The sequence below is a fragment of the Triturus cristatus genome, chromosome 9 (assembly GCF_964204655.1).
Source record: "Triturus cristatus chromosome 9, aTriCri1.1, whole genome shotgun sequence".
NCBI classification, from domain to species: domain Eukaryota; kingdom Metazoa; phylum Chordata; class Amphibia; order Caudata; family Salamandridae; genus Triturus; species Triturus cristatus.
In genome coordinates this window covers 752,739,805-752,883,983 of record NC_140592.1, presented here as the reverse complement: position 1 = coordinate 752,883,983, position 144,179 = coordinate 752,739,805, and the positions used below count along the sequence as shown (strand labels likewise).

The 144,179-nt window shown below is 46.2% G+C and overlaps 1 protein-coding gene across 1 annotated transcript; it reads left to right on the top strand.

Moving 5' to 3' along the window:
• The first annotated feature begins 81,639 nt into the window (after positions 1-81,639).
• EEF1G (eukaryotic translation elongation factor 1 gamma) lies at positions 81,640-141,345 on the top strand. The gene is made up of 10 exons (XM_085626052.1): positions 81,640-81,672; positions 83,049-83,207; positions 107,202-107,265; positions 107,357-107,499; positions 107,654-107,797; positions 109,388-109,517; positions 110,521-110,710; positions 126,965-127,137; positions 132,533-132,657; positions 140,841-141,345. Exons 1-10 carry the CDS (start codon positions 81,661-81,663, stop codon positions 140,997-140,999), a joined length of 1,299 nt encoding a protein of 432 aa, XP_085482178.1. The 5' UTR covers positions 81,640-81,660; the 3' UTR covers positions 141,000-141,345.
• The last annotated feature ends 2,834 nt before the right edge of the window (positions 141,346-144,179 follow it).

Below are 144,179 nucleotides of genomic sequence, written 5' to 3'. Positions count from 1 at the left end.
GGGGTCGCTCTACATGGAGCCAAAGCTCCGGGAGTAATTTCCCAATACATCACGGTTTCTCTGATTTCATTAGGCATAGCCTCAGCATTCGGGGGAAACAAACGCATGAGTGGAGATTCAGCATTTAAAAAAGGACGATTGTTCAAAATCAATAGTGCTTGGGGCAAAAAGTCTCGCCAATTTATATACTTGTCATCCGTTAACTTACGCAGCTGGTCCTTTAGCAGGCCATTCAATCTCTCCACCAGGCCAGAGGCCTGTGGGTAGTAGGGGATATGGAATATCCATTCAATATTGTTTTCCGCACAGAACTCCTGTACCAATCTTCCACGAAAATGGGATGCATTATCAGATTGAATTTGGAATGGCACACCATAGTGCATCATAATTAATTCTAATGTTTTAATGGTATTCAATTGGGTAGCTTGCTTACAGGGAAGGGCTACCAGCAGGCCACTGTATGTATCAACAATAGTGCAAACATATTGACAATTCCTACTCATGGGAAGTGGACCAATGTAATCGATCTGCCAAATTTGAGCGGGCAATTTGCCGCGATGTAAATGACCTTTAACAATTTGGGGCACCTTACGCCGTCTGATATGCTGACAAACGGGGCAGTGTAAAATAACATTTTTGATTAAATCTAAGGGAATATAAATTCCTCGATCAGCAGCCCACCTGCTAGTGGCCTTCTCTCCAAAATGTCCTGCCTTCTGGTGTGCCCATTTCGCCAATCCCGCAATATCAGAATCTTGCCTGTCCACCACTGCCTCAGCAATTTTAGACTTCTCATCTGCAATGTTATGAAAAAATTTGTCAAGAGAATCTATCGGGGTGTGAGCGTCCACATGGAAGATTGTAACAGTACTCTGTGGGAGCATCTCCCAAATTTCTTGCCATAACTCTTTTCCCCATAATTCTTTGGAATGTAACTTCCAATTATGGGAATGCCAAGTTGGCAACCAAACAGCCAGTCCATTGGCAGTAGACCAAGAATCAGTGAAAATATGACATGTACCAGGTAACTCTTGTTTCAAAACTTGGTAAACAGCGTAAAGCTCGGCAAATTGGCTGCTTTTACCTTCACCAGTTGTGCTCAACAATTTCTGTGTGATCGGATTATAGGACACCGCCTTCCAGTGCCGTGTCATCCCTATAAACCTCGCTGAACCATCAGTGAACCAAACATGGTTTCTTTCCGCTGCGGACAAATCATCAAAAGGCTTACCCCACTTGACAGGAGACTCCTGTGCTAAAGGTACGGAACATTCACTCTCAGTCTCAGTCGATGGCACTCGCGCCACCTGCTCATGTAAAGAAGCAACTCCTTTCGGGCCCACACGTGCCCTGTCTTGTATGTACCATTTCCATTTAATCACACTCGCCTCTTGAGCGTGTCCAATTCGGTGAGTTTTCGGCGAACTCAGAACCCACTGCATGATAGGAATTTCCGGACGCAGAACTATATCATGTTCCAAAGTCAATTGCTCGGTATCCACCAGAGCCCAATAACAAGCAAGTAACTGTTTCTCAAAGGATGTGTAACGCTCACCAGCATCAGGTAACTTTTTGGTCCAAAAACCTAACGGTACTTTACTCCTGCCTTGTTTCTGCCACAAACTCCAATTTGCATAAAGGCCCTGTACAGACACATTCAAATCCACGTCACCATCAGGTACAGGCCATAAATCCAGAGCATGTTGAATTGCCTCTTTTGCCAAACTAAACGCATCTTGCTGTGGTTTATCCCATTCAAATGCATTCTTTTTACGCGTGACCCGGTACAAGGGGGCCAATATTTGACTCAAATGAGGAATATGCTGGCGCCAAAAGCCAAACAGACCAATGAAGCTCTGGGCTTCTTTCCTATTTCTAGGAACTGCAAAATCAAGAATCTTCTGTTTAACCTGAGGGATCACTTCACGGTGCCCTTCATGCCAATTAATACCCAAAAATTTTACAGCCTGGGACGGACCTTGCAATTTATCTGGGTTGATTTCCCAACCTTTCTCACGCAGGCACTCAATGACTCTGTCTAATTGGGTTTGAACTTCCTCTTGTGTTTCGCCTTGGATCAAAACATCATCAATATAATGACATATCTGAATTTGGGGATGAACCGGTACCTCAGCCAAATGCTCTGCCACCAGCCGGTGACATATCGTAGGACTATGCACATAGCCCTGGGGAAGACTTCTAAACGTCATCTGACGCCCGTTCCACGTAAAACTGAATTGTTCCTGACACTCTGGGGCAATCGGAATTGAAAAGAAAGCATTAGCAATATCAATGGACGCGTACCATGTACCTGGATGCTTTTGGATTCTCTCAATAAGTGTAATAACATCCGGTACTGCAACAGTCAAAGAGGGTGTGTGCTTGTTTAATTCTCGATAATCAACGGTCATGCGCCAAGAGTTATCACTCTTACGCACCGGCCAAACAGGATTATTCCAAGCAGAAGTAACTGGGGTTATGACTCCTGCATCCACTAACTCCTGAATAGTGGTACTAATCTCCTCATGACCACCTGGAATACGATACTGCTTCTGACAAACCACTTTTGTCGCATGGGGAACTTGTATGGGAGGCATTCTTAAACGACCAACCCGTATAGGTCTGGACGATATATAATGCGTTGTTCCAAATTGGTAACATCCGTCATCTAGATGCAAAGTCATTCCTCTCAAAATATCAATCCCAATTATGAATTCTAGAAGTGGCACTACTAGTACAGAATACTCTTTTCTAGGAATTCTACCTATTCTCATTTCAAGCAAAGTTTGAACTGCAGGGGTTTCTTTTCCACCTAATCCGGTAATAGTAAAAGGCTGACCTGTAAACTTCTTTGATTTTCCATGAATAAGAGTGGCCTCCACTCCTGTATCTACCAATGCTCGGGCCCTTTGGATATTACGATGTCTCCAATAAATATCAATATCTACATAGGGTCTATTATCTCTGTGAGCCCATCTGTGTACCGGAGCTTGACCTATTTCCTAGTCATTCTTACTGCATTCTGTGTACCAGGATAGATCAGGATAAAGACTCTCACGTTTCTTAGGTATCGGTACCTCCTGTTCATATCCATTCCCAGTACGGAACGGATTCGTATCTTCTGCATTGTACTGCGGGTTACGATCGACCAAACTGTGACGATACTATCTCCTCCTCAACTCAGGGGATTGATCCCTATCATCTCTACGTCTGCTGTAAACATAGTCAGTTCTCCCCCTTTCTCTTTCCCCCTCTCTCTCCCTGTCTCTCTCTCGACGGGGGGACACATCACGTGCAGAACGTCGATCATCACGACGAACAGAGCGCCCACGGCGGTCGTCATCACCGCTACCGTCAGAACCACCACGATCACACTCAGTGGTCCGAACACGCCGGGCACCCTCCTTTCGATCCAAGCCACGTTTGCGAAACAACTCCCACAAACGAGCGGTAGTCTCACCATCAATATCCTCCCTCCGCACACCATCAGCTAGAAGACCAGAAAAAATATCACGTCTAGTAAGTTTATTTTCACCAGGAGTACGAGTGTCAGGCCGGGACTGCCGTTCAGGTTTAAACCACTCACCCAACTCACCGAGTTGGCGCACCGATTCCAAAACCGTAGATAATACGTTACCAGTCTGATTAATCAATAAAGTCATCATGACCTGCTTATAGGCAACAGGGGAAGATCGAATGATACGGTTCCGCACAGAAGATGTCAATGAACCATCAAGCAACCTGTCAGCAGTACCCAGAAAAATTGCCGTTTTCATCACCTCCTCTTTGAGACGTTGAGCAGCATCACGCAAAGTATACCACGGCTTGTCATTCACAGGCCAGTCAGATTCAGTAGGATATTTTAGATTACAACCCTCAGTCGCCAATTGGAGTAAAGAAATCTGACCAACACCATTATAGTTACGAAAATGATCCTGCACAGTAGAATCCAAACTCAAGGAACAGAACTTTAAACAATCGCCAGTATCCAACATAATACCAGCAGCGCCCAGTTCATAAAGGCGCACCATCCATGTGAGCAAGGACTCACCAGCTCGCTGCCGAAATCGCTGCAAAATATCACTAATTTCCTGCTGAGTAAAGTCTTCTAAACAGTCCAAAGAAATACCCTGCGGAGCATTGGGAGACTGCTGCAACTTCCGACGGAAAACTGGATGCGCAGAAACCGCGGGACGAGCATCACAAGGAGCCCGATCAGTACTCGTAGAGGGACAATCAGTGTAAGAAGCATTGATCCCACTCGAAGAACGAGCGTAATCACGGGGTGCACCATCAAAGGTGCGAGAAGCAGACTTACAATCATGGCGGGAGCGAGAAGACTCGCGCTTGGCAGACTCCTCACCCGAGGAACAAGAATCAGTCGAGTTCCAGATATTACCATCCCATTCATCAGGATTCCAATCCAGCCCGGCTGTCGCCACGACCAGACGCACCTTTCGCGTCGAAACCCGACCGCGCCTGTTCTTGTATTTATAACGAGCAATTCGCACAGCCGCCCGTTCGGCAATAGTTTGGTAAGTCTCAAGTTTATCAGCAAGCAACTTATTTTGACACCGCAACAAAGTATGAGAATTCTGAATCTCAACAAAGTGCGCTTCCACATCTTTAAGAGATATATGTAACTTCAACAATCTCTCATGCAGAATCCTGTATGCAGACAAAAGAATCCAACCTCTGCGCCCCAAAATGGGAATCTCCTCACCCTTCGATACGGGTGCCTTCTGCAAACAAGCAATCACATCAGCCGGCTCTGCCAGCTCCAAAGAAGAATTCCAATTCTCACTCAAACCAGTGGAATCAGCCCACTCACGGGCCAAGGCTTCATAAGGCGTTGAATCCCATCCGGGAATATCAACGGGCAACTTAAAAGTAGATTTAGACCTTCTAGAAAACATCGTGAAAAAGGAAAAAGAAGAAAAGAAGAGAAAGAAAAGAAGGAAGAAAAATAAAAACTATACACACAAATATACAAAAATAAAATGCAAACAAAACCACGCACGCGCCGAAAGTAAACACAAGACAACCACAACGCACACAGGTTTCGTAAACGGTTCGTGACGCCAAATGTTCTGCTTGGGTTTTCGGATCAGATAGAACCCGCTCAGCAGAGCCTCTCTAACCCAAACCAGAACGTTACCCCCTCCCTAGGGCCTATTTACACCTAAATAACCACATATATGTACCACCTAAGGACAGGGAATTCCTACTATATATACCAAGACCTACAAGTCACAGCCTCGCGGTCCCAAATGGACCCAGGACTTCCTGCCCAGACGGCAGCCACAGACTTCCTGCCCAGACGGCAGTCACAGCCTCGCGGTCCCAAATGGACCCAGGACTTCCTGCCCAGACGGCAGCCACAGCCTCGCGGTCCCAAATGGACCCAGGACTTCCTGCCCAGACGGCAGCCACAGCCTCGCGGTCCCAAATGGACCCAGGACTTCCTGCCCAGACGGCAGCCACAGCCTCGCGGTCCCAAACGGACCCAGGACTTCCTGCCCAGATGGCAGCCACAGCCTCGCGGTCCCAAACGGACCCAGGACTTCCTGCCCAGACGGCAGCCTTAGACAAGTCACAGCCTCGCGGTCCCAAACGGACCCAGGACTTCCTGCCCAGACGGCAGCCACAGACTTCCTGCCCAGACGGCAGTCACAGCCTCGCGGTCCCAAATGGACCCAGGACTTCCTGCCCAGACGGCAGCCTTAGCACGAGTTCATCCTATAATTACCACGACATCAGTGTTACTATATATCAGATCACACAAAGACAGCTAGTTGAGCACAACTTGTTCCCCAGTTCGAAGGGCTCCTTTCTCCCTTATTCAGTTACCACCTACCTGATCAGGATTAACATCTGTTCATGTTAAGTCACAGCTGACTAGAAGAATAGGTTACCCTCTTACACAAGAACACGTAGCACATATTGCTTTACTACAAACTGAATACTTTATTTAGTTATTACATGCACACTCACGGAACATCACATAACCTGCAAAGAAAAGTGAAAGATTAAGTTGTACACTCTAATAGTAAGGGGTTGACATCACCTTGGTCGTATGTAGCCTGCACTCAATGGTCATCTAGGTTCCCTTCTCGTCTGCGCCTCGGCTTCGCCTGGAAGTCACACCTCCGCAATCACGGGTTTACTCCCGTCTCCCTCTCCGAGTCACTGGGACCTCTTCCTCATCGGCTACTCTCTTCTCTTTGGAATATCTATCTCTCGGTTTTTTCTCCACCTCCAAGTTTGTCATCTGTCTTCCCTGGAATAAGTAGCAGCTTTACTACTAACGGCCAGGTGCCGCCCATGGACAAGAAGCAAGTGCCAGTATCTGCCTCAAACTTTTACTAATATAGACGTGCATTTCCTCATGGAAAATTCCAGCCCGTAACCTGCCGCCCACCAAATTCTTGTACCTCCCCGTGCCAAGGACACGTTCCCAGCCGGCCGGCCTGATGTAGTGTCTTCGGCATGAAGAAAAATACAATCCTTCGATAAGGGCCGGCCTGAACCGGTTCTCTCCAAGCGAATAACACCTCCTAACTAAAACACTGCCTATGACCTAGAAACATCCCGAGCTGCCAGAGCAGGAGGAAAGATGGAGTCTCTCCCGTTTAAGGCCTACCAGGCCTGAATTCAGCACGGCTCCATGAAATACCCTCACTACAGAACAGATTACCCCTAATGCTAACGAGTCTATCCCCTAGGATGTATATGCAAACCCTGATCTATGGGGAAGAACACAGGATCATGTCGAAGTGCCTAATAAATAGGCTCTATACACTACTCTAACCCTTAGACTTGAATGGGAAGAGACTGAAGTCACCTAAATCACCCTTCAACACAATAAGACCGGAAAAATCGAGCAGTACACACCCCGAGTGGGACGGGTATGCTCAGACGTGAGTCCCGTGCTCTCCATGCCACTGGAATCAAGCTATCCTGGCTGAAGAGGGGTGAAACCCCAAAACCGGTCCTAGGATGCTTGGTTCCAGTCCAGGGAGGACCTGGCTTGGCAGTTCGGGCTGGACTGTTCCCATGAGGCACAGGGTCAAGACTGATTTGCATATGGCTGGGTTCAAACTGGAATGGCATGGTGAGCAAAAAAACGATGGATTTAGGCCCAGATCTCTGTACTGGGGTGAATGTATGACATTGTTCTGCATTCTGTCCATCAATTGTTGTTTTTGCATTTGTCACCCCGAGTGGGATGGGTATGCTCAGACGTGAGTCCCGTGCTCTCCATGCCACTGGAATCAAGCTATCCTGGCTGAAGAGGGGTGAAACCCCGAAACCGGTCCTAGGATGCTTGGTTCCAGTCCAGGGAGGACCTGGCTTGGCAGTTCGGGCTGGACTGTTCCCATGAGGCACAGGGTCAAGACTGATTTGCATATGGCTGGGTTCAAACTGGAATGGCATGGTGAGCAAAAAAACGATGGATTTAGGCCCAGATCTCTGTACTGGGGTGAATGTATGACATTGTTCTGCATTCTGTCCATCAATTGTTGTTTTTGCATTTGTCACCCCGAGTGGGACGGGTATGCTCAGACGTGAGTACCGTGCTCTCCATGCCACTGGAATCAAGCTATCCTGGCAGAAGAGGGGTGAAACCCCGAAACCGGTCCTAGGATGCTTGGTTCCAGTCCAGGGAGGACCTGGCTTGGCAGTTCGGGCTGGACTGCTCCCATGAGGCACAGGGTCAAGACTGATTTGCATATGGCTGGGTTCAAACTGTAATGGCATGGTGAGCAAAAAAACGATGGATTTAGGCCCAGATCTCTGTACTGGGGTGAATGTATGACATTGTTCTGCATTCTGTCCATCAATTGTTGTTTTTGCATTTGTCACCCCGAGTGGGACGGGTATGCTCAGACGTGAGTCCCGTGCTCTCCATGCCACTGGAATCAAGCTATCCTGGCTGAAGAGGGGTGAAACCCCGAAACCGGTCCTAGGATGCTTGGTTTCAGTCCAGGGAGGACCTGGCTTGGCAGTGCGGGCTGGACTGTTCCCATGAGGCACAGGGTCAAGACTGATTTGCATATGGCTGGGTTCAAACTGGAATGGCATGGTGAGCAAAAAAACTATGGATTTAGGCCCAGATCTCTGTACTGGGGTGAATGTATGACATTGTTCTGCATTCTGTCCATCAATTGTTGTTTTTGCATTTGTCACCCCGAGTGGGATGGGTATGCTCAGACGTGAGTCCCGTGCTCTCCATGCCACTGGAATCAAGCTATCCTGACTGAAGAGGGGTGAAACCCCGAAACCGGTCCTAGGATGCTTGGTTCCAGTCCAGGGAGGACCTGGCTTGGCAGTTCGGGCTGGACTGTTCCCATGAGGCACAGGGTTAAGACTGATTTGCATATGGCTGGGTTCAAACTGGAATGGCATGGTGAGCAACAAAATGATGGATTTAGGCCCAGATCTCTGTACTGGGGTGAATGTATGACATTGTTCTGCATTCTGTCCATCAATTGTTGTTTTTGCATTTGTCACCCCGAGTGGGACGGGTATGCTCAGACGTGAGTCCCGTGCTCTCCATGCCACTGGAATCAAGCTATCCTGGCAGAAGAGGGGTGAAACCCCGAAACCGGTCCTAGGATGCTTGGTTCCAGTTCAGGGAGGACCTGGCTTGGCAGTTCGGGCTGGACTGCTCACATGAGGCACAGGGTCAAGACTGATTTGCATATGGCTGGGTTCAAACTGTAATGGCATGGTGAGCAAAAAAACGATGGATTTAGGCCCAGATCTCTGTACTGGGGTGAATGTATGACATTGTTCTGCATTCTGTCCATCAATTGTTGTTTTTGCATTTGTCACCCCGAGTGGGACGGGTATGCTCAGACGTGAGTCCCGTGCTCTCCATGCCACTGGAATCAAGCTATCCTGGCTGAAGAGGGGTGAAACCCCGAAACCGGTCCTAGGATGCTTGGTTTTAGTCCAGGGAGGACCTGGCTTGGCAGTGCGGGCTGGACTGTTCCCATGAGGCACAGGGTCAAGACTGATTTACATATGGCTGGGTTCAAACTGGAATGGCATGGTGAGCAAAAAAACGATGGATTTAGGCCCAGATCTCTGTACTGGGGTGAATGTATGACATTGTTCTGCATTCTGTCCATCAATTGTTGTTTTTGCACATTCCAAATAGGGCGCGTTTTATAGGCTCATATGAGGACAGAATCATGCCCTCCACGTATTGTGAATTGGTAAGATGAGCTGTACCAATACGTTCTATCACACAAGCCAATCAACATTTCAGAAATTGTGCTATATAAAGCAGGCTATCCTAAGGGTGTCCCTAAATGTTAATATTCAGTCATAGCCTTTAATCTACATGCAAGGGGAAATTACAATGCATATATGAACAGTACACCATTAACATGTGAATAGACCATACAAGTTGAATGCGAGCAGCAACAACCTTAAATTTCTTTTTTTTTTAAACACCTTTGACTCTCTCCAATGCACTACTCTGTCTCACTCTATACCTGTCAGGGACTGTCAGGAACAATGTCAGGAACACAGTCAGGGACTTGAGCAAGGACTGGGGACTGGGTAGTAAATGTACCATGCACAGAAAGAGTAGTACAGCATTTCCCAGGATCACACAGGGAGTCAGAGGAGAAAAAGGGATCCAGAGGGGAAGCCTGTACAGTGAACAAGATGGCTAAGACTCAGAGAGGAAGGGCACTCACAAGGCAATTTAGCATTCAGACTAACTATACCCAGGACGGACGTGCAAGACATATATATATAATACAACATTAACAATAAAGGGAATGTGGGGTAAAGCACTCAGGAGCTCCACACGGTAAGACTGAAGCTCAGTAAGTTCCTCACCCACAATTGCTGTTACAGATACTAACTGAAAATATCCACATATAGGCTATGTATGCAAAGGCAGGGTCTGTGGAGCTTATACCTATGGTGATGTTATAACTGTAACTCAAAGACAATACTCACAGTGAACAAGAAACACCACCTAGGTAGTCAGCTGTGCCCACGGATCCTGGGGCTCAAACAGGAACACGCAAGGCAGTAACAGAAAAGGGGTAGCACTAAACACAAGCACAATAGAAAAGGAGCTAGCAAGGAGGAATACTTGACAGGAAAGGAAGGAAATCACAGGGTATACTTGGCAGAAAGCACATAACAAACATACAAGGTAACCTAATCAAGACAGCAGGATAGAAAGACAGCAAACTAGAACTGGAACCAAGGAAAGGGGAACAAAGGCAGGGACTGGAAAAGGATATACAGAAGGGGAGGTTACAAGGGTATACTAGAATAGTGCAGGTTCAGGAATCAAGAAAACAAAGTAGCATAGAAGGCAGTGCTGGGGCAGGAACAAGAAGTGAGCTAAGGCTCATGAGTCAAGGTAGCACTGCAGACAGTGCTGGTTCAGGAACCGGGAATTACTAAAGCTTCAGGAGTCAAGGTAGCACTGCAGGCAGTGCTGGTTCAGGAACAGGGAATTACTAAAGCTTTAGGAGTCAAGGTAGCACTGCAGGCAGTGCTAATTCAAGGAAACAGGAAATAGCTACAGCTCAGGGAACAAGGAGTCAGGAGAGCACTGCAAGCAGTGCAAATCAGGAACAAGAAATAGCTGAAGCCCAGGAACAAAGAATAACTATAGCTCAGGAACTCAGGAAACAAGGTAGCACTGCAGGCAGTGCTAATCCAGGTACAAGGAATAGCCATAGCTCAGGAATCAAGGAATATCAAAAGCTCAGGAAACAAGGATCGGTCTCACCGGACAACAGCTACAATGACCAACCCTGGACTGAAGGGAGATGGGGCTCAAAAGAGCTCACAGTAATTACATGGATCAGGTGTAAGCAGGCTAGCAGCAGCCAGCCACAGGTGAGCTGAATTCCTCCACCCATCCTTGGCCTGCAGGGGTGGAGACAAAGCAGTGAGCAGGGAATTCTGGGTAATGGAGTGTTAAACATAAGCAGACTGGCTACAAGCATGAACAGGCTGGCTTCCACAAAACCTGGCATGGATTGGGAATGGATGTCAATTCCCAAATAGTGCCCAAATGGCTGGAAGTTAGAATATGCATGAAAGGGAGGGTCCAGTAGCTTATTATGACACTGGAGGGTTACACAGTTCATCCCCCTGGTGGTGGACACGGGAACACAGGGAGCAAGTTGTGACAATACCTCTCTCAATATATCCTCTACCTCCACTCTCTGACTCATCCCAAACCATATTCTACTACAATGATCTCCAGAATAACCCTTTCTAGAGACTTCCCCATCCCTCCTTGACTAACCCAAAATCTTATTTTTATTACTATGATCTCCCAAGCAACCCTTTAGAAATTCTTCCCTCATGTATCCCAAACCTCATTTTACTACTAGGATTCCCCTAATCCGTTTCTAGAGACTCTTACCTCCTCCATCTCTCCTTTTACTCACCGGAAGCCTCATCTTAAATAAATCCAGTACTTGTATAGCGCACGAATCACCCCCGAAGGGGTATCTCGGCGTTGGGGGCCGTTGGGAAGATTAAGCAAGCTATTGCCCAGAGTCACATGGTGCTGGGCAGAACCCTGTCGCTGGAGCCAGGGATCGAACCGTGATCCCCAGCGTCCAGCGTCAGTCGCCCTGGCCGCGGCGCCACACCTCTTCCCTAACTACTATGATCTCCCAAATAAAACTTTCTAGACTCTTCCTTCTTCTATCCCTCCATTATCCTTTTCAATCCAACTAACAGACCCACATGTCCACCGCTCAAATTAACACATATTTCCCTATACTAACCCACCATTAATCCTCTTTGAGTTCCTGAGCAGCGTGCTACTCGCCGAAAAGCACTTCAACGCCTCGTCAGGGGTCTTGCTACTATGATCCTCCAAATAACACCTTCTAGACTCTTCCCTATTCTATCCCTCCATTATTCTGTTCAAATCAACTAACAGACTCACATGTCCACCGTGCAAGTGAACATATATTTCCTTATACTAACCCACCACTAATCCTTTTTGGGTTCCCGGAGAAGCGTACTACTCATTGAAAAGCGCTTCCACGCCTCGTCAGAGGTAGTAAGCTCTATATAAATACAATTACAATTTATAATTAAACAAAAAAAAGTGTGCAATGGCAGTACACAGTGGTGCATCCGTGCTCCAGGGGCGAGACAAACACAAGAAGAGAAAGGAATATCCATGGAAGATGATGAATTAGAAGTAAAGGTGAGCTACAATGAAGTCAAGCTATGGTAAGTAATGGTATGTCACTAAGTAAACTCGCAGGTAACAAAATGTGCTGTCCATGGGGAGATCTAAAAGAGGCTTTGGAAACCTCCTATAACAAAGGTAGAATATTGAGATCAGAGCCCATAAGAATCCCATGTCAGAGATACTAGTTCTGGAGGCCAATGAGTACTGGAGTGGTGCAAAGGCCAGTTCCAACTAGTGAGGGTCTTTATTTTTGATGACTTGAGTTTTCAGGTGGTTGCGCGAGAACCACTGGCACACAGAAAAAAAACAAGTGATGGGTGGAATGCTTGAATTAATTTCAGCTTCTGGTAATTACTTGGTCGGCATACATTCTATCATTGTTTTCGCCCTCTATGCCATTCTAGGCAGGGACAAGCCCTATCAAATCAAAATTGTTCTGCTCCAATAGGAATATTGTAGTCCAAAATGCCAGGCCAGTTCCCCTCCAGTCTGAACAGCAAGTAACCCAGACTGGTTTCTTATCCATCTGTACACTGCTAGCAAGCTTAGAACAAGCATTTTCAATGCAATAGGTCTCGCATTATTAAAGTTTGAGCTGTTGGCATTGCTAATAATAATGCAACACCAATAGCAGCCCAAAGATTCAGTAATGTGAGACCTATTGCATTGCAATTGTTTTTTTTTGGTTTTTTTATATAGCACAAACTTGAGTGAAAGGTGTGTATTTATGGTGCATTGAGTATAGTGTACAGTGTTATTATGTGGTACATAGTGGTATTGTGTGGAGTGTATTTATCCTGCATTAAGTAGAGAGTAATTATGTGACGTGCAATTATGTAGTACTGAGTGGTATGTGGAGTGTATTTATGTTGTATTGAATACAGTGTAATTATGTGATGTGTAATCACACAACCACACCCAACCACACAACCACACACACACAACCACAACCACACACACAACCACACACACACAACCACACACACAACCACACACACACACACAACCACACACACACAACCACAAACACAACACACACACACAACTAACACACACAACTACAACCACACACACAACCACAACCACACACACAACCACACACACACAACCACACACACAACCACCACAACCACACACACAACCACACACAACCACACACACAACCACACATACAACCACACACACACTCAACCACACAAACAACCACACACAACCACACACACACAACCACACACACACTGCCACACACAATCACACACACACACACAACCCCAAACACAACACACACACAACCACACACACACAACCACGCACACACAACCACACACAAAACCACACACAACCACACACACACCACACACACACAACCACAACCACACACACAACCACAACCACACACACAACCACACAACCACACACAACCACACACACACAACCATACAAACACACACAACCACACACACAACCACACACACACAACCACACACACACACAACCACACAAACACACAGCCACACACATAAACACACACACACAACCACACAGCCACACACACAACCACACACACACACAGCCACACACACAACCACAAACACAACACACACAACCACACATACAACCACACCCAACCACACTCACACACAACCACACACACACACACACAACCACACACACAACCACAACCACACACACAGACACACACACACCGCCACCCACACAACCACACACACACACACACACACAACCACACACAGCTTAAGGGAATCGGGTAACGGAAAGAGAAAGAACTCTATCCAAAATCACACGTTTTCAGTCCAGTCAGAAAGTATGACATAGCCCCAACGAGTCCTTGTTTTGTAACTAAGCAGATACAGTCAATTATTTCAGTAAGCCTGACGCGACATTAGAAAAAGAGAAGTATAGTGCAATTATTAGGCACGCATTCATTTATTTTACCTTGTAACGAAGTAAATATTTGCAGCGCATTTTCATTTACTTTGTCTTGTAACCGCTATTTTACCTTGTAACTGCGTAAAGATTAGCCACGCATTCCTCTCAATTAAGCAACAAACTGTATTGCAGCCGCAAAGCCACAAGTAAAGTGATCGCAAAACTGAAAGCAAAGCCACAAGATGTATTTGTTTTACTGTCTGTTTCTTCTCTCATAGTGTATTCATCTTTCTCTTAGTTTGTGCGTTTCTATCTCTCTCTCAGTCTATCTGTGTGTCTCTGTCTTTGTATATGCTCCTCTGTGCCCGTCATGCTCCGCTATATGTGTCTACCTATGTGTACACTGTACAATAATTGAGGACAAGGTAGTGATGGGATTAGGTCGCACATCTATTCCCTAGTCGCTAGAACAGTTTTTAAAGGTGCCCATCCGGATAGAAAAGCATCCCACTACCTAAGATGCGAAAGTCCACTAGGCCCAAGATAGAGTGCTAGTGGCTGGAACATGCTTTTCAACAGGGTACTATCCCGGCACTCCAAGTAACAAAATCATGTATCACACAGTAAAGTGAAGAATAAGCCGTCTAACGTAGCCTAATTAGCAGTTACAACTTCCCCCACAATCGTTCCGAAATAAACAGTACCGTACCAATAAAATTCAATCATAGTATCTACACAGTTTAATTAACATGTAATAGCACATACATGGTTTAATTAACATGTAATTGCATATTCCAATTGTTATAATAGAAATGGTTCATATGCATGCGTGGTACAAAAACTGTCAAATATCAGAGTACACAGACAAGTGAAAGATATGTGAATCAATTCAATATTGTGCCATAATTCTTCAAGTAACAAATATATATACAAACGTATGCAAAATACATCAATGTAGTGATTTCAGAACAGCCGACACGTGTTTCGTTACTGATGTAATATCACTGTACCAATGCATGTTTGGACATCTCACTACTTTTGGTGAAATGGGCTTTAATGATGAGACTAATTCTGATACTTTTAACTGGAAATATTTTAAGCAGGGATTGTGTTTAAATGGTCTTTTAATTTTACCTTAACAGCCTTGAAGAAGTTACATCAGTAACGAAACACGTGTCGGCTGTTCTGAAATCACTACATTGATGTATTTTGCATACGTTTGTATATATATTTGTTACTTGAAGAATTATGGCACAATATTGAATTGATTCACATATCTTTCACTTGTCTGTGTACTCTGATATTTGACAGTTTTTGTAAAACTGAAAGCAAAGCCACAAGTAAAGCGATCGCAAAACCAAAAGCAATCACTTTTGGAAGCAGAGACAGCCGCCAATGGTGCGAGCATGCGCGCCACAGACAGCCATATGCTTTCAATTATCGCGCCCGTGTCTGGGCACGATAATTGAAACCAGATAGGCTTTAGTGTGCGTAACAGACACCAATAAGCCGTGGGCGGAGCGATGCGCCCGCCTTTGGCCTATTGCGTGCTCTGTCTTAAAAATACAGCCACTAAAAGCCCAATAATAGAAGACAAAACAAAACACACATGCACAAGCGTGTACGATTCCAGGGTCCATTTTGGAACCCCGGACAAAAGAACTCTCGCAGCGCGAGCACTGCTGTTGTGCAGTGCAACGCTAGGCGCGAGACCTAAAAATGAGAGGAAGAATTTTGAGCCTGAATTTTTTTAACTTATCCAGTGTTTTGGTTTAAATAATGTGATTTTCCTGCTTAAATATGCAGGGCTGATATGTAAGCAGCAATCTCCTGTAAATGCAGCTGCTGTAGAAGCCTTACTCTCATCTGTGCCTTGTGTTTTTGTATGCAGCAGGTCAAGTGCCCTTTAGACGGAATAGGTCCCTGTCAACTTATCCTCATTACTGGGGGTCATGCACAGTCTGAGCACTCTTACATGCTATTTAGTTGGTGCGAAATACTACTTTAAATACCTTAGAGTACTGTTCCATCATGTATGTAAACCTTCAGACTAATTCTATGAACATTATTTGATTTTTTTGTGCATGTATTTGATTGTTGTAATTATTTAAATGATATAGCTTTTGGCTGTGTCATTGATTTGAGAGGTTGTTGGCAATATGCTAAATAGCTCTCACTCCTAAAAATGTGAAAAACGAGGAGCTATCTGGTGGCAGGGTGGAAACTTGCTTTTTCAATAGTAGCTTGCACCTTTTGAGAGAATTCCAGATATAGAAACATACCTTTAAGACCCTCCCGCAAGGGGAAGCTCAGTTTTGCCATTTGTTTGACTGGTTGATTGATTGGTCTGTATTATTCAACTGCCTATCTGGAAAATGTGGTTATAACTCGTTTATGTTTTCAATGGGTTTGGGTTTCAGAGTCAGTAAAGTAGATGCAGCACAGGCGAGCGATTTAAAACAATTCCGAGGAAATGCTGGATCAGGGGCACCCGAATTTTGGTTAAATCAAAGCAGCAGAACTCTCAAATTTACTAGGTCCGTGCTTGAGTAGCTCATCCAGTGCAGATTTTTGCTTTGCATTTGAGGCTAGTAATTAAGATTGCCACTAAAGTAACCAGTATGTTTTGTTTCTTCTCTTGTCAATAAAAAAATGGAAAAAGCAGTAAAATGTTGCATTTTTTACCGTTTGAAATCTGAATCTAAAACAGCAAACTAATGAAAAAAAAACACATAAAAGTGTTTGACAGCTGTTCAAATTATTTAAAGGGATTATTAAAACAAACAGTGAGATACTTGCCTTGTTGCAAAAGCAAACTGACAATGCCATAGCTGCAAGACATTGGTGTGCTTATGCAAGAGGTTTTCATCTTTTTAGTGTGTACATGTGTGCCATTTCAATGACTTAAGTGTGGGACTTTAAATTACACATTATCATGAGTAGAACAAAGCAGCAATGTCTAATGAGATCTATTTCAGAAATGCATTGGAAATGTCGAGCTGCAGTATGTAGCACGCCCCCCTCCCCTTGTACCTATGCATGGAGTTCCCCGGGACTCCAGTCACTGCATGCCCACGATCTACATTTAAGCACCATGCACCCACTATGCAAGCCTAGTGCAGTCTATGTGCAGCAATCCCCTGGCGCCCTAATACTTGCAGTCAGAGACAAGATGCCACCTCTATTTAAAGTATTGATCTGTGTAGGGGTAGTAGCTTGCACATTTTCCCATAAAATACAGTGGGAATATGTGTGCCTAGGCAGGTGACGCTTTGATAACGTAAAAAGCTGGCCTGCAGCTGACGCAGCCCAATAAACAGAGCTCCACTGATTCTAAACTGACAGACAGCTCTGTAAAGGAAAGTCTGACAGCTTTGTAAACTTATGCTGGAGAGCTGAGCTACTCTATTATTACACCTGCACACATGGATGGTACTCCTGCTACCAGTCGGATATAGCAGTGATGTCCTTCCACGAAAGTGTGTGAAATATGCATACTCTTCTTATACATATTTCTAGTAAAATTCCAGAAATATTATTCAAAATTATATGAAAAGCAAAATCAACATTTGGTGCTATATTTTAGTGTGAAATGTGTCCTAGCAACCATTTTGCCCACAAGTGCAAAAAAAATACAAGTGCCGCAAACAGCAGCTGCTCGCGTTCTGGTCATTCACATTGCTCCCATGCTATATTTTTGCCACAAATGCTGCATACCTACAAAAGGAGGTGCGATACTGTACTTTCAGGAATTTACATGTGTAATGAAAAATTATGCAATATCATGCCAGCGTAACAGACATTTTTCCCACCCAACTTGGAACCTGCAAGTAGGAGTAAGACACTCAATCATCCAATAAACCCAACAGCAAGGAACTCCTGACACCCCCTAGGGATCTGTTAACTGACCCATAGAAGGCTGACAGCAGGCAGCCCATCAAAGAGGTAAAAGGGGACACCTAGCCAGCCAAAGCTATTTGAGTAACCTCACATGTTATTAGATGAGGGTGAGAAGTAACTAGTATCATAGAACTACTTGTCCATTATGTGGCTGCAAAGATGCAAAGCGGACCTGGGTCATGTATGATATGCACAGCCACTGCTGTATTGTTTGCTCAATCACTCGTTGCATTCTGGAGGTTATTAACCGATTCTCTATCCCAGAGGTCTTCAAACTTTTTTTAGGTTGAGCCCCCCCCCCCCAGCTGAATTTATTTAGATGTCGGGCCCCCCCACCACCTGGCAAAAATTTCTGGAACCTGGTATTCTACATAATCGATCGTCATCCACATTCCCCAGTCCATATCCTGCTAATAATGTTAAACACAGTAAGAGTATTTAGAAAACTGCAGGTTTGCTAGTTGGTGCGAGTAAATGACACAGGCTTACTACACAGTTCAAAACAACATTTTTCAAGATAAAATGTGTGCAAATTGTTAGTGGTTCTCCACCTAATTCTTGCAAAGCCTCCTCAAAGAAACTTCTGTGTCCAATAAAATGAGTACCATTCAAAGACCATGCTCTCCCCTGAGAAGCACTGTCCAATGGCATTAAAAAAAACAATTTCAACTCTGGCCATCCTAAGCAGCACTGCCCCATTCTCCCCTCCCAGAAAAAACTCCCCATTCCTGCACTGCCCATCCTATCACAGCTTCTCTCTCCGTGAAAAAAAACGGTTTACTCCATCTGCAAGGCGTTGAGGTAAGCAGTTTATTTGCTACATAGGTTGTAGCAGGTGTCTTCCCTAGCAGAGACGTTTTAAGACATGGGCAACGTGGGCTCTGGCCCAGGACCCCAGCCTTTCAGGGGGCCCTGATGGAGCCAGCTCTGTACTGGAGAGTCTTACCCTGACTATCTTGAATCATTCTTAAACAGATTGTTTTAAATAGCATTTTCCTTTAATTAATTTTTACTGTGGTGATGTGTGAGAGTCTACTAAAGACATTTTGCAGACAAATGTGTTTAAGTTTCATGCAACACCCATAAAAAAGTTTCTTTTAGAACAAAACAGCACTGCACACACGAGAAATGGGAGGGTGTCACAGAGATTATTTGCAGTAATATTAGTAAGCTGCTGCTGTGTTACAATATTGAATACACATGTCACTATTCCTGAATATTAAATCTCAACACATTTAGAAATTCTACCAGTGTGCCTGTGCACTGTCAGTGGCCAGGCCAAAGAGGGCATGAAAGAGCTGAAAATGGAACATAAATTCAAAGCTGTTCTGAACAGGGCCACCCCTACCCAAATGCGTTTGGCCCAGGGCCCCCAAAATCCTTGAGATGTCCCTGTTCCCTGGACCTGGGAGTGAGGCAGGTGTCTTTTTTGGGACAATGGCAGTGGCCGGGGTTTCTGGGATCGGGTGAAGCAGGTTGCTCCTCTGGGGTAGTGATTGTGACGATTCATCTCTGGGATAGACTTTGAGGCTGAAGGCTTTCTCCTTCACAGCCGATGAAAAGGAACTTCCTACTTCTGTGGTGCTCTAGACCCTGCATTTTGATCATAATGCTAGTAATTTGCTTCTGAAGGGTACAAGTTTGAAAATATAACAATAGCCCAAAGGATACCCAGTGTCTGGGATGTGTGACCTAGGAGGTCAATGCCCCAGCTGCTGTGCCTAAAAATGTCAGGTGTATACCACATGTAGAAGGGTGCCCTGGGTGGTACATTTTAGTATGTTACTGTATTTAGGGGTGCTCTGGCACAAGATGCCAAGTCTGTCCCATGTCTATAGGAGCTCCCAGGAGTATGAAGATTGGAGAAAGGGGCTGTATTTGGAGGTGCCTCTCTGAAAAGGACACCCCTGTACCATATCTAGGTCAAGGACTGGGATGCTGAGGTTAGAGTAGGGTGCTAAACCTGAAGATGCAAAGCCTGTGCCCATCGTGCAATGGATGTTGTTGGGTGCTTTAATTAGGGTGTTTTGTGCCTGAGGGTGCCAGGCTTAAATCGTATCTGCCCAGTGAAGTAACCAAACGTTTACTGGCAGGGGGTTATAAAACTCCCAAATAAATAAATAAACGATAGAACTAAAGAAAGGGGCAGAGATTAAGGGAGACAGTCAAAAATAGATACAGGAAGTATGCAAAGTTCACTATGCTGTGAAACCGAAAGTGAACAGACTTCTTTCAGGCAAGCAGATGCCTTGGGTAGAAGGACTGTCTGTTCGCTTTCTCTTACCTCAGATCTGAATTACCTGTTGGTGATTTTAAAATGCTCCGAGGCGAAAACCTTCACTGCGAGGCAGCAATCAAAGGACAGCTACCTAAGAAGAAAATGCAGTATGCACGGGCAAACAGCAGGAATGAAGAAGCGCCACACTACCAAAAGGTAGTAGTATGCAGGAACTTTGTGCACGCAAATTTCGCGGCACTTCCTGATATCTATGGTGCTGTCCACGTCATTGGTGGAACGTCACTGGTGACGTTCCTATGTGCTGATTGGCTGCTGTTCTCCAATCCAAAAGCCCCATTTGGAAATGGGTGAAGAAATACAGGAAACAAACGTACTTGCGACGTACGCCAGTGGGAAACAATGAAAGGTGAAATTTTATTATAGAGTGCGTGCCCCCCCTGAGATGGTCCCGCGCCCCCCTGGGGGGGCGCGCCCCACAGTTTGATTAACTCTGCTCTATCCTATAATGGGAAGAGTCACATGTAGACTTCAATGCCTGTGATGCTATGAGAAACAATAAATTGACCATCAACTCCATTTTGTATAACTGACTCCATTTTCTACGCTCTCACACAGTTGCAAGGTGGGGAGGGAATGTTTCTGCTCTTTACCTGTTTTTTTCTCTTCACCATGCAGAATAAGCTAGAACATATTGTGTGGAATGTGCACTTGGTACCGTTCACAGGGTTGAGATTGTTTTTGCCTCAGAAATGTGCTAAATATACAGCTCTGCCTCGAAGCAAACAAGTGGACCTGGCCAGCTTCTGTGAGTGACCTCGACACAGACCGGTACGGTCAGCCTTGTTTTTGCAACAGAAGGAAGGGGGAGAGGTTTCTATAAATCTCTCCTGGGGTTGAGTAACAGGCATTAAAAACAGGGAATCTTGGCTCAGACAGGAACTCGATGTGGAGCAGACGTGTTGCTGCAGAGAACGTTTGATGGTCCAGATCGAGACTTCTGCCTGACTCTATACGCTCCCCAGTCATGCTGGCCAGACTGTTGAAAGACACTCTTTTGGTGATGTATTTCTTTTACCTATTTTGTGTATGTGTGCTATAAATTGCATTGCTCTGTGTATATACATGCTCTTTTTATTTGACCCTTTCATTTGACATCTTGTAGGAAGATGCTTTGAGGAGGCAAGATGGCGTCATTGTGACTGTGGAACTCGAGCAGGCATGGCTGACCTGGATACTCTCCTTGTCTCCGGAGTCTAGCAATTGCACTAGCAATGGACTGGTTGTGATTATTTACAAACCTATATGAATTTAGCGAGAATCTAGCGAGTCCAAATTCGGAAATCAGAACGCTGGATTTTGGATTGGATTGGATTTTGGGATATCGGGCACTAAAAAAAACGGGTGAGCCGCTGTCGGGCATCTGCCTGCATCCGCTGCTTCAAGGAAAGGAGAGAGATCCCCCGGAGCCTGACGGAGCCTGACGGAGGCCTTACCTGTCGGTCCGCTTGTTGGATCCTGGCGCGGCCACGGTGTCGGATGCAGCAGCGGCAGTGGTGACGGCTTGTGTCCGCGTGTGTTTCCGCATCTGCTTCTGTCTCTGCAGTCGGCGGTCGGCGATCTGCGGTCCGGGAGAGACGGTGTTGACGGTGCACTGACGGTGCACTGACGCTGACCCAGCAGTGTTCGCTACAGGGATTGGTGCTGGCTGATGCTGCGCCTCAGCCTTCATTTCTCCCATCTCTCCTGCTTTCTGGGAGATACACTTCTTGTTGGGACAGCCCGATACTGGAAGCGGTGGAGTCAACAATTAAGACCCCTTCTGCACAACTTGCTTGGAGGTGAGTGTTTGACTAGAGGCGCGCAAGCACAGAGGGTAACGCTAAAAAATATAATCACCTGCCTAAATATAAAGCTATTTGCAAGCATGGAACAGGACCTGGGCAAGGAGCCGAGGGGGCAGGGGGAGCAAAAAGCCGATTCAGGCTCGGGAGGCGATGCTAATGGCGTTAGCATTGAAGGGGAGTCATCGGTGTGTAAGGATGCCTCCATTTGCCCCGTTCGCACTCAACCCGCCCTGGAGATACAAAGCGGCCCTAGCCGACCAGAAACAAGAGGGCTGAGGGTTAAGATGGGGAGGGAAAAAATGATAGAGAGAGACAAAGATATGGAAACCGAGAAGGATAAGTCCAAAATTAAAGTAAAAAAATGAGAGGCAAAGAAAAAGACAAAACCAAAGAAAAAAAACAAGGATAATGATACGGATATGGGTAAGGAGAAGGACACGGACCTGGACAAGATTGGCGACGAGTATGAAAGTAGAGATCTGCTTGAGAAGAAAGCGAAATGGCTGCAGACAATTAAAAACTTAAAAACTGCCGCAAGAAGCAGTGGACAATTAGATACCACCCAACCCCGGATATCTAATATCTTCAACTCTATGTCCAAAATCCCTTCTGGCCCTGTGCAGGGACATCTCCACTCCAGTCATGACTTGAAATTTAACCGCATAAGGCCAGGAGGTATGGGCACAGGCACCGGCCCTCTAACTAACGGGTGTGTAGAAAGCCCACCCAGTACGTGCAGAGTGCTGATTACTGCACAAGGTGAATCAAAAGAGATACATAAAGAGTCACACAAACCAGACGGCTTGAACGGACCTGATGAACCTGATGAATTAGATGAATTAGATGAACCTGAAGAACAACACAAGATCATATCCGTACAAACAGGGGCACAGGAAACAGAAATTTCCCCATCAAAAGCTATTGCAACTCTAAAAGAGCTAAACCCCGGAAATAATCCTCATTCTGACCGCTTTAACTCCAAGGCCAGTCAGGGCCTGGATCAAACCAACTACTTTCAAAACTATGCAGAATACACATAATAAACCTTACTCTGTGTCACAGGAGCATGATCTCGACTCCAGCTCTGACTCTGAAGTCTATGAAACTGGCGCCTCAACCTCAAGTGAGCAACGGAAACTGGAACAGACAAGCTCCGATTTTATCATTTCAGATTCAGAAATACCAGAATCCGATTCAAAGAAACCAAACACCCCTCTCAGCGCTAATTTCACACAAAAAAACAAAAGGAAATAAAAAAAGAAAGACAAAAAAGACAAAGGAGACAAATTAACTTAATAACGGAAGATACTACAGACCAAGGGAGTAATACTGAACAAACAAATCTTAAAGTAAAGAATATCCTACCACAAGAATACGACATCAATCCAAGTCCCAAGAGGGAGGCTTTGCGAAAACCAATGCGAAAACCTATGATATCTCAAACCGAGATAAACGACGACAACCGAAATCAACCGGAACTTTCTCTGCGCGATGTCCTGAAATCAATCAAGAACTTTCACGAAGAGGTCAAACATGATAACAAGAAAAATCATACAGCTATCCAACAACTACAAGGTGCAATACAAAAAGTTGGAGAAACTTGTCTAGAGATCTCAGACAGAATGGCCTCCGTGGAAACACGTACCGAAAACCTTGAGAAAGATGTCTCTACTCTACAAACGCTTGGGAAAGAACAAGATGGTATAATCAAAGATCTAATGACAAAGGTGGAAGATCAAGAAAACAGAGCCAGACGTAATAACTTACGATTTCTTGGGATTCCTGAGAACTCCGAGGGACATGATCCACGGGGGTTTATAATTACATTACTAAAAGAATCCTTTCCGGAATTACAAATGTGGGACTTTAACAAAGAAATACATCGGGCTCATCGTTTTCCTTTGATACCCCCCAAACGAACGCAGAACTCAACACAATACCCTGGAGCGTTCCTTGTTAATTTCGGAAATTTTCTGTTACGTGAAGCTGTTTTTGATCTTGCACGCCCAACAAAAAAGAGAGAATTCAAAGACTTTGCGTTCTTCTGCAGACCAGATTTTGCCCACACTACGGTCGAAAGAAGGTGGAGGATGAGACAATTATTCACACCGTTTGAAAAGATTGGGGCTACTGTTTATCTGCAGAATCCTGCACGACTAAAGATTATCTTTAAAGGCAACACAAGAAGCTTTACCAGTGAGATCCAAGCTGAAGCATACTTAAGAGAAATCTCAACTCTAGCAAAAAAACAAACTTAACAAATAACTGCAACCGCTTTGAACTTTCTAACCCAAACTTAGCTAGACATATGGGGACGGTTAATTAAAAATATGATATAAACGATTAGTAGGAGGGGTGTACAGAAATCTACATAGCAATGCTATATAAATCAGGCCAGCCGCCGTCTGTTGCACCCTGATTACAATGATGCCCACAACCCGGCTCAGCCTGAACCGGGTAGCCTCACTTAAGGGAACTGGGGGGTGGGAACCGGGGGTGGGGAATGGGACACGGGTTTTTTTTCCTACAAATACACATTCAGTTTTCATTTGTTTTATGGGGTTCGGGGGGGAAGCAAGACAGGGAGGGAATACAGACGTAACGATTTGGACTGTTAAACCGATACTCTTAAAAGCTTCAAAATGAGTAAAATTAAAATCCTAACCATTAATATATGTGGCTTAAATGACCCAAATAAAAGACAGAGAACAGCCGTATGTCTTAGCTCAATCGGGGCAGACATTGTCTGTCTCCAGGAAACCCATATCGAAAGGTCACAAATTCTAGTCTTAAAAACTCTTGGATACAAAGTGATCACGGCGACAACTCAGAGCAACAAAACACGGGGAGTGGCAATTTTAGCCCGTAGTGGGGGTCTCCAATTTGGCAAATCAATAGCAGACAAATTTGGGCGTTGGGCAATCACTGAATGCAAATATGGTATGGGGAAAAAATTAACCATCTGCTCAGTATATGGGTGTGTTGATGATGACCCAGGACCTTTAGAATTCTTATCTAACGAACTGGCCCACTGGCCATTACCTTTGATTATTTGTGGTGATTTTAACTTAAATCTTCCTCAAAACTGGACATTGGGGTGCAATAAGTTTAAGTATGTAGGTCGAAAACCGAAAGTTTTCAGTGCACTTGATGAACTATGTCATACACATGGTTTATCTGACTGTTGGCAATTGAAGAACCCAAATAATCCAGGCTACACCTTTTTCTCAAACCCACATCTCAAATTTGCAAGATTGGATTACATATTTGCTTCACATGATTTAGCAATACATAGCTCCATTGATCGACTACCCAAAGTGTTGTCCGATCACAACCCTTTAACTATTTGTCTTGACACCTGTAAAATAGAATCCAAACACAATCGGTGGACTTTTGAAAGGGCACTTCTGTCAAATGCAGAATATTGTAAAGTTATAGAGAAATGGATTCCCGAATTTCTAGAAAATAATCTTGGCAGCGCATCACTTGAAATTGTTTGGGACACCCTCAAGGCGGGTATTAGAGGAGAAACTCTGAGATTCTCTATTAAAAATAACCTAGAAGAAAAGCAAAAATTAAAAAATCTACAAAATGAATTAGCCGAAAAAGAAGAAGAACTTATTACGGCTATCCAGGATAATAATAATATTGAAAAGGCAATCAGGGATGTAGCCATTTCCAAAAATTTAATAATAGAAGTGTTCTCTAATAAAGCAGCTAGGAAAGCTGCCCATTATAAACAAAAAATCTATGAGATGGGGGAAAATATTGGTCATCATCTTGCAATTCGGGCTAGACAAGAACAAACCGATAGTAACATCAAAGAAATTAACGATCCGATTAAAGGCCTCATTCAAGATCCTAGAGAAATAAGAGACTGCTTTAAAAGATACTATTCGGATCTCTATACAGAAACTTGTAAAAACCAATCCCAAATTGATGATTACCTGGATACGGTTATATGGACTGAGCTTTCCGAATCCGACAGAAATAGTCTAGCTGAGGCTCCGCAATGGATCGAAACATTGCTATCTATTAATAGTCTTCCCCCGGGCAAAGCAAGTGGGTTTGATGGAATCCCCTCTGAATTTTATGCTAGATTTAGCAAACAGTTAAAAGGGATACTTACAATGTTGATGTCCCAGGTCTTTAATGGCGGACGGCCACCAGGATCCTGGGCACTGGCGAAAATAATTGTATTTCCTAAGAAAAATAAAGACCCAACTGAACTAGGGGCTTATCGCCCAATAACCCTAATCAACAACAATTCCAAAATCTACTCTAAATTACTTGCCAGTCGGATTGCCCCACTTATACATAAAATCATTTCGGGTCGGCAACATGGATTTGTTCCTGGCAGATCTACCATCGATCATATACAGAGGGTTATCACACTCTTTGACATTACCGAGGTGACTGGAGACCCTATGGCACTGATATTACTAGACGCTGAAAAAGCGTTCGATAGGGTCTCCTGGCAATATCTATGGACAGCTATGTCAAAGTGTGGAATAGGGGAAAACTTCATCAATGCAATTCGTATGATGTATCTTAATCCAGAAGCAGCTGTGATGATAAATGGTGATACATCAGAAAATTTTAAAATAACAAGAGGAACGAGGCAGGGCTGTCCCTGCTCTCCTTTGCTTTTCGCTATATACATAGACCCTTTTATTCGGAAACTAGAATCAAATGTCGCAATAACACCGGTGAGGACGCCTCATGGGGACACAAAAACATTAGCATATGCTGATGATATTGCCCTAACCACAACCAATCCCACCAATGCAATACATTTAATTGAAACAGAGGCTAAACACTTTGGCGAAATCTCAGGTTATAAATTAAATGAAAATAAAACTCAGATAGTTATTAATAATCAAATTAATTGTGCTGATGAAAGGATTGTTGAAAATGCGACCTATTTGGGGGTAAACATGACAGCTAATCTCAACAATCTAGTTAATTTAAATTTGAAACCACTTTTGAAACAAACAAGCTCATCACTGAGGAGATTACATAATTTACATCTAACAATTATTGGAAGGAGTAATTTAATAAAAATGGTATTTTTTCCTAAATTCTTATATTTTTTTAGAAGCATCTGCTTAATTTTTGACCAACATATTTTTAAAGAACTGGATCATATCTTTTCTAGCTTTATTTGGGGATACAGTAGATCACGAAGAGCAATGAAATTCATTAATTTACCAAAAGATAGAGGCGGTCTCGCCTTGCCTAACTCTAAGGTATATTGGTGGGCTTGTACACTCAATTATTGCAGAAAGCTCTTAATCCCAAATCCTACTCTGAATTTTGCAGGTAGAATTTCCACCCCACAAGAACTTATCTTAGGGACCGCTTCGGGAGACCATCTATGGCGTTTGACCTACGACTGTCACTTTAAAAAGGTTCGGTTCAAAACCCTTAAAGGAATCTACACAGTATGGTGTAACGTATGTAAATTATTGGGGATTGGTAGATTTTCATACTACACTACAATCGATGGTAATCAAAACCTCCCCACAATTTTTACAGATTCATGTATGAAACGCTGGGTTACATCAGGAATTATAAAACTTGGTTTACTCTTTAATACATCTGGGCTTAATACATTCGAAACACTAAAGAACAAATTCCAATTAGACCATCGTGATTTTTATAAATATTTGCAGGTTAGAGATTTTTTGATGAAAAAAGGGGGCGGTAATTCAGCTTTCCAGACAATACCAATTATAGATACCATTATAAAGAATAATATAATTAAAATTGGTGAAATATACAATAACTTAATCACTAATCTGCCTGATGATCTTGACAAACATTTTCAGATTTGGCAGGATAAATTAGATATTTCCAACAACACAATTCGGATGGCATTCAATCTTTCGCAATCAATTTTAATTTCAACAAAATTACAGGCTCAATATTACAAGACTTTCTTTCAGCTATATTACACCCCTAAAAAAATATCAAAATGGAGTCATGGAAAGGGGACGAAATGTCCAAGATGTGCGTTTCTCGAAGCGGACCTAATACATATGTTTGCTACTTGTAATGAACTCTCTGCTATTAGACAGGATATCTCGATCTTCCTTTCAAAAATTATTAAAAAAGATATTGAAATAACAACCGCAGAAATAGTTTTGGGCGTCGTGGAGGATTCCCGACCGATTAGAACAAGGGGATTTATATTTATTTCAATGTCAATATTGAGAATTTGTCTTGCATCGGCCTGGTTAGATCCACAACCACCCTCATTCCATCAATGGCGGGCTCGCCTACTTGCTACTTATAGCTTTGAAATTGCAATCTATAAATGTAAGGGTTTGAATAAAAAAAAGAAAGGTCTAGCTATTTGGGATCCACTAAGAACCTGGATTCAAGATGCTGTATAACTAAGATCAAATGAAGCTGTATTTATTTCTGTAAAAATGTATGTATATGCAAACCAACCGTAAAGCCTGTAACCTGTCGGGTGGGGGGTGGGGGTCTAGGGTCATGTCTTAAAAACTCAATAAAGATTGTTAAAAAAAAAAAAAAAAAAGGAAGGTGCTTTGTTGAACATATATTTTGTCTTCCTTTTAAACGTGTGCTACTAATAAATACGAGTTTCATTTTAAATGCACCTGAATCAGTTTGCCTCATTTTGAAAGTGCTGAGTTCCTTTTCAACTTGTGTCATTTAAAGCTGCAGTAACACATACATTTGTCTCATCTTGAAAGTTCTGAGTTTAAGTGTGTTCTATCGTTTCAAGTCAGAAGCACCACAATGCCTCAGGTGACCCAGGCAGTAGTCCCAGTAGTCCCATGTGGGAATATGCATTCTTTGTAAAAGTATCTGTAACTGGGCTGCATTTGTTCACATTTAGGGATTGGGAGGACAGTGCTTTCTCATAGTTGGTGAAATGCCCTTCTTTACCAGCCAAAGATCACAGTCGGAACCAATGCACAACTCTGCCTCACAAAACTAATGCTATGTGCATGATCCTATTGTAGACCCAATTTCCACCATTTTGCTTCCACAAAGACATCACATTCTTGCAAGAATACCATCTCTCTCCAAATAAAAATGTTGAAGAACATCACTTTTTAATTCTGAGCTTTTCTTTTAAAATGTATTGTTTTTACATATTTGAGTCAACTTAATTTAATAGAAACGAAGGCAACAATTCCCAGTAAGTATAGAGTGGAAAAGTAGAATTATTGACCTAAAGAAACATGGGCACCCAAAATAAAATACATAAAGCAAGTGCACTGCCTGTGAACCAAACCAAACAACACATGCTTTGCTTTACAAATGTGTACCACAACCACTATACACCACACTTAGGATTGAAGAAAGGGTACAGCCATTGTTTGAGAGACAAGATTACACATGTGCTAAGTTCTTCTTACAAAGTAAAGTTTTACAAAATTATAATCAATGCAGCTGATGCTCGACACTAAACTTTCAGTAAATGGTGCCACACAACAGATGCGTCTGTTATTTCTGCTCTTTCCGGCACTGGCTGCCTTTCCTGTTACAGACAAGTGCGAAAGGTAAAACTCACACAGAGTTGGTGATCTGAAGAAGATGGGATTTAAATGGGAGGATAACTGGGCCTCCTAATGTCGATCTTCCCACTACTTCACAACTAATATTATTTTTAATATTATTCTTCATCCATTGATCTTAAGGGGACAGAGGTGCTTTGAACGATGTTCATGGCAAGAGTAGTAGCAGCCCTGTGTTTAAGTCTTGGGAAACCATTCTGAACCTGGTGGGACTGAGAAGATAAATGTAAAATATTAAGTAAAGCAAGGACAAAGTGAAACGTTTCATGTTGCAATACGAGACTTGTTGAAGGAAACTTAGTGCCTAATTACGATCTTGATCGACAGATTACTCCGTCATAATGGTGACGGATATACCGTCCGCTGAAATATAAATCCCAACATATGACTTCACTCATTGCAGCAGTTCACCCTCCTTTATAATTTCTCCGTACTTACACAAGTTTCAACAACTCTCAACTAATACACTAAAACATATATCAATTCTTGTTTGTTTTACTAAAAGAAATAACAGTATTTCAATCATCCAAGAAATCTCCCAACTGCAAATGAAATCTCGTCAAGCAAGAAATCACTCGAATCAATGCCGCATCACTTGTTTGCGCAATTAAGTTCTGCCAACATCAATCAATGTTAAACATTCACAACAATTCTTAGTATATCTATCTCTTTCTTTAGAAGAGATGGTTCCTCACACCCTACTTCAAGTAACCTACAGAAAAGAAATTTTTCTCAATTGTGTCAATCCTATGATCTTCGAATACGACGAGTCTGAAACTCCTCAACTTCTTTACATTGAACAAAAACATCAAACCCACTCACTCTTCATCACCACACTACCAACCAAAATATAATCACAATAATCAATGCATCACCCTATTAATACTCACATCTCCAAACAGCAACTGCCTTCGAATACTCCCTTGTCAGATCCTCAGGTTCTGGGCATTAGCTACAGGATACAGATACATTTCATCTCACTTGGGAAATTGTTTATGGTTCCAATCAAGGTATGAACCGTATTCTGCTACCAGAAAACTGATAGCTCGGAAAGAGTCCAAATGTCACTTTCCAGCACAGATCCAACCTTTTTACTTACAAGAATGGTCTCCAACTCCACGCTATAATTTTATCTTGATCAGGCAACAGATCTTTGCTGCCGTATTTTGAATGGAAGCTAAATCGAATCAATTCAAATCATCAACATTAATATACAGTTAAGTTCAGTAAATGATGAGAGTTTTAAGGGAGTTTTAAAATATTTATTCTCTTTAAGAGATTAGTAAATTAGTAAATCAGATCATCTGTTTACAGAATTCATCAAGAAAAAAATATAGCTAGGGTCATCAATTATGCAAAATAACAGAGTGCTCCCTAAATGATTTAGGGCCAGATGTAGGTGGCTAAATACCGGTCGGTAACTCTGAAATTCTGTCAATTTCAACGTTACTGACCGGTATTTAGCCATTCCTAATGTAGGTAAGGATTCGGTAAATACCGATTCCTTATTGCTCTTGCATTTAAGGAATCGGTAATACCGATTCCTTAAATGCAATGTAGAAAGCACATTAAAGAGTGCTTTTGGACCTTAAGGAATCGATAATTACCACCAGCTTCAAGTTGGTGTTAATTACTGATTTCCTGTTTTGCTTTTTTAAGAGTGCCATGTGGCACACATCCATGCCCTTAGGGCATCTATGTGCGCCACATGTGCACACATGCGCATTTCAGGGGTGCAACAGGGTGTCACCCTGGCACCCTTGAAATACCTCCCGGTATTACCGATTCGGTAATACCGAATCGCTAATACTGAATGTCTTCACATTCATTCCTATGGGCCTCCAAGCCCATAGGAATGAATGGGTAGGTATTCCTTATTACCGAATTTCAATTACCGATTCGGTAATAAGTAATATTAAAGATTCAGTATTTTTTACCGAATCTTTACCTACATAGGAAATACCGATTTCTTAATACCGAATCGGTAAAATTCGGTATTAAGAAATCGGTATTTCACATTTACCTACATCTGGCCCTTATTCCCTATTCTAGCTCAAGGAACCTATCCTAACAGAACCCATAAAGAGTTCCTGGAAAAGAGTCAGATCAAAGGAGATTTAAATCAAATTTTCTAGAAAGTAGTTGAACTCCTCGTAAAGAGTAGTTCTCGAAACTCAGACGAATCCTGTCTACTCCAAAGGTCTCAATATACAGTTGCAGTAGCAGACTGTACAAAAAAATTCTCAATAAAAAAAAATAGGAAAAAGGCACAGCAGTAGTTGTACCTGTCAAAGGGTGAAGGAAAATTGTCACCTACAAAGTGTCAGGCAACAGCAACCACCGTCACCAGTAGCTCACACCTAGTGGACAGGAGTGGGGGGAAGGCAAAGGAGAATGAGACCTCTAGCTAACTACAGACACTCACTGTATTAAAAGGCATGTGAATATTGTTGCATTTCCGTTTGCTTCGGTCCAATGAGAGGACATCGACCGACATCTTCAGCACTTCGTTCTTCATTCCCATGGCAAACTACATAAAGTTCACTATTCACTAGTAAAATGCATCATACTACTTAGCACATTTGAAAAACTGGGGCAAGCTAACTTTGGTTCCTAGGGAAGAAAATTGCAGCATTCATTCTACCATCTATTAAATGTTTCACTGAGGAACAATGCACCACACTAAAGGAAGAAACATTTGCTTACAGATTCTCCAATCTAATAGTGGCATTAATATTCTTTAAGAGCATACACTTTGTTAAATGCATAAATCTCTAGTCAATATTGTGTAGAAAGTATGGTGGAATAGGAAGTTCATTCTAGTTTGTTGGGAATACAAAATACATTTTATAAACTTGGCACATTCTATAGTTATAACAAAATCTATGTCATGTTAAGGGCAAGCCATCAAATTCACTTGTGCATGGTTCAGCATTTCTTTAAAATATTTATTTATTAAAGGGAAAGAGCAGATAAAAGGGGACACAAATCTAGCTGAGGTGGAAATGAATGCCTTGTGTTTTCTGCACCATATGTCTACGTGTCATTTTAAATGCATTTTTGTCTTTAATATCTAAGGCATGTTAGCATTTGCGTTAATTAATTTTATACAGGAAAAGGTGTGGTGCAGAGGCCAGGGTACCTGACTCCGGACCACGGGGTTCACAGTTCAATCCCCGGCGCCGGCAGCAGGTTAGCCCAGCACCATGTGACTCTGGGCAATAGCTCGTTTAATCTTCCTGACGGCCCCAGTGCCGAGACACCTCTACGGAGGTAGCTGTGCACTTTACAAATGCTGGTATTTCATTTCATACACAGATTTTCTACATTATCACAATGATCTTTGCATTTTGATGATTGTTGGTCGTGATAATTCTATCCAGTCATATAGCTCAGTGGGTTGAATGCCTGCAGCAGGCATGTGTGTTTAACATGAGGGTCACAAGTGTGAATGGCACTAAGGCAGATTGTACCTTCTTTTCTTGAGAGGTGAACAAAATAAGTATCATGATTTTACTAGGTAATTTTGGCAACACTTGTTAAAGGAAAATGACCCATTTTATATTGGGTTTGCTCTCTATCAAATGCTAAATTGAATTTTATTGCAAGACCGGAGGCTTCTATTATGCTTTCTAATCTTGCTTTATTTTTAATAGCAGCAGTCCAGATCTAAAAAAAAAAAAAAAAATTACAAATCCCGTAAGGCTTAGCCAATGGGATAAAACAACATAGTACATATAATCAGCCAACAGCAACCTAGCAAAACCTATAATACCTAGCTTGACTGCGAACAGTCCTCTTTTCTTGCTGCTCACAGTCAAGATAAGTATTATCATATTACCTTTACGTTTATTGCTATGTATTCATGCATGTCACTGTCATATTTGCTTATTTTGACTTTTCATTGTTAGGATTGGGTTTGTCTTACTGTCTGGTGTTCCCTTCATGAGTCGGCACATTGCCGCATTCCCTGTGAGTGCTATTCTTTCGCTCTCTGATACATCCTGGACTGCGGTTGCCATTTTATTGCAGTCCGAGATACACATCCTGCCATCTCTGCCGGTCATTTCGCCTTTCCTGCAGGCTGTATTTGGGGCCTTTTTTTACTCACGTTTTTCCCCTGGGGGTTCTCCTGCTTTCCTCCTTGCTCAGCGTCTTCCTTGCCTCAAGCTTCCGTGACATATAGGGCTAAGGAATATGTTCCCACCTCCGCCCTGCCTCACATAATTTCTCCCAGCCTCTAGTACACACGCATAGTAGGACCCTGGGTTTTTCTCCTCTTCCCTTCAATATTTTAATCCTTTAATCCACAGCTCGAATAAATATTCTAATGCTTTCTCCTTTCCTTTCATTGTTTTTTCTACTTTTTGACACAATAGAGATTGATAGTTCTTCTATCTTATAAGATAATAGTGAGGAGGAGAATTACCTCAAAGACAACTTAAATTAATTCATACAGGCTTCAGTGGAGCAGACTGTTGTAGCCCCTATGGACACTGTTACTAAAAACATAGAGAATTCAGCTATGAATTTAATGTCAAAGATGATTCTGGCCCATTCTGCAGGGGAAAGCATAAAGCACAAAGCAATGAGATTTACTCCGGTGGCTAATATTAAACCCAAAAAGAAATATACTGCTGCGCTATTGTGTGGTGAGGTTTCCTCACATATGACACTCCTCCCAGGCCTCTTACTCAGGAGGGGAATAGCCAAAATAACATAAAAAATACTTCAAAATTGTCTGAAAAACAAAATCCAAGAACTTATCATCTCCTATAGTAAAATCTCACATCCCTGTTACCGATGATGACTTAGGTGATCTGGATTCTGATCATGACAAAGATGGTGTTGGTGACAAGGATCCTTTCTCCGCCCCTTCCCATAAAAAACCCAAGATGGCCTCTCCCTCTTATGACCCCTTTAAGGCCAAAATGGTTATCGACTTGAAGGGTGCTCCCATGTTTGAACCCAACCTCATTCATCACCCTAATTCCACTGAGTGGTTCCCTGCTGATCATGTGGGAGAGTATGTGTCTTCCAGATTGTGCTTGCCTCTGGACAAGCAAACAAGAGCCAAACTCAAGTCCGAATGTCCCTGTCATGCCCTTCCTTCCAAAATTACTACTACTCCTGCCATAGATCCTTCTCTGCTCACTTTCTTCTCGGAATTTAGAAAAGATCCACGCAAGGAGGTGGACAAAGCCCGGCCCACTTGCCAGGTCAAATTCTTAGATATGGTTGGTCCCTTGGCTCTTTTTTTTGATTTGGCGGAGTCTGCAAAATTTGACAATCCTCCCACTGACCCCGAATACCTCTCCCTGTGTGCGCAACAAGCCTTCTGTTAACTTGGCAGCACCAACTCTGCCATGACACACGACCGCAGGAAGGGACTTTTGTTAAAGTTGGACCCAAAACTGGTGAATCTTGCATCTATGGACCCCAGTAATAAAGCTGAGGGCTTCTGTTTGGAGATTCTTTTGTCAAAGAATTGAGTAAATATGTGTCTACTTTTGCATTGCTGGACAAAGCACAACAGTCCAGTCCCTAAGAAAAGTCTTTTCGCAACATGTTTTTGCCAGGGCCGGTCGAGGCAGGATCCGCTTTATCGGCAGCAACTACCATAACCAAGGCTTTCAGAGGTTCCTTCAATTCCTCTTATCAGGACTACAAGTCTCAGTTCTACCCCCAAGAGGTTGAGGCTTCCGTGGCTGGGGAAACAAAGCTTCCTGATACAACTCCCAGACAGGTGAGTCTCCCTTCTGGCCTTCCTTCTATAGAGGTCCGTCTTCGTTTGTTCCAACCGAAATGGCATTCCATAATGTCAGATTCATGGGCATTAAACACCGTTCACGGTTATGTTACAGAGATTTACTCCAAGCCTTTCCAAAGTGTGTTTCCTTGCCTTCCACATTTCTCTTCAGAAATATCCAAACTCATATTTCTAGAGATTCAGACCCTGTTATAAAAACAAGCAATACAACTTTCCCCTCCAGACCCCTCTGAATTCTTCAGTTCCCTTTTTCTAGTACAAAAGAAAAACAAGAAGATGAGGCCAGTCATCAACCTCAGAAAGTTCAATCAATTTGTTATTTAATGCCACCTCATAATAGAAAATATCATTCATCTCAGAGATTCCCTACTCCCAGCATGACTGGATGGTTCGTTTGGATTTACAGGATGCCAACCTCATGGTCCCCATCCTTCCAGATCACAGGAAGTATCTCCAGTTTCAATGGTTGGGACAAATTTAACATTTTTCATCTCTACCTTTTGGTCTTTCTTCAGCAACATGGTGCTTTACCAAACTCATGAAACCTGTTGAACTTGTAAACTCTCTCAGGGCCCAAGGTGTGAGACTGATCATCTATTTAGACAACATTCTCTTAATGAGCCAAAGCTTTCTCTCATTACAATCTCGAGTCCATCTAACATGCTCCCTTTTGTCAGACCTGGGTTTTCTCCCCAACTCTGAGAAATCTCTGCTAACTCCTGCAAAACAAATAGAGTTCTTGTGTTTCCTTATAAACTTGTTCACCACCACTCTTCATCTTCAGTCCGCGAAGGTGAAAACAGTAAAGTCCAAGATTCTCCAGACCCTTTGGAGTTCAGTAATTTCCCTCAGAACTCTATCCAGAATAGTACGTCTTCTCTCTTCTTCCATTCAGGCTATTTTTCCAGGCCCTCTTCATTCTCAGGCTCTTCAACGATGAAAAAATTGTCACTTACAAAAAAGCCTCTCTTACTCAGACACCGTCTCCTTAGATCAAGAATCCCATCTAGAACTTCAGTGGCGGATAGACTATTTAGATGCCTGGAACGGCAATACTATCTTTGCATCAGCCCCTATCTTGTGTTAGAATCAGATGCAAGCCGAACTTGCTGGGGCGCCCATTGTGGACCAATCTCGACTGAGAGTACATGGTCATTAGAGGAGTACAAGTTTCATATCAACTGTTTAGAGATGCTTGCCGGCTCCTTTGCAATCAAAAGCCTAGCAAATATTAGGGTGCGTTGCTCCATTTTTTGTGGATGAACAACATTTCTGCCGTGCGTTACATCAGTCATCTAGGCGGCACCAGATCAAAACGTTTAGCGGAACTGGCAAAGGGATTTTGGTAATACTGCCTCTTAAACAACATTCCTGTATACACAGAATACTTGGCAGGAAATCTCATCTCTGTAGCAGACTGGCATTCCTGACATCTTTGAGATTCCAGCAATTGGAAACTTCACCATTCAGTGTTCAATTCTTTACTTCACAAACGGGGCCCTGTTCAGATAGATTTGTTTGCGTCCAGACCGAATTGCCAGCTTCCTCAATTCTTCAGTTGGAACCCAGATCCCTTAGCCTTAGCTTCAGATGCTTTTCTTCAGGACTGGTCCCTCTCGATCAATTGCACTTTTCCACCATTCCTCATTATAAATAGGGTTTTAGCGCTGGTCAGGTGTCTACAAGCAATTCTTGTCCTAGTAGCTCCATTCTGGCAATATCAGGTGTGGGTGACTCCCCTGCTGGAATCATGGATTTTCCAGTTCTTCTTCTTTCCTTTCCCGACCTCCTCTTGGACCCCTCAGGCCTTCCTTACAATCTGGTGCTAGACAACTCTCTCATTCTTTCATCTTGGAAGATCACAGGTTCTTCCAATCTTTCCCTCTCATTTCGTCAGAAGCTTCAGAGTACATTAATAAATCCTAGGCACCAGGAACTACAAAAGCTTATAAATCAACTTGGTCTCTTTGGGCATGCTGGTGTGTGTGAAAACATAGTGATCCCTTTTCAGCGGATATAACTTTCAACATTAATTTCTTGACTGTTAAACCTAGCGGCGGTAAAACTTACCATACTATCAATCTGTACTGATCTTCTATCTTTACCAGTCATCCCTACATCAATGGAAAACCAGTGGGAGAGCATCTGCACATTTGTCGACTGTTGAAGGGAGTAAACTTTTGTAATCCTCGTATTCCTAAATTCAGTACATTGTGGGATTTGGATGTGGTTTTGAAATTGTTTCTTTCATGGCCTATAACGCTCTCCTTGCCATGAAAATGCTATCAGCTAAACTTACCATGTTATTATGTCTGATGTCTATCAAATGTTTGTCTGATGTTAGAGCATTAGATACGTCCTCTCGTCAGTTTACTCCTACAGGAGTACTTTTTATTGTCCGTAAACACACTAAGACAGATTGATCCTCTGTTTTTTATCCCTACTTTCCAGGTAACAGAAACTCTGTGTTGGACATTGCCTCAAAATATATGATCAAACTACTAGTGATCATACAACGTCCTCAGACACTCAACCTCTTATTTCTTTCATAAAACCCCACAAACCTGTCTCTTTTCCTACTCTTGCTCGCTGGGTCATGTCCTTGGCGGGCATCGATACCTCTATTTTTGGTGCCCATTCTTCCAGAGGGCCATGGCTTCTAAGACATTCTGGGCTGGCTCACGTCTTGAGGACATTCTGAGATCAGCTGATTGGTCTAATGATACTGTGTTCAGAACGTTCTAATGCAAACCTGTACATATGGCTTCTTCTGTTGTAGTTAACATGCTTTAAACAAGCATAATAGGAGCCTCTGGTCTTGCAATAAAATGTAGATTTTCCTAGTTATTTATAAAGGATAGTCTATATTTGTAATGCCTTGTTAATGTATACCCATACATACCAACTCTCCTGATTCAGGTGGGAGACTACCGATTTCAAGGCTAGTCTCCTGCCTTCTGATTCCTGTATGCAAAAACCTGATTGCTCTGCAGGCTTTTGCAGACAGAGACTGCTCTTGTGTGACTCGGCGTATACACTACCAGTAACCTGTTCCTGGAGGCTAGTGCACAACATTTTTGTCACTCTCTCTCTGCCTGCCGCAGCGCTTTCTCCGTGCTCCAGATAGGTAAGGAAAAAACCTGTATATGTGCATTCAGTGCCATACATGACAATAAACCTGATCGAAGTCTTGATAGAAGTAAATAGGAGAAATACATTCTCCCGATTATTTAAAAAAAAAATCTCCCACTTTCCTCTCCTAAAATGTTGGCATGTATGTATGCCTGTGGTTACACAAAAGCGTAACGGTGCATCAGCTGTGGGTGATTGGTGTGAGAAAGTGCCCTCTTTCTTGCATGGTATGCCCCCACTTTTTGCTGAATTGCTGATGTTCTTTGACTGAGTGTGCCCTGGGCTCCTGCTAATCAGGTACCCAGGGCCTATGTTCCTTCCCTAAAACTGCATTGAAGCCTAAACCCAATTGGCATCTCTGGCCACATGTCAGCCCCTGGTAAATGGTACCACAATTACCCAGGGCACTGTGACCATAGAAGGCCTCTAAGGGCTGCAGCACTTATTGTGCCACCCTCAGAGGCCCTGTACCCTGACACTCACACACTGCCTTTGCAGACTGAGTGCTTTGTGCAGAACAAAGTGAAGAGTCGACATGGCACACTTCCCTGTGTGCCATGCCCACAAACCACTGCCCTGGCATACATCAGTCACCCCTCTAGCTGGGTGCCCTATGCCAGTGGTGAGGGTACAGGTGCATGAGCCCTGTACCCCTATAGTGCCCAAGTCCATTCCTGGGCACTGTAAGTGCAGTGCTGCCATTAAGAGTATATGTTGCTGTGAGTTTGTCATTACGAACTCCACAACACCATAATGGCTACACTGAAGACTGAGAAGTTTGGTATCAAACTTCTCAGCACATTAAACCCACCCTTAGAGATGCCCCCTGAAATCCGACCAACTACTAACGACCTAACTGAGTGGCTGCGTAGGCTGCCACCACCGGACATGTTTCTAGACCCCTGGGTCGAAAGCCTGCTGCTCTCGGGGGCCTGAAACAATGCACATCTTGGGACGAGGTGCCATGCCTCCTCCCCCAGGATGAACAGGGTTCACGAAGGAGGAGCTTCAAAGGCATGCCGCCTTTGTGAGCCTCTTTCAGCAACTGGTCCCCACTGGTTCTACCCCCCACTTTGGGCGGGAGAACCAGCAGGAAAAACAAGTGAGGAAGGGAGGTGTGCCCACCTCCGCCAGCTCCACCCCTCAGGTGGGGGAGGTGAGGTGAAGGACAACCTTGAGTCTCCGCCATCTTAAGGATGGGGGGACCCAACCAACACAGGGACAGGCTCCTGCCCCCCTCCCACAGGAGAATGGCAGAATAGGGGTTGTACCCACCCCAGGGAAGGGACCCATTGGTCCCTGCCCTTTACCTACCTGTCACACCATTAAATGTAGTATTTAGGGGCACCCTGAACCTTGCTTCCTCAGATTAGAAGACACAAGAAAAGAAGATAAGAAGAAGGACCGAAGAGCCGTGCAGAGCTAACAAGAGGACGACACCCACTGACTTGGCCCTAGCCCTACAGGCCTGTCTCCCCTCGAACCTGCTTCTGCAAAATCCTGGCGTGTCCTGCAGCCAGCAACCTCACAAACCCCGGAGGACCTGCCTGCCTTCACTTTAAGGACTCTATCGCCTGAGAACACTGGACATGTTTAAACTGCAGCTTCTGGTGCCAGCCAGAGACCGCGAATCCAGCACACTCTGCACCCGCCGACCCCAGCCCAAGCTCGAGTGAACCAACACCACTAAGAGGTCCCCCCGGCGATCCTGACCCAAAATCCAGCAAACCCTGACCTGCCTCAAGCCTCCAGACGACGCCTGCAGCCTCAATCCAAAGGACCCCCCCTACCGTGACCAGAGCGGGTAAGAAAATCTGACGTCCCAAGGCACCCCTGCACCCAAAGCCCCACGAAGTGGTGGTCGCACCCAGAAGATCCTCGTCCCCGAGCCTGCAGTGTTTCTTTGTCCTGGAGGTTCTCCATTGGAAACAACAGGGCACCCGACCTCAAAACAGCCCCCTGCACCCGGCTGCCCTAGTGCCGCTGAGGGTGCACCTTTGGTGCTACTTTGGTCCCAAACTTGACCCTAGGAGCTTTGCTCCCACAGCCGTGTGGCCTGCTAGCCAGCAGCTACCAACTGGAAGCCCCCTATCCTTCATAGGATAACATTGGGTCTCAACACTCTGCACCCGGCCGCCCTACTGCCGCTGAGGGTGCAATCTCAGTGCATCACTGACCCTGGGGGACCCCTGAATCTAACCCCAGAACCTACACTCCCACAGTTGTTTTCTTACCTGCAAACCGATAACCTGTTTTTCTTCCATAGAATAACATTGACAATTTTCTTTCGAAAAAACGACTAAGCGTGGAGTTTTGAAAACTTGAAATATTCCTTAAAAATCGAAACAATAACCAAAACCCATTTTCTCAACAGTTTTCAGGAAATGTCCCAGTGCTGATTCTAGTCATCCAGCACTGAGTTAGAAAAAGTTTCGTAAAAGTTACTTACCTGCAATTTATTTTAGAAGCCCATTCATTTCAATGTACTGCTCCAAAAAGTTTCTAAGTATGGAGTTTTGAAATCTGAAAATATTCTTTAAAAATCACACAAATAACAAAAATGCATTTTCTCAACTGTTTTCAGGAAATGTCCTAGTGCTGAATCTAGGCATCCAGCATTGAGTTAGAAAAAGTAACATAAAAGTAACTTACCTGCAATTTGTTGAAAAAGCCTATTCATTCCAATGTACTGCATTTGCTAAGTGTTGCATACTGCTGCTTCCCTGTAAATCAAAGAAAGTACAATTCTTATTGCATTTTTCAACTGTTCTATATCCAGTAACTTATTACTGAAAAGTATTTCATGCTTACCTGCACCAGGCTTGCTTGGTTCTAAAAATAAACAACAATATATTTTTATACAACAACAATTGGCCTAGAGTTCAGTTCTTGAGTGTGTGAATTAATTTGCTGACTGAGTGTGTACATCAAATGCTTAACACTGTTCTCTGATTCTACCTTACGGCTCGACCAAGCTACCAATTTAGAGAGTAAGGTTCTATCTGACTTTAACCTCTGCCTACCTTTGGGAACTCTTGGACTCTATACACACTGTACCTCACTTTGGTGCAGTATATATAGAGCCAGTTTCTTACTCTTGAGTGCTGCATCTGCCTTGGGAACAATGTTGAAACATATTGACATTGACAAAGCCAGATAGCTCTCGTCTTGCCGATGCCTATCGGCTTTGCCAATGCTTCTTCTATGTTGCACGAGTGTTGCATGGGGTTAGTTCATGCAGCTGATGGAAATTTGTAACATCGTACGTCACAGTACCATGGAATTCTAGGCATGCATTCGAAGGGGTTATGTGTAGAATGTTGGGCGATTAACGACTAAGAGGTTGATGTGTTAACATTGTTTTCTGTGGCGTTGGCTTGTGGGCCTTTATTTATACTTTGTGAATAAAAGTATATGTCTGACAAGATTCCGGTTTCTGAGCCTTCATCTCGTCCCAACAATTATGGCGACAATCTGAGGATGATAACCTACGTTACGGATCCACCAAGTGAACAACGCTGTAAGTATAACAAGCAGAAAGGAAACACGAAGTCAGAAGGCAAGTGGTGCAGCACTGTAAAATGTATGTACTATAATCAAAGGCTACCGGAACGCATAAATAATTATACGAAAGTGTTTTAGAAATATTGACTTTGAAGAGTATCTATACATTTTTACCTGTTTCTTCACATAGCCGCTCAAAACATTACCTTGAGGTAGAGCGCGCACGCATTCAGAATGGCTTGTCTGAGGCTCTGTGACTTCCATTGTCCTGGCAATGCATTCAGCATGCGGAGTACAGCTTGAACGAGCAAAGCTACTGCGAGAGTAGCACACGTCCGCAGAAGAGATTTGCGAATTGACAGAACCTGCACGACACATTCGCATTGATATATATGCGCGTTGGGCTGTTAAAGGACAGGTTAAAAGGCACAGACCATGCGCGTAACCTAAACCTGACCCCCCGAAGCGAGAAACTCTATTACAAACGGTGTTGGGAAGCAGGAAACGAAAGCAGATAGGTTTCTTTACAACTTTCAAGGAAATTTAACTAAAAAAAGAGAGAATTTGAATTATCAGTCAAGTACAAGAATAACAATAACAAGAGTAATAAAAGTATATCTGGAAGGAAAGATTGCATGCAGCATTTTACAAGCTGAGCACAACATGGCTAGTTCTAGTTTATTTCAACAGCCAAATTTATTTTTACAAACTCCTGGAAAACCAACAATGAAATTGAAGAATTCGCATAGGTCATTTGAAAAGTATTTGATAGCAATTGATGGAAAAAAATATGATCCTGAAAGGAAAACAGCGTTAAGGTATGGGTTACTTGGTGGAGTTGCCCATCAAGATGTTTTTGACAATTTGCCAGAGTATGAGGCAGCAGCTGGCCAATTTGTACCATTAAATGAATATGAAGAAGCTGCAAAAAGGTTTGAAAAGCACTTCACGGAAGCACCAAGTGTGATGGAAGAGCGACATGCGTTTTATATGAGAAAACAACATGAACATGAAACAGTAGATTGCAAGTTCGCGCATATTGGCGGTGTTAGGTGAATTTGGAGACATGATGTACATTTATCTTGTGTATCAATTTGTATTTCATTGCTTTTCAAAAAAGTACAGGAAATAATTCTTGCATGCAGAAACTGACTTTGAATGAAGTCATAGACATGGTGAAGGGAATCGAAAGATCTCTTATTTCAACAAAACTTTTGGCATCAGAAAAAACACTCAAAGTCAAGCAAGTGTATGTGCTGTACCAGAAAAGAAATACGAAATGAGAAGTGGGGGTCCATCTGTAGCTGCAGTTTCAGAACAAATCAAGTATACCAAACCAGGTTATAAGAAAAATGTAATATGTTACAGGTGTAGTTTAAAAGCACATGTAGGAAATTTCGCTGGTTGTCCAGCGCAAGGAAACAATGTCTGAAATGTTATAAAATTGGGCATGTTGTGTGAGTTTGTAGAAATGCTAAAATGTATAACACGGTTAAAGTAAATTAAATAGAAGAAATAGATGAAGAAATGTGTTCTAACATAGTGCTTACAGTTGACAATAAGCAGGGTAGGTATAGAGGGCCTCTAGTGAAGGTGCACATTGGAGATAAAGAATTAAACATTGTGGCGGATTCAGGGTCACCCATTTCAATACTAGCAGATAAAACTTTTTATAGATTTTGGAAAAATATGAAACTAATTGAATCTGATGTTAATCCAAAAGCTTTTGGAGAATTTGACATAGATATGTTAGGGTACTTCAATGATACTTTGGAATTTGAAGGACGCAGCATCTAAACCAAAATATATGTAGCTGTGCGAGGCAGGGACATCGTGTAATGGCAAGACCTTGGAAAACTTGGTATTTTGCTCAGACCAGGTGCACAAGAGCCAATTATATTGGGTGATTTACCTGTACTCGGTGTAGAAGAAGATGTTGAGAAAACGAGTGTTGAAGAAATTTTAGAAAAACATTCTAAGGTATTTTCCCAAGATATTGGGTGTGTGAAGGGTTTGAGCACCATATTAAATTAAAGGACAATGCCATTCCGGTTCCCCACAAAGTTAGACAAGTTCTATTATCAGTAAGACACGAACTGAAAGATTTGTTGACTAAGTTATGCCAAGATGGTATTATTGAACCAAACGAATCTTCAGAATGTAGTGGTTGCTAAAAAAATGGAGAAATCAGATTATGTGCAGATGTAACGTAGGCCAGTCCTCAGGATCGGATTGATGATTGAGGGGTCCACCTCTTGATCTAACCAAGCCTAGTTGCCGTAATGGCACAGGTCAGCGGAAGGATCAAGTGGGGGAAGGAAAGGAAGGGAACGCCAGGGAGGGAGATCTGAAAAGAAAAAGAACAGAACATACACGGGTAAGGATCACTTTAAACACACATAATAAACAGACACCCGTGTTCTCGGACTGCTCGATTCTATAAACCCCTATACCTGTAAAGGAAAAGAATCATCCACTCAATGATGGCGGCAGTAAAAGAAAGTTGAGGGTTGGTAGTGTTGTGGGCGAACTTTGCTTGGGGTGGGGGTTTTTTCTGCAGCAACGAGAAACAAACAATGATCAACCCCACAGGCACACTCCTACTCTCGGTTACTCAGGCCCTAAAGAATGAACCAGCACCTACCCTCCTCAAGACTTCACCGTGCATCACAGGGGTAGAGCGTAGCCTTCTACCACTCGTGATAACCCCTGTTAAGATAGAGTCGAAGAAACACCATTAGACAATACTGTAAACTGTTACGTCACATTCACTGTAAGCCCCCATCATACATTTGCCACGCTCTTCCCCTCGTATGCTACTGTCACCGGTAGCTGAACCTTATGTGTATAATACAATGTAGGCAGTGTAGAGCACTACACAACGAGTCATCCAAGGTCTGTGGTATCCTGTCGTCAATGACAGAACGTAGAGTAACTGTGAGGCCCCCTTGACCTATTACAGGCTGTATGCCCCCCCGCCGGCCGACAATGCAGGCCGATCAAATCCAGAGCGAGAGCCTCACTCTCTCCGCCTGCCGAAAAACGCAGGCCGATTAAATCCACAGGGCTAATAGAGAAAACACCAAAAAGGTCTCCAGCCAGCCTCCGCACGAGCGTATGCTCCCCAACGGTGGTTGGCACCCAAAACACGATCTACAGTCGGTGCAAGCACCCTTACCGTACCAGCTGCACTGGAACCGGGACCTGGATCGAACGCGAGCTCAACTCCACAATCGAATTTCCGACAGCGTTGTGAAGCAGACTTCCTGTTTTATGCGTCTTTGTCGCGTAGTCTCGCAGGACGCGCTAGGCCTTCTGGGAAGTGTAGTCCTTGGCGGCGTGGCGAGCGATCGGCACCATTTCTCCGCCTGCGCTCACCAGTTGGTACATGACAGTACATCCCTCCCGCACCGTGAGCGCACCTACGGGCCGGGTTTCAAAGGATGTGCGCGATGAAAGGCCGCCACCAACCGCGGAGCATGGATGCCCAACGCAGGTTCCCACAAATTTTCCTCAGGGCCGTAACCTTTCCATGCCAACAAGTACCATAATTTCCGGCGGCGGAACTTCGAGTCCAACACCCTTAGGACTTCGTATTCCAGTTCGCTCTCCATCAGAACCGGCTGAGGCGGCCTCCGGACGAACGCTTTAGATGGTTTCAATAAGGACACGTGGAATACAGGATGGATGCGCATATGTGCCGGCAGTTTCAGTTTCATCGCCACTGGACTGATGCATTTCCCGATCCGGTATGGCCCAATGTATCTGGGGTTAAACACACTACGTTTTTGAAAGTGTATATTCCTTGTGGACAACCATACCTCGTCTCCGGCACAATACAAGGGAACCCTGCCACCGGTGTTTGTCGGCTGCGGCCTTATAGCGCTCTTTAGCAGCTCGGAGATGTTCCTGTGCCTGAGTCAAAGTCTCCCGTATATGGGCCACCCGTTTGGACACTTCCGGGAGGGTGTGATCCATCACTGGAGTAACGAAAGGGAGAAACCGTGGATGGTGTCCATAGTTGCAATAGAAAGGGGAAGCGTCAGTTGAACTGTGCTTGGCATTGTTATAGGCTATCTCCGCCAACCATAACTGATCCACCCAATTGTTCAAACCAACGTCCACGTAACAGCGGAGATACTGCTTTAGCGACTGATTCAGACGCTCCGTCTGACCGTCAGTCTGTGGATGGAAGCTGGTGGACAGAGCCGTGCTGATATGCAGGGCGGAACACCATTTCTTCCAAAATTGCGCCATAAATTGCGACCCCCTGTCTGATAAAATCACACTAGGCAATCCGTGCAACCGTACCACGTTCACCAACAGCAACCCTGCCAAGTGGCCCGCCGTCGGCATCTGTTTACAGGCAATGAAGTGCCCCATCTTTGTCAAAAAGTCAATAACCACCAGTATGGTTGTACATCCCTGATCCAAGGGTATCCCGACTATAAAATCCACGGAAATGCGGTCCCATGTATCCGTAGGTGTGGGAAGAGGTTGCAGCAACCCCTGCGGGCATCTACGGTCCGTTTTCATAGCGGCACACGTGGCACAGGAGGACACCCAATTCAGCACATCCACTCGTAACGAGGGCCACCAAAACTGTCGCGAGATGTGGTCTCGGGTCTTGTCCACCCCAAGGTGCCCAGCACTGGGGGAAGTGTGACACCATAAGAATACTTGTTTCCTCAATCGTACCGAGGGAAGTAACAGGCGGTTATTCCGTATGGGGAACCCCCCATGGAGATGCCATTCCGGATGATAGCGAAGCCAGGTCTTCCATTTGGCGGAAGCCACCCCTCTTTGAACACCGAGGAGGAAGGTGTCAGGTTGTATGGCTCCTATCACATGCCCTTTGGCGATGATACTCTCCACAGGAGCCCCCACCAGACTCTTGGTGGACGTTTGACGTGTGAGAGCGTCAGCCTTCCGGTTTTCCGCTCCTGGTCGGTAGGTGATGACAAACTGGACGCCTGCGAAAAACAACATCCAACTTAGCTGTCGGGGAGTAAGATGTCTAGCTGCGGTCATGTACTGTAACTTCCGGTGGTCGGTGTAAACCGTCACCACATGTCTGGCTCCCATAAGGAAATGTCTCCATTCCCCGAAGGCCACCTTAATGGCCAGAAGCTCCTTTTCGGCTATTGGATAATTCCTCTCTGCTGCATTAAGCTTTTTGGACATGTAAGCCACCGGGTGGAGCTGTCCTGTGGTGGTGTGTCTCTGTGACAAAACGGCACCCACGGCGTCGTCCGAGGCGTCTGCCTCCACCACGTATGGTTTGTCAGGGTCCGGGTGCGAGAGGATGGGAGCGGTAACGAAGGCCGTTGTTAACGCCTCAAAAGCCCGGTGTGCAGCCTCGTCCCAAACAAACCGCTGAGATTTCCTCAACAACTGAGTAAGAGGGGCCACCAGTTTGGAGAATTGATGGATAAACCTCCGATAAAAGTTGGCAAAGCCTATGAAACATTGCACATCCCGTACGTTACGTGGAGGCGGGCAGTCCTTCACAGCTGTGACCTTACGTTCAGCCATCTCCTGGCCAGCGGGACTTAGAATAACCCCCAGGAACTCCACCGTTCGGACGTGAAAATCGCACTTGCTCAGCTTACAGACGAGGTTGTGCTCCTGCAATATTCCGAGCACTGTTTTCACGTGTTGGACGTTAGAGTCCTCATCAGTTGAATACACCAGAATGTCATCTATATAAACCACAACATAGTGGTCCAGGATGTGCCGTAGAACGTCATTGAGGAAATATTGGAAGGCCGCCGGGGCGTTACACAGCCCGAATGGCATTACCAAATAGTCAAACAGCCCGTAGCGGGTCTTAAAGGCGGTCTTCCACTCATCGCCGTGTCTCATGCGGACCAAGTGATACGCCCCCTTTAGGTCCAGCTTGGTGAATATAGTAGCCTTTTTGACCTGTTCCAGCAATACGCTAATCAGAGGCAGTGGGTACCGATTCTTTACGGTAATAGCATTCAATGCCCTGTAGTCCACACAGACCCGCAACTCGCCGTTGGCCTTCGGGATGAAGAATAGAGGGGAAGCGGCCGGGGATTTGGACGGGCGAATGAAGCCCAGTCCCAGGAGTTTGTCCAAATATTCGCGTAGGTATTGCGTTTCAGGTTCTGTCAGAGCATAAATTCGACCGGTAGGAACCACCGCCCCAGGAACCAGGTCTATCTGACAATCGTATTGTCTGTGGGGTGGCAACTCCTCGGCCTGGATTTCGCTAAACACAAGTTGGTACTGCTGATAGACCTCGGGTAGCTGGACGTTCTTTTCTGCGGCAGTGGCGACTATTGAACCCTGGGCCAAGGCTAGGGCTGGTTCCTCCGGAATGTCATGTCAATGTTTCAAACAATACAAGGAAGACATGTGCACTGTTTTCGCCGCCCAATCGATCACCGGGTTGTGTCGTTGCAACCAGGGCAACCCAAATATGATCCCATATTGTGGAGCTTGTATGACACTAAAAATCACCTGTTCTGTATGGGTGTCCCAATAGAAGACCTCTAGGCTTTCTGTGTTAAACCCTACATGACCTGTACTCAATTGTCTACCGTCCACGGCGTACACTACCTCTGGTTTGTCCTTGGGCACTAAACGAATACCTTTCCTTTGTGCCACCCCTATGTCCATGAACATGCCCGTAGCCCCAGAGTCCACCATGGCGGACATCCAAATTCTCTCAGACGCTACGCTCAACTCCACCTGAATCACTAAATGTCCCCTAGATACCGTCTCTCCTCCGGCCACAGAAGGGATAAACGCCGGACTCCAAGAAACCCCTTCGTCTTTCTTCGAGCCTACTAGTTTTCCGACGTCGCCTCCGCGCTAGCGGTAGCTAAGGGAGGGTTGCGAAATCGGCTTGGCTTTGGTTTCACAGGACACTCCCTCACAAAGTGCCCTCTTTTGCCGCAATACAGACAAAGACCCTGTTTGCGGCGGGCTTCCTTTTCGGTGAAGGTCAACACCGTTCTTACTGCCCCAATGTCCATAGGTTCACTGGAAGACGAAGGGCTCATATGTGTGGCCGTCTGTCTCTCCAGCGTGTGCGGGTATTTATCCTTCCGCCCTCCCTTCCTGTCGCTCAGCCGATGGTCTAACCTAAGCACCAAATTGATCAAATCCTCACATGAGGAAGGCTGTGCATCTATCTGGGCTATGACGTCTTTAAGGTCTTCCCGCAACCCCTGATGAAACAGGGCAGCCTGTTTGCTTTCTGGCCACTTGGTCTCGGCCACCAGCCGTCGAAAGGAATTCAGATAGACAACTAGTTCCTTATCGCCCTGTCTTAGTTCAAGCAACTCTCTATCCGCGGTATAGGAGTCCGCTCTTCTATCGAAGACCCTCAGGAATTCTGCCCTGAAGGCTTCCCAATCGTGCAGAAGCGGATCGTCCCGATGCACTAACGGCACTGCCCATTGTGCCGCGTCCCCCGCTAAATAAGAAATCAGAAACGCCACCATAGCCTGGTTCGTGGTGAAGGACTTGGGCTTGCAGGAGAAGTGAAGCATCACTTGCGTGAGAAATACCTGCACAGTGTCAGAACCCCCATGGTACCTTTCAGGGGAGGCTAATGGGATGGATACAGGCATTTCTACCACTACAGATGCGGCCGGCCCTGCCACCGGACCTATGGTAAACGGGTTTCTCTGGATACTATCCAACCTCTCTCTCAAATCAGCGGCCTCCTGTCGTGAGACAGCTAGCTCTCCTTGTATGGTAGCCAAGACGGCTATCACGTCTTCAAGAGTGGCCATACTCAAAAAACAACCCGACCGGGAGGACCGAATTTCGTGGGTTGGAAATTCTGTAACGACGGCCAGTCCTCAGGATCGGATTGACGATTGAGGGGTCCACCTCTTGATCTAACCAAGCCTAGTTGCCGTAATGGCACAGGTCAGCGGAAGGATCAAGTAGGGGAAGGAAAGGAAGGGAACGCCAGGGAGGAAGATCTGAAAAGAGAAAGAACAGAACATACACGGGTAAGGATCACTTTAAACACACATAATAAACAGACACCCGTGTTCTCGGACTGCTCGATTCTATAAACCCCTATACCTGTAAAGGAAAAGAATCATCCATTCAATGATGGCGGCAGTAAAAGAAAGTTGAGGGTTGGCAGTGTTGTGGGCGAACTTTACTTGGGGTGGGGGGGTTTTCTGCAGTAACGAGAAACAAACAATGATCAACCCCACAGGCACACTCTTACTCTCGGTTACTCAGGCCCTAAAGAAGGAACCAGCACCTACCCTCCTCAAGACTCCACCGTGCATCACAGGGGTAGAGCGTAGCCTTCTACCACTCTAGATAACCCCTGTTAAGATAGAGTCGAAGAAACACCATTAGACATTACTGTAAACTGTTACGTCACATTCACTGTAAGCCCCCATCATACATTTGCCACGCTCTTCCCCTCGTATGCTACTGTCACCGGTAGCTGAACCTTATGTGTATAATACAATGTAGGCAGTGTAGAGCACTACACAACGAGTCATCCAAGGTCTGTGGTATCCTGTTGTCAATGACAGAACATAGAGTAACTGTGAGGCCCCCTTGACCTATTACAGGCTGTATGCCCCCCCGCCGGCCGACAATGCAGGCCGATCAAATCCAGAGCGAGAGCCTCACTCTCTCCGCCTGCCGAAAAACGCAGGCCGATTAAATCCACAGGGCTAATAGAGAAAACACCAAAAAGGTCTCCAGCCAGCCTCCGCACGAGCGTATGCTCCCCAACGGTGGTTGGCACCCAAAACACGATCTACAGTCAGTGCAAGCACCCTTACCGTACCAGCAGCACTGGAACCGGGACCTGGATCGGACATGAGCTCAACTCCACAATCGAATTTCCGACAGCGTTGTGAAGCAGACTTCCTGTTTTATGCGTCTTTGTCGCGTAGTCTCGCGGGACGCGCTAGGCCTTCTGGGAAGTGTAGTCCTTGGCGGCGCGGCGAGCGATCGGCACCGTTTCTCCGCCTGCGCTCACCAGATGGTACATGACAGCAGATTTAAGAACATTAAATAAGAATATTGTGATTGATTATCACCCTTTGCCAAAATACATGAAATGCTCAATTCCATCAGTGGGTCATCGTATTTTTCAATTATTGACTTGAAGTTTGCATACCACCAAGTAAAGCTGATGGAAAGCTCAAAAGATTTGACAACTTTCGTAACACCTTTTGGAGCTTTCCAGTATTTAAGGTTACCATTTGGACAGGCATCCGTTGCCAGCGTTTTCCAAAAATTCATGGACCTTTTACTTGATGGTATGCGCAGGTTCAGAGTTTTCAGGACAACATTATGATCCATGCTAAAAGGGTGAAGGAGCATAATGAATTGTTGGATAAAGTTTTAAGTATCCTCAAAAGCAGAGGTATGACTGTTAGCAAAGCTAAGTGTAAATTTTTGAAAACAGAGGTTGAGTATTTAGGACATAGTGTGTCATCAGCGAGCATTAAACCAAAGGATGATTTGGTTAAGGCAATCAGGGAGGCACTTGTTCCCAAAACCAAAGAGGCTGTGAAGACATTTTTGGGGATCAGTGAATATTATGCTAGTTTCATACATGGATATGCATTCCTTGTGGAACCATTAAGAAGGTTACTAAAAAACTGAATATACATTAGAGAAAGATCAAGAGAAAGCATTTTTGGAGGTTAAACAAGCTATTTTAAGGTCACGAGCACTTAGACCATACGATCCTAATGGAAGAAACATAATTACTGTTGATGCCAGTGGTATTGGTTTAGGAGCAGTCTTTAGTCAGGTGGTCGACAGTAAAGAATATAATGAAGCATTTATATTGAGAGGTTTAAAAGAAGTTGAGAAAAGGTTCAGCACAATAGAAAGTGAAGTTTTGGCTACTGTTTGGGCTGTTGAAAAATTGAAGAGCTATTTATGAGGCAAAAGTTTTGAAATAGTAACTGACCACAAACCATTAATCTATATGTTTAATGTTTGGGGCATAGGCACAGCTACTGCTTTGTCCAGATTGATCAGGTTAATATCTAGACTACAAGAATACACTTTTGAGGTAAGGCATATTGCAGGAGGTTTGAATAGGAGGACGGATTGGCTATCAAGAACAACAATTTTGGATGTTCATGAGGAAATGATTGCATTAGAAGATGAATGTGTAGTTGCAGTTGTAAATGCCATCGATTACTGTGAAGGAATAATAACAGAGAATTAATGGAATGAGGCAATGCAAAAAGACACCGTTTTGCAGCAAGTTACTAAATATGTGATTAATGATTGGCCCCCTATTCGGAATTTAGATCAAACAATAAAAAGTTATATACAAGTAGTTGATGAACTGAGTATGGAGGGAGAAATACTGATGAGGCAAGATTAGTTTGTACCACTGTTCATCTTGAGAAAGAAATTATTAAAATTAGCTCATTGTGGACATCCCGGTGCAGGGTTGTATTGGGACTAAAAATCGGCCCGGGCACGCTAAAAAAGTGGCCCATATTTGCATTTTGTCTTTCCGCAAAACACTGCTTCGGCAAAAATTTATAAAATGGGGGGGTATAAAAAATGCAAGGATTAGTTTACACTGGTGAAACACACCTGAAAACAAGTGAGGCCACTTCTGCTCAGGCCCACTGCCCCCGCTCAATATGCATATATTAAGGAGCCGGCCCAGTGAGAGAAAGGGAGTGACACCTTTTCCCCTTGATAAAAGGGAGGTAATGGATGCCCATCTGCCTCCAGAAAGGCAACTCGGGTACCCACTGGGCCGCTGGCGGCATGGAACAACGCAGAAACCGCCCAAATCGGCCCCCAGACTGCTAAAAAAGAAGCCAACTGCTGGAACTGGAAACTAGCCCCTCGGGCATTGCCCGACTGCCCGCGCTACCAATCCAACCCTGTCCCGGTGTAACTGCTACTAAGAGATTGTTACGAAAACACTACTGGTGGCCGGGAATGGACTCGGATGTAGATTTAAATATTGACAAACGTGTTGAATGTGTGGCATCAAATAAACACTGGAAAATCAGTAAAGAAGAAATGCATTTGGTTAATACCAGAGGTCCATGGTTAAAATTAGGCATAGATTTTGCAGGACCTTTTCATGTTCTTAGTGAAGAGATGCGATATTTAATTGTACTCACAGACTATTACTCAAAATGCATACATTATGAGTTTCGTGCTTATATTACAACTGAGGTGGTTATTGAACTTTTTAAGGAGAATGTTTGCAGTAGAGGGAGTACTGAACATCATTGTATTGGACAATGGTACACAGCTTACATCAAGAAAATTATGAATATCTTACCAAGAATGGTATAAAACAACAAAAAACACCATTGTATAGTCTATCTTCTAATGGTCTAGTAGAAAGATTCAACAGGTATTTAAAGGAAGACATTCAGATGGCATTAGTGTCAAATCTAAGTGTATAAAAAAAAAAAATCGAGACAAGGTTTCAAGCTATAACAATACATCACGTTCTATTACGGGACCCGTTATTGTCCCTTTGGTGTTGGTGTTAGCCCTCGCAGAGCCCATGGACTCAAGACCCCAGCATTCCTAGCAGCAGGTGTCGCTGCCATCATTTCAGCACGCCTGGAGGTGCTTTAAAAACCAGCGCGGAACCCATTATTGTGCCTTTGGTGTTGGTGTTAGCCCTCGCAGAGCCCGTGGACTCAAGACCCCAGCATTCCTAGCGGCAGGATCCGCTGCCATCATTTCAGCGCCACTGGAGGCACTTTAAAAACTGGCACAGGCTCCTGCAGCGCGGTACCTGTATTTGTGCCTTTGGTGTTGGTGTTAGCCCTCGCAGAGCCCACAGAGCCCATGGACTCAAGACGCCAGCATTCCTAGCGGCAGGAGCCGCTGCCATCATTTCAGCGCAGCTGGAGGTGCTTTAAATACCGGTGCGGGCTCCCACAGCGTGGAACGCGTGCGGGCATGCCCGGGCAAAGCCCAGGCCAAGGGTAGGCCCGTCTGCACCCGTCCGAGGCTGGGCTGGGCCCACCCTCTTGGCTTTCCACCCAATATCCCTTCGCTAATTAGTCTACGGTGATCTCAGCCTACCAGGGAGCTGTGCCCCTCACCAGTATCTGCACCTCCTTGTGATATCTTAAGTGACGGAGTGTCATGATTGCCGAACGCAAACCCCGGAACACCGCGATCAACACCAACATGGCGGCTCGCTAGCGCGCATGCGCAACAAAGTCAGGCGCGTGGAAAAGCCTGACTTCCGGTAAGCTCGAGGCTTCGCGTTCCAGTGTTGCTCCTCAGGCTGTTGTTGTGACTTCCTGTTTCAGACCCGGATTTGGATATTCTTCAGACTTTCGGAGTCTGGTTTCTTCGCCCTTCGAGCTCTTCTCCCGTCCTAGGCTTATGAGCTGAGTCCCTTATTCCGGTCTTTATCATCAGAGCTCTGCCTCCCCGAGACATTCCTGTCTTCTCCGGACATAATGTCGCTACGAGCCTTAGTTCCCAGTATCGGAGGAGAACGCGGGTAGCGGTGTGCTCCGCCCACTTTACCGGATTTTGTCCCGAGGGCCGGCCGGCTTTAACCACTCCCGCCTCCGTTTTCTGGGCTTTCTACAGATCGGAAACTCCCGCAAACCCCACAAAATCAGTCCCTTTTCCTTTAATTCACCGGAGACAAACAGTCTGCACCGCGTTGGATGGTGTCTGGATATCGTGCTGCTAACAGAGGTATTCCTGATTTCTCGCTGGAGTCCTTCCCCTCGAACCAAAGTCTTAAGGTAGAAGATGGAAAACGCTGCAAGGCATCTGTGGTCACCTTGATTTAGTCATCCCTGTGCCTTTTCCTGTGATAAATCTTCAAGAATCCCCTTGTTTGGCCTTCACTGCTTCCTGAGCTAGATACAAGATCACCCAGACACACAGATGAAGTGAAGACTGTCGTTCTCTGGATTTTACCCCTCCTTCCTTGTTTTGTTTCCCCTCTTTCCCCAATCACCTACGTTCTCTAGAGTTGGATAGAGACACTAGGTGGTGGTGGAAAGTTGGGAGTTTAGCAACAGCATCCTTGGAACTTGGTGGCACCCCTGCAGAACCTTTATCCGGTAAGAACCTTACACGGAGGAGGTAGGATTGACTCTTGTTGCTGACCGGCCCTGGCCTCTGGTTGAATTGTCCCTTTTAATATTGAATGCAGTTGAGCTTGTGAGTGGAGTTATTGGAGTGTTCTTGTTGTGCTCTGTCCCGGGCATCCTTCGTCTTTCGTCCTCAGGGCTGGACTTTTGTCAACTTTACTTGGGATTACAGTTCCCTGCTTTTGACTTTTGGTCTGTCAAGCCATGGTTAGGCGCAAGGTAGCATCAGCCACTGCGAGGGCAAAGACTGGTACCACTGCCTCAGTAGCTACCATGGATTGTTTTTTGCAGTGGGCAGCAGCGGTGATAGACAAGGAGATCGAGTTGGTTAACAGACGTCCTTCTAGGTCATCAACTAGTATCTCTCATCCATCACTTGTTTTTACTCACGTGTCTCGGACGGAAGGTGACGATGAACTCTTGAGCTAATCCAGCAGTTCTGGGATTCTAGTAGGTTTGCAGGCCAGTGATGAATCATCTAGCTTGTTAATAGCCCCTACTAAGCCCATGCCAAGGCCTCTTTCGCCTGTTATTACAATAAGCAACATGGGGAGTAGAGATTCCAATCACCCACAAGGGAATGCCGTTAACTCAACCTGTAAGCCAATGGAACTATCCTTAGCCACTAGAAGTGAAGACGTACACCTGGTCGCTATGGGGAATTTGCTGCTAGGTGCCGGCACCAAAAGGAAATCTCAAGCTATTGGGGGTAAAGTGAAGAAATCTAAACCCAACTTGCATCCTAAACCTTTGGCACCCGCTTCAGTATCCCCTACCACGGATTCTCTGGTGGCTTTGGAAACCTTCCAGGCAGTGATGACTAGTCTGCTGGACCTAAAACTGGGTCCGATCCTTGAGAGGCTGACTCTGATTGAGAAACATTTAGCAGCCCGAAACCATATTGAACTACCTCACTTAACAGGAGGGCCAAGGGTTAGCCCGGGCCAGAGTACTGCAAGGGACTCTTTTTTGTTGACAAATTTGCCTAATAATAATAATATCGATCAGTCACAAATCCAACCACAGATGCAGCCTCTAGCATGGGGAGGCCTTGTAGCAATGAGCAAAGGCATAAGTAAGAGTAGGGATATGTCTGTACAGGCGCGCGTCACGGATGAAAGTACATTTTCAGGGAGCCGGATGCTGGGGAGTAGTGAGGTTCAGCCACAGTGTCTACCAGTTATTAATTTACCGCCTGAATCTACTCCTTATGTAGTAGTTTTGGGGAATGTTCCACCTCTCCCTCTGGGAATTAAAGAGGATTTTAACCAGTTAAAGAACAAAGTACTCCACTGGCTATCAAACAATACTACACTGGGTTTAAGGGTGGCAAAAAATATCATCATGGTGCGTTGAGTCAGTTGGATAGGTAGCTCTTGTAAAACTGGCACGGATGATTGTGTTATTATAAATTTTGATAGACCACATCTTGGTGGAAGGATCTTGTTTAGGGACACACATCCCGCTCTTCTAGCTCCGGGTCGTCTGTTAGGGCCTTACCATTGGGCTTTTATTATAAACCTGATACAACAAGGTATACCCCCAGGAACATTAACATTAACAAAGATTTCCTCCTTCTGTATATGCACAATTGCCCCCACACTCAGTTCACTCAATACATCTGCCAGGTTGCCAGTACACCGCCCCTCCCTCTCTGGAGTTATCTAATAGATTTTCTCCATTTGCAATGTTGGATGAGTGTGATTGACTTACGAGCCGACATTGTCTGTCACTGAGTTTGAGCCCAAAAAGCAGGATTCCCCAGTGCAAGACAGGGGGGGGGGCCTTGCACATCTGATAATAATATCCTATCGTGGAACGTCGCAGGCCTGGCCAATAAGTTTCATGATCCAATCTGGCTGCAATTTGTGAATCAATTCAGTGTGATCTGTTTGCAAGAAACGTGGTTGGCGGATTGTGACTTATTTTTGAAGGGCTACAAGGCTTTTTTGGGCCAGCTTCTCCGTAGGTGGGTGGCGGATCTAAGGGTGGCCTTGTCACTTATATATCCCTGGCGGTTGACTGCCAGATACAGGTTTTGTCGTCATCAAGCCCAGGTCTTCAGGCTCTGGTACTAAAAAGAGGGGCCAACAGATTAGGTGTCATACATTTTTATAATTCTGTGGCATGACCCCCAGGTGTTTGTAATATTACATTGCTGGGCTCATTTATAAGGCAGTCTTGTACTTCTAATCTACATAACCTTATGGTCCTGTCTGATTTTAATATCCACCCATGTGGAGACTCAAGGACCACAAGTGCTGCTGACTTAGGCTGCCCTCGTATGAGAGGGATCCATTTTGAACACCTTACTCAGGGGGGATTTGTTAAACAATTTACTAAATGAATTTGATTTGATGTCCCTCATGTCCTTATCTGATCCGCATAGCAAAGCTCATGTCCCCTCCTTTAAAGAGAGAGATAGTGGTTCTTTTATAGATTATATTTTAATTCTATCTTCTTTACAAGCCTTATTTTGTAGTTTCACTATTCTGAGCAGTGTCTATAGTAACCATAATCCGCTCTGTGCCCAATTGCGTGGTCCCCTATTATTTTGAAATGGAAGTGTGGTAAATAAGGGTACGCTAAGACCAACAGACGGTAGACGATGGCTCAAATGGTTCCAAATCTCTCCAGATGATTTTTATTGTGAAGTAAGAGAATCCTGTGCTACAGAATTAGTGCTGTGCACCTCTCCAGGTACATGACCGGGGGAGGTTATCAGTGCTTACAATATTATTTCCACTAAAGTCGGTGAACTCTTAAGTTCAGCGGCTCGCAGAGTAGTTACTTCGACCCCCAGATGGTTTGATTAATCATGCTCCCAGGCAGCGAGGAAGCTGAGGGAAGCCTTGAATGTTAACCTGAGAAATCAATCCCTGGTTAGAGCTTGTTGTAAAGAGTACAAAATAACATTGGCTAGATGGAAGGGTTTCTTGAAGGAGGAGGCTTGGAGGGAGTTGATCGAGTTGAGTACCCTTAGGAATAGCTCTAGGTTTTGGAGCATTGTCAACAGACCGCTCTTTGAGCATGAAGCAGGAGGTGAACTAGGTTCGCACATTACTGAGGATGAATGAGTGCTCCATTTTAAAGCTATATTTGAAAGCCCAATGGAGCAAATTTGTCAGACAGGTCGTGATATGGACGTCCCCGTAGTGTTTTTTGAACAGGGATAGGTTGAGGCTGGTATTGCTGGGCTAACCTGCAATAAAGCTCTAGGACCAGATGGCATCCCCCCTGATCTTTAAAAGTCTGACCCACTTTTCTGGGCACCGGTCCTTGTGGCTGTGTTTAATGCAGCGGCCATGAACGGTTGCCCTGAGTCCTGGGCCACCTGCACTATAGTACCCGTCTTCAAGAAGGGCGATCGTAATAGCACCTATTGCTACAGACCGATCTCACTTCTTGATTCAGTGGTTAAGGTACTATAAGAATGACTGTCCACTTGGGCAAAGGAGCACAAAATAATTTCTGATGTCCAATTTGGATTCCGCCCTGGTCGGTCAACCGTGGCCCAATGCCTTAACTTAACCATGTTACTAAGTAAATATACGGTTGCACGCTAAGGTACTGTCTATCTAGCCTTCATGGACTTGTCTTCCGCATTTGATTGCGTGAATAGGGACAAACTGTGGCAGTCCATGAGGGGTATGGGGTAGAGAGTAATATTGTCAACTACCTCGAGGACCGTCATAGGGCAACTAAGGCTGATATCAGATTCGCCCAGGATCTCCGTGTCTCACGGGACTTTGATACAAAGAGGGGTGTACGGCAAGGTTGTATCCTTGCCCCATTTTTGTTTAACCTCTATTTCAACGACCTAGACAGAGCCTTAATGGCTACGGGGTAGATTACCCGTATGTAGGGCGACGTGGTCTCCCCGTCCTACTAAATGCGGATGACGCAGTTCTTTTATCTAGAACTGCTAGAGCTCTCCAATCTCTGTTAGATGCCTTTTCAAACTTTGTGTCGGAACGAGACCTATCAATTAACAACTCGAAATTCTACATAATGCAGGTTGGGACTCGCCCCAAAAGAAGTTTCCAATTTAGAGTAGGCCCCGCCAAAGTTCCCCGCACTGACGTTTTTTTTTACTCAGGGGTCTTATTGGACGATCAAATAAAATGGGGATCACTAATTCATAGGGAAAAGGGGGATCTGGCCCTGGTGAACGAGGCCATTTTTAACTTTGCTTCTATACCAGTTAAGAGACCAATCACAGCTATGCTGAAAGTTTACCAAGCAAAGAGTGTAGCTATAGCCAGTTACAGAAGCGAAATTTGTGGGCATACCGCCTCAGCCTCACTACAGGTGGTGGAGAACACTTTTTTGAAGCGCCTGTTGTGTGTTCCGTGTGGTCTTTCTAACTTGGTGGTCCACGAGGAGCTGGGGGTGCCCTTTTTAAGTGACATTCTGGTCTGCGCCCCCTTGTGTCTTGGCTTAAGTGTTGGCTGAATAAAGAATTAACTCTTAGCCACTTGATTTTAAAAGAGAGCATGTCCCTTGACAACACGCTCCAAATACCGTGGCTTAGATATATCAAATGCAGCCTTGAAGAGTTAGGGCATCCTGATCTATATTCCAATCCCGAATTTATTGTAAACAAGCATTTGCAATGCAATAGGTCTCGCATTTACGTGACTTTAAGCTATTGCCATTCTAAATGAATATGCCTTTTATTTATGTTTTAAAAACGAAAAGAAAAATGAAAGGCATTATCATTTACAATGTCAATAGGTCTAACTCGCGTAAATGAAGACCTATTGCATTGCAAATGCTTGTTCTTTCAGTTTTGAGATGTCATTGTCTCTGATCGATGACATCATGGCACGGACTGGCCTGCATCTGATCCTAGGTGACCGTAGGTATGCCAAATGTACATGCTCACAGCTTGTACACACTTTTTGATTCACATCACACGTCGCTCCTTTCCATCCTAAAACATGCTCACTGCAGCTCAGTGCCACGCCAGTCTAGTGGCAGTAATCCTGCCTCAGCAGTAAAAGCTCACACTTTAGATCACACATTCATGCACCCCTTGTCACGTATGACGCACTTGTAAAGTGCTTAGATACAGACTCCTAATGAAAGGGCCTGTGCCCTTGTCAGGATTGGTGCCAGCACCAGGCTCTGTAACCAGTCCTCTCAGGCCCCAGTGAGGCGTAAAGATTGGTCTAACCGTACCTTTCTCTTCCCAGCTCTGCTGAATACTCGACACTTAGTTTTCAACAGACTGTACTGTATGTTCCACTGGACAAGATTATAAACGGTTCCCCAAACTCTGGACAATTTAGCGCCAGACCAGCTAAATGCCGACACTGGTCTTCAGAGCACCAAAGGTCTGGCTGCAAATGATCTCTTCCGTACCTACACTGCACCGACCTATGTACTGCAACTCTTGTGCGGCATTCATTATTCCGTTCAGTACTGAAAGGAGTAGGACACCTTCTCCCTGTAGCTCCACTCCAGAAATCACCCGTCCGTGCAGTACTGAAAGGACATCTACTGTCTGCGACTCGAAAGAAGAGTGCTCATTCCTTCACACTGTTGTACATTTCCCCGCCTGACAAGTCTGTTATTTACAGTGATAGCCTAGGCTTGTCCACATCTATCGCAATCCTCTCCGCACCCCCATCTCCAAGCATCTCTTGTGCGCCTGCGGCGCGCCACAGAGGGGGGTCTCCTCCTGCGCCACTGATACAGACACTCAATAAAACAAACTAGTAAACGGGCACTACTAACAACAAGTTCTGTGACCCCTCCCCCCACGTCACAAGCGATCTCTCTGGCTGCCTCCCGCGAGTGGTGGCGCGCGATCTGTTTTCAATTATCATGCCCGTGTCTGGGCACGATAATTGAAAACAGATGTTGGCGTCCGGGTAACAGACACCAATAAGCCATGGGCGGAGCAACACGACCGCCTTTGGCCTATTGAGTGCTGTCTGTTTAAAAAAGACGACCTCAAACACCAATACCGTGGACCAAAAGGAATCGCACACGCACGAGCGTGTGCGATTCCAGTGTCCATTTTGGAACCCTCCACAAAAGGGCTCTCGCCTGCGCGAGCAGTGCTGCGCACTGCATCACTAGGGGCGAGCCCTAACAAGGACGTGGAGACAATTAGGGAATCCTTCATTAGTTTAAGGAAATTGGAAAGGGATGAGCGGGAATTGCGGAAACCTAGCGCCTGCACATTTTTAATGCTTTAAACAACTCCATCTGCCGAGCCTTATCTCCTGGGGTCTTTATCCACTTATGAGCGTTTTTTATTGACCAGGCTTCGTCTGGATCTTTTTCACCTCCTGCTTGCCAGTCCAAGAGGGTGCAGTAGAGGTCAATTGTTAGCACCCTGTGGCTGCGACGGAGAGTCTCCACAGGATCTGCTACATTTTATGCTTTTTTGTAAATTTTACGCGGTACCTCAAATGTACTTTTTAGTTCCTATTTTAAAGAAGTTGAATTTTAATCAGGCTCGTCCAGCTCTCCTGTACCTCTAACTGCTGAAGGCGGATTGTATATTTTTTATTGTTGGCTACCTAAAATCCACTGTGAGAACTAGGGCTAGCTTGGATAGATAGCTCTTTAATCAATGAATTGATCTATGAGATAAATGTCTATGAGGATCAGGATACCCTTGTAGGGCAGTACTAATCAAGGGGGGATACTGCTTGACTCTGCATTGTGCACTTTATTGATAGAGATTAATATGGGAGGATGTGCAATGGTTTCTCATCATATTTTACCTGGCTTGTTATTTCATGGAATCATGTTTTTATTGTAATTTGGATGTTTTGCAACTTTTATGGTTTTATCTATGTGAAACCGAATAAAGTTTATTTTGATTTGATTTGATTTATTACGGAGCACACTCCATTTTTCTTGGTGAGAGGGAGAGATGGTTGTAATTTATTGATCCCCTAAGTTAAGGAAACAACCTAATTGTTTCAAAGAAATAAAAGATTTGGAGTCAAAAGTAAAGGACAAGTTGACACAAAAACAATTTAAGGACAACATTTACCATGATAAAATACACAGAACGAAAAATAAAAAATGTTCTGTTGGTGATTGGGTCCTAGTTAGAAAACCATGAAAGTACAGAAAGGGAATTCTGTATATTATCCACCTAAACAGATCATTAGAGTTTCTGATAGTGCAGTATCACTGAAAGAAAAAGGTTGGTGAAATAAGAGTGCTATTGTGTTACTTAAATCTGGGCAGGAACTATTGTTTGATAACAAAGACACTGAAGAAGATTAACTTAATGTGCACGATTGTGTAAATACGTCTAATACTAAACAGCGACAAAATGCTGAACATGTATTGGATCAACAAGAGAGAGATCGAACAATAGGTGTGTAATGTCGTGATAGGGCTGGGCGCTAGGACCAGCCCACAAGGTGGGAGGATAGCCAGGGACGGAGGAGGAGGAGAGGGGGCAGAGAGAGTTAGTTTAGTACAGTAGCGGGGCAGAGAGGGGAAGGAACTAAATACCTCCAAAGTAATTACGTGTCGGTGTCTTGCTTGTCCGCCCCACGACACTACAACTGGCGACGAGGAGTGGTCGTGGACCCTGCCGCCCTTACCTGCATCCTGTGTGCGCTCCGCTGCTTGGGACTGTCCTGTTTCGCGGAGCGGGAGCCCACTCCGGTCGCGTCGTGCCCCTGCTGAGTTGCTCGTTGGCTCCGCTGCCTCGGAGCTTTGCCGCGCCCTGGGGAGTCTGCCTCAGCTGCGTGTCCTTCCTGTGGGTCCTGCTATTCCTGTTGCGATCCGGGAGTCCACCCTGGTCGCGTGTGTGCCCAGGAAGATACATCGTGCTGTTCGTGACCCGGGAGCCCACCCCGGTCGCGTGGTCTGGGCAGTGAGTGCCCCTCCTGCTGCTGACATCGAGGGAAGAGTGCGTGAGGCCTAGTACCTGACTTCACCTGCGCTGAGGTACCGGTGCCTGTCTCTGCTGCTGCAAGCTGCTGCCACCCTGTGAATTGGGCTCTGCTAGTCTCACGAGGAGCGAGATCTCACGGTGGCTATCTTTGAGTCAGGCATCTCCACCAATCCCCTTGCGAGAAGTTCCCGGCGGCCATTTTGGAGTCAGGCAATGGCTACAAATGGCATCAAGCATTGGCAAATGTTATGCTGAAGAGTTGCTGCCTGTTTTGCACTACATTACAGGACCACAGTAGCATCATATGTGGTCTGCATCGCTTCTGGGCCCCCCCGCTGGTATGTCTACACAATTTACAAGTGCAAATATGCGTCCCATACAGTGATTTACGCCGAGTGACAGGCGTTGCGAGGACTCCGGTGCTAGACTGTCCAATACAAGGGAGTGGTTCACCTGTCGGTGACACAAGTGTATATCATGTCCGGATCACCCACATCGCAACAGAGTCCTGCCTCTGCAAGTACCAGTACCGGGCCGGAGTCGCCTATGTCCACCGCGCCCATGGGTGGACACAGACTTGGCATGATTGGAGTTCCTTTTGTACGCCCACCGGAACCACTAGTCCTCATATCAGGGGGAGGCATGGGTCTTCGCTGGCATGAATGGCTAGAGGACTTCAAAGACTTCATGAAAGGGTCACACGTGACTGAGGAGGAGCAGCAATTGATTGCGCTACGCAACTTAATCGGGAAAGACGTTAGTCAGATCATAAAGGAACTTCCAGCTGACGCTGCTTTGTCATATGTCAATGCGCGTGACGCTCTAAACAGAAAATTTCTTCACAAACGAAACGTGGATTATGAAAGATACACATTCAACTTGGCATCTCAAGAAAAAATGAACCCATGAGTACCTTCATTACACGACTGCGACGTTTGGCTCGCTACTGTGAATTTGACTCATTCACAATGGAAGATGCCCTTCGTCTACGAATTTAGAAGGATGCCAGTCTGTGTCTCTACATAGACGTCTATTAAAGAAAAGCTACTCTCTGGATGAAATCGAAGAAATTACGCGAATACACGATCAAGCAGAAGAGCATGCCAAGAGAATGGAAGCTGGAAGAGGCGAAAAATGTGTACAGGCATTTAGGCTCCAATCTCATGACAATCAAAGGTCCTCCCCTGCAAGGCAACGATCATCCAGATCCAAAGTTCAGTCTCATTATACAAATCGCCATCGTCGCAGTACCAGTTGTACTGACAAAAGACAGGAGCGCCAGCTCAAATGCTATCGCTGTGGATATGACTTCCCTCACACGGAGACCTGCCCTGCATTGGGTAAAAAATGCAGGAGGTGTGGAAGGGACAACCACTTTGAGAATGTGTGCGGAGGATCACGCAAATACAATCACCGAGACAAGCACAGGCAGTCTAGGCAGGCTAACACTCGTCATCATGCCAAGGCAGTGTGGGACCGCAGAGATTCGTCCACTGGGTCTTCACAGCCCAGCCGTCATTCTCATGGGACATACCAGTCCCGTCGATCTCAATCTCGTGAGTCAAGGTCGCTGTCCCCAGTATCGCAAGATAGCGATGAGTATGTCTGCATGGTCGCGGATCCGAACCGGCTGAAGAAATACCCGCGATTAAACCTTAGTATGGACACGCACTTAGCCAAGTTTGTGCTGGACAGTGGGGCATCTCTCAACTATATCCCAGTTGCAGAATACAAGAAAATGAATCCGCCACCGCACTTGCATAAAGCTGCGGTGCGGGTGTACACCTGGATGTCAAAGGAACCTCTCCCGTGCTTGGGACAATTCCCGACTAATCTCACATACAAAGATAGGACTATTCCAGCCCGCATTCATGTCATTGATGGTCCTGAAGCAGATTGTCTTCTTAGCTTACCAACAGCCGAACGACTTCGACTAGTTGAAATTTTGTACAAAGTTGATGATGAACCTGACATAGTTCACAAGTTTCCTAAGCTATTCACCGGACTTGGAAAGATGGCTCATTGTCAGGTTCGACTGCACATAAATGAACGGGTAACTCCTATAGCTCAACATCACAGGAAAATTCCGTTTCACCTTCAACAGTCTGTCGAGAAGGAACTGCAGGACCTTCTCCAGGCTGACATCATCGAGAGGACATCAGGACCCACTCCCTGGGTCTCTCCAGTGGTTGTAGTGCCGAAAAAGGGCTCACCTGGCAAAGTGTATCTCTGTGTAGATATGAGAGCACCCAACACCGCCATTGAAAGAGAACGGCACCCAGGGCCTCACATCAGTGATATGATTGCGTCATTCAACGGTGCGCAGATATTCTCTAAACCAGACCTTAACAAAGGCTATCACCAGCTGGAGCTACACGAGAAATCGAGGTATATCACCACATTCTCGACTCATCAAGGCCTGTTCAGGTACAAAAGACTCAGCTTTGGGGTTTCATCTGCCGCTGAGATTTTTCAGGAGGCCATCAGGAAGGTAATTCATCACATTCCCAACACGCTGAACTACAGTGATGATATCCTCGTTTATGGCGCGACACTGCAAGAACATGCTCTATTGGACGCCAACCTCACTTTAAACAAAGACAAATGTGAATTTCACAAATCCACACTAAAATTCTTCGGACACCACTTCTCAGGCGCAGGGATGAAACCTGATCCAGAAAAAATTGCTGCTTTGAATGATACCCCCAGGCCGCGAGACGTTGGAGATGTGCGTTCATTTTTAGGCATGGCAAGCTATTGTGCACGGTACATCAAAGATTACGCCACCATCAGTTACCCCCTGAGGAAGCTGACCAAACAAGGACACTCGTTTCAATGGACCACAAGATGTGATCAAGCCTTTCATGCAATCAAAGCTGCAGTTGAATCTGCCAATAACCTTGCATATTTCAATCCTAGAAGGAAAACGGAAATCACAGTGGATGCGAGTCCCGTAGGACTTGGAGCTATATTAGCTCAATATGACAGAGAGAGTGAACAGCGGTATATTGTAGCATATGCCAGTAGGAGTCTCACAGACACAGAGAGAGCATACTCTCAGCCGTAAAAAGAAAGCCTGGCGGTAGTCTGGGCCTGCGAACATTTTCACATTTTTGTCTACGGAAAACATTTCACACTCATCACGGACCACCAGGCCCTGATAACCATTTTTGGAAACCCCCGAGCCAAGATGCCACCCAGAATAGAACGCTGGAGTATTCGACTTCAAGAGTATAGTTACACCATCATCCACAAACCAGGAAAAGCTGCAAATCCAGCTGACTATATGTCCAGACATCCCAAAGGAACGTCCACATCCAATCCCTCTGTAGCTGAAGAATATATCCATTTTGTGGTGGCTCAAGCCAGACACCCCGCCGTCCCTTTGGAGGCCATCCTTGACGCTACCAATGAAGATGCCACACTTGGAAATGTAAAACATCGCATTCAGACAAACAGCTGGAGACATCTGGAGGAATCCGGACAGAGTGAACACATTGACAGTCATGAGCTGTCCTCCTTCAGACATGTGAAGGATGAACTGTTCATCACCTCAGATGGTCTTATACTAATGGACAAACGAATTATCATTCCGAAACAGCTGCGCCAAGGAGTCATCAACCTAGCGCATGAAGGGCACAGAGGTAATGTTGCCACAAAAAGGGCGCTGAGGGAGCGAGTTTGGTTCCCGACGCTTGATCAGATGGTTGAACTGACACTGAAGGACTTCCCACAGTGTCAGCTAGTGAGTCAAGAGGATCCCCCTGCGCCCCTTCAAATGTCTGAACTGCCGGTGTGTGGCATCATGTCGCAGTGGACTTCTTTGGCCCGTTACAATCTGGAAAGTATGTCCTGGTCATAATGGACGAATATTCACGTCTCCCAATTGCGCATCTCATAGCATCAACGAAAGCTGCCTCCACTATACCTGTACTGGATGAGGTCTTCGCAGCATGGGGCATCCCGAAGGTAGTGAAAACAGATAATGGCCCACCATTCAATGGACAAGAATTTGCTGCTTTTGCCGATCACCTAAACTTCAGACATCGGAAGATTACTCCCTTATGGCCCCAAGCCAATGGAATGGTGGAAAGATGTATTGCCACTCTAAAGAAGACCATTCAACAAGCAGAACTGTCCAAATGTGATGTGCAGGTGGCTTTAAATGAGGTATTACGTGCATATCGAACCACACCGCATACGACCACAGGCAGATGTCCGGCAACACTATTGCTGGGTCGCACTGTGTGCACAAGAATACCAGTCTGGGAAGACGCAGCCAGTGGCAGGCCTCAAGACTTTGAGCACGAAGAAGTAGCAACAAGAGACAGATTGAAGAAGGAGAAGATGAAGGAATACGCAGACAGACGCAGAAAAGCTGCACAACCATCTATCCAGGAAGGAGACTGGGTATTAGTACGACAAGAACAGAGAAAAGCAGACTGTCGCTATCACCCATGCCCTCTAGTGGTGACGAAACAAAATGGGACTATGATCACAGCTGAATCGGAAGACAAGAGAATCGCAAGGAATGTGAGGCATTTTCAGAAGTGCACGCCCCAGGTCAGAGAAGCGTTAATTGCACCCCGCAATGTGGTTCCAGGAGATGCACTTAAGTCAGCAAGTAATCATCGACCTGCGATACCTCCTGGTGAAGGGGAACAGGCCGCTCAAGAAATATCCCTCCGGCCGCAGCGAACTCATCGAAGACCCGTTCGCCTGATTGAAGAACTGTAACTATGGTGTTTTCCATTATTGTATACACTGACATGCATGGACACACTTGAAGCATTTCAAATTGTTTAAGAAGGGGAAGATGTAATGTCGTGATAGGGCTGGGCGCTAGGACCAGCCCACAAGGTGGGAGGATAGCCATGGACGGAAGAGGAGGAGCGGGGGCGGAGAGAGTTAGTTTAGTACAGTAGCGGTGCTGGAGCAGAGTTTTCAGTTTGAAAATTCTGGGGCTTTTGAAGCTCTGGCATGTCTATTCGTTGTATTAATTTATTAATAATTAATTATTTGTCTTGTGCAAGTGCGTTTATATTAATCAATCCGTTTGTCCTAACAAGAGAGGAGAGAGTTACACGTGAGTGTGCATAAATGTGCTGTTTTAAAAAAATAACGTGCGTGTTTTCATGTTTAAACATTGCTATGTGCTGTTTATTTTTGAGCACAAAACGCTTTCTGAATTAATGCTTTTCTATGTTGCAAGTGCTAGATAAATGCATACACATAAGGGTATTAGTGGGGTTAAAACTGTTTAATCACTATGCTGTAGTAACGTTGTTTTTGTCTCTTTTTAATTAAGATGGTCTATTAAGGCCTATGTTGGCCTAAGAAAAGATGGCCGAATTATGAGCCTGGCTGTGATTTAAATATGAAAACTGTGACAAGGGAGACCCCTGCTGGAAATGGTCTTGAAGCTAACTGACCATGGTCCTTGTTGAAAAACTTTCCATGAGGACGGCAGCAGTTTTTGGGAAGTCTCCAAAAGAAGTGAAAGTGTCCTTGGCAGCCTTGGGAAACAAAGGAGCCTTAGAGAGAAGCTCTGAACTGTGGCTCGATGGCCGAGGAGAAGCAGGATAATTGTGATACATGTTTTATTTTCTTGGTTCCTGTTCCGTAGTTTTTGTTATGTGTATTTTTCCTGAGCGGAGATTCTCAAATGTAGCAATGTTACATCCTTTCCTTCTCGCTCTGCTCAGCAAAGTCCGGCGGACATTATAGTTTTTTCTATGTTCTCAATGTATCTTTCTATTGTTTAGAAACTATAAGAGATGTTAGCCTAGAGAGGCCATTTGCCACTTGCCATTTTGCCTTTGCCGCGTACCGAATCTGCATTGCTGAGGATTGATGCTGAAGGGACTTCGTCTTGAGAGACATTTACCGAGAGACTTGTCCTGACCCGTTCTGACATTTAGCTAGAATAGGTAACTATGAGAAATGATTTACTCTGATTGATTTCCTTTGACTAATTTTAGATAAAGCAATATAATTTTAAACATGGTGTTGGATATACTTTCTTGTCAATTATTGGGTTTGCATTATTGATCATTGTTGTATATATTGTATAGATTATGTTTAAGGACAGTCACAAAAACCAGGTCTTATCGACCTTGGTATAGATGCAGGGTGTTAGGAGTGTTTTCCTTCCACAGGTTTATTGCTGGTAGAGTATTTGAGCGTATGTTAGTGAAATGGGCCCTAGCGTATGATGTATGCATGTGCGTGTAACTGTGAGATTACTCTATCCGTGGTAGTAGGAATATTGTACACACCCTGATCTCTATCAATTTCCTGGTAGCAGAGGATGGTTTTTGATGATTGTTTTGATTAGATAAGATTGTTTTTATTGATTATTGATTATTGGTTCATGTTGGTATATGTACTAATACTATATGTTGGAGTCGTAATGTTGAGTTATATGTAGTGCTTCTGGAACTTGGAAGCTGTAGCAGTTCCGTAGTAGGGCAGAGGGAAGTAAATGCTGCTCTCGGGAAAAACGGAGTTGTAAGGAATAACATGTGACAATTGAAGTTGCGCGTCACATTGTCTGGGTTCGGAATTAGTGACATTGTCGTATGTTACTATTAGATATTTCTGGTATATAAGGAGTGTGTATGATAGTGAAGGTTATCTGTGAAACTCTGGTCTTAAGTCCCAGGGATCCGTAAGGATTTCCGTTAAAGCTTATCGCGGGAGGAGTAATAGGTATTCTCTGAGCTTATTTGAGGAACTGGGCAAAGAAAGCTTGCTTAGTTGATGTATGTTATAATTCTGTAGTGGAGCAGATTGTCTGTTCTCGGGAAGCAGGACTCTGTGTGTATGTACTATATTTCCTTTGTATGAATGTGCGTGGATGTTTGTACATTTAGTTGATTGTAAGACTCTTTGGACAAGTCCTAGAGGAAGCAGTTAATGAATGTATGTTAGTAGGGCAGAGTAGTAGAAGTGCTACTGTGTCAATGAAAGGTTTCTTATGAAATAGACTCTCTTTTACTATTCTGTGGTTAGCGAAGCAGACAATGGAGATGTTTTTATGTTGTAACTAATAGATTTTGTAGAAATTTTGACACGAAGTCTACTGAAAAGATTTTGTAAAGGAGGGGTAGACGAGTGACAGAAGACAAGAGACAAACTGCAGCGACTGTTGACGTCAGTAAGACCGCGCTCTGATTGGATAATAGATCAGAATAGTGCTTGCGCTAGGATTGGTGCGTTAGTGTGAGCCGCGCAAGGATTGGAAGAGCTATTTAGTGACGTAGACGTTCCAGGATTGGTGCGTTAGTGTGAGTCGCGCTGCAATTGGTTGAAAATTCGTATTGTATATTTATAATACGGAAAGAGTAGAGAGTTCTTTGTAAACGCTAAAATGTATTACCAAGAAGAGAAAAAGAAGAAAACATTTTTTGGTAAAGTTAAAAAGTGGTTTAGCAAGGATAAAGATGTTAAGACAAGAGAGGGCGAGTTGTTACCTCCACCGAAAACACCTGCATCCTTCATGGCTGCAAGACATGGGTTTCATACCTGTATATGGTTGGAGAATTGGGTTAGGTATACTAAAGAAGATGGTGTTCTAGCTTTTCCAGAACATGGTTCATTTAATCTGGCCGTGTTGAGAAATTTACGGGAAAAGATGCTATGTCTTGACCCGAAACCGAGACCTACACAGTTCGAGGCTTTAGTGGAATGGGAAGAGGAAGTACATGAGAGAGAGAAACAAAGATCAGGAGGGTACTATAGGTATATGTTTGGGAGGAGACATGATCGTGAGACTCATCATGATCGAATGAAAAGGTGGCGAGATGTTAGTATGTCAGAGGGATTATATCCGATGAGAACAGTTGAAGGAGGAGCAGAAAGGGTTCCTGAGTCAGAAATAAGAAAATATGGAGTTAATGAGTATGAGGATGAGGTCTTAAATGACATGATTTACAAAAGACCACCTCCATATAGACCAGAACCGGACAAAAGTACACCAGTTGTTTCTCCGATAAGAGATACAGTTTGTGTTAGTGAGACAGAAAATGAGACACCTGAGGTAAGAAGTGATCATTACCTTGATGAGAATGCCAGACAATTAGCCAGAACTACAACAGAGTTGACTGAGAAGATTAGGGAGTTAACGAAGAATTTAGAAGCTGTTACGGTGCCTGTAACAATAGGTCCAGTTATGCCTGTGTTTGACAAACAGAGGACAGGTGAGAATGGACTGATGATTCCATATGTTGGGAATAATCTGACAAATTCAGTTGGTCCTTCAGGAGATTCAGGCAAAAGAGCAGAAAGAAATGACCTGAGACAATCAAGACATAATACATGTAGTGAAATATTGGATGCTAGTGAAGCTAGTTGTTCAGGGATGCCGATTTTAGAACTGCAAAAGAGAGTGGTTCCAGTGAGAAAAACTGCTGAAATAACAGTTGATGATTTGAATGATTGGATGAAGGTTCTACAGAAAAAAGATAAAGATTCACAAGTAATTGATGTAGCTAAGTTACGTGTAGAACTAGAAGAGCTTGTCACAGGAACGGTTCCAACGGAGATTCTGAAGAGTCATCATGATGGTGAACTAATGTTTATGTGTAAAAGTGTTACCTGGAGAGCAAGGAATACACATGACAGGCTAAGAGCAATAGCAAATGAACAAGGAGTTGATATTGATAAAGTGAAGGCTTTACAAAGAACTTACAGGATGGATTTTACAGAGAAGGATATTGAAAATTTGAATGCTACTGGTAGAACAGGACAGATTAAGGAAATGGTAGCATTATTGTGAAGATGGGGTGATGTTGAAAAGTGGAAGGATAGGTGGTACAAGAAAAGAGATGAGACTGAAGATAGAACAACTTATTCAGCATTTCCAGTGAGAGAAAAGGAGAAACCAGTGGATAATTATCCCATGAGAGAAATACCTGGAGGAGGATATGTACATGTTCCATGGACCAGACAGGATATTTTATCATTTACGAATGATTTCCCTCGATTGAGAGAAAAGCCCGTCGAGTGGTATAGGCAGGTAGATAGGTTTGTGAAATTGTCAAAAGTGCTGTGGGTTGACCTGAATAGTCTGTTTGATATAATTGTTCCAGCAGACTTGTGGACTGAGTGTAAAATAGTTGTGAGTTGGCCTACTGAGGAATATCCAAGAGACCCAAGAACAGGGGCACCAGATCCAGAGGTAATGAGAAAGTATGATCAGGTGATGGTATACCTGAAGAGTAAAGTACCTGCAAAAGAGACAGACTGGGTAAAGATAGATCGAACACAACAGGAAGCGAAAGAATCAGTTCATGCTTTTTACGAGAGGCTGATACTGGCATTTAAACAATTCAGTGGAGATGAACACCTGGGTGACAAAGATTTAAGTCATTTTGTATACAGATTTGTATATGGCCTTAGACCTGAAATTGGTGAAAGAATTCGTGAGCACACAGTGGATTGGCAGAGTAAGAAAGTAGATGAGATCCTGAGGCATGCAAAATACTTCAGTGATGAGATTGAAGCAAAACAAAGAAAGCTGAAAGAGAAAGCAATGTGGGCACAAGTGAAAGTTGCGGAGAGACAGGAAGCACAGTTAGTAGAACAGGCGAATAATCCAGGAAACAATGCAGGGAATAGACCTAGATATGCAGGGAAAGGAAAAGGAAGTCTTGAGGAAGCGAAGAAAAAGTTCCCTTGTCACAACTGTGGCCAATTGGGGCATTGGAGATCGGAGTGTCCTAATCCACCATTAGTGAGTAATGAAAATAAAACTTTAAATCAACAGGTGCAGAACGAAGGAAATAATCAACAGCAGCAACAACAGAAAGTTGTGAGACAGCAGAGTCAAGAGCCAAAACCGCCCTTGCCGCAGAATAGAGGGTTACAAAAGTATAATCAGGATTCAGGATTCTACAATGATAAGCAGGTAAACAAACCAAGACGTTCTAACAAAGTACAGCGGTACTTGTTAAAGAGTGAAGGGAGTGAGTCTGAGGGTGATTATTGACGGTGCCGAGGAGAGGAAGAGGAGTGCATACTTGGTGCAACTCTAGAAATAGACCAGGCAGGACCATTTGTGGATGGGAAAATAAATGAAGAGAGTGTTACTTTTTTGGTAGACACAGGTGCGACAAGATCAACTGTCAGGTCAACAGATGTTAGAAATCTTCCTCTCTCGGATGAAGCAATCCAAGTAGTTGGTGTAGCCAATACACAAATCAAAACACGTCTTACTGAACCTGTAAGAGTACAGATAGGGAAATTTTCAGACAAGCATAGATTCATTGTCTGTGACACGAGTCCAGTGAACCTATTGGGTAGGGACTTGTTGTGCAAGATGAACTGCACAATTTTTTGTACACCGGATGGAATAGCCTTTGAGACACCAGATGAAGATGCTTTGTACCGAGTGACTCTAGAAAATAGAGAAAGTGAGTTAATTGGTGCATTTGCTGTGTTTAATCCGGAGGATTTGCCTCAAGAGCTGAGAGACACAGTGAAAAGGACAGTTTGGGATTTTACTGGAGAGGATGTGGGATTGATGAATAATGTAGATCCAGTGAAAATTGCAGTAAAAGAGGGAATCACATATCCTAACATTCCTCAATACAAAATGACACCAGAAATAATTGAAGGGATAACTCCTATAATTGAGAAAATGATTCAGCAAGGAGTCCTGAGAGAACTACTGAGTAGTCCGTGTAATTCACCGATAATGGGACTAAAAAAGCCGAATGGGAAATTTAGGATCGTACAGGATTTGAGAAAAGTTAATCAAATTGTGGTGGCATGTTGTCCTATTGTGCCAAATCCATCAGTGATCCTGTATCAAATTCCACATGATGCTGAGTGGTATACAGTGATTGATTTATGTCATGCGTTCTTTTCAATTCCATTGCATCATGATAGCCAGCCGATTTTTGCATTTAGGTTTGGCCAGCGTATCTTAGCATGGTGTCGAATCCCACAGGGGTATACGGAGAGTCCTTCGATATTCAATCAGTTATTGAAGAAATCGTTGGAAAGTTTGATCATGCCCGAGAGCTCAGTGTTAGTGCAGTACATTGATGACCTACTAGTGGCATCAAAAACACGTGAAGCTTGTGAAGTAGATACCATAGCTTTACTGAATCATCTGGCAGATGGAGGGTTAAAGGTATCTCCAGCCAAATTACAATTTTGTAAGAAAGAGGTGCATTATCTTGGACACAATATTGAAAAGGGTCTGAGAAAAGTGACTACTGACAGGATCAGAATAATCAGAGAAATGAAAGCTCCAAAGACCCAGAGAGAAGTGAGAATGTTCCTGGGTATGGTGGGTTATTGTCGTCAGTGGATAATTAATTTTTCCTTGATAGCAAAGCCACTGATTAAACTGACAAAAAGTGAAATGACGGATCCATTGGATCTAGATGCAGAACAAATAGCAGCATTTGAAGAGCTCAAAAGTAAGATGTGTGAGGCTCCAGCTTTGGGTATGCCTGACTATGAGAAAGAATTTGAGCTGTACTGCAGTGAAAGAAATGGATGTGCACTTTCAGTGTTAATTCAGAAACATGGATTACTGAGAAGGCCTATTGCATACTTCTCATCGACACTTGACCCTGTAGCTGTGGGTTTACCAGGTTGTCTGAAATCTGTGGCTGCAACATGCAGGAGCCTGGAACAGAGTGGAGGAATCATAATGGGATATCCTGTAAGGGTATTCGTACCTCACAATGTGGCAATTCTTTTGACAAGAAGCAGAACTCAGTACATGTCACATAGTCGATTGACTAAATATGAAAAAGTGATACTGGGAGCATCAAATGTGACTCTCGAGAGATGTGTGAATGTGAATCCAGCGACGCTTTTGCCAGACATTGAAAATGTGGGTGTGAAGATGGAAGATGATCATGATTGTTTGGATGTGCTTGAGTACTGTACAAAACCAAGACCAGACATAAGAGATCTACCCTTGGATGAGAGTGATCATGTGTTGTTTGTGGATGGATCATGCCTGAGAAATGATGATGGTGTGCTATGTGCAGCATATGCGGTATGCAAAGTTTCAGAGGTCATGGAAGCATCACCATTGAAAGGAGTGAAGTCTGCGCAAGTTGCTGAATTGATAGCATTGACAAAAGCTTGCGAAATTGGGAAAGATTTGAGAACGACTGTATTGACTGATAGTCAGTATGGATTTGGAGTGGTGCATGATTTTGGCCAACTTTGGCTACAAAGAGGTTTCTTGACATCGAGTGGAACTCCAATAAAGAATGCTGAAATGATTGGTAAATTGCTTGAGGCAATACAGCTGCCTAAGGAGCTAGCAGTTGTAAAATGTGCTGCCCATGGACTAGGGGAGGATTTTATAACGGTCGGAAACCGTTATGCTAACGATGTTGCACAGTATTGTGCAAAAACAAATCAGTCCATCAACAGGGACAGAGAAGGGGAAATGTCTTTACTCTCTGTAATGTTTACTAATGTCTTAGAGACCTGGGATGAAGTGAAACAGTTGCAAGATGAGGCAGGAGAGGAAGAGAAAAAAGATTGGATTAAGGCAGGATGTGCTCCAAGAGAAACAGACCATGTTTGGGTCTACAGAGATGGCAGACCAGTAATGCCCAACTCCATCTTGTCGTCAATGGCAAGGATGTATCATGGCCAGGGACATTTGGGGAGGGACGCGATGGTTAGGTCGTTCAAGCAGACCTGGTACAATGCAAAGTTCAGGACAATTGCAGAAAGCATCTGTCAGAGGTGTTTAGGTTGTCAGCAATTTAACACTGGGAAAAAGACAGTGGTGAGTCTGGGAACAATAGGCAGAGAAGGAGGTCCTTTTACAAGAATGCAGATTGATTTCATTGAGATGCCCCAAGTAAACAGACTGAGGTATGTTCTAGTGGTAGTCTGTTTGTTTTCAAGGTGGGTGGAAGCTTACCCGACTAGAAGAAATGATGGATTAACAGTGGCAAAATTACTGTTAAGGGAGTTGATTCCTAGGTACGGGTTTCCAGTAACAGTTGAGTCTGATAGAGGTGGACATTTTCAAAATGAGCTCATGGCTTTGATTTGTGAAGCATTGAAAATACAGCAGAAGCTACATTGTGCATACAGACCAGAGGCTTCTGGTGTGGTTGAGCAGATTAATGGCACAATCAAGAATAGAATTGGAAAAATGTGCTTAGCCACTGGCATGAAATGGCCAGATGTTTTGCCTCTAGTTCTGATGACTATGAGATCTACTCCAGATAGAACTACTGGTTTGAGTCCGCACGAGATAATCATGGGACGTGCTATGCGCCATGCATTCGTGCCTGTCAATAAATTGGTGACAATAACTGATGACATGATTTTGGATTACTGTAAAGGCCTGGCTGACGCAGTTCATTCTGTGTTTCACCAGGTTGGAGAAGAAGCTACCACACTTGAGAAGAAGCAAGCCCATGATCTAAGTCCAGGAGACTGGGTGAGGATAAAAGTTCACAGAAGAAGAAATTGCTTGATTCCAAGGTGGGGAAGGCCAAGACAAGTTATTCTGACTACGACGACTGCAGTACAGTGTGCTGGAGTGAAGCACTGGGTACATGCAAGTCATACTCTGAGAGTTCCAAACCCGAAAGAAGGGACTGGTAAAGAGTATTTTGAAGAGTCAGATTCCAGCGATGATGAAGATACAGAATCAGTGGGGAAAGAAGTAAGGAGAGCTTCGAATGAACCACTGCGAGTATCAGAGAAGAGATCAAATTCTGTAAAAGAGCCTGAAGTTTCAAACAGCAGTGAAGGAAAAAGAAAAGAAAAGAGAAATCACACAGAGACTACTCCTGAATCAGAAGAGGAGGAGATTGAAGAACCACTTGAGATTATACTTGAAGAAGTAGGGTCAGAAGAAGATAGAGAGGGACAGATTGCGGAAGATCCCCGAGGAGGTGTAGGGAACATTCTTGATGAGCCAGGTGAAGGGACAAGTAGACAGCAAGAAGATTGCGTGTCGGAGACCCGAGGAGGGACAGGAGTAGGGAAGTCTCAAACAGTGGTGAAAAAATCTGTGGAAAAGAAGAGAGCTGCTGAAAAAAGGAAACAAGAGGCACTTGAAACAGATGATGAAGATGAACAAATAGAGGGTCGAGTTCTGAGAAAGAGAACTTGGATCGGAGAAAGAAGTAATAAAGAAATAAAGCCGAAAAAAGTGTTAAGAGGAGACCGTTGGCCTAACAACAGAGTTAAGAGGCTGAGATACAAAATAATAAGAGCAAATACGTCGAAAGCTGAACAAGTGAATGAAGTTTCGAGTCAAAGTTCAAAAGCTGAAGGAGAAGAATCAAAGGAGTCAAATGAACCAGTGGAAATAAAAAGAGTAAGAAAACCCAACCAAAAGTACAGATCACCGGAATGGTCTTATGTGGCACTGTCTGAAGGAGGAAAAGAAGAAGCAGTGACTCGAGATAATCCGGAAGAGGTCTTGAGAAAAGTGGTTGAGGAAGATACTGGTGAAATTCTGAAAGTACTCTTGACTGACATTGGAGAAAAGTCGAGTACTGAAGATTTTGATGTTGGAGATCTAATACAATTTGATGTTGAAGAAATTGAAGTGAAGAATGACAAGTATCCAAACTGAGTAAAAGAAGGATTCACTTGGATTGAGTGAACAAAGACATCATTTGGATAAACTGAAAGCTGAAGAATTGCTGAAGAATTGAAATTGAAAAGTTCAAACAGTAGTGGAGTAGTAGAGGCTAAACTAAAATGGCTAACATAGAAGATAATAGAAATAGATGTGCCTTCCTTAAGAGGTGGTGTAGGATGTGCTGCTGCTGTACTGGATTATTAATGCTTCTATGGGGTGTTTTAGTTTTATTAGTTACTTTTAAAGTAGAGTTTGAGATGCATACAGGGAATGTGACAAATATAGAGAAGAATTCACAAAAAGTAGTTCCAAATAGAATTAGTAATACTTACATACACAAAGATAGGTCAATTAATAACTTTTCTAGTAATGTTTTTTCGAAACTGTTATATGAATATGTGAAAACAATGGAAGTAAGGGATTGCTACGTCTGTATGCAATTACCTGCATCCGTTTCAGAGGGTGTTACTTATCATCATTTACCAGCTACATATGGTATTTCTTGTAGTATTTTAAGTAGTGTTTTTTATTTGTTAGGGAAAGTAGATTATAAGATGTCTAACAGAGATAGTATTTTTGGGCACTTGCCAATGAACAAAGAGCTGAATCCAGCTAAAGAAGCTAACACTTTTGGTGAGATTTTTATTGAAGAAAAAGGATTAACATTAGATTACATTTTTAAGAATAATTTAACTTGCAGTTTGAAAGGAGAGGAGAAAGCTTTCCTGGATATGGTAGAGGAAAGGAGATTGAACATGCATGAGAAAGCAGGGAAATGTAAAGTGAGTGAGACAATTTGGGACATTGAGATGGGGAAAGAGTTGAAGAATGGGGCTAGTCCAACTTTAGCTCTAGATGCACCACAGAAGGGTAAACTTTGTATTACAAGAAGGAAATCCCAATATGATACATATTTTGTCGGGACTAGTGAGTGCCATGATACATACTTCATTGCAACAGGTTGGGGTTTCAGAGGTGGTGAAGATACAATTTTTCCAGGAGTATATTATGTTTGTGGGAATAAGGCTTATTACAAGTTGCCTGACCATTGGTATGGCACATGTTATGTGGGCCTAGTTTTTCCAAAGATTTTTCATATAGATAAAATAACAGATGTAGAACATATTAACTTACTAATGCGTTTTAAGAGAGAAACTTGGTCTGAAATAGTGGGTGATATTTTTGGGGTTTTGATTCCAGCAGTGGGAATTTCTTTGAATGCTTATGGAATTCGGAAACTGTCCACAGTGGTTGATCGCTTATCGACAAATACCGCTGGAGGGTTTCTTTTGGTGAATACGGAATTAAGTGCCGTACGTGCCATGTCTATGCAAAATCGACTTGCCCTTGATATTCTATTGGCCAAGGAGGGTGGAGTCTGTGGAATGCTGAAAGTTCAACATTGTTGCACTTACATTCCAGACGAAAGCAGAGACCTGAAGGTCTATTTCAAAAATATTACTGATTTGCATGAAGAATTAGTACCACTTGAAGCTGAGAGTTTATGGACTAAAATAGCTAATAAAATGATAGCTGTTAAGGATTTTATTGCAAAAATAGGTAGTACTATTATAGGTAGAATATTGTTTCCCTTGTCTTGTATAATTGTGGCTTTATTAATAATAAGATTGGTGTGTGTGTGTTGTAAAAACAGGGGAGGGAGGAAGAAATTGAATAAAGAAAAGAAAAACAAGAGGTTAAAGAGAGAACCTCAAGAAATTGAACTAGAAGAATTGAGGGAGAGTGTTTACTTGGAGACAAAAAGGGATGATGAAAGAGTGACTGGTGTTTAATGTTGTGTAAAGGGAAAAGACATTTCCAATTTCTCCTAAAATGGGGCTAAATTTTCACTAATTTTTTTTTTGGGGTTTATTTGGTGATAAAATCACCAAAGGGGGGATTGCTGGAGCAGAGTTTTCAGTTTGAAAATTCTGGGGCTTTTGAAGCTCTGGCATGTCTATTCGTTGTATTAATTTATTAATAATTAATAATTAATTATTTGTCTTGTGCAAGTGCGTTTATATTAATCAATCCGTTTGTCCTAACAAGAGAGGAGAGAGTTACACGTGAGTGTGCATAAATGTGCTGTTTTAAAAAAATAACGTGCGTGTTTTCATGTTTAAACATTGCTATGTGCTGTTTATTTTTGAGCACAAAACGCTTTCTGAATTAATGCTTTTCTATGTTGCAAGTGCTAGATAAATGCATACACATAAGGGTATTAGTGGGGTTAACACTGTTTAATCACTATGCTGTAGTAACGTTGTTTTTGTCTCTTTTTAATTAAGATGGTCTATTAAGGCCTATGTTGGCCTAAGAAAAGATGGCCGAATTATGAGCCTGGCTGTGATTTAAATATGAAAACTGTGACGAGGGAGACCCCTGCTGGAAATGGTCTTGAAGCTAACTGACCATGGTCCTTGTTGAAAAACTTTCCATGAGGACGGCAGCAGTTTTTGGGAAGTCTCCAAGAGAAGTGAAAGTGTCCTTGGCAGCCTTGGGAAACAAAGGAGCCTTAGAGAGAAGCTCTGAACTGTGGCTCGATGGCCGAGGAGAAGCAGGATAATTGTGATACATGTTTTATTTTCTTGGTTCCTGTTCCGTAGTTTTTGTTATGTGTATTTTTCCTGAGCGGAGATTCTCAAATGTAGCAATGTTACATCCTTTCCTTCTCGCTCTGCTCAGCAAAGTCCGGCGGACATTATAGTTTTTTCTATGTTCTCAATGTATCTTTCTATTGTTTAGAAACTATAAGAGATGTTAGCCTAGAGAGGCCATTTGCCACTTGCCATTTTGCCTTTGCCGCGTACCGAATCTGCATTGCTGAGGATTGATGCTGAAGGGACTTCGTCTTGAGAGACATTTACCGAGAGACTTGTCCTGACCCGTTCTGACATTTAGCTAGAATAGGTAACTATGAGAAATGATTTACTCTGATTGATTTCCTTTGACTAATTTTAGATAAAGCAATATCATTTTAAACATGGTGTTGGATATACTTTCTTGTCAATTATTGGGTTTGCATTATTGATCATTGTTGTATATATTGTATAGATTATGTTTAAGGACAGTCACAAAAACCAGGTCTTATCGACCTCGGTATAGATGCAGGGTGTTAGGAGTGTTTTCCTTCCACAGGTTTATTGCTGGTAGAGTATTTGAGCGTATGTTAGTGAAATGGGCCCTAGCGTATGATGTATGCATGTGCGTGTAACTGTGAGATTACTCTATCCGTGGTAGTAGGAATATTGTACACACCCTGATCTCTATCAGCGGGGCAGAGAGGGGAACGAAATAAATACCTCCAAAGTAATTACGTGTCGGTGTCGTGCTTGTCTGCCCCACGACACTACAAGGTGAAGGTCTTGATGTGAGTGAAAATTGTGATGCGCATGAGCCATGTGATGACGTACAAAATGAAAATGTGATTTCACATGCACAGTACAGAGATGTTAAATAACAAAAGGAAAATAGTGCTACCTGCTAAATTTAAAGATTACATTTTGTTCTGAAAGGTTGTTTAAGCAATGTTATTTAAATTTCTGACATAAAATTTGGAAATGCTTCATTGCATTATCATTATTTATATATATATATATATAAAAAATACAATTATTTATTTATTTTGAGCAAGGGTATGGGGTAAGTATTAGCAGCTGATGGAAATTCGTAGCATCGTGCATCACAGTACTATGAAATTCTAGGCATGCCTTCGAAGGGGTTATGTGTAGAATGTTGAGGGATTAACGACCAAGAAGAGGGTGATGTGTTAACATTGTTTCCTGTGGCGTCGGCTTGTTGGCCTTTATTTATACTTTGTGAATAAAAGTATATTTTTGACATGATTCCGGTTTCCGAGCTATCATCTCGTCTCAAAAACAAGCGCGACGCTGTCAGTTAAGTCCTTCTTCCTTGTCGTGTAGACGCCGCCAAATTGTAGTTTTATATCTATGTCACGGCTTTACGGCACTTGCTCTCGCTTTACGGCTTGCTGTATAGCTCTCTTCGTGGCCGGGGCTCCTTCCCTCCTCCCTTTCTACGCTTCACCAAGATGGCCGCCGGGGTAAGAATACGGAGCTGACGGGCCTGAATTAGGGAATCGGTTGCCATCCGCCTCTATGAAAGGGGCAGCCGGTTCAGAAAAGTGTGGCGGTCACTCAGGGTAGTACTGATAGAGTATTTAGATCGGGGAGTCCAGCTGAAAGAGCAGACTCTGACTGGAAGATTGTAGTTGTTCCTGGGCTGGGAAATCACAAGTTAAGCTTAGGGACTTTAATGTTGCGTAGGGTACGCGAGACCATCGTATACCGGAGGGCGCCTCGAGACCTTAGAGTTGGGTAGAATTTTAGTAAGTTCTCGCTTAGGAGATGGAGTCGAGCCATTCAGGCGTGGAAGATTTTGGTCCGGAGCTCCAGAATGCATGCGTGAAAGTTACCGTTTTCCAGTGGCTTGTAGATGGCTATACACAATGTATGGTAATGTTCCACAGCTGTGGTATCAAGTTGATTGACAACGGCACTTTTAGCATACGGGTGTTGTATACTGCTTCTTAAGGCGGCGTACACGTAGTTGTTACTACCTCCTTTTAAAAATAGGCACTTTAAACCAGTCCTAGATTTCCCCCAGTTACACAGAGGACGTGGGCATATTTAGTTAAACCTTTCTCAATATATTTGTAAGCTTGTAATTCCCAACGTGCTTAAGGGAATTGTTTGAAAACACTGGAATGGCTGAAAGTAGCCATCATGACGTGGTGGTAGATAGCACCATCAGTAAATGTATGCACACGTTTTCGTTTGTCAGTATGAGAAGTGGAGCTCGGCGCTGTATCTTCCCTTTTTATTTTTTATTTTTATTTATATATTGGCGCAAGGCGTTCAGCTGTGCCATTTGGTACCCCGTATGTAGATGGTTAGATTTAGTGCATTTTACCGCAAAGGACCTAGCACACTCGTGAAAACAGGTGCTGTATATACCCCTTCTCACATACACCAACAAAGGAAATTTAAAACTGCATAGCTCTTGTGAGGTAGGATACATTGCGCTGCAAGGTGAATAATTCAATATGTTGTCTTAAGTTGCATGTTTGTGCTTGTTGGGTGGTATTGGTTGTGTTTATAGATTGGACGACTGGTATGATGTGTGGGTTGTTGGAAAACTTGGTTGACCGATTTTGAGATTGAATGTTATGATGTGGTTGACAGCAGGAGGCTGGTCGGTGTTGATATGTTGGCGTTTGTTTTGAAATTACCTGAGTGAGTGGCCTTGTGGTATTAGGGTGCGGGATAGTGATCAAGTGTGTTTGATTAGTAGATAATTTTGGAAGGAGAAGCAATTGGCTGTGGTGTAGCGATTACCGAGTGAACTGCCAAGTACATTGGTTGGGTAGATCTTAATGTGTGGTCACTGGATTAACTTCGTTCTCTTTGATTTTTACAGACTCTTTACACATACCCTGACAACTGGAGGGCATTCAAGGCCCTTATTGCTGCTCAGTACAGTGGCGCAAAGATAACTGTCAAGTCTGGGCCCCCCCAGTTCCAGTTCGGACAAACCAACAAGACCCCCGAGTTTTTGAAGAAATTTCCTTTGGGAAAGGTGAGTGTTCAGTATTGGCTTTTTTTCTGTTCGGTTGTTAGATAGGTATGTTTGAGAAGTGTAGCAAAAAGTCGATTGTTCGACAGAGTTGACTACCTGATATTGACGCCCGGTATTTAAATAGTGGTTTGAAAGCACTGGCCTGGTCAGGTTTTTGGCGCCGACTTTGTTCACAGCAATATCTCTGGATGCACAATACTTGTCGCAATTGCATGTGAATTGATTTTATTTAAGCAATATGCAGTTTGAAGCTTTATCGTGTCGGCGACAGCAGAATTCTGAGTTAAATTCAGTAATTCAATAGGCTGTTAAATAATTTGATTGTTCTTGTTTGTACACCTTCCCTGGATTGATGTCGAAGGATCTTAAGCTTTAGTGCATCCTAATTGCTGAGTAATGTTTGACTTAAACTTAACTACAGTACATACCAGAAAACCAATTTTTACCCCAGAGATCCGCAGCTCAAAGTAAAGCAGGCTCGGTTCCAGGACTTGGTGTCTGGGAGGGCCATGGAAAAGCATGGGTTGGCCGTATAAAAAAAGTGGGTTTGTCCAGAGTCTCCCACATAGTTTGAGAGCTGGATCTGGGCATACCGGAAAGCCTTGTAAGGATGGGAGAGACATAACGCACATACTGTCTGCTTCTGTTCTCTCGTTTTAACTGTATTTCTAGAGGTTTAAAACCTGGGGCTGTATCTCTTCTGCGCTCTCCACCTTACCCTTCTTTCTCTCTGTCTCTCCCCAAACATTACCCTCCTTGCTCTGCTTCACCCTGCTGTCCCACTTACCTCACTAGTCTCTACTTCTTACCACCTACTTTCGCTCCATCTTATCTGCCCGTTTTCCTGCTGCACCCTTCTGGTATGTTCCCAGGTTAGGACCATGTAGCGAAGCTGTTAATTTCTTACATAGTCTTGTCTTTCACAATAACATTTCAACTGTGAACTTTTGTACATATTTGCATACACGACAGTGTCTGATTAGTTTTTCTGAAACTATATTCTTTACACGTCTAGTTTTGCACAAGATTACCATGCCTCTAACATCGTGTACAAGGCCTCGTTACGCACTATGTACAAATGTTGTTCTATCTTCATTCACGGGGCATCGGAGCTATCTACTTATCCATAACATCGTTAATCTATAAAATACATCGCATGGCTGCTTTCTATTATAAATAATGAGCCTCCCGATAAGTAGAGGAGGCACTTCAGCTGACACAGAGGGACCCTGCATGCCGGGACCTCCCCACACAGCGGTCTGACATCTCGTGAGGGGTGACCAAGTCAAGGTCCTTCATTCTCTCACGGAAGGTAATGGGATTGGATTGTCCCTTGGGGAATCTTTGCTCTACATTTACACACACACTCTAGGTACACTTAAAGTAGGGTTTGCATAGTAGTATGCCATATTACTGTCCTGGTGTTGAAGAAATGAAGGGGAGGAAGAGACTGGTAGTATAGTGGGTGAGTGTGGGGGGAGGGAATCAAGCGAGGGCATACAGGTGCGCTGTGGAGTGACCAGTTGGGTCCAGTAAAGCTCACAGGGAAAGGTGCTTGTTGAATCTAGACTGTAAGAAGTAAGAAGTGTCCTATTCCTGGGATATTGGGTGCTTGTGTAAGTGACATACCCCTTCCTAGCATAGGGCTTCATCTTCTGCTGTCTCCATTTACCCATTGCCCTGTGCCATGCTGCCACCGGTGGTGCAGAGGGGGCCCTCCATTGGAGAGTGGGTATCCTTTTAGCTAACGAGTGCCACGTCTGCGAAGCGTGTCCTCGCCTTATAGCACTTGTTTTGCTTAAATATGCCTAAAGCAAAAGCCTCCCATGTGAAAATGTTAGTGAGCGCAGTGACCTTTCGCAGTGCGTCATGTATCGCCTGCCAGTAGGTCAAATGATTCCTGGTAGAACCACAGCATGTGGTGGAGATCTGCTTCCACGAGCTGCCTCGGGGGCACCAGAGGCCCTCTGTAGGGGAAAAGTAGTTGATGTGTGCGGGTTTCGGATAAGCTCTGTGAAGGGTGCAGAAATGTATACTTTTAAGACTGGCGTTTCTAGAAACTGCAAGGCTTGTTCTATTCAGCACCCTCACGGAGTTTTCCTCCCATTTCTTTACAAGACCATCGGGGCAATACTGGTGTGGTCTCACAGCGCCCTATGGGTCCATGTGATCAAGTGACAGCCTTCTCCCATGGTGGGCAATGTTTGGAAAACAGTGTGTTGCAGGTTCTTCGTCCTGGGTGAACCAGAGAGCCTGATATGTCTTGCATATTTGCTGATAAGTGAGGAATTGGGACATTAGTCAGCTTGGAGTTGATCAAAGGAACTGAGAAGCCTATCGGGGGCGGGGGGCGGACACCAGTTATGACCAGCGATCGTTCCTACCTGCTTGGCAATAATGTGATCAAGTATGGGCCAGGGATTCGTGAGAGGCTTAGCAATGGAAACACCGGTGCTTATTGGGGAATATGGCATGCAAGGTGTACCTATGCAATACATCTACGAGCCACTAGCACATTAAAAAATGAAACGGATGGAGGTATGACTTTGGGAAGCTTCTAATCGTGATTGTTGCTAAATGGCTGAGCTGCCAGGTAATGGGCAACGAATGACTGGGCACCTAGGCAGTCCCCTCCGGTTGGCATCTTCAGTTTTTTCAGGGCTATTCTGTGCTGTTTTTTTTCTTCCCCCCCCCAGATTAGATTCCCAAATAACATAGCCAGGTCACGGAAAAAACCCTGGTGTGGGGGGTTCTACTGGCAGGTTCGTAAAGTAGTAGAGGACCCTGGGCAAGATCACCTTTTTGATAGCTCTGTCTTGTAGTGGCCAGCAGTCAGGGTGGTTTTCAAGTTGACGTCAATGAGGTCTATCTGGGAGTTGGGGTTGAGTGTATGTACAGAGGACTTTGCCCAGTTGACACAGAGACCTGCTGCATGTGCGAAGGCATTGAGTGTATAGTTTGGGGAAGAGGTCAGTGCAGACCTTGGAGGACAGGAGCAAGTCATCAGCATGGAGGGATAGTGAAGGCGCTCTGTCCCCAAGGTGGATCCCCCAGACCTGTCTCGCCACTCAACCAGATGGTGAGCTGTTCCATTGCCATCATGAACAGCAGGGGGGACAAGGGGCACCATTGCCAAGTACATCTGCCCACAGGAAAGGTTGGCGAAATGAGCTGACCTAAGCGGATTTGGGTGAATGGCTTTGTGTGTAGTAACAGCGTATAGGCTAAGAGGCACCTACCCACACCCATTCGATCCAGTAATTGAAAAAGATAGTCCCAGGTTAGCAAATCCAGCGCCTCCAAGTCCAGTAGCTGGCATGCTGCGTGAAGGAACCGCTCTTGTTTGATCCTAGGTGTGAAATAGGCGCCTGATGTTATGAGAGGTGCTCTGCCCTGGGACAAAGCAGTTTTGATCATGATGTAGAGCTCTGGGAGAGTCTAAACATATCTGCCGGATAAAATATATGCTAGGATCTTGTAATCTGTTCCTAGTATGGATAGTATGGAAATAGTACGGTACGATAACAGGCAGGCTTTGTCACTATCTGGCTTAGGAATAGATGCCAAGAGGGATTCTCGGAGGGAAGGTGGTGGTTCCCTAGGCTGTTAAACGCCTGCGAAACAGGGTGCTAAGCTGTTGATAAATGTTATAGTACTCTATTGGCTATCCATCAAGGCGTAAGGTTTTGCTTTTGGCATGGTCCTGAATAGATTGTTTGACATCTATGGCTGTGATCACACCATCAAGGCTGTCTCTCTGAGCATCAGAAATCCTAGAAAGGGCAAGATTCACCGTGTCCGCTGTTGCTTTGGGAGGTGCCTCCTATATGGCGGAGTAGTACCTGAGGAACATCTGTTAGATTTTGTGTTGTGCATAAATGTGACATCGGACTTGACATCGGACTGTGAGGCGAGTTCCAGTGAGTGACTCGGGCGGTTTTCCTGGTGAATCAGCCATGCAAGGAGGTAGCCAGAATTGGTGCCCTCTTTGTGTGTCTTGCCCACATATGTGCCTAGATTAAAGCATCCTAGTTGTTCCAGAAGGGCTGTGTAATGGATTTTAGCCCTGGTTAGTTCAACGCTGTTAGCACGGTCGCTGTGCTGCTCTCTAGTGTCTGCAAGCGCGGCTTCACCTCTATTATCTAGTTGGCTAGTGTCCTGCGTATCCCCACTATCGAATGTATGCAAATTCCTCTCGTAACAACATTGAAGGCATCCCACTCAGTGGTCCCAGTAGAGACTGAGTTATGGTTTTCGGCACAGTAGTTCCCTATGTGGGACTCCTGGGTGTTTCGGAAGACTGGATCTTCCAGGCAATCTCAAGAGTCCCATGTGGTCGGGTGCGGGTCATTCCATTGCAAGTCCCCAACATGTACGTTCTAATCTGAGACAACACGGCCAAGGTAGTCTGCTGGAAACGAGGGGAAGGGAGCATAGGCTACATTGGAGTAGAGTCTGGAGTTAGGGTGTATGGCTCTCCACTTGTCTGCCAGTACCCATTGACGAACTCGCCCTGGAAATCGCTTTGTGTGTAAGGGGGAAGTGCGCTATAGTGGTATGCGAGAGTGATCCAGGTGTAGATAGAGAACAGTAATTTCACGGATCGTAATAGCGAGGGAGTGGGCGACAACATCTCCACTGTGCGACCTGGGAGGAAATGGTGTCAGATCATTGAATAATATAAAGATTAAGAATTGTCAGCTGGTAGGCAAGTATGTAAGCAGGTGCTCAGTCCTGTGTCTTGACACTAGGGCCTATGATTAAATTGTCTTGTCTGTGGAGTCACTAGCGTTGGAAACTGGGAGTCCCAATTGGCGTCATGGGGCAAGTCTAATACTCCATCTGAGGAAAAAATGTGAGGGCCGCTATCGCATCTAAAAGCTCATTCCCGGCCACCAGGTTGGCTCCCTCCCAGAGGCTCCGCCAACTGTCTTCTACTGTGTTGCAGGATGGGAGACTTTGATGATGGAAAGAAACCTCAGGGATGATCCTCTTCGCATGTGATTTCTTCCTTTCTGTCGCAGTCGCATCCCTGACTTGGAGGGGGGGGGCGGACACTGTTATGTTCTTGTCAGCTCAATCCCATGGATCCTTAGTCAGTAAAAAAAAAAAAGTTCTGCGCTGACTAGGATTTTAAGATGGGCTGGGAACAGCGAGAAGTATTGGATTCCCATATGTCGGAGTCACTTTTTGACTCCCAGAAAGAAGTTACCCTGCCCTTGTACTGCTTGGGTATGGTCAGGGTAGAGCATGACTATCTTCTCTAATTTTTAAGGGTCTGGCAACCCTGAAGCGGAGGAGCGTGGCCAGCACGGGCCTCTGGATGGGGGCAGGGGGAATGGCGCACCGTTACCTGCTGGATCCTTCCAAAGAAGAGGTGAAGTCCAAAGTGGGGAAGAAAGACCTATATCAGATTTTTTTAAAAGCCGGAGGGTCCCAGCCTCCCTGCTCCTCTGGCATGCCCAGGACATTCTGCGTCCTCTACCCACTCCTTCAGCATTCACACAGTCTTGTAAGTCCAGGAGGGCACGCTGATTGTCAATGGCTAGTGAGGCCAAGGTTTTCTCCCCTTCGATGACTGTCCACAAGCTTCCGATGGTCAGTTTGCAGGGAGCCAAGCTTGGTCTTCATAGATAACCGAGAGCTCTGTGGCGGCCAAGACCTTATTGGGTTTGTTGCCAGCTCCGGGAGGTGCTACGTATTTCCCTGCAGTGGGGAATTTGGTATTGTCGATTGGGGGGGTGGTGGGAGTCAGGCTCTGCCTGCTTCGATGTCTGAGCTTACTTTAGCCTGTCCATGGCTGTCCTGGAGGCTTGCAGGAAGCACGGGGCTAAAGCAACCCACGCCGCAAGAGTCAGTGTGCCAGTGGCGGGGGACGGGATGTGGGTGCCCTGTCTCTTGGCCCCCCTGGATCGCCATGCAAGTGGGTGACAGGCCTTATCAGCATGTCCTGAGACTGCCGGCCAGTTGGATGGAGCAATGCAAGATGGTCCCTTGCCAAGTTGTAGTGTGGTTTTCTCCACCTCACTGTTGCTGAGGCCCTGGCTGCATGGGTCTTGCAGGTGCAGGGGGAGAGAAAGGGAGACCTGGGTGGCGCCCAGATCTGGTCAATGGTGTGACCGGCTGTGGCTCTGTTGTTCCTCAGAGTAGGATTCCCCTCGCAAGCGAGCAGCGCCTGGTTTCCCTGCCGCCAGGTCACACAGCTGCCATTTTGCTGCAACTGCCGTGCCTGGTCTGGACGCCAATTCCTCTCAAGATCAATGCATTGCAGCATCTCTGCATCAATCGGTGCTGTCTGAGGTGACGCAACAGAGCGGGCCTGTTTGATGGGCCCAGTAGTCAGGATAAGGCAGATTGTAGTGCTGATGGTGTGGAGCTCCAACAATAAGTATCTGCCATCTTGGCCCGCTAAGCTACCTACTCGTAGCACTCATTTTGCTAATCGGTACCCTGCTCCATCCATTCTGCTTCCTCAGATTGCTTTTTCAGCATCCATCTCCCACACCATTCTTTTCACTTTCTCTACTTTGACACTCATCATTCCCTAATCACCACTGCCTACTTGTCCTATTTCTTCTCCCTTTTAATCACTTGTTTACTACTGTTTTATCCACCTGTTTCCTTACCAATCTTTCATACGTACTTTTTTTTTTCGTACTCTTTTCTATCCTCATTCTCTCCTCTAATCAACCTCCATCTCTGTACCTCATCGCCTTTTCTTCTTGTCAAGATTCTAGAATCTTTGTTGGTTACCCACTGGAGCCACAGTTCTGAAGGTCGCAGTGAGTTTGTCAGGACTTCTCATAAAAAGATACCACCACTTCCACAACTGTGAATTGATATTTAATATTGTTAGTGTTATAAGTGGGTTATACTCTACTTTTCAAAATTCCCCAGACCATCACCTTTATTTGAAGCTTAAATAAGTGTTTATCCAGATCAAGGACTCCTAGCAGCTCAGAATGTTTATATTGATGGTAGATCGTTTTTTTTCTTTTCTGATAGTGCTTGCTGTCTGTAAGAAAGCTGATTATTACTTGGGGTCGGTGACTGCCCACCTCAGTGAATAATAACACTTATTGTCAGGGTAAACCCTGAAATTCACTAGAGTAACCTGAGCTCCACTCCCTGGTAGCGATGGCACAGAGCAGGCCAGCTTAACTTGAGAAAATGTGTAAAGTATTCCCGCAATACCAAAACAGAATAAAGTCAAAACGGCAAGTAATGAAATTCCCAAACTGAATTAAAAATGACTGTAAAATTCCATAAACAAAATAACACTAAAACAACCAGAGTTTTGAGATTTGTACGTTTAGGTGCAATTTTCACCTAAAACTTGAAAAGTGCTAATGGTCGCAGTAGACTGAGACCTTGGCTCAATTTGGGGCCAACCGTGGTGGAGCTTGTCAGATACACCAAGTGGATTGGTCCTGATAAAAGTCTGGAAGTTGAAAAGTAAAAGAAAAAAGGCGGGGGGGTTCCTTTTTACATTTTTGGGGGGGGGGAAATCCTCTCGGTGCTGGTTAGATTCTTACCTTGGTGGGTCTCCCTACAGCCCTGGAGTGCTGAAGGAAACGTTTTTAAAGGTTTCCAAACTGTTCTGGTGTCCAAACAACCATAGGAGCACACTTCTAAGGCCCTGATGCAGCGATCTGAGGTCAAGATTTACATATTCTCCTTATGTCACAGATTCTTATTCACAACAGCTCATTCATACTCATTCATTGGCGGGGCCCATAACACCAACACACTCGACATTCAATCAATCTCACTCGAATCTGTACACAGGAGAAAAAGGCGCTGGACAGGTGGGTACCTTATTACCTATCAGGATTAATTTGCTTTACTATATATACATGTATATCATCAAGGCACTCCACTATTTGGTTGATGCTGAATTAGAACCAGCTAAGACACAATTAAAGCCTAGGACACATTTGATATTTTCTGTAATTTAAGAACCACAAACTCATTTCTTTATTTCAAATTTAGTTTCTTACCATTAATTAAACTCTTAAGTTGTCATTTATTATCTAGAGCTCGTTATTTGATCAGTAAATTTATCAAAGGAATATGAACATTCAGAAATTTCTCTTAGACATAGATTTTTCAGGAAAGTACACAATCATTTACCAATTTAAGTGATAAAAGGTTCAAATCAAACGGGGAGTTATCCGCGCATTCTCAAATGAAGGCTCCCTCGAACGGACAGTCCAGTTGTTAAATGGTAGTGGCAGTTTCAGTTGATAACCCTTCAAGTATTGCCCGGCGGTAATCGCCTCTCATACCATTCGATAATTTACCAATGAAAGAGGCAGGCGCCGGAGACTGGAAGGCAGGAAACAAAGTTTTATTCCGTCGGAGCAGAACACATCAGATCAGACAGCAAGGTATCGTCACGAGGTGCTCTAACTGCATCTCTGAGGCCTGGCCTCTTATACACAGGTTTATGACTTTATTGTACATGGCACATTCTTGAGATTACTTTGATGTATAAAAGAACGTCTTCGGAATCCCCACTTCGAACTCGTTCCCACACATATCTACAGTGGAAGTCCCCACCCCATCTACAGTAGGAGACGGCTATCACGCAGCTGGACATTCCGCCAATTCCCGGGGGTGTGTGCAACCGGCCGGGTCTCAGGGGGTAGGGGCTTTGATCCACTGTAATCCCTTTGATGTGGGGTGTTTCCCTTACAGTAGGGCAATAAACTGCATCCGCAGGGCTAGGTGATGGCCTGGGACCGGTTCGGATAATGGGGTGCAGAGGAAGGGGGTTATCAAAGAGATGCATGACCATGTATGGGATGTCGATCGGGCGTGGGATGTGGTTCCATGGCCGGGTCGCGCAGAAGGAGAGGGTTTATGGCCCGTGTATGAGAGAGCGGGGGTGGCCGGAGCGCGGGGGACGCTCGCAGCGCCAGGGGAAAGCGCTGGCGATCGGGAATGAGCGGGGAGAGAGTGGGGTGCCTAAAATGGCGGCCGTGCATTCGCTGTGCGTGGCGCTGGGGAGAGGCAAGATGGCGCAGATAATGTTCAGTTACAAGCTAAATTTCCACAGTCCTCCCTTTTAACATATCTCGCCAGCTTGTCTAGTTCGGATCTATCCCCATAATACTACGAATTTCCACCTCATACAGAGCTTTCATTCGCTCTGTTTCAAAGTCCAAAGTCTTAGGGCAGATGCAGTTCATAAAAAGCGAACATAAAGGTGGCAGACACTGAATCCCCAAGCAACATCCACATAGTATCACAATCGGTATTAGGATAAATGAAAACAGCCTCCATCCCCAACTTTTAATAGTGTCCCAAAACCAACTCCCCAGTGACCATTCTTCTTGCTCTTGATGGACCTCTGCGGATAGTCTGTGGAGGTGTTCAATTGCTTTGGAGACTGAGGGTGAGTTATCCGGTACGTAGGTACAACAGCTGGACCCAATGATGCGGCATGCTCCTCCACGATCAGCCAGAACCACATCTAGAACGAGGCGGTTCTGAAGGGTCACTAAGCGGACGGCCTGGAGCTCGGCGGTGTTGTTGGCGAGGGCGCCAGCCGTAATGTTCATCGCAGTTTCGACTGCCTGGGTTAAGTGGCGGATGGCACGGCTGTTTGCCATTGGACCCCAGAGTGGAACAAGGCCTTTTACTGCGTCCATGAACTGTGCTCCGGCGGAGTCGGCTTGCACAATGTCTTTGGCCCGTTTCTGTCGGTGATGGTTTGCTGGAGCCACATATGTCGGAGGAAGGACAAAGGCGATGTAGCAGGTGCCTCCCCAACCTTTCGAAAGCCAGGTGTAGGCCTTAGTACCACAGACGAAGTACATATTCGGGGAGGCAACAAAGGAGGGTGGGTCAACTGAGTCCAATGTTCGGGTGATGAGGCAGGAGCTGTGGCCCACCAGCTGCGCCCCCAGGCCTTCGAGGCACACAAATCCAGTGATGTTGATGACGGACAGGGCCACTGTTAGGGTGGCGGCCGTCCGTTTCCGGAGGTAAGAGAAGGTGGGTCTGGCTGGGTTGTTGAACACTTGCATTTCAACTCGTTCTTTGGCAGGGATGTCCATGTGAAAGGAAGTGTTCGATCTCAGAGGGCAGAAGAGGGCAGAAGTTCTTCCAGTTTTGTTCAGCCAGAACCCATGGTAGAAGTGTGACATGGTTCTGCCGGAAGTGGCATTGTCCTTGTAGCTTTCTTGCAGGAGGATTAGCCAGGCGAGGCAGGAACCATGGACAGAAAAAGGTGAAGGGATGAAAGGGATAGAGTGTCCAGTAGCATGTGGTAGCAACCCACAGATCCAGCAATTAGTGGCGTTGGCGGCAAGATTGTGTTGGTGGAGCAACTGCACAAAGGAGTTATTCCAGAACTCCTTACGCCTTTCTCGGAGTTGGGGTGAAAGTGAGATCAGATGGTGTTCTTTCGTGGTGGTAGGTTGAACGGTGGTCAGCAATGTCTTATGAGCGGGTGTGCTCTCCTCCATGATCCAGAAGGTGACCACGAGGAGAAGGCAAAAGAGAAGGGTAATGAAAAGTGCAATAGTCTTTAAGCTGTGCATTCGGTCAGTCTTTGGGTTTTTGTAGTGGATCTTCGGACGTCCGGTTGCTTCCATCATCTTCATGTCTGGCGCTTCCATCACCTTCAAGAGAGACTGTAGCGGGCAGAACCACAGACTTTGTTTAGTTTCTCTCCTGGTGGCCTTTGAGGTGACTAGGCTACCGCTCTGAGATTTCCACTTAGCCTGTGGTCTGCTTAGCCGAAGTTCTCTCCTTTCGTCGCAAGTTATACCCTTCCTTGGATGGCACGGTGGGATCAGGATATCTTACTAACTCAAGTGTCTCTGTATCTGGGCAGCGGCTCAGGGATGGTCGGTCTTTGTCCAGAAGTTCTTCTTGGGCGGTGATGTTGTCCGTGGTTGTCAGGGTCGGTGATACCTTCTTGCAGTGGTGTGCATGCAGCCAATTGCGTTTCCCCTCCACTCGTAGAGCTGTTCGGGTGGTGATCAGGACATGCAGGGGGCCCGTCCACCGGGGCTCCAGACTCTTGGTGCGCTGGAAGTTACGCACTAAGACTAAGTCACCGGGTTGGATGTCGTGTCCGGGGCCCCTGGAAACATCGGGAATGGCGTGCAGCACCTGCTGATGGATAACAGACAACGTTTTAGTTAGGTTATACAAATAGTCAGACATGAGGACGTCCGGGACGTCGTGGATGGATGTTGGCTTTGGAGCAGCCCAAAGGTTCATGGGCCGCCCGAAAACTACCTCGTAGGGGGTTAAGTGGTGTTTAGTGGGGGTGGAACGCATTGATAGCAATGCTAGCGGGAGAGCGTCTGGCCATCTCAGTCCTGTGGTGGCAACTATTTTTGCTATCTTAAGCTTCAATGTGGCGTTGTCGCTCAACCAAGCCTGCAGATTGGGGATGGAAGACCGCATGGAATTTCTGTTTTACACCCAACCCTTTTAAGATGAGTTGGATAACTTCGGCTACGAAGTGGGGGCCGTTGTCGCTCCACAAAATTCGACAAAGGCCGTATCGGGGGAAGAATTCCTTCAGTAGTACTTTTGCGGTAGTCATAGCGGTGTTGTCATGGGTTGGGTAGGCTTCCACCCACTTGCTGAAGGCACACACAACGACAAGTACGTACTTCAAACCTTGGCACCTTTCTAACTGGACATAGTCCATTTGTAGGACTTCAAAGGGGTGATTGGGGACCCCAAACCCTCCCCGGGGTACAGTAGTTCCTTTCCCAGGGTTGTGTTGGAGGCATACTAGGCATTGTTGGACCAGACGTTTGGCTGAGTCTGGGATTTTGTCGTTGTGCCAGACTTTGGAGATGAGCTCGATCATGGGGGCAGACCCTATGTGTGCGGTGGAGTGTGCCATGGTCAGCATGGGGATCAAGTATGAATCTGGTAGCAACCATTTGTTCAAGTCTTTAGTTCGCCAGCAACCGTCATCGTCCTTCAATCCCACCCGGGCCCATTCAGTTAATTCGTGTGGTGTGCTGGCTAGTTGGATATCCCTAATTGTTTCCCTAGCATCCTTCCATTTCTCAGTTTGTGACCTGGTCACATACATACGGGTCGTGGACCTATTCTCGGCTGTGGTTCGGGCAGTAATGTCAGCCAGTGCATTTCCCTGTCCTTTAATGTCTGTCACCTACTTGTGTGCCTGGCATTTGATCACAGCTAACCGTGTGGGGAGGAGGACTGCTTCGGTCAGGGCAGAGACTAGATCTCCATGCAGGATGGGTGTGCCGTGAGAAGTCAAGAATCCCCTCTTTCCATAAGAGCCCAAAGTGGTGAACTACCCCGAAGGCGTACTGACTGTCTGTGTAAATGTTTGCGGTTGTCCCTGCTGCCAGTATGCAGGCTCGTGTGAGAGCAATTAGTTCCGCCGCCTGTGCGGATCGCTGTGTGATGCGGGCTGTCTCAACAACTATTCGGGCTGTGGTGACTGCATAGGCAGCTGAGGTGGTGCCATCGGGGAGCTTGATGCATGAGCCATCCACCCACAGTTCTCAGTCAGGGTCCGGGAAGGCAGTATCCCGGAGGTCAACCCTACTCTTGGTTTGTTAGTCGGTGAGGGTCACGCAATCATGTATAGGGGACGCATTGGGGTCAGCGTCAGGGAGAGGCAGTAGAGTAGCTGGATTCAGAGTGGTGCATCGTTTCAATGTGATGTGGGGTGCAAGCAGTCAGTTCATAACCAGTCAGTCGTGCGGTAGTCAGGTGTTGAGTCTTGGTTTGGTTCAGGAGGGTGTCAACCGCATGGGGTACCAATACTGTGAGGGGGTTTGAGAGCACGATCCCCTCGCTTTGCCGGATAGAGATAGCCGCGGCGGCTACTGCTCGAAGGCAGGCGGGCAAAGCTCTGGCTACAGGGTCAAGAGTGGCAGAGAAGTAGGCACAAGGGCGTTGCTTAGGGCCTATGGACTGGGTTAGGACAGACAACACACATCCCTCCCTTTCGTGGGTGTAGAGGGAGAAAGGTTTGGTGTAGTCTGGGGTTCCTAGGACTGGGGCCGAGCAGAGGGCGTCTCGTAATTCTTTGAAGGAGGATTGACATTCGGGTGTCCAGGGGAGGGGGAAGGGGACATCTTTAGCCAGCAGGGAAAGCAGAGGTTTTATGATCAGACTGCAATTTGGCAACCATTGTCGACAAAAGGAGGTGAGGCCTACTAGGGACCGTACTTGCTTCTGAGTCTTGGGAACAGGGGTTTCTAGGATGGTCTGAATTCGGTCAGGGGTAAGTTTTCTCCCGTCTTTGGATAGTAGGTGGCCTAGATATGTTACTTGTGGTTGGCAGAATTGCAATTTCTTCCTGGAGACCTTGTGACTGTTCTCCGCGAGGAAGCGGAGGAGGTGAATGGTGGCTGTGACGGCAAGTGGAGTGGTGTCGGCCGCCAAAAGAATGTCATCGACGTACTGTATCAACACCACTCCATCGGGTAGTTGGACTGCATCTAGTTGCCTCTTGAGGGCTTGGCTATAAATACTGGGACTCTCAGTGTAGCCTTGGGGTGCCCTGCAGAATCTGTACGAACAGGCTTTTAAAGTGAAGCCGAACAGGTAGCGGCTGTCTGGGTGGATGGGGATGGAAAAGAATGCGTTCTTGAGATCAATAACAGTAAAGGTGGTGGCAGTGGATGGAATCAGGGTGAGGATGGTGGTGATGTCTGAGACCACGGGGTACTGGGGTATGACTACTTTGTTAACCTCTCGCAAATCAACAATGAAACGGTAGGCTTTCTCATCTCCCTCGCCTTGCTTCTTTACAATGGGTAGGATAGGGCTGTTGCAAACATTACTGACTACTTCTTCTACCACTCCTGCCTCGACTAGGGACTCGATGATTTCCACCAATGCCTTCTCGCCTTCGGGTGATATCCGATACTGTGGAAGCTTTGGGAGCACTGCGTCCGGTCGGACGGTTATGTGTACCGGGTCGATCACCATGCGCCCTACATCTGAGTCGGTTTTAGCCCATAGATGTGAAGGTAATGTGTCGAGTAGGGACATGTCAGCATCGGTTATAGAGAGCATACGCCGTGTGTGACAGGGTCTGGACAGATCTGGGTTATCGTGTAGGATGACTCGAACTCCGTTTGGGGAGCATCTGATGGTAGCTCGAAAATGTTTTAGCAAATCAAGTCCCATAATAGCATCGGGGGTGTTGGAGGAGAGCAGAAAGGTCGTGTCAGTGGTGTTATCTTCTAAGTCAAAGGAGATTGGTGCTGATAAGGGGTTAGTGGAGGGCGTTCCATCGAAGCCTATTGAGGTTACATGTGAGCCAGACAAGGGTGCCCTAGGAATCAGTCGTTTGGATAACGCACTACGTGTCGCCCCAGTGTCTACCAGGAATGGAGATTTTGTGCCCAAGACCTTAGCAGTGACGTAAGGACCTTGCTGGTCAACACGGAGTTCGACTGGATCCCTCCCTTGCCCCTGGCGGTCCTATGCGAAGTCATGGGTGCTTTCATAGTCGGACTGTTGACACTGGTTTTGTCGGGGGCGATCAAAGGTGTTTGGTCTGCCTGGCCTGTCGTTGATGGCGTCGTTCGTGTACCCTCGTCCCTGTCCTCTATTTCTGGGGTCATATGCTGTGTCTCTGGGGTCCCTATTTTTGTTCATTTCCAGAAGGACCAGGCACTGGGATTTCCAGTGTCCGAACCCTCTACGGAACGCACATTGATTCCCATCTAAGTCTCTCCGTCCGTTGTAGGGTGCAGGGGTATGGTCTCTAGGGGGTAGCTTTCTAGGGGCGGTTGGTTGGTAATTCCCTTTCGGGGGTTCTCTTCCTATGGTCACCCCTTGCAACTGTGCTATCATTACCCTCTCCTTTAGTTCCTTTTTCTTCCTTTCTGACGCCCTATCGTTCTCATTCTTTTGGTTTTCGTAGTATTGGGCCATCTGGAGGATAGCTGCGGGTTTGGAGGCTGCCCAACTACTCTCGCTGGTCTGCAGCTTCTGAGAAACTTCTTGTGATGGACCCTTCACATAATTCTGGACAAAGAGGTGATGTCCGGTTGCAGTGGTCATGTCCTGGCCACTATAATCGGAAAACACAGTCTCGAACCGAGAGAAGTATTCAGACACATCCTCCTGGGGTTTCTGGCGACAAGCCGTCACTATTGACCAATCTACCTTTCTTTCTGGGATTAGAGTCTTCAACTTAAGTACAATCTTGTCTGGGAGCTCTAATATGGCTTTCGGGGGGTTTCTGTCCCGGTTCTCGCTGTTTATCTATGGTATCGAGTTGTACCCAGGTATATCCGAACGGCTCAGCGTGGTCAACTTTCCGGATTTGTTTCCACACATCAGCCGGCAGACATAATCCGAAGAACAAGTCGATATCTGCCAAAGTCATTATTGTTGAGCCTAAGGCTGTACCTAGTTCGGTGTAGAAGGCAGTCGGGTTCTTTCTTAAGTCGGGTAGAGTTTTTCTAAAGGTCAAAATATCTTGTCGGTCCCATGGCTGGTAGACCCAATTATATACAACCCTCCCCTTCGCATCTTGGTGGTTGATGTCGTCATGTGTTCCCTGACCTCGTGGGGGGACCCAGTAGGGGGCGGCCTCTTTGATGGGCATCATGGTATCAGTCCTTCCTTCCTGGGGCTTAGCCGCTATGGGGGTTTCTGTTTTGGTTGTCTGCCTGTGTTCTTTAAGGTGTCGATAGACCTCGAGTGTACGAGTGAAGAGGTTCGTCACATCGCCCTCTCCTTCTTCCCCAATGTCTACCTTCCTATATAGGGCCGCTAAGCCTTCGGGACCTTTATCGCGGTACCTATCCTCATATGCATTCAGGGCGTGGTAACAAAGTCGTATGACAAAGTGTCGTCTACGGCTGTCGGCATACGAGTTATACACATCTGTTATATACTCCTCACTTTCCTTTCGCTCCACCAGTGTCCCTACTATCTTGTCGATTCCTGTTCGTTCATCCTTTGTTAGTCGATTCATTCTGGTGGAATCTTTCTTTCTTATCTCAGGGTCATCCAACGTCGTTGCCGACGTTGTGTTCAGTACAAGAGGCTCGGCCGGCACGGAGGCCGTGAGGACCGAGGCCCCTGTACTGCTTTCGCTCGTGTTTGGGGGTTGTGGGTGTTGCACTACCGATTGGGAGGGTGCGTATGGAGGGGGCATGTAAATGATTGGGGGACCTAATAGTAATTCGTCATTCGTTCGTTGCTTAGAGGACAACTCAGGGTAGAGCATAGAGGGGGTCCTAACAGCGTACTGGCCTGAGGTTTCGGGCTCCTGTCTTAGTTTAGTTTCCCTTCTCTCCTTTATTTCTTCTTCTAACTTTCTAGCGGCAAGGTGAGCTGCCTTTCGTAATTCCTTTTCTGCCTTTACTTCTTCCCTCTTTTTCCGTTGCGTTGCTTCTTTGCGCCACATGCCGATACTGTCAAGCATAGTAGGCGTCTTATTGCTACGCAGAGCCATTTCTAGCACTTCTATCTTATGGTCGTCGAAGGATCCCATCAGTGGCCACTGACTCTCGGGGTCCTTCCTGGTATATTTTTTATGCCATAGCTTGCTATAAGCTACGGCGACTAGTCCATATTTAGTGAACATGTCCTTATTAGGGGTGCCTTCCAGTGGAGCCGGATGGTCCACCTCTAATAAGCGGTCCGGGCAGAACCAACTACCAATCAGTGGGGAGAAGATGGGCATGACGGGTTTCAATGGGGACAAAAGTCAGCACTACCTATCTTTTCACTGCTTGCAAAGACTAGACAGAATATCTCTATTCCTCGTTATTTGTAAGCAGAGAATACCTCCAAAGAACCAATATCGAACAACTAGTGTTCGGACAATCAATCAATCAATCAATGGGGAGATAAAGCTAGGCACGACGGGTTACAACGGGGACAAAAGTCTGCGTTACCTACCCTTCACTATTTGCAAAGACTAGACAGAATATTTCTATTCTACGTTATTTGCAAACAGAGAATATCTCAAAGAGCACTATTCTTCAAAACAATCAATGTTCGGACAATCAATCAGTGGGGAGATAAAGATAGGCACGACGGGTTTCAACGGGGACAAAAGTCTGCGTTACCTACCCTTCACTATCTGCAAAGGGGGGGAGAGAGAGAGTGTATTTCTACTCCTCCCCGTTTGTAGACAGCGAATATCTCAAAGAGAACAATCAATGAGCAATACTAGTATTTTCAAAACTTCAAACAATCAATTATTTCGCAATTTGTCGTGTATCACGACCTTACCCGGACCGCGTGGACAGTTTCTCGTCTTCCGCCTCCAGCGCCCGATTGTCCTCTACACTCCGTTATTGCTGCGGCACTCCTGATGGTTCCCAGTCAGGACCGTAGATCACTCGAGAGAGGTCTGCTCGGAACCAGTGAAGTTCGGATGATCGGCTGCCAGACGAGGGTCTATTGGGCAGGAGCTCTCCCGATCGTTGCAGTCGTTCACTCTGTCGTCAGGACCTCTCCCACTGGATCCACGTGTCTCTGATGGGCCCCACGCTTGGGACGCCAATTGTTAAATGGTAGTGGCAGTTTCAGTTGATAACCCTTCAAGTATTGCCCGGCGGTAATCGCCTCTCATACCATTCGATAATTTACCAATGAAAGAGGCAGGCGCCGGAGACTGGAAGGCAGGAAACAAAGTTTTATTCCGTCGGAGCAGAACACATCAGATCAGACAGCAAGGTATCGTCACGAGGTGCTCTAACTGCATCTCTGAGGCCTGGCCTCTTATACACAGGTTTATGACTTTATTGTACATGGCACATTCTTGAGATTACTTTGATGTATAAAAGAACGTCTTCGGAATCCCCACTTCGAACTCGTTCCCACACATATCTACAGTGGAAGTCCCCACCCCATCTACAGTAGGAGACGGCTATCACGCAGCTGGACATTCCGCCAATTCCCGGGGGTGTGCAACCGGCCGGGTCTCAGGGGGTAGGGGCTTTGATCCACTGTAATCCCTTTGATGTGGGGTGTTTCCCTTACAGTAGGGCAATAAACTGCATCCGCAGGGCTAGGTGATGGCCTGGGACCGGTTCGGATAATGGGGTGCAGAGGAAGGGGGTTATCAAAGAGATGCATGACCATGTATGGGATGTCGATCGGGCGTGGGATGTGGTTCCATGGCAGGGTCGCGCAGAAGTAGAGGGTTTATGGCCCGTGTATGAGAGAGCGGGGGTGGCCGGCGCGCGGGGGATGCTCGCAGCGCCAGGGGAAAGCGCTGGCGATCGGGAATGAGCGGGGAGAGAGTGGGGTGCCTAAAATGGCGGCCGTGCATTCGCTGTGCGTGGCGCTGGGGAGAGGCAAGATGGCGCATATAATGTTCAGTTACAAGCTAAATTTCCACACAGTCCTTACCAAAGGATCAAACCGGCGTGCAAAATGCAGGAAACGGCGTTGAAAAGTTCAGAATTTCAGCAAAGTACGAACATCAATCCAGAGCATGGACCAATTCCACACTCAGACTGATAGCATAGAATTTAGGCAATACAAAGAAATAACCCAAAGATGCACGCAGCCGCGAACGAACGCTGCGGCAACCAACCCTTCCAACTCCTCCGACCACTTAATGATTGAGAGGGCTTTTATATCTTTTTCTGTCTTACTTCATTTTAGATTAGGGCAGACCAAATGTTCTGATTGGACAGTTCGGGGTTATCAGTAGTTTGAAATTTTTCCAGTGCAAACTAGTTCTCCATAGTGATTTTTCCCAAAGTTCTCAAATTGTAATTGTCTGTTCCGTTCCCAGGCAGGGGAACAGTAGCTGTATCTTTTCCCAAGGGTCCCACTGATAGGTCCTCTCTTTGTCTCTTCTTTGACTTTCATTTGGTCATCCCTTGGCTGGCGGTCAAGTCCTGACTTTGTGCCTTGGCAGGGAACACGATGTCAGGAGTTCAAGCTACCTCGTGATTTCAAGAGCCATCTGGGCATGCGAAGAAGTAATCACGTGTACATGGTAGCATCTGCTTCAGAGAACTCCATCTTGGTTACTGCGGCTTAGTAGGCCCGAATGTCCACTTAAGCAGAAATAGACATAACAGTAATTAAAATATAGGAATGAAAGTTCTGATGTTCAAACCCATACTAATCCCATAATATATTAGTATTTTCCTAGCTGTAGCAACATTTAAAGTAATAATACTTACCACTTGATGGCTTTTAAAGCACAAACGATCACAAAGCAACATAAATCATGCAATTTTTCTATTTCACCACAATATAACGGTAGTTTGCGCAACATTAGTAATTAATTAATTTTGCCATGCAATTTAGTCCCACGTGTATTTGGTTTATCAAGGTGTAAAGGTTGATTAATAACACTTCCACTGCAAACATGTTATTGTAAATTAATTTTAGAATGATTACGTAATTAAGTTCACGCAAATTAGAGGAGGTATACAAAATGTTTTACCTGCTACATCAGCCCCCAGGACCTTTGGGGAGGGCACTTAGACCGGAGGGTGTCAACCAGAGACCAACTACAAAGTTCAGTCCAGATCCAATTGCCACTAGTCAGCTGACCCCTTTAGGAAGGGCCTCTTGCAGCTTGTTGTGTCCCTGTAGCCACAGAAAGGTCAGCCACCTGACTCTTGAGTCCACTTTTTTTTGTCCTCTGCTCAAGAGGGAGCAGCTCTAGTCCTTCAGGGCTCCTCTGAGGCCACAAATGGCAAGTCCAATCCTTTTCTGATCTTCCACTTGTGTAGGCAGTGTTCTGAGGAGGGTTCCTTGGGGTGCCACATTTGATTGGTGGGAGTGATTCCTGGGTGGGGTAAGAGTTGCCAGGTTCTTGCCTAACCACTTCAGTAATTCCTGTTTGCCTTACAGTAAACTGGCCCAAAATGATGTTCGAGCAATTCCAAGGTAGCCGAAGTCTTCAGTCACATTAAACTTGGCCCCCAACATCTAACAACAAAATCCTCTTTGAAACCAGCCCTGTACTCTGACAAAAATGAGACAAAAGTTTAGTAAGACAAAGCAGGGTCCTTCGGCGACCAAACAGACACAAGGATTGTAATCTGATCCCTTTCAGGGGTGCAACATGTTTACATGTGCAACAGACCGGCTTTTCAGACTAGATTTGACAATGGTGTGCCAACAGGAGTAGCGATCCTCATCCTGAATGTCTAGCTCAGTGGAGTCCTAACTGCCCATTCAGATTGACCTGACTATCAAAGTGGTCTGTTGTGTCGCTCCTGGGAAGGATTTCACACCTCATTAAAGGCTAAGTGCTGATTGGGCAGCTGCTGGAGAGCTAATGTAAACTAGCTTCCAAGAGCTTCATGAAGGATAAATGTAACTTTCTGAAAGTAACTATTCCTTAATACCTATTAATATTCCAACTTCAATTAATTTGGATAAAACTAAGGTTTAATTATTTTCCTTGCTAATCCCAAAAAAGAAAGATAGCCGTACTATTATGTCAATCTGTACTGTTTTTGTGTATAGGACATGCCTGCCTCATTGAAAATAGCCTTTTGGAGCCTTTTCACTGTAGGGATATGGTGACATTAATTTTCTGTGTGACCGCTTTTAAAATACCATGCTCCCTACCGTGTGTGCTAGAGGACCTACAAAGGGCATTACTGTTTCATATTTAAAAGAGGTCTTTGCCTGTAAAAACGGTTATTTTAAATGGTTGCACTGCAGGCTTTGCACTGCAGCAGTCTGGTTACAGTGGTAAGCCTGAAGCCATGTTTTGTAGGCCCACTCTAGCTTGCACAGTAGTTGCTGCAGTCCACAAGTGACATTTAACTTCCAAGCCAAAGGCTTATTTTCAAGACCCTATAGTAGGGGCATATTGGCAAGTTAAATGTGTCAATTGGGAACAAGCCAATTTAGCTATGTTTAAAGGGGGTGCACAGGTACTTAATTTCTCCTTAACACTGGTTAAGTGTTCAGAGTTCAAAAAGCAGCGAATAGCTTCCAGAAGAAATGCAAAGTCTAGCGTGACCATGCAAAAAGGCCGATTTCCTATGCTCTCCTTTTTCTGAAATGGAAGGTTGAGTAACCAGATTTGAACTTGTGAAGCCACCAATAGTATAAACAGCAAGTACATTAGAGCAGTACATTATATCATCAGTTTAGGACCCAAGGAGTACCAGCAGCACTAAAATCCAGACTACTAGAAATGTGGAATTGGGGAGAACGAAATTATGCAGCAGGGTTGACTAAATTATGCAGCGTAATGTCAGGTGGTATTACTTCATTTTGCCACATAATTTTTACACGTTTATCCAGTCTGGAAAGAAAATTCAGCTCATTAGTACTTGTTTAAAATGCAACTACAGCAAAAGGCAGCTGGAAGGTGACCAGTAAACCTTTGTGGATGGCCTTCTACTGTGCAGCAACAGGTTGCTACCTTTTTTTTTTGCAACTTTTGATCTGTTTTTAAAATGTTTTTTTGTTAAAATCTGCAAATTGTGCTGCAGATGATGGATTGTGTCAACTGTTAGAAATGCATAATTGCATATAAAGTGCTACGCCCGCAGTCGCATAATTGCAGTGGCCCTGACTATAATCAATTTGTCTATTCATGTGACAAAACGAGAGCATTTGTTTGGAGAGGAGAAATGCTGTCACCAGGCTGCCAAATACTGAAGTAACACGCTGAACCAGCTGGAGTCGTATCAAACTAGACATTCTAAACTTCGATTGGGATCTGTCACCAGTCAGAAGTGGCTACCTGACTGTTGGTGGCTACCTGACTGTTGGTGGCTACCTGACTGTTGGTGGCTACCTGACTGTTGGTGGCTACCTGACTGTTGGTGGCTACCTGACTGTTGGTGGCTACCTGACTGTTGGTGGCTACCTGACTGTTGGTGGCTACCTGACTGTGCAGTTATGGTGCTTTTGCCCAATAGGTAAGATTGAAGCTGAGGTGCAGCTCTATGGTCCAATTTAGTGTCAGCCAGGAAAACTGCAATATTTATTGCTCCTGATATTCCAACTCTCCCGGAATCAGAACTTATCGGGTGCAATTATTGCTCGAAACATGGGGTGTAATATTGGGATTTTGGTGCTTGAAGGCCCCTAATGGACGTGCTGATATTTACTGGTCTTTTTTTCACCCACTAAATGTTGATGGCTTTTTCCTATAGAATTCTGTGTGGAAAATGTCAGGAGCGGGGTTTTTATCATACAAATCCTAATTGCGATGAGTGTGGCAACACGAGCTGTGGCACATACCGCATTTTAATTGGGCAAACCATGAAAGGGGGTCTGGTCTGTGACCCGGTGTTTGGGTTGATGGTTATCAAGTCTGTAAACCACTCACAATTGGGAGTTTGCCCTTCCAAAAATGAGTATAGCTGAAGGATTTTAGTACTTAACCACCAAATCCGCCCTTTGCCTATTTACCCAATACATTTTGGTAGATTTGACAATTTGTAAATTTACAAGAGCATTTTAACTGGCAGGCTCCTACTTGCCATGCGTGGAATGTACAGTAACCAGTTACTGCACAGATCACATTTAACCAGGACATTCTTGATGAGGGACTTTCCTTTTCTCACCAGCCTTCACATTGTTCATATTGAGTTCGACTGAACTTCTGTCACCTTGAAAATGACTAACGTGTTGTATCGGTGATGGGTGGCAGTTTGTCTTGTGAAGTGATTTAAAAAAAAAAAAAATGCCTGCTTTGAATGTCCAGTAAGGAAAAGGAGATGTTGCAGTTTTGTGGTAACAGTCCCTGTGGTGTGTGGGTAATGTGCATTGTGGACCATTCTTAAATGCCACGCAGTTGGCTTTCGTACAGCTTACTGTCCAAGGAGGTGTAGTTGTTTTACCCAAGCTTACCCTGAGCCTTGTGTGTCTGTTCTAGTAGATGCTTGCTATGTTCAGGAATGCACGCCAACCCCAGTGGATTTCTATCCAGTTTCCACATAGGTAGTAGATGGTTTAGGAAAACTAACAAGGATGTTCTTTCTTGGCTCTTTGTGTCTAGTCCTGAGCCTTGAGTAACCGGACGACCTTACATTCATGCTGAAGGTCTTATGGCGATGCCGAAAGTTATGTGGGAGCGAGAGAGAACTTCAGTCCCGTCGCAAACCGTGATGATAAATTCTTTGACCAAGTCATCCCTAAGACTGCAGGACATGATGAACGGGAGCCATGTCTGCCGGGAACATTGATAATGGGATAATATGAAGAACAGAACATTTCAGGAGTCCACCACCTGTGCCCAGGTCCCTCCTGTCAAGTGTTGCTAGGATTGCTGTAAACTGAAGTGTGACACTAGTAAAGTTTATCCTTCTCCCACCCACCACTCCCTGAATTTTCTGCAGTGGCTGCATCCTTTCGGCTACTGACTTCTTCAATTTCATCGATATTTTATTAATTCCTCAATGTAGTTACTTCAACGCTGGGCCAGTTCTGATCGCAGGTCAGCAGATCTGAGAAAATGCGTTAAACTTTGCTCCAGGGGAGTGTGGAAATGGACGAGGTGCTGTGCTTCGATCTAGGGCTTGGCATTCCAATCTCAGTTTGCCTGCTTCATCAAAGTGACCAGGGCAGATGCCTTTATTTCATGTGCTGCTTTTACCACAGCAACCAAACACAGGTTGCAGCTCACCTGTTTGCTCTTGCATGACGCTATACCACTGGAGTCCCAGCGTTTGGAAAATCAGTTTCTCCACTTCTGTTCCTGGGAAGTACATATTGTAGGGGGTGGGGTGGCTTGGTTCTGTATTGGTAGGTTCTTTCATGAATTTCTGTTGGCTGCCCATATCACCGTGGTGTCTGAGGAAACCAGGAGAATGTATAAGTTGTGGTAGATTAAGGGTTTGTTTAGTACTGTGGTTGCTCCCGTGTGGTCCCAAATGGAGACGGAGTGCCTGGTTTGTCCATGTGCAGTTTCTTGCTTGGCTCCACCTAAGGGAGTTGTTCAAGCGACTGTAAATGGTATTCAGTCTAACATAGTAGTGTAGCCTATTTATTGATCTTTGGGTTTCTTGGTGAGTGAAAATTTAGATTGACTTTGCTTTTTTTTTTTTTTTCTAGGTTCCGGCCTTCGAGGGAAATGACGGATTTTGTGTGTTTGAGAGTAACGCCATTGCTTACTATGGTAAGTCCTGTGCTCGGCAGTAATGATTGTGTGGGTGTGCCTGTGCTCTAGTGTCCTTTTAACACACGGCAACTTTACCTTCTTCCTTCAGTCAGTAACGATGAGCTTCGCGGCATTAACAGGGAGGCAGCTGCCCAAGTCATCCAGTGGGTCAGCTTTGCCGACAGCGAGATCGTCCCTCCCGCAAGCACCTGGCTGTTCCCCACTTTTGGGATAATGCAGTACAACAAGCAGGTAAGGTGGCTGTCAGTAGGGTGGGGTGCTGCTCCTCTCTTGATCGTCTTAACACCACAGCATCCTACTCTCCCCGCAATAACCCTCCGTCCAGTGTTGCACTTTATCCATTTAGCTGGTTGGTTTATTCCATACCCTCTGATTCCTCCTACAGGCCACGGAACATGCTAAGGAGGAGGTGAAGCGTGTGCTGAGCACCCTGGATGAACATCTGAGGACGCGCACATTCCTGGTCGGGGAGAGGGTCAGCCTGGCTGACATCTCAGTGGTGTGTGCGCTCCTCTGGCTCTACAAACAGGTGAGCACTTTGTCTTCGATCTCCTCCTTCCCTGCGTACCTTCTAGGGAGGGCCCAGGATCATGTGATGGTGGGTAAAATTGCTTGCTGGAATGCACACAGGTTGGCGGGGAATTCTGCTACCTTGTGTCGAGGGCATGAGATCATGCACAAATGTCTGAGGCTCTGCTGTCAAAGCCCAGGAGAAGGCTTGACAATGTTTGCCGCCTATTGTTTTACATTTTAAGTTAAAACCTGATCTCTGACGCTCATAAGCTCATTAATTCGGTGGCCAGTTGTGGTGGGTAGGGTATGGTGAGCCCCATGCCTTTAGAGACGCCCGCTGATTTTTAGGGGTGTGCCAAATCGAGGGCTTTGCAACTTTATGTACTTTTTATTTTTTTTAAGTTGCCAGCTTGGATTGTAAAGATTGGAGCTATAAAATAGATCTAGCACGGCAATGTGAAAATATTCCCCTTGATGCACTGAGCTGAGATTCCGCCTGCACTCCCAACCCATCTGACGCACCTCAACAGTCTTCTCCAAATTATCCGCCATCGGTTCACAAAAGAACTTATTTGTAGGGTGAACTGTGTACTGGAAATGGAATCGATGGGGTGCAAGTATTGAGTTTTCCCTTTCCTTTGCTTGGCACTGCCATGTACAGTGCTTGAGTGCTGGAGGATAAAACTGCTCCAAGTGTGCACTGAGGTGCCTGCAGCCCCCATCCCATTGAGCAATGCAAAAAAGTGATGGGACAGGAATAGTCCAGCCTGAACTGCAAGACCAGATTCCCTCTGAAGAGGAAAAACAGTCCAGCCCAGACTGATAATGGCCTATTTGGTCCTTGTCAGTAGTGTGTTGTTTTGTTCCAGTAGTACAGTGAGCACTGGACCCATGTTTAGGCATACCTGTCCTGAGTAATCCCCGGTGCCGGAAATTAATTCAAGCATTTCCTCGATCACCTTGTTGGTTCTATTGGATACCCTTAGTGCGACAGGTATGCCCAGATATGACGCCTACGCTCACTGTGCCAAATGTCTGAACCTGCACCCTACTGACCAGGCCCACGTGAGCCAAAAGATATGGGGGTTGCTTGTGTTGCTTTCTGAAGGCAGACTTGCTTCCCAGTTTGAGATGTTCTACTCCCATGAGGAGCAGCTACAGTACTGATTTAGGTATGGCGGCCTCTGGCTTAAGTGTCATGGCGGGTGGCGATCGCTCTGGGCGCATTTCACCCATTACATTTGTGTGTTGCAGATTGCTGTTTGTTTTGTATTCCAACACTATCCCCCTTCCACCCCCATGCTGTATAGCAGACCGCTTTCTCTCCATTTAAAAGCCTGAGCCATTCTGGTATTTTAAAAGGAGGCCATAAATAAAAATATTAACTGTTGATTTCTTATCACAGTTTTGAGTTTTTCGTTGCATGATATTTTTCAGTCTAATTGTACTACGGGTTAAGTTCCAAGAAGAAACAAGAGATCCTGCTTTTGAATGCCACCTATTCCATGTTTGTTTTCTCTTGCTGAAAACCCTCCATTTTGTTTCAGGTCGTCATGTGCACTGCCCTGGTAAAACCTATTTGTCAATTGTTTACCTCTCGCTCCAGGTCCTGGAACCATCTTTCCGGCAGCCATACGTTAACACAAATCGTTGGTTTGAGACCTGCGTAAACCAACCACAGTTCAAGAGTGTCCTTGGAGAGGTGAAACTCTGTGAAAAGATGGCGCAGTTTGATGGTGAGATTGGGTGATGGTTTTACAGCGTCATAGGTCCTATGTTAATAGGTTTGAGCTAGTAATGACATGGTAGCTCTGACTGCACAGGTACACATAGTTGGCAAGCGCATCACTCACAGGCAGTAGTAATAGAAGAATGAAATGGGCAAAGAAAGTAAAATTGAAGGTTTTTTCCCCTTCAAATCTTGTCAGCAGGGCCGGTGTAAGAGGCCTTTAAGTTTGTTTATCTTGTCGCACTTGCTAGGAGTTCAGTAACCAAGGTAAAGTGTCATGCACTGTCTTTTGACAAACTCCTGCTTATTTTCAATGATTGGTGTTTAAAGTTTTTTCCTTGATTGCAAAATGAGGACTTTTTTTAATGTGACCAAGTGACCATTTTGCTGAAGTACAAGAAATATGAAGGGAAATGCTGCAGCATGTCAAATGTTTTCCAGCATACAACATCTAAATACCTGTTAAACTTTGCAACTATTTCAGAATGTATCAGTAGCAAGAAACATTTGAGATGTTTTTTGTAATTCTGAGGTGTTAGTGAAACAAACCCTTGATCAAAACCTACCTAGACATTTCACTTGCGTAATGCACAAATGATGCATAGGCGCAGACACTTTGTTTCAGCATGTTTGTGCACCACATAGGTCACACTTAAAGTAAAGCTGCATGACTGATGGAAATTTAGTGGCCATTTCAATGGAACATGTGCTGTATGTATAAAGCTCTATCCTAATGCACTATGCTTAATTCATTTATGTTGGACAATGTGCTGCAAAATACACCACTGGGCATAAACTATTCACAAACGCTTCGGCTTCATAGAGAGAACATCGATAGCACCTCCAGTTTGTAAATTGTTCCAGCACACCTGCTTGTCAGCCTTACAACATTTGGACCTCATTTTTGTATCATTTCACATACTGAACCAATGCTGTGGCACTCCTTTATTTTATTTTTTTTAAATCCATGATTTGGAAGCTTCATCCAATGTTTTGTGTTTCCCTTGCAGCTAAGAAGTTCTCAGAGGCGCAGCCCAAGAAGGAAGCCCCCAAAAAGGAAAAGGAGCCCAAGAAGGAAGAGAAAAAGGAAAAAAAGAAGGAAGAGAAGAAGCCTGCTGCTGAGGATGAGCCTGATGAGTGTGATGAGGTGCTAGCTTCAGAACCGAAGTCCAAAGACCCCTATGCCCACCTGCCAAAAAGGTGAGAGCGGCCATGCTATGATTGTTGGCTGATGCTAGTATTGCACCCAGGGAAGAGTTGGCTCTGTGGAAGGGGGTTGGGGGGATATCGTCAATAATGGTTTATCGTAGAGCATTGCTTAATGGGCCTGAGTGAGGACTGTGTTGGCACTCAATGCTTTGAGGAAGGAGTGGTGGTCAGGAAGTGTGTGTGATGGGGAGAAGTGACTGACTCTTGGTAGGTAAAGCTAGCATTCAGTGCTTTTACTGTAGGATGCAGGAGGGGTTTGAAACTCTGGCCTATTATAATGCGGTAAAGAACATAGATGTAAACCAGCGCTTTATTTGGAAGATGGCTTACTACTTATGAGGTTTGTAGCTGGATCAGGTAAAAATACGATTTTTAAACTTTTTATTTTGTTTTATTTGTAAACATTAATAAAAAATGATTTCTGCCATGTGTTTCCCAGTTGGTAGCAGTTACAGCATACGCCTATGAACAAGTTCTCCCAGTCCCCAATTGGTCCATTCAGTCGGCCTAGAAATTTAGATGCCGTGTTATTAAATCTGCTACTGGTTTAAGCCGTTGTCAGCTGTTGGTTGACCAAAGTCCAATAATGGCTAAAGTCCTAAAGAATTTGGTCTTGAGAGAGTTGCTTAATTGACAATATATTGCTATTTATTTTTGTTTCAAACCTTTCATTGGCCCTTTACCACCAGAAACTGAAAATAAAGGCCTTTAGTTTTCAAACACATGCAGTTAAATTAAAATCCGTCTGATTCGGAGATTCTCCCATTCTACAGACTTGAAGGATCACCTTTCAAATCTCACCAAAAATATTTTTAAAATGCTTATAGTAGACTGAAAACTGGACGTAGTTTTTATCTCTGCAATCATAATTTTCATTTCAAGCTATCGGGTTGCATTTGGGCTTGATGGTTGATAAATTTAATGGAAACTCCCAATTAATGCTTCAGTCAACAAACATGAGGCACCCTGGAATACTCCTTGGTTGCTGTTGAATGTGAAGGCTGTTTTAATTTATTTTTGGAGGACTGGACCCGCTCTGCTTCGAGGAGGATGAGATGGAAACCCTTGGGATCCGGCGGACCAATTGAGTCCTGGCCCTGAAGAGCTGTCCTCAAGCGTATCCGAGGGAGAAAACCAAGTAGGGTATCCTTTGCGTCAAATCCTGAAGGGCCCTGGAGAAGACTCCAAAGGCCTAGAATATAGCTCCCATCATAGCAACACTATGAGGCAGAGCCTACTCTCACTGGAGTCTGTCTTGAGCAAGGGGGCATAAACATACAGCCTCTGGCTCACCGCTGCTCTCTACCTACAGTCAGCACTAAGACCTTCTTTTAAGTCAAGCAGGCTCATAGTGAAGGGTGTCTAGCTACAACAGTTGTCCACTCACACCTTGGCTGAAGGCCGCAGTGCACCCTCGCTCAGAACCAAAATCGTGTTATCTTAGCGCTCTGTTTCAGAAGCACGGTCGCAGTCAAAGGGCCCCCACCATGCAGACATTGGAGAAATCTTAAGACACCCATCCTGGAAGAGCGGGCAGAGGACCTCTACAGCAGCATAAACGCCCCCTAATGCACCAATAGCCTGGCAAGATCACTGCAAAGCCATCACCAGGGCGTCTGACAACTATGCAGTCCCGAATTCCAAAGAAACTGAGGTTAACCTTTGAGAAGGAGCAAGACTTTGATACAGACATCCGAAGTACAAGGCTACAAGCCCTTCAACCCAACCACCTACACTCCGGTCAATCGCCACTACCTCCTCCACCATCACAACACCCATGCTCTCTGCCCCTTTACTCTCACCTGTGTCTTCAGACGTGTCCGTGTATTGTTACTCAGACCTTTTGAGGAGCGTCCCCTTTATGACCCCTGAATAGGGACGGTCCCAAGGATAATTGTAGGCCCTATGATCTACCCTGACCTGCAGCTATTATCTGCCAAGTCTTCCCCGCCATGTTGGTAATGTTCCGTAGCCGCAAAGCACGGCATACTTCCATCAGATGACATTAAGATGTAATTGAAGAAATGTTATGTAACTAGCGTAATCCAAAAGTACACACATTACCCTGTTTGTATTTAAAATTTCGCAAACTTTTCAACCATTCATTCCCAAAGATCCAGGTTTTTCCATTTTTCTTATGCTCACTATGCCACCCCAGTTTGGACCCAGCTGAATGCAAATCAGTCGTGGCCCTGCTTCTCATGGAAACAGTCCAGCCTGAACTGCCAGACCATGTCCTCCTTGGACTGGGAATGAGCATCCTGGGACTTGTAAAACCAAAAAATGCGATTCCAGCCTCCTCTCAACAGAGGAGGCTGTCAAGCCGAACAATGGTTAAGCCATGCTGGATAGCACTGAGAATATTGGGGGTTGAACTTCCTGACAGCCAGGTTTCTGTTAGAACAAGCATTTGCAATGCAACAGGTCTCGCAATTGCAGTACTTTGAGCTATTGGCATTGTAAATGACAGTGCCTTTTATTTATGTTTTGGTTTTTGAAACCTAAATAAAACTCATTGTCAATTACAAGCATTAGCTCTTGTAAATGCGAGACATATTGCATTGCAAATGCTTGTTGCGTGAGTATGGCTACAGTACATCTGCTGTCAGTAAGAGTGTGGTCCTGCTTCAGTGTTATGTGACAAACTGTGAAGAAGGCCCTTGATATCCCATGTCTCACAGACACTCATTGGCTTTGGGCTGAATGGGTGCCCCCTGAAATTAGGGATTGGACTGGGAACCCAAAGCAGCCCTGGCTATTTTCTCAGACCAGCCCGTAGGGAAGCACTGCCTGGCCCCGGAGGCTGGAAACACCTGCCTGCTGCATTTGTTACTGGGTGCCGATGTAGCAGCACTGCTGCAAAGCTGCCCCCTAGTAACAAAACTGGCCCCTACCCTTCCAGCCTCCAGAGGAAACTCCCGATGCCCGACACAGCAAGTCCGGTCCTGCCTGAAATGTAGGAGACCACTCTACAACGCAGAGGTATGCGTTCGAGGCATGTGGGCTGCTGAATTCATATCTGTGCATAGATCGCCGCCTAGTGTTGGGTCCGGATGTTTGCACGTTGTTGTCCTGGAAGAGTCTTCGAAGTATCCTTGGATAGGTGACTCCTCCCCTGGACTACAGTGCGCATGGGCATCCTCTCCATCCTCAGATTGTTTTTTTCCGCCATTGGGTTCGGATGTGCTATCTTAGCTCAAGTTAGGAAAATATTTTTTCGAGGCCAAAAGGCCTTTAGTTCGCGTCGGTACTGTTTATCGATCGGGTTTCGATAGAATTTGTTAGTTTACTAACTTTCAGCACCGACTGCTTTCGCATTTACCTGTCCATCGACGACTTCGACGATGGAATCCAGGACGCCGTTCAAAAGGTGTCCGGTATGCAATGCGAAGTACCCACACATCGACGTCCATCCGGTGTGCAACAAATGCCTTTCGCCGGACCACGACGAATCAACATGCATGGCCTGTGCCCGGTTCCGCTCGAAGAAGACTCTGCGGAATCGACGAGCGGCGAGACTCGAGGCGCAGCACGCGGCACCGGCCCCGACAGACATCTTCGGCGAGGCCGAGGACGTCGAGGAATTGGAAGTCTTGCCCTCCAGTCCCGTTTCCGAACACGAACCCGGATCGGACGAGGAAGACGAGTCACTCTTCCACAGAGGTGAAGACGACACCGAGGTAGGAGACGACGAGGAGGCCTTCGGGGCCGAAGAAAGTAGCTCCAATGATGAACAAGGCCTACCTGTTCAAACCGTTCAAACACCAGTGCCACAGCCTATGGCTCCGGTCGAGGGATCGCCTTCGGGCCTTACCCGAGACCCATCCCGCAGTTCTTCGGCCCCGCCCTCGGGCCCGGCCTCGGACGTTCAGCGGCAGCCATTACTACATAAACAGGCTGGTTTCCCTATCACAAAACCGAAACCGAAAGCTGCTCAGGTTCCACCGAAACCGAAACTGAAAGTAGCGCTGGTCGGATCGAGGCCTTCGACGCCAGCGCACCGCGTCGGCACCGACCGCACCAAGAGGGACTTCGGTGCCGAACTTGAGGCGGGCGACGTTGGAGTCGACAAACGGAAAAAAGCCATCGGCACCGACAAACCTGCTCGGCTACCGGCACCGACGACACCAAGGGCCGTACCGCCTGCTGTGTCTCACATCGCTCCCTCGACGACACCTAAGCCTCAGGTATCGAAGACTTCGACGGTGATCTCTTCACCCCGACTCGATGACCCTCCGGCACCGAAAAAATCTACGGCCGCCTCTACGAGCCTGGCCGGTGCCAAAGCCTCGAAGGCGCCCCAAGTACGACCTGGTGTGACGCAAGGCAGCAAAACCACGCCTGTCCTCCAGGACACGTCGGGCTCCGGTTCGGTCGGAGCTCCCGCAGCCTCTTCGGTGCCGACCAACATTACCTTCGGCTTGCCTCCGTCAACAATCCCAAAAATGTTCCAACTCAGGACACGGGTCACCCAACCTACGGTCACACCTGCTGAGACGTCTCCAGCACGTATCATCGACGCCGGCACTGGCAGAATGATTCTCCAGGACCGAAGGATAACTTCGGAGCCGCCATTGGACCCTTTCAGGATCCCACTAAAAAGGAAGTTGCCTGCAGAATCGGAACCTCTCCTTTATGAACCCTTCCATTCATCCTACCAGGATCCACACCGGTTCTCCCCCACACGCTCCGATACAGACGCATTGGAGGACTACATGGCTGACCAAGTCCCCTACCATGTAGACACGGACCCTGATGACCAGCAGGACCCTGATCAAACTTGGGGCGACCCTGCAGACCCCAGTGCACCTCTCGATGCACAGGATCCACAACTCTATGGGGCAAAGACATCTCCTACGGAGGATACTGCAGCGTTCAATGCTCTTATCGAACGTGCTGCCAATAACCATGGGGTGCAGCTTCACTCTGATACCATCGAAGATGACTTTCTAATGGACACCTTTGCATCCTCAGAAAGACATGTAAAGACTCTGCCAATGTTGAAGGGGGTCCTCAAACCAGCCAAGGACATTTTCAAAGAACCCACCAGGGCACGAGTGATAAACCCCAGGATTGATAAAAAATACAGATCAGCACCTGGGGATCCTACTTACATCAGAGGACAATTACCACTCGACTCCATCGTCGTAGCGAATGCACGCAAGAGGGCACACTCGCAAACAACAGGTGACGCTCCTCCCCCGGACAAAGAGTCCAAGGTGTTAGAAACCTCTGGCAAGCGAGTTGCCGCCCAAGCTGCCAACATATGGCGCATAGCCAACACTCAGGCGCTCCTTGCTCGCTATGATAGAGCGCACTATGACACACTTGAGCAAATATTCCAACATCTCCCTGACCAGTTCAAGGAAGGCGCAGAAATGCTCATCAGAGAAGGACAGCTACTAACGAACGCTTCCATCAAATGCGCACTAGATGTTGCAGACACGGCTGCCAGAGCCATAAACACAAGCGTCATGTTGCGACGACATGCCTGGCTACGGATCTCAGGATTCAAGCCTGAGGTACAAAACAATATACTGAACCAGCCCGTCAACCCCGACTATTTATTCGGGCCAGAGGTTGACACCACCCTCAAAGATAAAAAAGGATACGGACACTGCAAAGTCCATGGGCGCACTACAAACTCAGTCCTTTCGGAGCGGCTCCTTTCGTCGCCCCGGAAACAAGGGAGCAGGTAGAGGACAGGGGTCACAACAAACATATAACAAAGGCAATACACAGACCACCTATGATAAAAACACCCGAGGTGGATATCGTGGCTCCAGCACAAAGGGCAGAGGACGCGGCTACGGCAACACCAGGTCCTCCCCCAAGAACAAGCAGTGACGCCCTCTCCCTTCCTCCCGACCACATAACACCTGTCGGGGGAAGGCTACAAAGGTTCCTGTCCACGTGGAATTCCATCACCACGGACAGGTGGGTCAAAGATATTATAAAATACGGTTACTGTCTGGAGTTAACCTCCACTCCACCCACAATACCACCAAGAAGCCGTCCTATGTCCTCAGAGCACTTAACGCTCTTACAGCAAGAAGTGCAAAGTATGCTTCTAAAAGGCGCTATAGAGGTCGTACCCATCCACGAGCAGGGTGCGGGAGTGTACTCCCTCTACTTCTTAATTCCAAAAAAGGACGGGTCGCTCAGACCTATATTGGACCTGAGACCCCTGAACCAGTACATTCTTTCAGAGCACTTTCATATGCTCACTCTACAGCAAGTCCTTCCGCTTCTCAAGCAGGGAGACTTCCTAGCCACACTGGACCTCAAGGATGCGTACTTTCACATACCCATCCACCCCTCACACAAAAAATACCTCAGGTTCACTGTTCAGGGGCAGCACTATCAGTTCAAAGTCCTTCCCTTCGGCGTGACAACAGCGCCCAGGGTTTTCACGAAGTGCCTCGCTACGGTGGCAGCACATCTACGGAGGCAGCATATACACGTCTACCCCTACCTAGACGACTGGCTCGTTCAAGCGAAGTCAGCCCAGCAATGTGCAAGCCACATGTCCCGCACCATTCACCTTCTTCACAGTCTGGGATTCTCACTGAATTATCCAAAGTCCCATCTCCAGCCCGCACACGTACAACAGTACCTAGGTGCGACTATAGACACTCTGGCGGCCACAGCTCAGCCAAATTTAGTGAGGATCGACAGCATACAACTGCTGATCTCCAAATTCAAACCCAATCACTCACTTCCAGCGCGAGTGTTCATGCAGTTGATAGGCATGATGGCCTCCTGCATCTTCATAGTCCCGCACGCGAGATTACATATGCGCCCACTTCAGGAGTGCCTAGCACGTCAGTGGAATCAGGCTCAAGGACAGTTAAAGGACCTAGTGTTGGTGAGCGGTCGGGCATACAACTCTCTGCATTGGTGGAATCCACAAAACCTTTGCAAGGGCCGACCGTTCCAAGAGCCTGTCCCACAAATAGTACTAACAGCGGACGCGTCTCTCCAGGGATGGGGAGCTCATGTACTCCACTACACAGTGCAAGGACTATGGACAACACAACAAAAGAAGTTGCACATCAACCTTCTGGAATTGATGGCAATCTTCCTAGCCATGAAGGCGTTCAAAGTACATCTATGCAACAAGGTCGTGTTGATCCGGACGGACAACATGACCGCAATGTACTACATACAGAAACAGGGAGGCACACACTCTCCACAGTTGTCTCATCTGGCTCAGAGCATGTGGAAGTGGGCCATTCAAAGGAACATGTTCCTCATGGCGGAACACCTCCCTGGCAAGGACAACCAGATGGCGGATCTGCTCAGCAGACACAGCCACCAAATGCACGAGTGGGAGTTACACCCATCAGTACTCCAACCGTACTTTCAGCAGTGGGGTCATCCGGAGATAGACCTATTCGCGACAAGCGAAAACGCAAAATGCCCAAGCTTCGCCGCCAGATTCCCACATCCGCAGTCGCAGGGCAATGCGATATGGATGAACTGGTCCGGCAGATTTGCGTACGCTTTTCCCCCAGCGCCATTGATACCGCTAGTGGCCCGCAAACTCCGACAACACTCCCTGACACTCGTCCTAGTTGCTCCCACGTGGGCACGCCAGCCGTGGTACACCACCTTCCTCGAACTTTCCGTGGTACCGCATCAAAGGCTGCGGATCAAACCCGCGCATTTGACGCAGAACCATGGAGAGGTTCAGCACCCAGATCCGCAACAGCTGAATCTGGCGATCTGGCTCCTGAAGTCCTAGAGTTTGGCTATCTCAAACTGCCACCTGACTGTATGGACATCATCAAGGAGGCCAGGAGACCCACTACCAGAGCTTGCTATGCAGCCAAATGGAAAAGGTTCGTCATTTATTGCGGAAATAATGACATCAACCCGCTGGACGCATCCATCCAAAACATCATCTGTTATCTCTTACACCTATATCGATGCAATCTGGCGTACACCTCTATACGTGTCCATTTGACCGCAATATCAGCCTATCTGCAAACCAGGCAGCACCTCTCTCTATTCAGAGTGCCTGCCATCAAAGCATTCTTGGAGGGGCTCAAACGAGTCATTCCACCTAGTCACCCACCGGCTCCAATGTGGAACCTCAACTTGGTCCTCACACGCCTGATGGGTCCACCCTTTGAACCTCTACACTCATGCGAGATTCAATTCCTTACCTGGAAAGTGGCCTTCCTAGTAGCGATCACTTCCCTCAGAAGAGTTAGTGAACTCCAGGCACTAACCGTTCAAGAGCCATTTATTCAGGTTCACGCTAACGGGGTCGTACTACGTACCAACCCCAAGTTCATGCCCAAGGTAATATCACAGTTCCACATGAACCAGACTATTGAACTGCCCGTTTTCTTCCAAAACCCACAAACTGTTGCAGAAAGGGCACTACATACACTAGATGTACGGAGGGCCCTCATGTACTACATCGACAGGACTAAACCATTCAGGAAGACAAAACAACTGTTCGTTGCCTTTGCCCCACACCACAAAGGTAACGCCATCTCCAAAGCAGGGATAGCCAGATGGATAGTTGAGTGTATTCAAATCTGTTATCAAAAGGCAAAACGCACATTAACTATTCCACCACGAGCCCACTCAACACGTAAGTTGGGGGCTTCCATGGCCTTCCTAGGAAATATTCCCCTGCATGATATATGCAGAGCAGCCACATGGTCCACTACACACACATTTACAAAACACTATTGCGTAGATGTGCAGTCAAAACAGCAGGCAGCTGTAGGACAGGCTGTTCTCAAAACACTTTTTCAGACCGCTGCAGCTGGCACGGGTAGCCGCCGCTAATAGAGGGCACTGCTATGTATTCTATGCACAGATATGAATTCAGCAGCCCACATGCCTCGAACTGAATATGCTACTTACCAGTATGCATCTGTTCTTGGCATGTAGGGCTGCTGACATTCATATCGCCCTCCCTCCTCCCCGGCGCCTGTCGCAGCTGCAGCTCTCAGAATTACTGCAAGCATGGTCATCACTTTCTGTATCTACTCCATCACTGCCACAATGGCGAAAAACAATCTGAGGATGGAGAGGATGCCCATGCGCACTGTAGTCCAGGGGAGGAGTCACCTATCCAAGGATACTTCGAAGACTCTTCCAGGACAACAACGTGCAAACATCCGGACCCAACACTAGGCGGCGATCTATGCACAGATATGAATGTCAGCAGCCCTACATGCCAAGAACAGATGCATACTGGTAAGTAGCATATTCAATTTGGCCCCTGGAAGTTCCTCTTTCTGTTGCGATGGAAGATGTACACAGGAACTCATATACATTTTGAAACCTATCAAACTACTAACCATTTAAATCGGGGAGGTTGTGGGAGTCGCTTCTGATTCAACTATGTAACAAAAAACGGTGAACCACTGTTACAGGAAAGTAATTTCCCCATCTCCAGCACGGGATCCTTTGCGGGTTCACAATTGTTAACATTGCCAAATAACCATGTAATACAAATGTTCTTTAATTTGAGGGTTGAGGTGTCCTCTCAATTTTTATGTCAATATTTCAGCAATAAATAGGTGAATCAGAGTGCCTTAAAATTGTAGTATTTCAGGAGAGAGCCTACAAAATCAAGCAACGACCCCAAAGATCTCCAAGAAAACATCCCGGCCTTGGGCTAGATCTACCACCAGCCAGATGTCCAACTCCTGATCAACACCTACAAACTATCAACAACATCAAACATACAAACACCAGTACGACACGGAAACCCATCAATTCTAAGCCTTCTGCCCTACAAAAATAACATCAAATCTCACTACTCTCCAGATGCCCCCTGAAACTAAGCATCAAAACCCAAAAAAAAGCCACATTCATCAAAGCCAATATTTACGCTATACCAACAATTATGACTAAAGCTTGATTACGACGACCGCTGAACCCGTAGTGGAGGTGCGGTGGGGGTCAGGAAACGCCTCACCAGTGGTCCGACTGTGGTATTACAAGTATGGTGGTTGAACCTTTATGGAGAAAGGCACCGTCTTGAACGCCAATGAACCGACCTGCCAGACAACGAGAATCCTCGTAATATGTCGGGCAGTTGGTTGTTGAGTTTGGCGATACGGTAGTGGGGCAGTGGCGACGAGAAACTCTAGGAAGATCTTAAAACTTATCTGCGAAGCACCAAAAATAGGAGGAAGGGCACTAACCGGAGACACTGTGTGACTGCAGTTCTCTGTAACAGAGGGCAGGCACTGCTGATGGATCTCATTGATGTGATCCTGCACGGCTTCCGCTAGCCCAAAAAGCAAATTTTAAAAAAAAAGCAAGTGCAACTAGGAGATTATACCATCATTCAGTCGCAGGCATAATCTGTTGCTAATGCAATAAGGTAAACCTGCATTTGCACGAATAGTTTCGTAAATGCAAGACCAATTGCATTGCAGATCCTTGTTTGTAAAAGCGCCCCTTTCACTTTAATGTCGGCCGCGACCCTTTCCTTAGATCAGCCGAGTCTAAAGAAAAAGGCACGGCCGCCATTAATGAGAGCACAGTATGGGCACTTTTACAAAAAAAAAGCCATTTGTTAACTTGGCAAACAGATGCTTTTTTTTGTAAAAGTGCCCCATGCCTTTAATTGCTGCCGCGCCCCTTTCTGTAGACGTGGCTCGTCTAAAGAAAGGGGCGGTGTCTCTATTAATATCAAAGCGTGGCATGGGGCAGTTTTATTTAAAAAAGTTAAATTGCAACAAACAAAATGCGCCCGCATTCGGTGCCGCAAACAAACCAAAGGCACAGCGGCCATGGTATGAGCGTGGTGTGCCTTGCTATGAAAAAAAAAAAAGCCAAGTGCTATAGGAAATGTGGAGGGATTTCTAGGTGTGGTTGAGTAGCTTGAAGGTTACTCTTCTCGATGGGGAGCCAGTGGAGATCTCGTAGGTGCTAGGTCATGTGCTTGTGTCGTGGGGTTCTGAAGAGGAGTCTGGCCACGGTTGTTCTGGATGGTTTAGAGCTTGTGTAGCAGGGTTTTGTTGATTCCGGCGTAGAGGGCGTTACCGTAGTCCAGTCTGCTTGTTACGAGTGCATGGGTGACGGTCTTTCTGCATTCATGGGGAATCCACTCGAAGGTCTTTCGGAGGATGCTGAGGGAGTTGAAGCCGGTCAAGGCGACTGTTGATTTGGCAGGTCATGGTGAGGGAGGAGTCTTGGATGATGCCTAGGTTCCGGACGTGGTCGGTCAGCGTGAGTGGGTTTCTGAGAGAAGGGGGCCACCAGGAGCTCTCACGCCGTGGGGGAGGGTCCAAAGAAGAGGACCTCTGTCTTCTCAAGAGTTCAGCTTTAGGCAGGTGTCGCTTATCCAGGCTGCAACGTCTTTCATTCTTTCTTGGGAGCTGAGTCTGGTGTCTTTGGGGTTCTTCGTGAGGGAGAGAATGAGCTGTGTGTCGTCGGCGTAAGATACTATGCTGAGCCCATGCTGTCTGATGATGGCGGTGAGGGGGGCCATGTAGATGTTAAAGCGTAGGGTACTCCACAGTTGATCTTTGTAGGTTTGGAGAGGAAGGGAGGGAGTCTGATCCTTTGTGTTGTGCCTGAGAGAAAGGAGTGGATCCAGTCTAGGGTGGTTCCACGTATTCCAGCGTCGTGGCTGCGAGAGTGTGTTGCGAGACGTGTCAACGGCTGCAGAGAGGTCTAGTAGGATGAGGGCTGCAGTGTCGTCCTGGTAGAGTAGCATGTGGATGTTATCAGTGGCGGTGAGGAGGGTGGTCTCTGTGCTGATCCAGACTGGGAGGAGTAGAGGATGGCGTTCTCTTCGGTGAAGGTGGGCAGCTGGGCGTTGATGAATCTGTGACTTTGGCTGCGAAGGAGAGAGATGGGCTTGTAGTTTTTCAGGTCCGTTGGGTCGGCCGAGGATTTCTTGAGGAGGGGCTTGACTTCTACCCGCTTCCAGTCATCGGGGAAGATGCCTGATTCGAGGGTAGTGTTGATGGTCTGGCCTAGTTTGGGAGCTATGGCGGCGGCAGCTCTGTAATGGATGTGCGGTGGGCAGGGGTCAGTGGGAGCTCCTGAGTGGGTGTTCTTCATGGTCTTGATTGTGTCTTCAGTGGTAGCAGGTTTCCAGGTAGTGATGATCGGCCGGTTGTGGTGAGGGTGGTGGTGTCAGGAGTCTGTTTGTTGAAGTTGTCCTAGAGTGCCTTGATTTTCATGTGGAAGTAAGAACTGAGCTTGTTGCTGAGGTCCTGGGATGGAGGGACATCCATGGCTTCGCTGGGGGGTTTGGTGAACTGTAGGACGTTGAAGAGTTCTTTTGCGTTGGAGTGGATTTTGTTCATGATGAAGGTCTTCTTGGTGGCTGTTATGCTTTGGTAGTATTCATTCATGTTACTATACTTCTGGCCTTCGGTGGTTTTCTTGTTCAGCCAGACTTTCTCGAGGCGTCTGCAGGAGCGCCTGGCTTCTTGGAGGTTGGTGGTGATCCCGGCTTCCTTCAGGGGGCGTTGATTGACTGGGTGGCAGAGGGGTGCGAGCTTGTCAGCGCAGCTGGAGATCCAGCGGTGTAGTTCTTTCGCTGCAGAATTGGCGTTGGCCGTGCCGGAGGGGTGGGGGGGGGGGGGGTCGTGGAGGAGGGTGGCTTTGAGGAGTTCCTCTGTGATCTTGCTCCAGTTCCTTCGGAGCAGGCGCGGGGCAGGTTTGGGTGCAGTGGTGGTGTTGAAGGTAAAGTGTACGCAGTGGTGGTCTGTCGAGAGGGGCTGTGGGGTTTGGCTGAATTGGCTACGAAGATGGGGTCGAGGATGTGTCCGGCTTTATGGGTGGGGGTGGTGACGAGCTGCTTCAGTCTGAGGTGGTCTAGGAGTGTGGTGGAGTCGGGGTCCCTGCGGTTGTCGAGGTGGAAGTTCAAGTCTCCGATGAGAATGTAGTCCGTGGAGGTGATGTCGTGTAGTCCGTGGAGGCGATGTCGTGGGGTGTGATGAGGTTGGCAAAGATGGTGGCGGAAGAGGCGCGAGGCCCAGGGGGGGTCTGTAGAGGAGGGCCCCGCGTAGTGTGGTTCTGGGGCTAGTTTGGATCTGGAAGTGGAGGTCCTCTGTTGGAGAGGGGGTTGCTCGTGTTGGAGGTGGACAGTCGGAGGGAGATCTTGTGTACATTGGCGAGTCCTCCTGGGCGGTGGGGGCGGTCCTTTCTGTGGATCGTGTATCCGTCGGGGACGGAGGTGGTGTTGGCCCATGTTTCTGTGAAGAAGGCGTCGTCTGGCGATATGGTGTCGTAGGTCCCAGATACTCGTGCCGTGTCTGTAGGGGGAGCACACGTTGAGGAGGATGCACGTCAGGGCTTAGGTGGTGCAGGCGTCTGTTGTGTGTTAAGTGGTCGTGGGGGGGGGGTGCTGTTGATGGTGAAGGATTGTCGGCAGGAGAACTGGCAGTGGGTGGTGGTTGGCGTCGATCTGGCAGTTGTTGTTTCTTCCCGGGCTGAAGCTGAGGATGGCCGGAGAACCAGGGTCCCTGGTGCTGGCTGCAGTTGGGTCGCAGACTAGCTTACCTTCGGTGTGATTTCGGCGTGGCCGCCATTAAGTAGGGGAGGGGGTGGGAGGTGGGAAACCAGCAACGGTGTGTGGGCACAGGGGCAGCAACGGGCACGAACAGAGGAGAAACAGCAAAAAATAGAATTAGAGGGTGCAGAAACCGGAGGCAGAAGGAGGCATATGGGCACAAGGGAGACGACAAAGCCGAAGGATGGCACAGACAGCAGTGGCCAGCGGGAGAGCAAAGCTTTCCCACTGGACCACATGGGATGAGGCGCAGGCAGGAGCCTTCGGATGGAGGAGGGCCTCAACACCTGCCAGAGAAGAAGGCACTTGCCAGCGGAGGGGAGAGCAGGTCTCTGACCCGGTCGTCAGGGGTCTTTCTCCTGGCGAAATTAAAAGCAAACTTAAAATAATTGAGTGAGAAATGAACGCTAAATTGACATACAAAATGATTAAAACAGCCAGTAGCCAACCAGCTGTTTTAATCATTTTGTGCTCATTTATTTTGTTTACTTTTAATTTTGCCATTATCTCTTACCTGGTTAGGAAGCCGTCCAGGGGGAGCAGGGCTGCTGGGCCTCAGTATGTCCATTTCATGCTGTGATGGTATTTAAAATTTCAACCAGGCTTAGTTCAGAAAGGCTACTGTAAAATAGGCATTTTGTTGATTATCATTCATACTTGACATAGCCAACATATTTTTAGAGCGGTAGTTAAATCCAGTGGAGTCAATTGGACCTATTGACAGATAACTGATGGTTGTTACCCAACTCAGTGATACTCCTTTTATGAACTCTGAAGAATGAAAGGCTTAGTGGACCTGCCAGAATTTGAACTGTGACCATGAGATCAACTCCGATCCCTGGAGTTGGATACATTAGTTCAGTGAGCCACCAGACTTGGCATCAGCCTGACCTTACAGTCCTCTGACATTTATCAGGGAAACATGGGAAAGAACGAGCTACCTCTGTGCTGCCAGGATGTGGAATCTGATCATTCACTTGGGGCACTGATTATCTCTGGGTCCTCCTTGTCCAGCTCTTATTTTACTAAGAAGTGGGCTTGGTTCTCTGAAACCCTTTTGCAGTCTATACAACCACTGGTGTCTTGGGGTAAGTCTGAGAGAACGCCCTACTTAACTCTCAAAATGTGAGCTACCTGTACGAAGGCTCTGATCTGGGTTAGTTACCTGCATTATCCAGCTGATCTTGGTCTCTGTCCCATCTAAAGGCCCGGTTCTTAACCGCCTCACGCACTAGACGTCACAGCAGTTGTTGTATTTGTTAGCATTTTGTGTGCATAAAAGCATGCATACTACTGTTAAATGCAAACACAAATTAAAAAAACGAGAAAATTCAACTCCTACTTGTAAACCAATGTTCTGGTAAATACTGTCTAGACCACTGGTCTTTAAAGTGTGGAGCACGGATGGCTAGGAAAGTGCCAACCCGACGACCATACTCTCAGGCTTTCTTTTGTATATTCGGGGTATATCTTCCAAGGATGCCCAAAAAGCAGTAATAAAAAGTACAAAACAAGCTTAACCCACATAGTAGTGGTGCTATGTCATTGTATGTGGGACTGGTTTTGGTGTTCTTTCCACTGGCAGTTGGTCTTGGTCCAAGATATAGACCCATTGCTCATAGAGAAGATTGCTGAGGCCGAAGTTGAGGAGAGGCGGCTGGTCTGATTTAGTAAAGGAAAAAAATCTATTTAATTCTTGATCAGCGCACTACATGAAGATTTGGTCGTGTTAATATACAGTAGTGGTGAAGAAGAATCAGTTTCTTGGCAGACTGGGTCTACCCAAGCACCAGCTGCAGTACACAGATATAGTGGGCTGTTGCTGGGAAGGGAGCAGAGAAGCAAGATGGGTGGCAGCAACAGAATGGCCAAGGAGCAAGCTTTCAACAAGTACAAGACCAGTATTGTACAGGATGCCGCAGGGTGAAAATCCCCATCACACAACCTGCGTAGCAAAGGCAGTAGAGCAGGAGTGTCTCTTGTGGTCTTTCCCTGAAACACAACTGCCCTTTTAACTGAAAGGGGGTTTGATCTCGGAGTTTGAAGACCCTTGGTCTAGACTAAACAGTAAGTAGTGTATTACATTACTCCTGATGCTAGTCTCTCCTGTGTATGCATCATGTTTTCCTCGTTTGCACTACTCACCCGCGCATGGATCTACAGTAAGGGTTCTTGAGCAGCTAGGCATGAAATCATTACCTGCTTCCGTTCCAAAATAAGGATCCTAGTAGACTTGAGCAGTTTGGAAATGGTGATTCTGGTGGGCTGGACCCCCAAAAGCGCATGATGCCTTGTGTGAGACCACCACCAACTCGAGTGCAGAGTTTTCGCTCTCAGCACTTCGGAATTTGAGCTGCCTGGGTTCAGTGCGGACTATGGTTGAACTGCCCCTTGCTTTCCACGTCTCTGGCAAAGCATTATGTCCTGGGAGGTGTGGACCCAAAGCTTTCCCAGTGCTGCTGCTATGATGGCGAAGCCGTGCACTAGAGTCCAGGTGGGCATGGAAGCGGCCTACGTTTCACTAGGAAGAGGCTGTTTACTCTTATGGGGGCATCTGGTGAGGTTAGTTACAGGGAAGAAAACCCGACTGGGCAATTTAGTTGCTGTAATTGTGGTGAAGTTTGTGTGGGTGGTGAGGTGTTGTGAAGTCCAGCCCCTGCCATGGGAAAATATGCATTTTGAGGAACCTCTGTGTACCTGCTCACGAGACTCTTACTGTGCCTTCCTTCCTCCAGCGCCTTCATCATGGACGAGTTCAAGAGGAAGTACTCGAATGAAGACACGTTGGCTGTGGCAATCCCATACTTCTGGGAACACTTCGACAAAGAGGGCTGGTCAATCTGGTATGGAGAGTACCGCTTTCCTGAAGAGCTAACACAGACCTTCATGAGCTGCAACCTCATCACAGGTAATGAGGTGGGATGTGGGCCTGCTTTGGGGCTCAGTCCTTGGTGTCGATCTGCACTGCTTTTAAGGGCTGCGGCCCTTCTGATTTCTACTCTCGTGTATGGGGTGCCTGACTCGTCTTATTAATGAACTCTAATAAAACATGCCTCCACCTGCCTCAGAAGTAAAGCTCGGCTTGCCTTTTATTTGTAGAATTGGATAGGTTTGCGTGCATCCTTTGCCTTGTTCTGCCCCCTTGTGGTTGGTTCTGGAATTATCCTTTAATGTCCTGACCGTTGACTTGTAATGTTGGATTTAAAAACAGAAAGAAATCAACCCTCTTTAGCACTTTAGTGGGGTCCACAAACATTACGTAAATGCACATGAGATTTTATTACAATGCTGGGGATTGACATTCAAACTCGGAGGCTACTGTGTGGCTTGGGCGAACTATTTGCCTTTTTTTTTTTACCTGCAAAGAAATGGCGGTTTTGAAGTGGCGGCGTCCCTGTCGAGCCCAAGAATTGTGTTTCCTCTAGGACATTTAAACAGAGACCTTGTGCCGAAGCAGTAGAGTTATTTGATCTCCGTATAACGCAGTCTTGAATAGCTGTCCTGCGTTGTACCTGGACTGCAGTTTAACAAACCCTTGCATGCCTCGCATTTAAAAGATGGTGACAATGTAAAACTTTGGGTTTAATCTTCAGAGCTTTCAGTTGGAGCTTAAGAGCATCTGCGCATGCAGGGAATCTGAAGGCAATGCGGCAGAGACTCCACTTTTCGCCACTGGTGCTCTCATGCTGAAACCAGCCCTGTTCAGTTTTTGGAAACGGCAGAGGGAAAATATGTAGGATTTCCGTGTATTGAGCCAGTCTTTCCAATTTGTACTGCAGCACAGTCTGGGATTTGTGGGAAGAAACAAGAGGGAGAACTTCTCCTTGGGCATGTATCGTGTCTGCGATGGCTGGCTCCTAGCTCTGGTTCGTGGGAACTGGCCTAGGTGTAATGTAGGGTCCGTGGGAGCTGGCCTAGGTGTAATGTAGGGTCCGTGGGAGCTGGCCTAGGTGTAATGTAGGGTCCGTGGGAGCTGGCCTAGGTGTAATGTAGGGTCCGTGGGAGCTGGCCTAGGTGTAATGTAGGGTCCGTGGGAGCTGGCCTAGGTGTAATGTAGGGTCCGTGGGAGCTGGCCTAGGTGCTATGTAGGGTCCGTGGGAGCTGGCCTAGGTGCTATGTAGGGTCCGTGGGAGCTGGCCTAGGTGCTATGTAGGGTCCGTGGGAGCTGACCTTGGTGCTATGTAGGGTCCGTGGGAGCTGACCTTGGTGCTATGTAGGGTCCGTGGGAGCTGACCTTGGTGCGATGTAGGGTCCGTGGGAGCTGACCTTGGTGCGATGTAGGGTCCGTGGGAGCTGACCTTGGTGCGATGTAGGGTCCGTGGGAGCTGACCTTGGTGCGATGTAGGGTCCGTGGGAGCTGACCTTGGTGCGATGTAGGGTCCGTGGGAGCTGACCTTGGTGCGATGTAGGGTCCGTGGGAGCTGACCTTGGTGCGATGTAGGGTCCGTGGGAGCTGACCTTGGTGCGATGTAGGGTCCGTGGGAGCTGACCTTGGTGCGATGTAGGGTCCGTGGGAGCTGACCTTGGTGCGATGTAGGGTCCGTGGGAGCTGACCTTGGTGCGATGTAGGGTCCGTGGGAGCTGACCTTGGTGCGATGTAGGGTCCGTGGGAGCTGACCTTGGTGCGATGTAGGGTCCGTGGGAGCTGACCTTGGTGCGATGTAGGGTCCGTGGGAGCTGACCTTGGTGCGATGTAGGGTCCGTGGGAGCTGACCTTGGTGCGATGTAGGGTCCGTGGGAGCTGACCTTGGTGCGATGTAGGGTCCGTGGGAGCTGACCTAGGTGTAAATTGATACTTGTATAGCGCACTACTCACCCGCAAGGGTCTCAAGGCGCTTGTACGAATACCGCTGTGGCACCCATCCTGGCTTTCCCTGTGAGGCGTCCACTCCTGGGCACCCCCAAAGTGGAGGCCAGGCATCCTTAGCATTGTGGGGGCCGTTGTGGAGATTAAGCAAGCTATTGCCCAGAGTTGCAGAGTGGGACTCCATGATTGGAATGGCACCGAGGCGAGAGTTATCAAGTCTGTGGAATTTTTGAGCCCAAGACCCGCTGAGGCGGGGAATTGAACCCTGGTCACGGGCTAGACCTCTGCATCAGGGTCTGCCGCTCTAATCATTGAGCCACACTTCTCCTCACACCTAGGTGTGAGGTAGGGTCTGTGGGAGCTGACCTAGGTGTGAGGTAGGGTCTGTGGGAGCTGACCTAGGTGTGAGGTAGGGTCTGTGGGAGCTGACCTAGGTGTGAGGTAGGGTCTGTGGGAGCTGACCTAGGTGTGAGGTAGGGTCTGTGGGAGCTGACCTAGGTGTGAGGTAGGGTCTGTGGGAGCTGACCTAGGTGTGAGGTAGGGTCTGTGGGAGCTGACCTAGGTGTGAGGTAGGGTCTGTGGGAGCTGACCTAGGTGTGAGGTAGGGTCTGTGGGAGCTGACCTAGGTGTGAGGTAGGGTCTGTGGGAGCTGACCTAGGTGTGAGGTAGGGTCTGTGGGAGCTGACCTAGGTGTGAGGTAGGGTCCGTGGGAGCTGACCTAGGTGTGAGGTAGGGTCCGTGGGAGCTGACCTAGGTGTGAGGTAGGGTCCGTGGGAGCTGACCTAGGTGTGAGGTAGGGTCCGTGGGAGCTGACCTAGGTGTGAGGTAGGGTCCGTGGGAGCTGACCTAGGTGTGAGGTAGGGTCCGTGGGAGCTGACCTAGGTGTGAGGTAGGGTCCGTGGGAGCTGACCTAGGTGTGAGGTAGGGTCCGTGGGAGCTGACCTAGGTGTGAGGTAGGGTCCGTGGGAGCTGACCTAGGTGTGAGGTAGGGTCCGTGGGAGCTGACCTAGGTGTGAGGTAGGGTCCGTGGGAGCTGACCTAGGTGTGAGGTAGGGTCCGTGGGAGCTGACCTAGGTGTGAGGTAGGGTCCGTGGGAGCTGACCTAGGTGTGAGGTAGGGTCCGTGGGAGCTGACCTAGGTGTGAGGTAGGGTCCGTGGGAGCTGACCTAGGTGTGAGGTAGGGTCCGTGGGAGCTGACCTAGGTGTGAGGTAGGGTCCGTGGGAGCTGACCTAGGTGTGAGGTAGGGTCCGTGGGAGCTGACCTAGGTGTGAGGTAGGGTCCGTGGGAGCTGACCTAGGTGTGAGGTAGGGTCCGTGGGAGCTGGCCTAGGTGTGAGGTAGGGTCCGTGGGAGCTGGCCTAGGTGTGAGGTAGGGTCCGTGGGAGCTGGCCTAGGTGTGAGGTAGGGTCCGTGGGAGCTGGCCTAGGTGTGAGGTAGGGTCCGTGGGAGCTGGCCTAGGTGTGAGGTAGGGTCCGTGGGAGCTGGCCTAGGTGTGAGGTAGGGTCCGTGGGAGCTGGCCTAGGTGTGAGGTAGGGTCCGTGGGAGCTGGCCTAGGTGTGAGGTAGGGTCCGTGGGAGCTGGCCTAGGTGTGAGGTAGGGTCCGTGGGAGCTGGCCTAGGTGTGAGGTAGGGTCCGTGGGAGCTGGCCTAGGTGTGAGGTAGGGTCCGTGGGAGCTGGCCTAGGTGTGAGGTAGGGTCCGTGGGAGCTGGCCTAGGTGTGAGGTAGGGTCCGTGGGAGCTGGCCTAGGTGTGAGGTAGGGTCCGTGGGAGCTGGCCTAGGTGTGAGGTAGGGTCCGTGGGAGCTGGCCTAGGTGTGAGGTAGGGTCCGTGGGAGCTGGCCTAGGTGTGAGGTAGGGTCCGTGGGAGCTGGCCTAGGTGTGAGGTAGGGTCCGTGGGAGCTGGCCTAGGTGTGAGGTAGGGTCCGTGGGAGCTGGCCTAGGTGTGAGGTAGGGTCCGTGGGAGCTGGCCTAGGTGTGAGGTAGGGTCCGTGGGAGCTGACCTAGGTGTGAGGTAGGGTCCGTGGGAGCTGACCTAGGTGTGAGGTAGGGTCCGTGGGAGCTGACCTAGGTGTGAGGTAGGGTCCGTGGGAGCTGACCTAGGTGTGAGGTAGGGTCCGTGGGAGCTGACCTAGGTGTGAGGTAGGGTCCGTGGGAGCTGACCTAGGTGTGAGGTAGGGTCCGTGGGAGCTGACCTAGGTGTGAGGTAGGGTCCGTGGGAGCTGACCTAGGTGTGAGGTAGGGTCCGTGGGAGCTGACCTAGGTGTGAGGTAGGGTCCGTGGGAGCTGACCTAGGTGTGAGGTAGGGTCCGTGGGAGCTGACCTAGGTGTGAGGTAGGGTCCGTGGGAGCTGACCTAGGTGTGAGGTAGGGTCCGTGGGAGCTGACCTAGGTGTGAGGTAGGGTCCGTGGGAGCTGACCTAGGTGTGAGGTAGGGTCCGTGGGAGCTGACCTAGGTGTGAGGTAGGGTCCGTGGGAGCTGACCTAGGTGTGAGGTAGGGTCCGTGGGAGCTGACCTGGGTTTGTGGGAGCGCACCTGGGTGTGAGGTAGGGTTTGTGGGAGCGCACCTGGGTGTGAGGTAGGGTTTGTGGGAGCGCACCTGGGTGTGAGGTAGGGTTTGTGGGAGCGCACCTGGGTGTGAGGTAGGGTTTGTGGGAGCGCACCTGGGTGTGAGGTAGGGTTTGTGGGAGCGCACCTGGGTGTGAGGTAGGGTTTGTGGGAGCGCACCTGGGTGTGAGGTAGGGTTTGTGGGAGCGCACCTGGGTGTGAGGTAGGGTTTGTGGGAGCGCACCTGGGTGTGAGGTAGGGTTTGTGGGAGCGCACCTGGGTGTGAGGTAGGGTTTGTGGGAGCGCACCTGGGTGTGAGGTAGGGTTTGTGGGAGCGCACCGGGGTGTGAGGTAGGGTTTGTGGGAGCGCACCGGGGTGTGAGGTAGGGTTTGTGGGAGCGCACCGGGGTGTGAGGTAGGGTTTGTGGGAGCGCACCGGGGTGTGAGGTAGGGTTTGTGGGAGCGCACCGGGGTGTGAGGTAGGGTTTGTGGGAGCGCACCGGGGTGTGAGGTAGGGTTTGTGGGAGCGCACCTGGGTGTGAGGTAGGGTTTGTGGGAGCGCACCTGGGTGTGAGGTAGGGTTTGTGGGAGCGCACCTGGGTGTGAGGTAGGGTTTGTGGGAGCGCACCTGGGTGTGAGGTAGGGTTCGTGGGAGCTGGCTTTGCTTTGGGACTGGGTGCGAGCTCAGGTGCCCTGCTCTTGCTCTGACCTGGGACTCTCTCCCTTAGTGACTGGGTAGAACTGGTGGTTCAGAGGATTCTTTTGGGGCTACAGCCTGGGGAGCAGCCAGCATTACCTGAACCACCGTTCCACTGACTTTTCTATCCCCTTGGTAGAGCTGTGGTTTACTGTCCTCTTGGCTCTTTCTGAGCTGTGCGGAGCTGTTGCCAGAGTTCATCTAAGGTGCTTCTTGTCAACTCCACTTTGATCTAACCCAGTTGTCTCTTCCTCCAGGAATGTTTCAGCGTCTGGATAAACTGCGCAAGACTGGCTTTGCCAGTGTCATACTCTCTGGAAGCAACAATGACAGTACTATCTCTGGCATCTGGGTATTCCGCGGGCAGGACTTGGCTTTCACGGTAAGCTTTCTGAAGGACTATTGATGTAATTGCTTGCTGGGACTATGGTCTGAGACGGCAAGGGGAGTGGGTGGGCGCTGATGTAGAGGTGAAATTTGCTGGTTTGCTCTTAATAACCTCACAGTAGTGGGTCTGAACAAGTTGTAGGGTTTGTCATCCAGCTGCCTTTCTATGAATCTCTGTAGGCACACATCTGATGTAGTGTTGGTGGGTGGGAAGATGTACATACACGGTGCAAATAGGACCTAGTGTAGTGAAAGATTATTCTCTTTATAGTTCAGTTGTGAGGATGAATGTTCTCTGGATTATGCTGCAAGTGTTCTTGTTCATGATTTTCTTGGTCACTCTTGCCACAATCTAGGATATTGTAGGTCAGATGGTTAGTGCACCAGCAGCACTGCTTGCATCTTATGCCTGTTTGTGCAAAAGGAATGCACTGTTGCTTAAGAACATGAGCAACTGTAAGTAGCAGTTAGGGCGGAGCCTTTGCTGAAAAGTTGAGCTGCTCTGAAGTTAATAGCTACATAAAGCAGATTGCTAAAAATATAGTGATACTGATTTTAAACAGATTTTTATATAAACGTGTATACTAAAAGACTGCAAGTACCAGAATACGTCTCGCTGAGATCCATCACCTGAAGACTATGAATACGGAGGCAGCCCACACGTTCTGTTCAAATCTAAAGAATGCAAACCCTGGCCACAATCTCCAGTTGAGATGTGCAGGCTCGGTCTCGCTTTAATCTTTGAGATTTAGAAAATACAGAACAGTTTCAGTGTAATCACTACATGAACTATGTTGTGTTCATATAGATATTACACTGATAAACTGCCCACTGCCATGTGTAAATCCTTGAAGATTACCAGGTAGTATCACCCTTCTGCTTTTGACTGCTTCTCCTGCTGCGTTTACCCCCGCAGTTTCATTTCTTCAGACCATTTAAACTCTTGGGATTCTCAGTTTAGCGCAAAGTAAAATCGCTTGGTGCTCCAGGGAGAAGCACGTGTCTTACAGTCCAGCTATTCTTTTAAAATATAATTGCAATACCAGAATGGCAGTAGTGTAATTCAAGTTTGTAAAGTGGGTAAATGAATGCTAAAAACTTGTCTAAACTACATTAAAATGATTTTCCCAAGATTTACAGTGGGGCACAAATTTGGGTGGTTCTGAAGGGCTTGAAACTGATTCTTGACAGCCCCTTAATTTTTCTCCCTGGATTTTTGCAGTCTCCCTGTACAGATCTTGTAAAGGTGCGACACGCTTATCTACTAAATCCTTCACTAGTCTTTCTGGTTCTTGTTTCAGGACACTGACAGTGGTTATTGTTGCCTCTACATATGTTCGAGGCATGTGGGCTGCTGAATTCATATCTGTGCATAGATCGCCGCCTAGTGTTGGGTCCGGATGTTTGCACGTTGTTGTCCTGGAAGAGTCTTCGAAGTATCCTGAGATAGGTGACTCCTCCCCTGGACCACAGTGAGCATGGGCATCCTCTCCATCCTCAGATTGTTTTTTTCCGCCATTGGGTTCGGATGTGCTTATCTTGACTCAAGTTAGGAATCTTTAGTTTTCAGGCCAAAAGGCCTTTAGTTTTCGACGGTACTGTTCCCTATCGGTATCTACAGTTTACAGGCTAGTTTTTCACGGCTTTAACAACTTTTCGGATCCATTAAATCCGACCATCGACCGAACTTCGACAATGGAATCGAGGACCCCATTCAAGCGGTGTCCTGTTTGCCACGCCAAATACCCCCATATCGACGTCCACCCGGTGTGTAACAAATGCCTCTCACCGGATCATGACGAATCGAAATGCATGGCCTGTGCCCGATTCAGATCCAAGAAGACTCTCCGGAATCGACGCGCCACGCGACTGGAAGCGCAGCAAGCGGCACCGGCCCCGACCAACATCTTCAGCACCGAGGACGAAGATGTGGAAAGCGTGGAAAATATACCCTCCAGCCCCACTTCCGAACACTGTTCCCGATCGGAAGATATCGAAGAGCTTTTTCACAGGGAAGAAGCCGACGACTAGGTAGGAGACTACGATGAGGCCTTAGGGGCCGAAGAAGGTAGCTCCGGTGAGGAGCAAGGCCTACCCGTACAGATTGAGGCTATCCCAGTGTGTCAGTCGACTGCTCCGGTCGAGGGATCGCCTTCGGGCCTTACCCAAGACCAATCCCGCAGTTCTTCGGCCCCGCCCTCCGGCCCGGCCACGGACACTCAGCAAGAGCCATTGTTACCTAAAAAGACTGGTTTCCCTACCACCAAACCGAAACCAATCATCGCACCGGTTAAACAGAAACCGAAAGTGAAACTGACACTGGTCGGCTCGAGGCCCACCACACCTTCGACGCCAGCCAAACCCGTCGGCTCCGACCGCACCAAAAGGGACTTCGGTGCCGAACTCGCTGCAGCCGATGTCGGCGCCGACCCAAAAAGAAAAGCCGTCGGTACCGTCAAAGCGCCTTGGCCCCCGGCACCGAAGCAATCGGCACCGACCACCAAGGTGAAAATAGCCACTGCATTGCTATCCACCTCGAAGGCAGCGACTACGGTACACTCATCGATGCCGTCGACGGCTCCTACCCCTCCTCGACTCGATGACCCGGTCCCTTCGCAGAAGTCCACACCTGCCTCTACGGAACCACTCGGCGCCAAAGAACCGTCGGAGTTCCAGGTGCGACAAGTGGCAGCGTCCTTGCAACGCATCAGGGAAAAGGCAGCCCTCCAGACCTCGTCGGGCTCCGAACCGACACGGGCACAGAAGGCACCTTCGGCACCAGCCAACATCACCTTTGGTTTGCCGCCATCCACGGCGCCGAAAATGTTCGAAATCCGAACCCGCGTTACCCAGACAAGGTCCCCATCTACCGAACACTCGACTACTGGGACATCGCCGTCCCACTTCGACGCCGACACCGGCAGGCTCATGCTCCGAAAGCGGAAGATCCCTTCAGGGCAAGCTTTGGACTCTTACAGGATCCCACTAAAACAAAAAATGCCGGTGGGATCGGAACCAGTTCTTTATGAACGCATCCACACCTCTTTCACAGATCCATCATTCTCTCCAACGCACTCCGACACGGATGCAGTGGAGGACTACATGGGTGACGACACCACCTACCCCGAGGACATAAACCCGGAGGGGCACCAAGACCCTGATCAAGTCTGGGATGACCCTGTAGACCCAGGCGCCGCTCTGGATACACAGGACACACAACTTTATGGCGCAAAAACATCCCCCACAGAGGACACTGCTGCATTCAACGCCCTCATTGAACGTGCCGCAGCCAATCATGGAGTGCAACTCCACTCCGACACTATCGAGGATGATTTCTTGGTGGACACTTTCGCATCCTCCGAAAGGACTGTAAAGACTCTGCCCATGTTAAAAGGTGTCCTCAAGCCAGCTAAGGACATTTTCAAGGAAACCACCAGGGCACGGGTAATAAACCCCAGGATCGAGAAAGTACAAACCCGCATCTGGGGACCCCCCACGTACATTAGAAGCCAGTTGCCTCTGGACTCCATTGTAGTTGCCAATGCTCGCAAACGGGCACACTCTCAGACAACTGGTGATGCTCCTCCCCCGGACAAAGAGTCCAAGGTTCTAGAGACCTCCGGCAAACGGGTTGCAGCCCAGGCAGCAAACATATGGCGCATCGCCAATACACAGGCCCTCCTAGCTCGCTACGACCGCTCACACTATGACACGTTAGAGACCCTACTCCAACACCTGCCAGACAAGTACAAAGAGGCAGCGGAGCTCCTCATCAGGGAGGGACAACTGCTCACAAATGCATCCATCAAGTGTGCACTGGATGCCGCAGACACTGCTGCAAGGGCAATAAACACCAGCGTCATGCTACGACGACACTCCTGGTTACGAATCTCCGGATTCAAACCTGAGGTCCAAAATAACATCCTCAATCAGCCGGTCAACCCCGACTACTTATTTGGACCGGAGGTTGACACCACCTTAGAAAAGATAAAGAAAGACACGGACACTGCGAAGTCAATGGGGGCTCTGCAAATGCAAACATTTCGTAGTGGCTCCTTTCGTCGCCCCGGAAATAGAGGTGCAGGTAGAGGACAGGGGGCACAGCAAACCTACAATAAAGGGGGCACACAGAGTTCCTATGATAAAAACACCCGAGGTGGATATCGTTGCTCCAGCACCAAGGGCAGAGGACGTGGTTACGGCACTACCAGGTCCTCCCCAAGAACAAACAGTGACGCCCTCTCCCTTCCCCCCCGCCCACATAACACCTGTCGGGGGAAGGCTCCAGCGGTTCCTGTCCACGTGGGATTCCATCACCACGGACAGGTGGGTCAAAGATGTTATCCAACACGGTTACTGTCTCGAATTAACCTCCACTCCACCCAACATTCCGCCAAGGCACCGTCCTATATCCTCAGAGCACTTAGCGTTATTACAGCAGGAGGTGCTCAGTATGCTGCAAAAAGGCGCAATAGAGGTCGTGCCCGTACACCAGCAGGGAACAGGGTTGTACTCTCTGTACTTCTTAATACCAAAAAAGGACGGGTCACTCAGACCTATCCTAGACCTGAGACCCCTCAACCACTACATTCTCTCAGAGCATTTTCACATGCTCACCCTACAGCAGGTTCTCCCGCTCCTCCGACAGGGAGATTTCCTAGCCACGCTAGACCTCAAAGATGCGTATTTCCACATACCCATACACCCATCACACAGAAAATATCTCCGGTTCACTATTCAGGGGCAGCACTATCAATTCAAAGTCCTCCCATTCGGAGTGACAACAGCACCCAGAGTTTTCACAAAGTGCCTAGCTACCGTGGCTGCACATCTACGAAGGCAACACATTCACGTCTACCCTTTACCTGGACGACTGGCTTGTTCAGGCAAAGTCAGCCCAGCAATGTGCCAGCCACATGTCCCGCACCATTCACCTTCTTCACAGTCTGGGATTCTCACTAAATTACCCGAAATCACATCTCCAACCCGCACACGTACAACAGTACCTAGGTGCGACCATAGACACTCTGGCAGCCACAGCTCAGCCAAATTTAGTGAGGATCAACAGCATGCAAATGCTCATTTCCAAGTTCAAACCCAACACTCCCTTCCTGCGCGAGTGTTCATGCAGTTGATAGGCATGATGGCCTCCTGCATTTTCATAGTCCCACACGCGCGACTACATATGCGCCCGCTTCAGGAGTGCTTAGCACGTCAATGGAATCAGGCTCACGGGCAATTAAAAGACCTAGTGTTGGTGAGCGGTCGGGCATACAACTCTCTGCATTGGTGGAATCCACAAAACCTTTGCAAGGGCCGACCGTTCCAAGAGCCTGTTCCACAAATAATACTGACAGCGGACGCGTCTCTCCAGGGATGGGGAGCCCATGTACTCAATTACACAGTGCAGGGACTAATGACTACACAACAAAAAAAGATACACATCAACCTTCTGGAACTGATGGCAATCTTCCTGGCTATGAAAGCATTCAAAGTACACCTGTGCAACAAGGTCGTGTTGATCCGGACGGACAACATGACTGCCATGTACTACATACAGAAGCAGGGAGGAACTCACTCTCCCCAGTTGTCTCATCTGGCTCAGAGCATGTGGAAGTGGGCCATTCAGAAAAACATATTCCTCATGGCGGAACACCTCCCAGGCAAGGACAACCAGATGGCGGATCTGCTCAGCAGACACAGCCACCAGATGCACGAGTGGGAGCTACACCCGTCAGTACTCCAACCGTACTTCCAACAGTGGGGTCATCCAGAGATAGACCTATTCGCCACAAGCAAACACAAAATGCCAAAGCTTTGCCGCCAGGTTCCCACATCCACAGTCGCAGGGCAATGCGATATGGATGAACTGGTCCGGCAGATTTGCGTACGCTTTTACCCCAGCGCCGTTGATACCGCTGGTGGCACGCAAACTGCGACAACACTCACTGACACTCATCCTGGTTGCTCCAACATGGGCACGCCAGCCATGGTACACCACCTTTCTGGAACTTTCCGTGGTGCCGCATCAACGGCTGCGGATCAAACCCGCGCATTTAACGCAGAACCATGGAGAAATTCAGCACCCAGTTCCGCAACAGCTGAACCTGGCGATCTGGCTCCTGAAGTCCTAGAGTTTGGCTACCTAAACCTGCCACCGGACTGTATGGAGATCATTAAGGAAGCTAGGAGACCCACTACCAGAGCTTGCTATGCAGCCAAATGGAAGAGGTTTGTCCTTTATTGCAATAACAATGACATTAACCCGCTAGACGCATCCATTCAAAACATAATCTGTTACCTCTTACACCTATACCGATGCAATCTGGCCTACACCTCAATACGTATCCATTTAACCGCAATAGCAGCCTATCTCCAAAACAGGCAACACCTCTCTTTATTCAGAGTGCCTGCCATCAAAGCCTTCTTGGAGGGACTTAAATGAGTAATTCCCCCAAGACACCCACCAGCACCAGTGTGGAACCTCAACTTGGTCCTCACCCGACTGATGGGTCCACCCTTCGAACCTCTCCACTCATGTGAGATTCAATTCCTCACCTGGAAAGTAGCTTTCCTAGTGGCAATCACTTCGTTGAGAAGAGTTAGTGAACTCCAGGCACTAACCATTCAAGAGCCATTCATACAGGTTCACGCAAATAGGGTTGTACTGCGTACCAACCCCAAATTCATGCCTAAAGTTATATCGCAGTTCCACATGAATCAAACGATTGAACTGCCTGTTTTCTTTCAGAATCCACAAAATGTCGCTGAAAGAATGCTCCATACACTAGATGTTAAAAGAGCCCTCATGTACTATATAGACAGAACTAACAACTTTAGGAAGACAAAACAACTTTTCGTTGCCTTTTCCCCACAACACAAAGGCAACGCCATCTCCAAAGCAGGTATAGCCAGATGGATCGTTAAATGTATTCAAATTTGCTATCAAAAGGCTAAACGCACATTAACGATTCCCCCACGAGCCCACTCAACACGTAAGTTAGGGGCCTCCATGGCTTTGCTGGGAATCATTCCTTTACATGATGTATGTAGAGCAGCCACATGGTCCACTATACATACATTTACCAAACACTATTGTGTAGATGTACACTCAAAACAGCAGGCAGCTGTAGGACAGGCTGTTCTCAAAACTCTTTCAGACCGCTGCAGCTGACACTGGTAGCCGCCGCTAATGGGAGGTACTGCTATGTATTCTATGCACAGATATGAATTCAGCAGCCCACATGCCTCGAACTGAATATGGTACTTACCAGTATGCATCTGTTCTTGGCATGTAGGGCTGCTGACATTCATATCACCCACCCTCCTCCCCGGCGCCTGTAGCAGCTGCAGCTCTCAGAATTACTGTATAGCATGGTCATCACTTTCTGTATCTACTCAATCACTGCCACAATGGCGAAAAACAATCTGAGGATGGAGGGGATGCCCATGCGCACTGTAGTCCAGGGGAGGAGTCACCTATCTCAGGATACTTCGAAGACTCTTCCAGGACAACAACGTGCAAACATCCGGACCCAACACTAGGCGGCGATCTATGCACAGATATGAATGTCACAGCCCTACATGCCAAGAACAGATGCATACTGGTAAGTAGCATATTCAATTTATAGCGCGGTAAACAGTAAGACGGGTGGCATGCTTTAGATGGGATAAGATGTCCTTGCTGAATATTTTTTTTTCTTTGAGTCCGAGCATCTTTGCCCTCTTATTTTCCCAGCTGAAGTGTATTTCTTATGGTTATTAAGCAGGATTTCGTTTTACGCAATGACGCAAACGAGACGGATAAATAGAGAATTTATGTGGAAATTAATTTGTTGCACCTTTTCTAGATCTGTAACGAATGACTATAGAATTGCGATGGTAGTTTAAATGAAATGCACTTGAAGCAAAGATCTCTCAAATAATTTGCGGGCCCAGCCTGGGTTATCTTGTAAAGCAGACTATATGGTAAGGCATTACCTGGCAAGTGATACCACTTGGTCCTGAAAGAAGGTAAGTCCTCTTGCACTGAATGGGCAAATCTTCAAACAAGGTGCTTGATAATGGAGTTGCTCTTTCCCTGTTAGTACGTATTCTTGTTATACTGCAAATTTTCTGCCATGTAGGCTATTTTAGCAAATTTCTTTTACAATCTTGACCGTCTTCTTTGGTTTACAGCTCAGTGATGACTGGCAAATCGATTATGAGTCCTATACCTGGCGGAAGTTGGATGTGGACAGCGAAGAGTGCAAGACAATGGTGAAGGAATACTTCACGTGGGAGGGAGAGTTCAAGCACATCGGCAAACCTTTTAACCAGGGCAAAATCTTCAAGTGAGACCATGTCTCGTAAGCTTGGTACATTCAGGAAGTGAAGGGACCCATTGCACCTGGCGGTAGTCGCACAACTCTACCACACAGCGCCCTACCACTCTGCCCACCGTGGACTATGCATAAATGGAGCCTATCGCGTTTACAATTAACTGATCATGAGAAATAAAGAAAAGTGGCCTGTTTGTGCACGTGTACATTCATTGCTCTGCTCAGGGAGGGGCTGGGTCTTTCTACAACGGGCTTGTGTATTGGCTGGGGCACGTATAGATGGATCTTATTTTGTGGTGCATTGCACCATCTTTCCTTTCCTGAAAATTGAACAATAAACTAAGTTGGCTTTGTTTCCAGTTTACCAATTGTTTCATTATCAAAAGCGGCTGTTTTTGTCAAACTTGGAATGATGTGTCCACCCCAAGAAAGTGTTCCATGAAAGCCTTCATGTAGGTTTGACCTTTCATGTTTCCATTATCTCCATATTTATAAGTTTCTTTTGGATTAGGACTGTTAATGTATCAAAGTAGACAGTTGTTTTACTGGATTTTGTACCTGCTGTTGGTATTTCTTGTCGGTTATGTACAGTTCCTCAAGGGCCTAGGATTTTATGCAGACTGGTGTCTATTTGGTGGTGGTGGGGGGGGGGGGGCAGCTGAGGCGCAATCTGTTTTTTGCAGTACTTGTTACATGGTGAGCAGCGAAGTAGTCTACTGGAAAACACCATTGTGTCTTGCCTAGCTAGAGTATACTGGGTGTCGGGTGTAGGCGATTGATGCTCATTTCTGTTCTATGGGATTGGTTGTTGCATTGTTTTAGTATTCAGTTGAGTTGTGTAGTAATTTGAAGTGCATTGGTGTATCTATGAACCATTCATGTGTGAGTAAGTTGATGGTTGCTCGACGGGGAAGAGTTTATCTAGGGTATTTTGTTGTTGCTGTGTGAGTGATAAGTTGTAGTTTTTGCTATTCATGTGGTGTTACTGTCTTTTGTGAGTAGCCTATTTGATTTTGTTGTACAGTTTAGTGTTATTTCTCCTTAATGATGTAGTGGTTGTAGAAGTCCGTGTTAAGTGCTGACTCTTTGCTATCCATAGAAGCTCTGACTTTGGGTGAGATTGTGTCTTTTGCATATAGTATCTTTATTTTAGGTCTTGGTTTTGCAAGAGCAGACTTAAGTGATTTAACGATGATATGCTTGGAATAAGCTTTGGCGCTGTCCTGTTCAACAATTACTCTGGGTGTTTTTAATTTTTTTTTTTTAAACCAGCTCCAGTCAGTCATTGCCTGGAGACTGTATCACAGCTCTCATCGGCCCAGACTAGTATTTCTTGCTCACCTGGTGCTTCTGGCTATTGGGGTGTATCTCGCCACCTGCAAAGCTGTTTTCATTGAGCTGCATGAAAGACTACTTTGCAAATATAGACCTCAGTGTTTGCTCTTTCTGGATCCCTCCATGTCCAATAATTTTTTGGGGTACTATGTGACTCTTTAATTATTGACCAGATAGTGAGAGGAGCCAGCAATCCATGCATTCAAGAAACATTGCTAACTAAAAATCCAGATCTCAAGGAAGCAGAAGCTATTGAGCACACTGTGTATTGTGCTAGAGGAATGAAGTCCCTGCTAGACCGGCAAGTGTGTGTGAACAAAAGTGGCATGAAGATAACCAGGTATCTGTCCAACAACTTTGTTATCTAAAGTATTTTCTGATGGTTTCTAATCGAATATTTCCAAAATATGGTTACTGGACACTTTAAAGATAGATTTGTGTTGCAGGATGCTCTCTGTGCTGGAAGTGTCAAGAGGTTTTATTTGTAGGTTTCCTTGCATACACGCACAAGACACGAAGAGAAAGAAATTAGATTGGTTTTCCACCTTCTAATGTGAGATGTGCATCTTAGTTGTGAAATAAATCTGGATGGACGCGCAGTGAATGTTCTTGTTGACTCCTTCATATAGGGGAGCAGTGACATTTTCCTGAAAGATAATGTCAGAAGAAATGTGTACCATCTAGCTTTCTTGTATCCACCTGGGAGGGTACAATAAAGATCCCATACTCTAGAAAGTATTTTGGTTAGTGTTTTTTTCCTTTTTTTTTTTTTTCTTTTTCTTTTTAAGGAAGGTCAAAATTAGGTAACATTTATCAGAGAGAGGACCAGATTTGCTAGGACTGGGTCACCCCAAAAATTTGGTCATAAATGCTTGAGCCTGATCCTCTCCTAATAGCGGAGAGCTTGTCACAAAAGTGTCTGTAGTTTTTACAGAAAGATTAGGGTTTTTAAGAAACTTTGAGCACTACAGTAAAAGGGTGTCATTCCAGTTGTATTATAATATCGCCATTGGTTACTAAGCACGATGGGAGTTCAAAGCACTTTCCAGAGAGCCGCTTCTTTCACTGCAATAGGTTTGTCGTCAGCTTATTACCAAGTAGTGCTGCACCCAGAATCCCATCCCTTTTTTGGCGATGCTCTTTGGGTTGACTTGTGTGGCAGTCATATTACAACTGATAATTGCTACTAACTCTTAAGGGAAGTCCTGGGCAGGTTAAGAGAACTGTTAGGTTACAGCACTCGCACAAATGTGACCCTTGTCTTTTCTATGTAGGTAGCTTCAAGGAAGTAGTCGGACCTAAAGTAGACCTTGTAGAAGCTAAAAAGGAGGCGGCAGCAACGGGACATGTTGGGATCATTTTTAGGATTGTCCGAGTACTATTGCTAGTTTGTGCCAAGGAAATGCCAACGTAGTCTATTCTTGGAAGGCATTATTTAAAAAAAGTGTCCAAGCTAGGAGTGCAATGACTCTTTTTAACAAAAATGAAAGTAACACTTTTTAGAGGCGCTAAGATTGGGAGGTTTTTTATTTCTGGACACACTATACTTTCCACTGATGGAAGCTGCAAAGGTTTGGGGGCAACCCTCAAGTTGTAGGTGGAGAAAGAAAATTAGCCTTGCGTTTCCTGACAGGCGCAGTTGTACATTATTCTGTTGTGGAACAGTGGGCATTAGCATGCTATTAGGCTAGTCGTCATTTTAAATTCTACTTGTGGGACATTCAATTGTGGCACTTAAATTCCTTGATTAGGGAGTGATTGGTTAACTCTAGAGGTTGAGTGCACCATAAGTTTTTAGGTGGCTTCTAGGATTGGGAGCTTTTAGCTTTAGAATGAAATTGACTTATGGATATAGCAGCTG

What these genes read in the sequence shown, in the direction of transcription:
- EEF1G (XM_085626052.1), top strand. An exon ending in TCCTCTGGCTCTACAAACAG is followed by an intron (nt 107,798 to 109,387) that starts GTGAGCACTTTG and finishes CTCTCGCTCCAG; the next exon opens with GTCCTGGAACCATCTTTCCG. An exon ending in AAAGATGGCGCAGTTTGATG is followed by an intron (nt 109,518 to 110,520) that starts GTGAGATTGGGT and finishes TTTCCCTTGCAG; the next exon opens with CTAAGAAGTTCTCAGAGGCG.